The sequence below is a fragment of the Rhynchophorus ferrugineus genome, unplaced genomic scaffold, assembly GCF_030347505.1.
Source record: "Rhynchophorus ferrugineus isolate W39M unplaced genomic scaffold, kcgeb_rfMv2 rfM4, whole genome shotgun sequence".
Classification (NCBI taxonomy): Eukaryota; Metazoa; Arthropoda; class Insecta; order Coleoptera; family Curculionidae; genus Rhynchophorus; species Rhynchophorus ferrugineus.
The window spans coordinates 43,391,105-43,518,936 of NW_027472583.1; the positions used below are offsets into that span (position 1 = coordinate 43,391,105).

The 127,832-nt window shown below is 31.8% G+C and overlaps 2 protein-coding genes across 4 annotated transcripts; one reads left to right on the forward strand and one right to left on the reverse strand.

Annotated features, from left to right (window-relative positions):
• Positions 1-1,060: 1,060 nt before the first annotated feature.
• On the reverse strand, positions 1,061-66,267 carry conv (insulin like growth factor binding protein acid labile subunit convoluted). 3 transcript variants are annotated; one of them, XM_076403741.1, is made up of 17 exons: positions 66,212-66,267; positions 66,059-66,115; positions 60,028-60,319; positions 59,797-59,966; positions 30,938-31,098; positions 30,680-30,874; positions 24,675-24,921; positions 24,371-24,625; positions 20,868-21,000; positions 20,637-20,805; positions 20,266-20,575; positions 19,993-20,176; positions 16,237-16,337; positions 6,104-6,299; positions 4,722-4,988; positions 4,426-4,672; positions 1,061-1,485 (listed from the first exon to the last, which is right to left on the reverse strand). In XM_076403741.1, the coding sequence occupies exons 3-17, from the start codon at positions 60,296-60,298 to the stop codon at positions 1,128-1,130; spliced, it is 3,264 nt and encodes a 1,087-aa protein (XP_076259856.1). In that variant the 5' UTR covers positions 60,299-60,319; positions 66,059-66,115; positions 66,212-66,267; the 3' UTR covers positions 1,061-1,127. The 3 variants fall into 3 exon arrangements, with proteins under 3 accessions (XP_076259856.1, XP_076259854.1, XP_076259857.1); XM_076403739.1 differs by having other exon boundaries at positions 66,059-66,255; XM_076403742.1 differs by lacking the exon at positions 66,059-66,115 and having other exon boundaries at positions 66,212-66,228.
• Positions 60,776-61,782, forward strand: LOC143196357 (uncharacterized). Its single transcript, XM_076404021.1, has 3 exons — positions 60,776-60,934; positions 61,004-61,181; positions 61,590-61,782. Exons 1-3 carry the CDS (start codon positions 60,776-60,778, stop codon positions 61,661-61,663), a joined length of 411 nt encoding a protein of 136 aa, XP_076260136.1. The 3' UTR covers positions 61,664-61,782.
• Positions 66,268-127,832: the final 61,565 nt, after the last annotated feature.

Sequence of the window (127,832 nt, forward strand, 5' to 3'; positions counted from 1 at the left end):
TTTAAATACTTATTTAAAATATCACTACTTACTTAATTAAATGATTATTAAATTTTAACAGAATATCGATATTTTATTATGCTAATATATATTATATATTGTATTATATTAATTATATACATATCTCAAAAATGTCGATATAGCTTTTATAAACTTTTATATTTTTCCTGGTTGCAAAAAAATATTTCGGTATATTTTAAGTATCGAAATCAATTTATTGACTTTTTAAAAAATATATTAATTTTAAATGCAGTTTAATATAATTCTTTATATTCGAAATATCGATATTTTTCTCGACGGTCGACGTCCCTACTTGCAGAACCGCCTTTTACTACCTCTTCACATTAAACCTTGTTAAAAAAAGAAGGAATATTTGTGATCGTTAATATTCGAAAACTAATGGATGATGCAAAATTGAAAAATGTTTAACGGTTGATAAAGCAATAACATGGGCATCGTTTCAAAGGGTTGTTGCCGTAAAATCATGATGAAACAGAACAACAAAACGTGTCCTCTATACTCGGGATAATATCGATCAAAAAAATATTGATACTTTTGGCTGAAAAATCGATATGTAAGTTAGCCGATATTTTTTCAAAAAAAAAATTCTTAAATTTGGTACTTAACTCTAACTAATTGGTAACTTTTTCGATAACAACAAATTACCTGATTACAAGTACGTAATCACCGATTTATTACAAGATCACAACAAGATTGGAGCTCCAAACGGTGGTACCAATGATTTTGGGACGAAGAATCCCAAGAAGTATAAAATACGGAGTTCAACCTCATTTCATTTCTGATTTATACTGTTTAATTCAATAAATGATTTTTAATGGCCAAAAATATTAAAATAATGAATATATTGAATATTTAGAAAAGTAGACAAATTTATAAAACCCCGCTGATTTGGATTCAACCCCAAATTATTTTATAAAGAGTTTTTGGTTGCTCAGGTCCAAAACCGCAAAAAGCATATTAACTGCATTGAAGGTTATAACAGTTTAGATAAATTATGAATTGAAAATTGTTTTTAAAGATATAATTAAAACAAATAACCAACAATAGTATAAAATTTATTATTATCTGTATATAATATTATAATACATATCTACAAAAAAACAATATCAAAACAAATAATTAAACATAATGACAGTACAAGGAATCCAAATTAGTAAAATATTGTTTTCTAGTTTATTCGACGAATTAATATTTTCACTCAAATATTTACACTGTTCCGGATAAAACCTTCTGACTTTGTTGGTACTGGTTTTGGCTAGTATGCATATCTGATGATTTTTGCCAAAGTCTTTATCTTGCATAATCTGAGGCCCGAGATCCAGCTCCAGCACTCTCTGATAATATGGCAACGAAGTTTGATAAGGGATCTTCAAGGAATTATTTACTGCCCTGATGAACAGAGTCATGTCCGCTATATCATCCTGTTTCAGCACTCTCCATTTTACCTTCAAATTACTTTTCTTCCTGCAACATATATTTAACGATATTTAGCGTTCATGTGATACCACAAGAAACATTGTAGTTAGCAATTCTTAAAAGTAATAGTAATTAAGTAATACGTGATGAGACAAAAAAGCAATCACATATATCATCCACAATACCATATCAGATATCATTGACCTTATTGGCCTGAATTGACACCATATAATTATTATCTCTTCATCAAGATCAAATATATTTTAAAATAAAAAAGCAGTAGATATAATGAACGAATACTCAGACGAAGACTTCCAGTATAGGTTGATCAATGCAAAATTAGATTCAGGTGAATGATTGATTAAAATGTATTAGTATATATTTACAGATCAAAGAATCCAATGAATTATTTTTATAGTATAGGAACAACTTTTCCAACATTAAAAGAAGCGGCTATTGCAAACAAAATATTCTAATAGGAGTCTCAAGGGTGAACAACAGAAGGTGTTTTGAAAATATATTCGAAAACATAGCAGTATGTTATATATACTCATAGAAATTATCTAGAAAAGGAAGGGAGCTTAAATTTATGATGATAAATATCTAGTTTTGATGTCAATTAAAAAAAAAGGAAAGTTAATGTAAAGTAATAAAATTATATCTCAAAATTTACCAAATATTTGAATTTACCGCCCTTTTACCATTTACTTACCCATACCAATATTGGTAATGGAATAATTTTATTATTATGGCTGGGGGGTTTGTCATCAAAATTGCCACACAAAGTTTAAAGAATGCAAGGAATATTCAAGAATTGACAAAATACAAATGCATCCACCACATGTTATTTTTGGTGCTAAACTAAGAAACGTTATTGGACCAAGTGCCAATGAAGCCATTGTTTATTCATTCAATAAAATAATTTAAAATATTTCAAAAATTTCAATTATTCAATCGCCTATATGTATTATTTAGTGTCGCTCATTTAGTAGCATCTGCAACTAAGCCGAATCAGCCAAGCTACAGGAGCTTTTTCTTCTCTAAGATGGTGCGTGTGGAAGGAACGAAATTAACTTAAGACTAGAATATGTTTCCTTTAAACGCTTGTTTTGTCAATCGCTCCCTATGGCTCCGAGATTTGAAATCTTGAAATGCGATGTTTAAGGCATATTATACATGTTTTTCTACGAGATATTATTGAAAAATATATTACCAAAATGCGATTCATATGAAAATACCTAAGAGACACAGATTGGAATGAATTGAAGATGTATTATGAATGAAAAGTGAACGAATTCCTCACAAAGTTACGTAACGATCAACCGTTTCGAGTTCCAAAAAAGACATACATCAAGATCATGGGAAACAATCTGAAAAATAGGAGACTAACATTATCTGAGGCCAAAACGATTTTTATAATAAAAACTAGCGTTGGGTACTATCGACTGAAAACAGTCGAAATAGTTGTTAGTCGCAAAAGAGTCGAACTCAAAAAAATCGACTGTTTTTCTGTTCGTAATGACAGACGTAGGCGTACGAATTCATTCCCATATTAATTTTGAAACAAAAAGAACGGAGATTTCTGTGCTGTATATAGTTCATTTTAAATAGATTTAAATTGGCAAGTGGTAAAAAAAAGGAATGGAATGATGATACAAAAAACAGTTTAATTTTGAAAAATAGTAATATTATTTTTATATTTTATATATTTGATTTGATTCATAAGATTAAAAGAAATAGAGTACGCTGTAAAGAATACAATACTGCCCTTTTTAAATAAAATAATAGTTTTATTTTTCGTTAATCAAGAATATTTTATGACTACAACTCGTTGAAACTTCAGTGAAACAATTTTCATTCAAAAAACTTGGACAAACACCGAGAGTCTTAAACAATCTAAAAAGTCAATCGAAAAAAGAACTAATAGTTGCCAAAATAACATAATTGCAGTCAAAATTTATTTAATATTTATCAGTCAAAGTTCTTACATAATATTATTAATAAATAATATTGAAAACAGAGTTCCTAAATGCTGCTATATTAATACACATTGTTATTTGAAATCATATTACAAACAAAACGTAAGACCATATATTTACACAAAATATTTCTGAAAAAAATAAAACCGAGTTCAAAAAAATAATAATAAACTTACTAAAAAGTAAAAAATAATCAAACTTAAATTTTTAACACAAAAAAAACGTTTTAAAATAAAATGTGTATACAATAGTCGTTATAATAACAAATAAATTAAAAAAAAAAAAATATATATATATATATATATATATATATATATATATATATATATATATATATATATATATATTAACTACTACCAACTGATCAGTTTGAAGTCGGTGCCGAGTCCAAATAATACAAAAATTATAATATAATTTTGTGACATATACATGTTAGATATTTACTCAACAAATCTGCAGTTATTTTATTCAGTATTACAATGGGTAGGCCAAGTAAAAAAGCAGCCTGTATGGTCTAGGTGAGTTGACAAATTTTCCAACCAAACTAGAAGAGAAAAGTTGCTGCCCCCGTTGGGTATTGAATGGACTTAACATTCTAACCGTTACACCATAGAAACAGTGACCTTCAGTGTTTCTACGGCTTCTCATATGATATGGTTAATGCTTAAAAAGCAATCTGAATAACTTTTAAATTGAACTACTTCTGATTTTTCGTTACATAAGTTGAGTAACATTATACGCAAATATCTGATTATTTTAGATTAAAAAAATATGTGAAAACTTTGTGTCTTTAAAATATGAGGTTTTCCCTCAATTTCCCTCCTTCCCCATCAAATTCTGACTTTGTTCCAATGGGACCACCTCGGACCTTGGCGAACATAGCGCCAACACATGGCGTATGAGCAGACATATAGACACTCTCGCAAAGGTAGTCTATATAGAACTAAGCTACATTATAATGAAAAATACACCGAAAAATAATAAAAGAAATATATTTTGCCATACTTACAAACTAAGTCCTCGGAACTTCAAATCCGAGAGAACATTGAAATCACCATCCAATTTATCCATGAGCTTCGTGGTATTGACATTCGACGGACAAGTCAACTGTTCCTCAGCCACCTGGTAAAAGACTTTAGAATCTAAATAAGGCGGTGATACGCAGCTTATGGTCTTAAAAACTGGGTCCAGCATTAATTGACTTCGGAAATGACGTAGCAACGGTCGCAAGAAACAATCGCAATATAATGGATTACCTAAAACCAACAAATAGAGAAACAGATCTCCCATATCGATTACCGGTACCTTCAAAATTAATTTTGGAACCCTTTATAATTAGCTCTGTCATTTCAGCCTCGATCTTCTGAATCTTATTATGGCTAATATCCAAATAATCCAAGTGAGAGGTATTCTTCAAGTTTGACCAAGGTATTTCGAGTAGCTCGTTCATTGCCAAATACAGTCTGGATAAGTTTCGTGGCATCTTGAAAATATCTGGCTCGCTAGTGAGATCATGTAATTTATTGTAGGATAGATCCAACGTTCTTAAGCTGGTTAAATTACCAATAACACCTGAAAATATTGTAAAATTTATTACCGCATTTTATTTAATAACAAATGTTTGTTTATTATGTATGCGTTATGATTAATTAAATTATTATTAAAATACTCTTTCACTAGACATAAGCGTAATTTCCAAGTGTACGTTAATGTTTAGAGAATATTGCGACAAAAAGCAAAAATGCTTCAAGAAAAATGCAACCTTCTGTGTCGGTCCAGTTATAACAGTAACGACAATCGTCGAAAGAACATATTACTCATATTCATAAAAATTCAGCAAACAAAATAAAGAACGATGAGATAGAATGACCTCTATTTAAAATTTTAGTCAATACGAAATAGCATTTTCTTGAAGTCTTAAATCTTCACATTGGATTAATTTTTCCTAAAGGTAATGAAACGGAAATAAAATGACAGAATAGTTCCAATGCCTAAATACAAAAATAAAGAATCTGTTTTTGAAAACGTGTTATTAAAAATATAAAAGACAAAAACCAATGCTTAAAGATGCTATAGAAGATTTTGGATATTGAGAAGGAAAATGTGTACAGAACAATATATGATCATTAGTCATTAGAATAAGGGAAACGACATGCAGAGAAAAATATTTAATTGGATTCATGCTCCGTCATACCCTCGCTATTAAATTATTTGCTTCAAAACGGTTGAAATAACAAATATTATGGGACATATTAGGTGATTGAACTTTCCATCATTTTCTACAGATAAGACAGCATAGCATAAAATTATCAGAGGAGATTAGCAGAGAAGCGCGTGACGCTGAAGAGATGCATCCACAGATTATAACAAATACAACAAACAATTTAGAATTCTGACAATACAATGGTTTATTGTTTTAAATTTGGCTTATTTCTATGGAACATAATAGAGACACAATGAGAAATTCAATAATCTTTCCTTAAGCCTGGCTGATACACTAACACGAAATTTTTTTTAATATAATAAATGTTATTAGAAGACATTTTAATTGGATATCGCTTAATATTTTTTCTCAATAAATACCCAATCAAGTGCTTAAAAGAATTTTGATATTTATTACTTATCGAAACCATACAATAACAAATATTATCTATGTTATCTATCTATCTATTAACATGTTTTATTACCTTTCCTAATGTCAGCTATGGCATTATGACTCATATTCAGAACTTCTACCCTCCCAGTACCAAAGATAAGGTCATAAGTGATGACCGGTATCGAATTATAGGATAAATCGATCTCCTTAAGTTTGTAAGGATAATAAGGATTACTGGGGAACATCTTCCTAGTGATAAAAGTTACCCTATTATGGCTAAGGTTCAACTGAAAGAAAAAAAAAGGTTATATATTTCATTATGATATGTTTTCTATAAAAGATATCGTTCTATTGTTATAATGAATCCATTTAAATATATTAGTAGCTGAAAGTGTCTTTTGTGGCGATTACGTCTTCATCATTCAACTATACGAGAACAATCCGATCTACGCTTTCGGAAGGATGACAAGGAAGTTCATTAATCAACACGATGGCTATCTGTAAACGCCTGTCTGGTTTTTAAGACAAGCAAATTTGGCCAACAAAAAGGCACGGAATGTGAAATATAATAAATTTGTTAGGGCTATACCAATTTGGATAGTAAAAAAACTATGTTTTTCTCTTACATAACATTAAATTATGTGAAACAATATCGTTTGTTAATATTTTATTTTATTTATGACATGTTATATAGTGTCTTAATAACAAATAATGAGCTTCCATAGCTGTGCAGCTTCCGATAAAAACCGCTCTTTAAAACATTTATATTTATATTACATATTTATTTGATAATTTATATTTTTACATAAAATCATATCCACATAATTTTAAAATAAAAAAAGTAGAAGGGACTAAAAATAAGATCATTAGCATCGACGTCTAAATGAAGACATGATATGAATATTTTAAATATATTTTTAATTAGATGCTAATTAACTGCTATAGCTCAAATATTACGAATCACTTATGTATCGAGACGGGACTTAATTAATAACAGCACTTATGGCTTTGGAACAAAAGAGAGACTTTATTTTCATCTCTGGTCTTTTATACCATTTTGAACAGCCTCGATACAAAGTCCTTTACTAATTATTCTTCTTACCTTCTACACTGGCTCTTGTATCACTCTAAATCATATATTTAACACCCCATCTCAATTTAAATGTACCTAACGACTTAACCTAATTAACATTATAAATAAAAAATACATTTAAATTGTCAGAAGAAAACTATTACATTCTATATACAAATTTTTTTAAACTTAGAACTATTTTGTTTCTACATGGTGAGAATTTAACTTTAATTAATAATTCAATTCATTAAGTCTGCACAATTGTGTGATAAACAAACGTTCTTACGTTTGATTGTTATCAATTTTCTTCTCTAGACATAATTCTCTTTTTGAACAATCATAAAAATAATCGCCAAAACACTGTCCACTTTTAATACTAATTATTTAGTTTGTTCTTGGGCTGCCAAACATAATGTGTATTTGAATTCAAATGAATTTATTCCATGCCACTGGGTTCCTTTTAAAAATTGGTTTGAATCCATTAAAACTTTTCCCAGTTGGTTACCATCCCAGTCTTCATAACTTGCTCCTTCAACCAGTCCAGTCCTTCGTACCACTGAGGTATTGTAGTACTCTTTTTGGAACTTTCCATGCGCCTTTTATTGATCTATCTAAATATTTTCTAATCTATCTATAACTTTTAGTACAACTTTAATTATTACTTCACTGTCATCTATATTAAAGTTGACTTCGATTAGTGTATAAAATTGTTCTGTTTAGATACGATCTTGTAACTAACGAAACGTATATAAAACTGCATTTTAATCTTCTATGTAGTACCCTTTAAATTATTTCTCCACTTTTGCTGATGTTAATATTAATTTCAATCGGTGTTGCTATCTTCCATATTTCCTTGAGCAGTCATTAAATGATGAAATAAACACTTGATGTCTGTTCTATTTCCATTAAAAGAAAAAATTCTACTTCCTTTATACTTCATAAAGACTTTCCATTAAGTCCACTGTTTCCTCTTCGTATCATTTTATTAATGCATCAGCATTGAATATTACAGAATATTTATTACCCTTTGTCAATAAACAATAGTCATAATCTGATCTCTCCAACTGTAACTTGATCTTCAAATAGTTTACCTGAACAATGCTTGATTTAATTGCTGGTATCTTGTTTCCGTAATTAAACCCTCTGATTTTCATATAGATGTTTAGTCCATTGTTTCATTTAAAAATACGATTACAACATCGGTTGCTTTATCTTGCAGTTTTGTTGATATTTATATCAAAATTCTTATACTTCTAAATACTAAACTCTTCTCCATTGGTTTCAATGCCTTTCCTATCCTACTTGTAATTCTGTTGGACTTCATGTTTGTAGTCTTCAGTACTTCTCTGGTCCTTGCAAATTAAAAACTCTTCTCCACTGGTTTCAATGGCTTTTTTATCCTACCTGTAAAGAGTTACAGAGGTCAGAGACCCATGTTTCTAGTTTACTAGTGCTTCAGTGGGCCTGTAATTCTGTTGGACCCCCTGTTTCTAATTTTCTAATACTTCACTTATTCTTGTAAATTATAAACAGCTGAGTTACTAAACTCTTCTCCATTGATTACAATGTTTCTTTTTATCCTCTTTATCCTTTTATTGCTTTCCATATTTCTATTTTTTTTTATTTCTCCGCTAATCCTTGTAAATTATACACGGCTGCATTACTAAACTCTTAATTACTACATTACTAATTACTCTACTGATTACAATATTTCATCTATCCTACCAATAACTCAAGATCACATATTTCTGGTGTTTCATTGATCCTTGAGTGCTCTAGTGCTCCACACCTTAATTCCATCTGTTCCATACAGTCATCTTCTTACTTTTAAACAAAAGAGAGACTTTATTTCTTTTTGTTTTCTTTTTCCATGATGACCAGCTAGAACCAAATGGTCTTTTGCTGATTGGAGACCCTAGGTTACGACTGGGATTGTCGTAGTTGGTTTACTACCGAGGTTTGTGGATAGGTAGGGATTTAATCAAGGTATTGTCGTGTTCTAAAGCGCCTATGGAGAATCTTACACTGAGCATGTTCGTGAAATTCTTCACAAATGGGATGCCTGATTCGAGGTGAGTGTTGACGTCCCGAATAACCCATGGGGCATTGAGCAACGCGCGGACTTTTTTGGGTTGGAACATTTGAAGTAGTACAAGTTGTCTCTTAGAGACATACCTCTACCACACCTGTACTCCGTAGAGGCAGGCTGGACGGACTAGTATTTTATACAGAGTCGCTTTCTGTGGGATTGGGAGTCTACTTTTACTGTAGAGGAGTGTAAATAGTGGACTGTACACGCTATTGAAAAAATCGGTATTATCTGCATAAAATGCTGTGTGGGAAAGTTAGTGGAGTGTAAAATCAGCCATATAAAGGTTGAATAGGGCTGGGGCTAGTGGAGCAACTTGCGAAACTCCTGCGGAAATTGTTTTTGAGAGGAGACTGCGTCACCGGCACTCACTTGAAAGAACTTACCATCCAAGTATGAATCTATCATGAGACTAGGTCATTCGGTAGACCAAGCTGTTTCGCGTTAGAAGTATGAATATTACGTGGTGCCATACTTGCCATACATTCGATAGAGTGATGTGAATTGAATTCACCTGCTATTCGACTCGATTGCTATGGAGGTGTGTTCAAGACTTGAAAAAGACTGCGATGGCTGTTGGATGTGATTGATGTTATTTTTAACGGCGATGGCTGTGCCACCAGCAATATGTCGACATTGTGTGTCAACAATGCGGCGATAAGTTCCTCCTTCTTACCATGCACGGAAAATGCATTCCAAGACATTATGGTTAAGATCGGGGAGGGGAACTAACCATGGCGGGCCGATAGTGAGAGACTTTATTTACATCTCTGGTCTTTTATACAATTTTGAACAGCATCGATACAAATTACAGCGCCGTCTACTAATTCTTCTTCTTTTATACACTGGCTCATGCATCGATATAAATAATATATTTAACGCCAATCAATTTCTTATTTTGTTATTATTAAGTTCAGCTAATATGGAATATAACGCTCAATATAAAAAATACCAAATAACAAAAATCTTAATATTAAATGAATCTAGCCTCAAAAACTCAAAAATAAGTTTTTAAATTAATTAATTGCAAATAAAAATTTAATATAGATGTGGCCTTTTCAAACATTCGAACAAAATTAATTTAAATATTATAATATATCTCATAAAATCAGTTGAATGTATACCTATCCAATTAAGTCTCGCATAGGCCTTTGTTGTCACGTTAATATCTTCAATGGCCAGCTTAGCTACATATGACATTGCCTTCTTGTTGTATTGTTTTCTCTATTTCCATTTTAATTGGCTTTTATCCTTTTATGATGTCATTTGTTTAGTTTCTTTGTTTAATCTCCACTGTTCTAGGATCATCTACGCATAACCAGACGTAATATGTATTTAAATATAACAATTATTACAATTTAGATATTATAACCGGAAGAACGCAACTATAAAATGCAAGCCTTTTTGGATTAAATGGATAAAATCTTGATTACAAATAATGTGTTACGAGTTGCTAAAACCGAATGGAAATGTTACTGCTGATATCTACCGACGTCAATTGAAGAAAATGTACGAGAACAATGTGTTGCTGGAAAAAAGACCAGATATAGCGAGTAGCAGACAAAGTCATTCTCTTGTATGGCAATGCTCGATCACACGGTTCAAAAGATGTGAAAGATACACTGTTGCAGCTCTATCAGGAAGTTTTGTCGCACCCAACATACTCAATAGATACCATGTGTTCATTTTTAATGCACCATGACTTGGCTGCAGTACCGTTTCGAAATGTTGAAGTTCTTTCAAAACATTATCGCCATATAGATAAAAGTTGTAGAAAATGATGAAAGTATTTTTAATAATATATATTGTACCAGTTTTTGTCAACAAACGCCTTTTTAAGTTAAAAAATAAATCACGATACATGCAAGCACCCAATGATAATATTGAAAAATATTGAAAATCAAGATGAGTCTTTCTAAACAAATAGGAAACATATTTTTTCCTAATATATTCTATTTTAAAGATAAATAGGAGTATTAAAATATATTTAATTAATCCTTACAAAAACTGTTTCATTTAAAATGATGATTACAACAGGATCATCTTAACATTAAATACATAATAAACAATTTCGTTTTGTTTCTGTTTTTTTTTGTATGGCAATAAAATGTTATGCCATAAAGAACATATATTTTTATACAGCCTTTAATATTATGTGGGTATTTTTACAGTTTATTTGATTTATGGCTGTTTCTTATAGTAAACCTTCACGATCTTTACCAAACATTTTTATGTATTTTTTTCTATATATATACGTTCGAAATTTTTTTATTAATGACCAAACATAAACTACAACAATGTGATACAGCTTCAATTAAATTTAATCCTTCAGATTGGATATAATTATAAATATAATTTACATATACTTTATTCATAGTAATAAATCTTGATAATGTCATATTCCTTTTTACACATTTCCCATATTATAATTATTCAGAGATTCATAAATAAAGAATGTTAGACGAAATTATTAACAGACCTTATTTGACCAGAAACAGTAATTCCCACAAATATCGATAGGAATAATCAGCACAAATGGCAACTTCACCAACATATAACATATATGTTGAAACAGTTCAATTTCTTGGCATCGTTAATCAAGAATACTCAAAAAATTAATTAAATTTATTATGTTACAATAATAGTAGTAAGAATGTTAAAATATACATGGTACAATATAGCATTACACTTCTTCATTTAAACTTCAATTAAGAACTTCGATCAGAAAAAATAACATATAAATAACTTACTAAATAATTAATCTGTATGATGGTTTATGTATTATATATAGTCCTATATTCATTTTTTTAAGATTATTGAAACTAAATCTATACGTATTTTTAAATGCTTTTTGTTTTATCCAAATATAATTTCAGATATTTTGCTACATTATTAGTTAAATATACTAAAACGCTTTAGTTACAAGACACTATTAATTAAACGAAAACGATGATTATTTTGGTAATTAACATTTTCATTCTATTAAACCAACTTAAAAACACATTTCGAGGGTTGCGAAAAAAATTCATATTGGTAATCGAAATTGAATTCACTAGTTTTTTAAATATTCTCCATGAAAATCAATGCACTTTTCCATTTGTTAGAAACAATTTCCGTAGCATCTTCTCCACTCCTGTTGATAACTCCAAAGTAATTGTTTGAACATATCTACGATTTCTTCGGGTGTCGAAAATCATTCACCAAGTAATTTGTTTTTAATGCAAAAGTATAAATCGGTTTTTTTTCCCGTTTCATAAATAATTTGGTTCTGAGTTAAGACTTTACAGTGAATTATATATTAATATACTACCTTGGCAAGTGAAAAATTCTATTGTTTGTGCTGATATGTTAGCATTGGCAGTGTAATGGAGATTGATTTGTTTCTTCTTCAGCATATTCCAAATTTTTATTCGAAGACTTCTAGCAAACAAATAGTCGTTTATCATGCAAAAACCCCACGTTGGTCTAATGCCACTTACTACGTGACTGGTGATGCGACTAAAGGAAGCTTCCGTGAAGAAATCTTATTGGATTTAGTTCGTCTTAAAATACCGACTATATACGATTTCCGTCTTGTTCCAGACTCTATGGCAAACATATATGATTCACCTCTGTAAACTCTCAATGTTTTTTTTTGGCATAACACCGACTTCGGATGATTCATTCATTGAATTCACTTTATCGAGATGAATATTTCAAGGAACAGGAATTGCCTGAAATTGTAGTATCTAAATGTTCAACAACACCAAGTTTCCAATGAAAACTTCAGATATCCTGACAAACTACCAAGGCCATAAATATAAATAGCTACCTTCGTATGTCTGTCAACTTTTTTATATTTGTATGTCAAAATTACGAACAGCATCGACAGAACAGAATCGACTGTTAATTATAATCCTGGATATTAAACCAGTCCTTATCCCTATAAAAATTGTCCACTATCTACCAAGCATCCGCTGGCTAATGAATTCCATTAGAATAACTAAGAAAATGCCAAATATAATTCAACAGTTACGCAATAGTTATCATTGTTACGCATCTGATGTGATTTGATGTGAGATTCAGCCTTCCTATTGGAATCAAAATCATTCCACGTGTAAATTCTCTAATATTGGCCATAAAAAATACATGATGCTTACAAAGATGTTGGAACCATTCCCTCCACAATTTTGTTAATCAAATTTTCTCAATATTATAGTCCTATAAATAAGCTTTCAAATATTTTTTTATTTGAAGCTTTATTGTAAAAGTCGGTATAATATATTCTATTCAAAGTATTATTCATCGATATTTTTCAGGTAATTTAAGCATTCCATCTCGAAAGAATAATGTATCTTCTGAGGCTATCCACAAATCAACCCATTTTCTTGTATCCTCATAAGAAACTCGGACAAGTCACGACTCATATGTAAAAACAAGTAGTAATCAGAAGGAGCAAGGTCTGGAGAATATCTTGGGAAGGTAGCATTTCCGATTTTAATTACTCCAAATTTATTTTCACAGTTGTTATAATATGTAGTCGAGCATTGTTATGTTGAAGAATAACATTTTTGAGTCTTCTGTATTCGTATTTCAGCTATTTTTCGCTCAATGTTCGACTCAAATGCATAAATTGTAATCCATAGGGATCACCATAGATGGTTTCATCAAGTATTGGCTTCTAATCGTCGTCTTCAATTTTTCTTGCTTGTCCTGAACGTTCTTGTTTTTGATGTCAAAATCACCATTTTAAAATGTCGAAACCAGTTTTCTGATTCGATGACCTTCGGCCACATTTTTCCTCAAATTGAAAAAAAAATGCGAAACAGTAAAATAGAAAATACGATTTACTGGATACAAATTTAGATATTTTCAATGTACAAAAAAAATTGTTCACACTTCGACGAAATGATTTCAATATGATTCATTCAGTTAAGCTTCAACAATAAGTTGGTTACAAATGTACCCGATACGAGTCCATACACAGTAGAACCATCTGTTAGTAGCAAAATTAATGTAATTAAAATACATTTCTTAATATTACGTTAGAGGTTAGACATCAACATATGTATGTCGGAGTAGTATTAAAAACATTGAAACGGCACGCCTTTTAAAAATAAATGAACAGAAGTCCCCGCCATATACTTTCTAAACTCCCCTTGTAGGATGAAAGATTTTACTCAGCACATTAGCGCACAATCAAAATGCTATGCTCACTTGATTTATAAATTTCGCATGTTATTCAAAACGAGAGAAAAACCTAAGGGTGACCCCTTGCATTGTATTTGGGAAAATTTATGTAAGGGATGGAAAATATACGTGCTAACGGCAGCTGTTTTTTTGGAGACAGTCAGGGTGGCCGTTTCGTAAAAGGAAAATACATAACGATTGAATAATTAGAATTTGGAGCCGAACAAAAACTTTTATCATATTTATTTAAATTATTTTCAACGAACATTAAACATTAATTATACCGTGATTGCTAACAAATACTTTTTACTTATTTTTAAATAATAAGCTATTTTTAGATATTTTTTATACCAATAATTAAATTTTAATTATTCATTTTTAAAATTTAATTTGCGAGTTGTTTTGCATCTTTAAGAAAATAAAATGAATATTAATATCGCAATCTCATCGATTCAAATTTATTAATAAATCATATTAGATTAATTAAAACACAAGTTATAATTCATTAAAACACAGTTACTTAACACCATATTCATAAAATATAAAAGAAAGAAACAAATTCATAGAGTTCCCAAATAAGAGCGCTTAAATTTTGCAGTATAGGTGCCATGTTGGGAAAATTGTCGCTGTCAATTTTGGAAGTTCTCACAATTATTAATATCATGGAAGGTTAACTAATGATTAAGCTACAAAATGTGCAGATATATGGTGCACAGAATCATCAACCATATCAATGCATGATAAATAATTTATATAATACAAATGTGAAGTTTTCGAAAATTAACATGACGTAAAGTGACAAATATCTTAGATAATGTCTGCTCAGCAAGTTAAGTTTTAGCAGAGATCAGCTTGACTAATATTGTTGGAACTGAGCCCTAAATATAAACTAGAACAAAGATCCTAAATACAGTTTGTTGAATTAAAAATAAATACAACAATATTATATAAATATATTAATAAGACAAAAATGTTAGCTTTGGAATAAAAAGTGATAGAAGGCATTGCTAAAGGCAAATTAACTGAAACAAAAACTGAAAAAAATGAATTAAAGAAAAGTTCTTCTCTCTTCTTGAAGTTGTCAAGTAGTTAAAGTGAACAATGAGCGTAAAAAAATTAGTCTGGGTCCATCTAGGAGTGTACCTCTTCCTATAATTAGGTTTATCAAATTCTCTGAAGAAATATGTAATGAAACAATTTACCATTATATCCTCCTCTTCTTAGCATTTATCTGTTCCATTTTGTTATACTATTATCATATCTAGTACAGATTTAACAATTCTGAACAAAGTAACTCAATATAATTATCAATATAAAAATGTATTATGTTAAATATAACTAAGTATCGAAATCACAATATGATAATGATGACATAGAAATTCAAATTTCTATTTAAAAAATGGATGTTGTCGAGGATGTGTTATAATAATTATTAAAATGATTAAAACTCTAGATATTGTTAAAAATCTCGCAATATTAGCATAAACCGATAATAATAAACACAAAAACAGAAATAACTAGAAAATGGCTAATGCTTTTCCCGCTCTTGATGATGTCATTATTAATATTGAAGGTAATAATACGTCCAAGTACTTTTTATATATTGAAGAGTATAAACTCTAATTATATAGAATTTTTTTTAAAAACTAATTCAATTAATTAACATTTTATATTCATTTAGTTTTCTGTTTCTTTGAAATGCTTCACAATTTACCATAATTTTCTATTAAATATTTATATCGAATAAAATTAGAAATATAACATTTCTAAATATAAATCAGTTTAAATACATTCCCTAATATATTTAAAAGGTCATAAGGCAAATTCATTAAAGCATATGACTATAAAGAACTACAAAGAGCACCCAAATGAACAAAAAAAGGTTAAATCTTACCCTTTGCAGCGACAAGCAATCTTCAAACACTCCATTCGTCTTGTTATCCAGCTTCACTAATCTATTCCAGGATAAATCCAGATCCGAAAGTGCGACCAGACCTGAAAATCAAATAAATTCCCTTTTATCCAGCCGTATCCCTTTACACATCGATCTGGCGATCAGGCTTAACGGTTCTGACTACTGTTTTAAATTGGCTGTTTGATAATTAATTAAAAACTATAAATCCGCATTAAACAGCGTCATCCCAAGAAAATTTCCGCTTTCGAATGATAAATTAAATAATTAGTATTGTCTTTTTAATGCAGCACCTTCCACTGGTTCATTCAAAAAATAATTAACTCATTTGTCAGGGATTAAGAGATTTACCTAATTAGTAACCATTGTGAAGAAATTCAAAAATAAAGAGGATCAATTTATCATACCAGAAAAAAATTAAGACTATATGCTAGCGAGTAACTCTTATCTATAGAATTATTCACCTCTAACCTTAACAGTATATGGATGAAAGTAATTAATGATTATTGTACTTAAATTATTTAATTAATTTAGAAAAAAATATTTTAAATTATTTAGAATATCTATAGAATTATTCACCTCTAACCTTAACAGTATATGGATGAAAGTAATTAATGATTATTGTACTTATATTTTAAATTATTTAGAATATATTTGTATCTAACTGTTCGGTGACTTCTTAAAAATGTAGTTTTTTTTAAACTTTCTTGGTTGCTTTTCAGTGCTTTTGTTTCTCTGATTTGCTTCATCACAACAAGGTCCTCCGGAAAATTAAGTATATGTAACAAGTAACTGCAAATCGCCTTGAAGAATTGTTCCTCATCAGGCAAACAATGAACACACAAAAATTTGTAAAGAGTTATCGATGCTACTTCCCTGAATAAACGTTTTCTGCGATGATGCCAATGCACATTACTTCAACAATCATATTCCAGATTCAGTCACTGATGAAATAACAAATTAGAAATGCTGTGCAATTCATCTATTCAGAATCATGAAATGCTCAAAGAAGAACTCTACAGCCGAAGCCTATCAAATAATTTTAGAAACATGATGCGATGCTGATTCATCATATCCCAATTGTCGATTTTAGTTTCAAGTGGATTTCACTTGGATTACAAAGAAAGAAGACCCAAAAAAGACAAGAAACTGCAAAACTTATTGGACGAAAACCCAGTTCAAACTTTCCAAGAGCTTTCAGTTAATTTAGCAGTTGATGTACCAATTGCTTCCAAACGCTTATATGCGATGGAAAAGATTCAAAATGAAGGAAAATCACAAATTTACTGAAGAGATTCGGAACTTCGAGGTTTCATTGTTTGCCAGATATGAATGTTTTCTGTAGCATATTATGACCGGCAATGAATGATAGTGGATTGGTATAGGAGAGACATCCACATTGATATCGAAGTGGAATATTAATGGCCATAAGGTCTTGATCTATATAGGGTAGAATAAACAAGGCGTAGTGAATTTCTACTTTCTACTACTAAAATCATAACACAAAGTCATCTTCTTGCATGAAAAAGCTCACATATTGTAAGAATATAAGGGATAAGGAACTCGATTAAGAAGCTCTGCCATATCCAGCATAGTCACCAGAGATTACTACTTGTTCAGATTGGTTCAGCATGGCTTGACTAGAACATAGTTTCAATATGCTGAACAAAAGCGAAACTGGATCGCTATTAATATCGCAAAATATTTTGATTAATATATGTCTGTCCTCTGATATTTTATGATACGCTGACTTATTTCCTGCTTCACCATTCTCAAATTCAGGTCTAGATACATGTACCTATTGCTCATACTTTGAGGAATATTGAGCAAGTTCCTTAATTCATATTCCAAATTGTAATATTTCTATTATATCATTATTGCTGTTGCTTACGTTCCATATGCCGTATCATTTTCCTCTCATTGCTTAAATGGTATATACGCTTGATCCGGACGTGCATCTGGCAAGTTAATCTACGATCTAAGTAAAGGCCCAAGCATTTTTCATGTCTCTCTATAGGATATTTTTGTTATATAATTTTACGGACAGACATGTTCCTATTCTCAGTACCGGACTTGGATTGTTTGCCCTTATTCCCCACGGTTAAGTCAGTGTCGTCAGCGAAGGCCGCAGTCATTGTGTCCTCACTACATGAAAGACCCACAGTCTAAAACAGGTATAATCGAATCACAGCGTATTTCGCGCAAAGCTCGTTCACTTGATGTAGGATAAGAGTATGTAGTGATATGTATGTGGAAGCGTTTTTTAAGTTTGTAGCCAATCCATCATGCCGGACTGAGTCAATGTCTTGACTTATGTCCAAAAAGGCAGCAAAGTAATACACTCTATGTTGGAATCTCCATTCTCTTGGAATCCAAATTGGTGACCGGGGATTACATTGTTTAGTGCTTCTTCATTCTAAGTTTAGAATGATAATAAATGCCGTTTTAAAATAAAATGTTATCAGAATACATGCAACAACACTAACAACCTAATACATCCAAAAATTGGAATAGAATCTATTCTTGAATTAGATGTGCTCCATGACCACCACCGTGTTAAATTTCTTCCCTTTTAGATTCTTGTTTTCTCCATTTTTGCAAAAAGGAAATAAACGCACAGGTCTAGGTTTGGCAAATGTTGACACTATAAAACGACAAACCACCCCTGAGTTAAAAAATAGCAGTTCTGTGGTTCTGTGTTCTATTCAAATAAATTTCCGACATCCGATTTCGACCTCCCACTTTTTGTTACAAGGTAGTTGAGAATCTTCCACTGGCTTAACTTTTGCTTTATGATGATAGCATACTGGTAATACCAATTTGCATCATTTATAATAATTTTAGTCAAAAACTTCTAATTCATCAAAAATTTTGTTTGGTTCTATTTGAGAAGTCGAGGAAAGAATTTAGCAGATATGCCTATTAGAAAGTGAACTTTTTTCTCCTTCTCGTCCTCGAGTCCTCCTTAATTTGTTGGCTTTTCTTAATATTTTCTTCCTTTCGAAATGCAAAAACCATCCAGCACAAGCATGGTCTTCCATAATCTTCCCACCATATTTGATGTTTCAAAACCATTAGAAAACTTATGTATGGATCATAGTGTTCTCATTGAAATTCAACAATATTGAAACAAAAATACGTGTTGTTTATAATATGTATAATGATTTAATGTATTTATTAGAATAAGTAAATTATATCTCTGTACGTTCATAGATAATAACAATTGTGATCGTAAAACGAAAAACATTAGAATCGTGCACACTTGTTTCTTAGTTTTTATTCGACTAGATTGAAGAGTATGTGGTTTGGTACAGTAATTTTATAAAATAAATTAATATCTAGTCTTTAAAACAAACAAGGTAATGAAGAGAGGAGATTGCCGAAAAGTATTACAATTTAGTATTAATAAAAGAAGTAAATCAACTAAAATTGTATCATAAGAAGATATATAACAAGGAAAAATAAATATTAAAAACAACCACTAAGCTAACTAACATCTATACAATAAGTAGCGCCATGCCCTGCAGGATTCGAACGAAAAATGTATCAATTACATATAAATTAATTGTATGTTTGTTTATAATAATAATATTTAATTTTTTTAAATATATTTGCTTTCTAATAGGTAAATGAATCTAATAAATAAAATTACTTCACTTAATTATTCATTTAACAAAAGGCCATCTATCAAATCTAAAAACTATTATATATCATATCAAAATTTCTTATGCTATTTACCTTGAAATGCCCCGTTGGGGATGAATGTTAAGTTGTTGTTGTTGAGTTTCAAATTCAGTAACTGCAGTAATCCCTCGAAAGCTTTCACTGTTATATTGTTAATGTTGTTATAAGAAAGGTCGAGCTCGAACATAACAGGCATTTTACCAAAAGCATTCTTTGCTAGTTTCGTTAAATTGTTACCCTAGAAATAAATTAAATTAGAAGATACGAATATATGAAATCATCAGTCACCGAACGTTAAGAACCTCAAAATTATTAATAGTACTGTACCTTCATATAAAGATACTGAAGAGAAGTCAGTTCGCTAATGGAAGCCCATGGTGGTTCAGTCATTTGATTATAGTTCAAATACAATCTCTGTAGAGTCAGCAGATTCTTAAAACTTCCCGATACCAAGCTATTTCCTAATCTGTTAGAACTCAAATCCAAACTGAGCAGAGAATTCATCGAGGGCCAGAGTTTCGGAGGTATTTCCTCGAAATTATTATGAGACAGATCCAAATGAGACGTAGAAATGGGCAGGATGAATAGGGAACTCAATTGGTTATGACTGACTATCAATTCTCTAGTACTTGCCAATCTGAAACGGCAAGAAAACTCGCTAAGTTTAGTTAAATGTTGGTTTGTTTATTGTATATTACCTGGTTAAAGCACTTTTAGCAATGCTTTCTAATTTATTATGACTCATATCTAGCTTAAGCAAAGTAGGTAAAGGTCCAAAAGTACTAGGTTTGATGGATTCTAGTGAATTATAGCTCAGATCCAAGGTTCTAAGAGAAAACAATGTTTGGAAAACTGAGTTATAAATATCTAAAATTGAAGATAAAAGATAAAAGTCATTAGAGTTAATTTTACATAGATTATGATATTACCCGACAAGTTATTATGAGATAGATCTATGGTATGAAGCTCATACAGCTTTGGGAAAGTCTTTTTTGGAACACTTTCAATCATGTTGTAAGAAACGTTTAAAATTTTCAACCCGGTCATATTATGAAGAGGAATCTAAAATTTAAAAAAAAAGTATATATCAAACATGTTTACAAACCATAAAATGACTAAATAAAAATTATTAATTAAAAGGGAGTAGCAGAATTATCAACAGCACTAGATGAAGACGAGGATAAAAAAGGACGGAGGAAAAATAATATGAATAAAACTATTATATATATAATATAAACATAAGATAGATTTTTTACCAATTGAACATAATCACTTATTAATCTATTTGGTCGTTAACAAGATTATAGTTATACTAAACGCATTTAGGTATGACATTTTTTAATTATTATATTTGCTATGATTTTCAAGCAATTTTTATACTATTTAACATAATTGTCCATTTGTTATTTGGAAATCTATAAGTTGGTACCAGAAAAGTATTATAAGAATTTTCTGTAATAAATTATACATTACACTTCTTTAAATTGATACGTGCATTTTGATATTGTATACTCTACTAATTTTTGTATTAATTATTTTATTAAATAATGAATTCTTAAAATGAATTAAAGCAGAAATCTGTGAACCATGTACATATGAAGGCCAAGCACATCGTTTACCATTTGGCACAAGAGAGATGTCAAAAACTCCAGGTGAACTAATATCAACAGATGTGGACCTTTTGATGAATCATTCGGAAATAAACGTTACTTTGTTTTGTTTAAGGATAATTATACAAACTTTAGGTATTGTTATTTTATAGCACAAAAGTCAGAGGTAATTGAAGCGCTCAAGGACTTCCTAAGGTACACAAAGACATTGGGACATTCAGTAAAAGAGATGCTGAGTGATAATGGCAAGGAGTTTGATAATGAAGAGGTTAGATCTATCTTACGCAAAAACGGAATTACACAAATGTTGATGGCACCCTACACTCCTGATCAGAATGGAGTTTGTGAGCGACACAATTGAACTGTAGTTGAAATGGCCAAGACCTTGAAATATTCAACCTATCCACCAGGATTATGAGCTGAGTTAGTTAACACTGCAGTATATATTCTGAACAGAATGGGAAAATTATCTATAGATGGTGTTAGTCCTTCGAAATATGGAATGGAAAGAAGCCGCGAACCAAACATCTAAGGATCATTGGTTCAACATGTTATGCCCATATCCGTAGTGAGAAATGCAAAGAGATAATACATGAGAAATACAAAGAGATAGTTTTACATTAATTATTATGGAGTAATAATATGAAAATTGATGACAATGCGTCAGTGTCGTAAAAGATGTAGTGTACCGGTGTAAAAATCTACTACAGAAATTAGATATCGTTTCCCAAAGACTGATCTCGCTCCTTTCCAAAAATGAGTTGATCAAGTAAATAGTAGTAAGTTACCTGGATAAACCACAATGCAAATATATCAACGTCATGGTGTCTGTCACGAACATTTTAGTGAAAAATTTAGAATTACCCTTCCTTCACGAACAGGTATTAGGGTAAATGCATGTCCAACATTGTTTTTATCTTACAAGAAGGTAATAATTAATATAACTGGATAATTAGTAGTAATAAATACTACTTTTAATTGTAAAATATCCCTAAAATATTTGTAATACTTTAACTTTTTAGAACAATCGGTGTTCAATAATTTTATAGTAAAGGTATTGTATATTTAAATTTGATTGCCTTGAAGAAAATATTTGTTAAGGTGCCATCAATTAAAAATTTAATTGCTACTTTTAGGGAATTTATTACCTTAAAGAAATCTATTTAGTCTAAATTTACAAATAACTACATTTGTTTAACAAATCCTAACCAAGATTGCTTTAAGAATTTTGTTGGCTCTATTAGAGGTCATGGAGGTAGAAACAGCATTCTTCACGTAATATGTTCGAGAAATCTTTAAAAGGGCACATCATCACTTCAATTTTTTCACATCATTCTCCCGGAGAAAATTGTAAAGAAGATGAACATGTTAGATAACTTATATTCTTTTTTAACGGGAGTTCTAGTACCACTTGAGGTTGTTAAATCACCAATCGAATCTATATTTTCACTTCCAGAGAACCTTGCTCTGAGAAAAACAAGAGTTTAATATTGTATTTTTGCCTATTTAACAAAACTCCCGAAAAAGAGACAACATGCAGTATTTGTCTAAATTCTATAATAAGTAGTTCCACAGATTAAATACTCTAAAATCTAAATATCTTTAAAAAACACATACATTTTTAGTGTTTCAACTGTCCAATCCATAATGATTTTCAAGACCAAATTTTAAGTTATTATGAGGTGTGATTGTATTTTTGGTTTAATGAAGTTAATGCAATATCAACAATGAGGGATTTAAATAGAGTTCATAATTGTCATTTTTTTGCTTTTTGTTATATATATATATATATATATATATATATATATATATATATATATATATATATATATATATATATATATATATATATATATATATATATATATATATTATTTACACTTATGTATATTTGTATAGGATTTTATATTAATAAATTAATTTTAAAAATTAAATTTGATTTTCATTTAAATATTATTGGCCAATAAATGTGACGTCACAAAATAATCAGGCGAAATGGCAGACCAATCAAAGCAAAGTATTTTCCTTACAGGTTTCTACATAACTATTTTAAACTAACCAATCAAATTCAATTTGTCAGCGCCGCCAATGATTGAACTAAGCAAAAGTTTGCCCCACTACTAACCATTGGAGTTGCACACCCCCGAGAGAAACCACGTTGTACGTTGTTGTTGCTCTGTTATTGCACATAGATTAATTCTTTAGTTCGTTTATATAAAGCCTTCAAATGTTTAGATAGGTGTATTAAATAAAGCAGTTTGTTAAAACTAATCTCAGTATATATCGCAATTAATAATCGTAAAATCTCAAAAATGGTGTCTCACAAATTGTATAAGTAAAAGGTTAAATGTATCCAATTTAGTTAGTTTTAAGTTGATGATGCCAAAGCAGTATATTCCCGGTTTGGTTAAGGTTATATAGTTCTTATGAGTAAATGTGGAGAACAACATCTAATTTATTAAATAATTCATATCAATCGACAGCTCCTATTCTGTATAACATCACAACCAAACATACGATGACTTTGAACTTTTCAGAAATGTTTTCTTTGCTAATTATTTTACTGATCTTGTAAATACAAAACTGTTATTGGAGAAAAATGATTAACTAATGACATTACTTAAAGAAACTAAGTCCTACCAACTTAAAGAAATCAATTAGGCATGTTCATTCGTTTTTCAAAAGAACGAAGTTTTCTAATTTTTGAACGCCGTAATATAACTTATATTTACATAATTATTGTATCAAAACTGACGCTAATTTGTTTGTTAAACAAAATTATTAACTATAAAAATATGATTAACCTTAAAAAATATATGTACCTGTTCAAATGATGTAAACCGATTGAAGGAGAACTGCAATTCCGTGGCATATGTGGTTTCATCGAAAGCCCTTTTAGGCAAAGTACCCAATTGATTGTAAGACAAATCCAGTTTAGTGATATTGGCACAGTTTTCAAAAGCCCCACTCTCAACTTTACTGATATTGTTCTTCGACAAATTAATGGTAGTCAAATACAGATCTTTGAAGGCCAGTTTTTGAATTTCGGTTACGTTATTTTCGGATACATCTACCAACTAAAGGAAGGAAATTAAGAAATGTCTATATTAAATTAGAAAGACTTACCTCAGCAAAATTTAACTGATAAAACATCTGAAAGTCAATCTTCTTGAGAAAATTCCTAGCCAGATCGATGGTGCCAATACGCTGCAACCCCGAGAACGTTCCTCTGCCCACGTCTGAAATTATGTTATCAGACAAGAAGAGACGTCTCAAAAACCTCATTCCCCTGAACGAGTTTGAATCCAGCTTTTTTATCTGATTGAAAGACATGTTCAGCACCCGAAGAACTGTATTGCGAGCGAAAGCCCCCCTGAAATCGAAAAAAAAACATGCTTTTAGATTCAAGGCGGCGAAAATAAAAAGCATACACAACAATAATACGATGTAAATCCTTTTATTCCCGCATCAGCCGACGCACAAAAAAACATCTTTGACCCGACGAATGAATTACATGCGAATCTTAGAGGAAATTATTCGATTTTTTATCGACATACATCGTCGGGATGGTATAAAATTTCACTTAACTTTTCAACATGAAAGTCGCCAAAAAAGGGTATTGAAAAATAATAGCCAAAAAAGTTTTGTTTCGTATATAAATTTTCCATAAAATAAGCCTCCATTATGAATCTAGTATATACATGAGACAAGATAAAATAATATTAATAAAGAAAATTGAGCTTAAGCTAAGGTACATTTAAGAGGGGAAATAGGTGTAGGGCAGCTTATTTCGGATCATTCTTTAGCCAATTCATTTATTTTGTTAATATTTTGAGAATATATCGTACATGTAATTAAGAGTTTATAAACAAATTTTCAAAAAAGTTTTCTCAATCACAATTTAACAATTAAACATAATCATTTATTAATCTACTTGGACATTTACAAGATTATAGTTATACTTAAATCGACCATCTCTGTAGATTGTGCCCAATCATAGAGACGTGCTCAAGAAAGATATATATTTTGTTAAGCTCAAATTATTGTAAACTAATTTGTGTTTTAAATTGTAATCTCAAACGGGGTATATAAAACCTATAATTGTATTTTGCTCCTATGCACGTACCGTTCCCATTCAATTTTTTAAATATCCATTAGACAAAACCCGGGTGTCAAAAACTCATTGTCATTAAGAATCTAGTATATACATGAAATACGATAAAATAATTTTAATAAAAAAAATTGAGCTTCAGCTAAGGTACATTTAAGGAGGAATTAGGTGTAGAACAGCTTATTTCGGGTAATTTTTTAGCCAATTCAGAATATATTTATTTTGTTAATATTTTGAGAATATATTGTACATGTAATTAAGAGTTTATAAATAGATTTTCAAAAAAGGTTTTTCAATCACAATTTAACAATTGAATCTAATCACTTATTAATCTACTAGGACATTTACAAGATTATAGTTATACTAAACGCATATAGGGATGACTTTTTTTATTTTTGTGTTTGCTATGATTTTCAACCAAATTTTATATCATTTAACATAAATGTCCATTTGTTCGATGAAAAAATTCGTATTAGAAAAGTATTATAACAATTTTCTGTAATAAATTATACCTTACATTTCTTTAAATTGATACGCGCATTTTTATATTGTATACTCTACTATTTGTTTATGTAACTAATGCAAACTAAAGTAAGTCGACAATGTACTAATGTGCTTTAATATTTACTAATTTTAAGCTAGGTAAAAGGGATTAAGAGTTGAAATCGACCATCTCTGTAGATTGTGCCCAATCATAGAGACGTGCTCAAGAAAGAAGACAAAACCCGGGTGTCAAAAACTCATTGTCATTATGAATCTAGTATATACATGAAATACGATAAAATAATTTTAATAAAAAAAATTGAGCTTAAGCTAAGGTACATTTAAGGAGGAAATAGGTGTAGAACAGCTTATTTCGGGTAATTTTTTAGCCAATTCAGAATATATTTATTTTGTTAATATTTTGAGAATATATTGTACATGTAATTAAGAGTTTATAAACAAATTTTCAAAAAAGTTTTCTCAATCACAATTTAACAATTAAACGTAATCACTTATTAATCTACTAGGACATTTACAAGATTATAGTTATACTAAACGCATATAGGCATGACTTTTTTTATTATTATATTTGCTATGATTTTCAAGCAATTTTTATACTATTTCACATAAATGTCTATTGGTTTGATGAAAATCTACAAGTTGGTATTAGAAAAGTATTATAACAATTGTCTCTAATACATTATACCTTACACTTCTTAAAATTGATACGCGCATTTCAATATTATATACTCTACTAATACTTAATATTAAATATTTTATAAAATGACGAATTCTTAAGAAAAATTAAACGTAAATTCGCCTAAAACACTCAACTTAACTTTTGCTTGCAATGAATGAATACACCGGAAATTTGAGCATTCACAAAAAGTAAGTCGACAATGTACTAATGTGCTTTAATATTTACTAATTATAAGCTAGGTAGAAGGGATTAAAAGAGTTGAAATCGACCATCTCTGTAGATTATGCCCAATCATAGAGATGTGCTCAAGAAAGGTGTATATTTTGTTAAGATCAAATTATTGTACACTAATTTGTGTTTTAAATTGTAATCTCAAACGGGGTATATAAAATCTATAATTGTATTTTGCTCCTATACATGTACCGTTCCCATTCCCCGGGTGTCAAAAACTCATTGTCATTATGAATCTAGTATATACATGATTTCATGGTTGGTATAAAATTTCACTTAACTTTTCAACATGAAAGTCGCCAAAAAAGTGTATTGAAAAATAATAGCCAAAAAAGATTTGTTTCGTATATAAATTTTTCATAAAATAAGCCTCCATTATGAATCTATACATGAAAAACAATAATTTTAATAAACAAAATTGAGCTAAAGCTAAGGTACATTTAAGGAGGGAAAGAGGTGTAGAACAGCTTATTTCGGGCCATTTTTTAGCCAATTCAGAATATATTTATTTTTTAAATATTTTGAGAATATATTGTACATGTAATTAAGAGTTTGTAAACAAATTTTTCAAAAGGTTTTCTCATTCACACAATAGAGATATCGGCTGGTCTGCGTTGTGGGTCTTTATACAGGTATATCCAGGCAGATTTGTGTACATTCTGGAGGTCACAATTTTAATCTGAAAATGTTTTTAAAAAAACTTTGTTTCTTTAAGGTGTGTTATTATATGTGAACTAACCTTTAAAAAAAACGAAAATTAATATTTTTTTCGGAATGCGAAAACTTAATAATTAATCAGCTATCGCAGCATCATATCGTAGTCCCTGATCACCCTCATATGTGTCATTTTCGGCTTGCTGCTATTCTTTTTGAGCTTTTCGAGCTTCTTTACTGTCCAAAGAGCTGCGTCGGTTTTGTCGGATTATGCATCGATTGTCAAGTTCTTGGGCATAATTGAAGCTTCTGCTATCAACGGTAACATTAAGCTCGCTCGGAATGGTTAAAATACTGCAAGTACCTTCATTATTTAAGCACGCAGCCAAATATACCGAGACCTCAACGATTACTAAACCAGAATGCAAATGTTTTGGAACCAATCGCTAAATTGCTATACTTCAATTTCATTTTCTTCTTCTTCCTTTCTTATTTTATTTCTTTTAATATCCTTCATTCACATTCTTCTTCTCGTTTTCACTACAGTTATTTGACTGTCGATTTGTATACTAATATCCATGAAATTATCTTCTATGAGGTCTAGTACTATGACTTGAACCACCATTCTCATTATTGGATACAAAGACATTTTTTGTATAAATGAAACACACGCTATGAAAATTCAGTTAAAACTGATTTTAAAATGTAAATGTTCTTGCTGGGTCACTAGTATCTTTATACATTTATATCCAAAAACTGATTGTTAAATTATATTGTTATAGAAACAAAAAATACTACCAATATAGCCCCGTACCATACCGCGCGCTCCACCCATTAAGCCGGAGGACGCCCACTAAAGCGCTTATAACTATTAAATGGTCTGGAAGTTTACTTGAACATTTTTAGAGTATAATTTGAATAGTTGTGTATTTATGAAACAAAAAAAAATTAATTTTTTGAAGTCTATCCACCTATTTCCTCTCTTAATATCTAACAAGAAAATATCACTTTCCATCCTAGGTATTTCCATGCATTTTTCTTAGTGATATCTATTCATAAAGTGATAAATATCAATGTAAATAACTACTAAATGATCTATTCTGTGAAATTCTATATTTTTATGGTTCTCTATATAAAACAACCTTTTAGCATTATTGAGCTACTCAGTGTATACAGAATAAGTATAGTGTCTCAGTGTAATCATAGAACATTCAAATTGTGTTTATTTGAAGAAATTTGCTGGCGAGGCCCATCAAATATTTTTAGAAGCTTATGGTGATGCTGCATTATATCCCAATTGACAGTTCCAGTTCTAACGATTTCAAAAGTGATTTTGATGGCAATAGAGAAAAAAATCGAAAACTATGAATTGCAAAACTTATTACACGAAAATCCAGCTGCAATTCTCAAAACAATTTCAGACAGCTCAGAAGCTAATGGAATAACCTGATGTTGCAGACGTTTACATGCGATGTGAAAGATTAAAGAGAAGAAAAAAATGGTTACCACACAGTGACTTGAACACTGTATTGTTCTGCGCGTGTTGATAATAGTAAATGTATTTTCTTACAAGCTACTAAAAATTAATGAAATTTTTAATGCACACAATGTTAATGCATGCAACCAAAGTCAATTGAACAAATTGAAAGACGTAATGATGCAAGTCATTTTCATACTTCAAAATAAACTTAAAATTAGCTTCAAATCATCTATACTGTAACACACACTGAAATAGAACTTCTATTTTTCTATTCTACTTTTGATTTTGTCACTTACGAAACACAGTACGTTAATATGTAGTAAGTACGACAACGTATTACTATAAAACTCTTGGATCAAGTTCTTTTTGCCACTTTCGACGTTTTCTCGTCATTTCGCGACTCTACAACTGTGCTTGCTAAATTTACTATAAACTTTTTTGACCGACCTTTAGCTCCAGCGAGATTCGGTCCGAGTACGTTATTGTCGGCGAGCTAAACTCTTAGCCCGCACGGCTACCGTCTGAGTCAACCAATATTTGTATAGTGATATGATATCTATCTATGATATGACTCTACAACTAGTTTTTCACTACGTTATTATACTTTGTTATTGTAGGACCCAAACTTAAATAGCCTTTTGTGAATCTAATGAACAAACGAGTAACTACTTGTAAACGTAGCCGTTGTTACTTCTTTACATTGAGGGATATCTCTAAAGCAAGTACGACATTGATTCAAGGATACTATGATACATTGTGGTGAAAATTCGTAAATTGATCGCAAATGTGATTATTCATTATTTTCTAGCTTGTATTCTTGCTTATTGCCTTCTTGCCATAGTTTACAATAGAATAAATACAATCATCAGACTAGTAATTATCAAGAATAATTACACAATTGGCTTTTATCAAGTACCTCGATTAAGAACCTAAACTAACATACAATACAAGATTAATCATCATATATACAGCAACACTTTCGTCATTCGAAAGTTTCCTTATACTACTCTGGAAGAAGTTCTATTGGTATATACACTGCAGTACCTATTATGCAATCAAGCTTTATATCTATTTTTTTATATTTAATAATAACATTAAAACCTGGTCCTATTTTCATAATCATTTTTTGATAAGAATATATATCACAAAAACAATTTAATAGGAAGGATTATATGGCATTAAAAAATAACTAATTGCTTTGTATAGTATTTTAAATATAATCATAATAATATAATAATCAAAATAATAATGATAATGAATAATTAATAATAAAAAAATAGTTTTAATAAATCTGAAATGTTTGAACCAAGTATTGATTATTATTATAAAAAGTAGATTGAAAAAATAAATTAACTTAACACTCACTATTATTAAAATGATTGTTGAAATAAAAATTCCTCATTAATTCAACCTACTAAAATGAATTGTAATCCATCAACAAGCGCAATAAAATAAAAACAAATAAAACTTACCTAGTTAACTCCTTCAAACTGTTGTGAGAGATGTTCAACCACGACATCTTAGTCAAATCTCCCACGTGAGTAGCATCAATTTTAACGATAGTGTTGTAGCTCAGATCTAAAATTTCTACATCTCTCAGACCCTTAAATTGGTTCCTTTTCAAATCCTTTATCTGGTTACCGTGAAGATCCAAGGTTTTCAACTTCCTAAAATAAAAATTAATTCGTTTCTAAAACAGAGAAGTAATTGGATAGGTATCAGATACTTACCTCAAGTATTGAAGCGCTTCGGGTGGCGGAGTGGTGAGTGGTCCATTCACAAGATGTAGCTTTTGCAATTTACCGGTCATGTCGCTATCAACAAACGCATTTTTCGGGAGCTCAGTGAGGTTATGACCATCTATGTTAAGGACGGTTAGGTTTCCTAAAATCTGATTACAAACAATAACAGAATCAAAATATATTTAATGATATAACAATCAAAAATAACAACAACCTTTAATATGGTATCTAAGAATTATATCTCTTAAATTTTCTAAAATTATTTTCTATTTTTTAAGGATATAATAAACCATATAACTATATATTGCTCTAATCATTGTTTCAGAATTACGGAAACGTATATCTTAGGATCAAAGAATCTGTCAATTTTCAACAATCCAAATCGAAAAACGTCGAAATCAAATTATTTCAGAACGATTAAAAAGTATAGCGGGCGACAGAGATTTGATGTTTCAGTGTAGAGCCTTTTATTTAGAAAAATTTTGCTCCAAATTACTGTCCTTCATCTTGCCTATCATCTGAGTGGCAAAGCAATTATAAAAAATCTTCAAAACACCTCCATAACTAGGCTAGTATTAACGTAAACTAATAATAGCAATCATTTCCATTAATTCAAAATAGTAATATATTTTACTACTAAAGAGTTTTCTATATATAAATTTAATTTAATTTCTTTTATATATACTTTAAAGTGTCCTTTTTGCATCCATGGTTTATCTAGACTGAACCTACACGTTGGCTCCGAACCACGTTTCTCGGCATTAAGCCTACCGACTGGCAGTGACCAACTTAGAGACCATCCCAAAAGACATCCGGTATGCCTGGCTACTGGCGTGACTGGGATGGTTATACCCTGTCGGATTTTCCATAGTTGCCTTGGACAATGACATTTACAATTACAATCACAAACATAAAGTCCCTGCAGACTTCAAATGTCCTGTCGTTTTAATCATTTCACCACCAAGCCGACAAACTTAATTTTTGCTGCTTCTGATATGTTATTTACTGAACATATACTGTATTATTTGATAATTATTTTTAACTAAAAAGTAGTTTCTAGAATTTTATAGTAAAAACAATTATTTATACAATATTTTCACATCTGTATTTTCGAGGTTTTATATTTATTTTACGTCAATCGAATATTGACAACTCGACTATTTTAATATTTCATAAATAGAAAAATGTTCCATGCATGTTTGCATATTTTATTTACTTTAATACATCCAATATGTTACATATTTCATAAATTTCCAATATATTTTCATGTTCGATTTATTTTTATCAATTCCGTTTTTATTGCAAAATTGTAATCAGTGAAAATTAAATTATCATTTAGAAATTTGTAAATACTGCATCGTAAAAGTCGCAATCGTTATTACATTACCAAGTAATTAGAAATCAATAAATTCCAAATTAGATGACCTTTACTTGATCTTGTAATAATTATCAAAATTTATTCAGGGTGGATTATATATAAAATAATAATATTAATCAATAATTTATCTATATCTAACAGGTCAATTGAAAAGTCCCCGGCTTGACATATAGATGGCACTACTATAATTAAATCTGCGGGTTTTATGCGATGCAAACCATGCAATAACTTAGTAAAAAACAAGAACCACGTAGAATTCTTTATTTACAGAAATCTGGTCCAACACGACACAAGGGGTACTTCTTCTAACAGCGGGAAAATGAGAAAGAGAGAGGGTTTCCGAGGGTTGTAATTTGAATTTATACCTTGCCGAATGCGATGGTGCCAATTACACCAGTTGGCAATCGGCCAGTGTCAATGTATAAAAACAAGAAATACCCTTCGGTGTTGTCGGTTTTGTTTTTGGGCTTTGCGCGTTGTACAGTATGGCTGGTTAAGGTAAAAGAAGTACGGTAGCGCTGTGGAAGTGGTACTGTTACAAGTGGGTGGAGAAAAGCAAAGAGAGCGAGACGTCGTCGTGGTAGTCTTTTATAGCGGGGACCGCATGGTACCAATCCACCGGCGTTGCCAATCTTTGAACTTAGTGTAGGTGAATGCGTAGTAGCCTAAAGAGTTGTAGCGGTCGCCACAAATCAATATGTTTTTTAGTTAGCCCTGTTAGCGACTGTATTTTGGGATGCGTATAGAATAATTTTCATTGACTACCTTGAAAAAAGAAGGACCATCAACAGCGACTATTACATAGCGTTTTGGGCCGTTTGAAGAACGAAATCGCCGAATAATGGCCGCATTTAAAGAAAAGCAAAGTGCTGCTTCATCAAGACAATGCATCGTGTCACAAGCCAGTAGAAGCGATGGCAAAAATCCATGAATTCGGCTTCGAATTGCTTCCTCATCCACCGTATTCTCCAGATCTGGCCCCCAGCGACTATTTCCTGTTCTAAGATCTCAAAAGAATGCTCGCTGGGAAGAAATTTTCGTCGAATGAAGAGGTGAGTGAGAGAGGACAAATCGTACTACAAAAATGGTATCAGAATTTCGAGAATCTAAGAATCTCTAAGAATATATATTGTAGAGGATTTTTCAAAATTTAAATTATATTCAAAGATATAGATAGTTTAGCGATGAGATATTTAAAAACGATTTATAGATGATATTAAGATACTGGGAATTATATTGACGTACGCTTGATAACATGGGCTCCGAACTGCAGTCCTCAACATTAAAAACATCAACGAGTGAGTGACTGACTTCAAGGCCGTTTGATCTGTGAATTAATTTATCCTTGTCCCATTTTACGTTGCAATGTTATCAATATACGCCGTACCAATACAATATAACCAAGATATTGGAACCCGAAACTATTGCACCAAGACCATTAATTAATTAATATGTAGTTTAAAAATAATATTTGGCTAAGGTAAAACGAGGGTGTTCAAAAACAAAACAGTACAAAAAATAGATTATATTTAACAGCAACAAACCGCTTTTATATCTTTACACACCACTAAACACTGAAATCAAAATGCTAATCTGTATTTCACTGAACAAAACGAGATAAAAAAAAACACAAAAAGTCATATCTTTATTTCACTTTCATTACTAGATAGGCATATTATTACATATCATAGCATAATAAATATAACTGAAGATATAGATGGATTGTTCCATACAAAGAAATACTAAAAATGACATTTTTCTACTAAAAAGAAATTTGAAAATATAAGAATGAATTGTTAACGATTAAAAGAAGAAATATATATGTTTTTTAATTAGATTCATTTTTCTCTACACGATATACAACTAAATATAAAATATTTCTTGAATATAAAGTCATTAACTAAATTCTAAAAACTATCGCAATAGTCTCCTCAGTATGCATATAGGTGAATAGGCAGAATTAATGAATAACAGATAAAACTAAATATGGTAAATAGAGCGGTTGCTTAATGATATGGGTTGAATTTGTTTGCCGCTCGGGCGTATTACTCTTGAAAACAATAACAAACAAACAACACACAATATTCAAGCGATATTCCTTGTTGACAATTTGACCACAACGTAGAAGAAGTTATTAATAAATAATATTCTTACATCTAATAATTTGTATTAATTATTGGTCAGACTTTTCATACAATATGTTCAATTCTTTTAATTCCTTTCAAGTCAATATGAGGAATATCAAACAGATTTTAGTTAGAACGTTATAGTAACGTAATAGTAGGAAATTAAAGTGTCATTTTAACGTCGTAAATTATCTATCGCTACGAATTCAAATTACTATTATTACATTGCCGAATAATTAGAAATCAATAGTCCCAAAGATAGGACAATGAACCTATAATAACATTCGTCCGCTGATGTATATTTAATGAAGGACTAATATACTACTAATGATAATTATTTTATTACTACTTATTACTATTATTCATGATATACGCCGTTACTTTCCTAATATCTGGAAAGTAGCTAAAGTACTAATTCTCAAACCAGGAAAAATACCAGAAGATGTCACCTCCTACCGGCCTATAAGTTTATTACCGACAATCTCGAAATTTTTTGAGAAACTATACATAAAGAAGCTAAACTATATAATAGAAAAAAGAAGAATTAATCCAGAACAACAGTTTGGGTTTCACAATAAGCATGGAACTATAGAATGCCAAAATATATTATTCGGCTGCTTTCCTAGACATATCTCAGACTTTTGACAAAGTATGGCATACGAGCTTGCAGGTTAGATTAAAGAAACTTATCCCTCATCCGGACTATCAGTTACTAAAATCGTATCTCACTGATAAACATTTTACTCTAAAACAACGCGATGAACATACCGAATTACATCCAATATATTCAGGAACTCCGCAAGGTAGTGTACCAATACTATATCTACTATATACAGCCGATCTACCCAGCACAAAAATAACTACTGTGGCAACATTTGCAGATGACACAGCAATCTTAGCATCTCATGAAGATCCAGTCACAGCATCAATGAACCTGCAAATCCACCTGGAGCAAATACAACTGTGGTTGAAGACAGGGCGCATTAAAGCCAATGAAACAAAATCCACCTATATTACTTTTGTCCTGCGTACTCTATTATCAGGCAAAGATGATAAACTTAATAAATTATGGTCGAATTTCGAGCACAGGGTTAAACTAGTTTAAATACTAGTTTCACTAAAAAAATAACACCTTTTCTCCTATAAACAGTTCTAACAAAAATATATTTAAAAAATATATTAATTGCTGGAAAAAAAAATTCTTTTACAAACTGTTTTTCAACCGAAGACCTATTAAAAATAATGATTCCCCATTATATACGTGCATCTTGAAAGGCCTCCGCGAGAATTTATTCTTTATCGGAGTCGCATATTTCAAAAACAAAGAACTATTTTTTCATAAAAGTAAGTAAAACATAAAGGAATTTTGCCTAAAAGCGTTATATGATAAAAAAATCTCTTTCCGCATTGTTTAAAAACTTTTTAAAATAAACATTCAATTACATGTTGTTAAAAATAATCCTTTTAGTTTTTGTCAGAGTCTGAAAAACTGACGTATTAGTTGTCTCAAGTGGTCCTAGATTTATAGTTCTTAGAAAAAGAAACACAAATTATTTTAGATAGATTTTTTTTATATAAGAATACCCCTTTTTCCTAAATCTATATAGTTATCAAAGCGTTTGTTCACATTATCGAAGCCCCTTTTTCTCAGGAATTTCAATCTTCATATAAGCAGCTTTTTGGGCAATACATATGTATTCCATAGGTGTGAAAAAAAAACAAACAAAACATAAAATTCCACGATTTTAACCACAGATACTCATAAGTGCATTACCTAACTGTAGAGATTTTTTTATTTGATATATTTTTTTAAAATGTATTTACTAAACATCGCAACAGGCATATAACGCGACGGCTATTATTTCTCCTTCTCTAATGGAAACTAATGGATGTAGCTTTTACAAATAAATAATGCATTTGGTGAAAATGTTTATGCATTATTATTTTTCAAAATATTGCTAATAATTCAACTAGTTTCTTCGAAATATATTTTCTTATAATTTTCATCAATATTTTTTTAAGATTGATTGTAATATTCCTCGAAAATAAAAGTTCTCAAGGAATATTGCTAACTTTGTCATTTAATCTGCTTTTTTCATTATTGGAACAATTATTTTCTTTTCAGTACTGACGGTATTTGATTGATGAGTCGCCAAATCATCAAATCAAATTGACCGTCCATGTCCTTGTTTTCCTTCGAGAAATCTGTTAATATATCAGTTTTTCTGCAAATAACTCAGTTTTCTCTACACTTTTATGTCCAGATACTTTTCTGATCTTTGAAAATAATATTAGTTCTTAATAGACGCAATTATGTTTTAACAGACGTAGCGTTCAATATGCTATTAAAAAATCCTTGGTCGATCTGATGTTTACTAATAGTAGCGCTATATTCCGTAATACAGATTAATACATTACCGTAATACATTTTTCATGAAAGTTCGCATTGCGGAGCCATATGACTTCAGAATTATGAGGAGAAAACTAAAATATTGACAAGTTCAAGAGTACTTGGTGTCAGTAATACAAAAAAAGAAAGTGACATCTACTGCGGAAGTAATAAGCCGAATTCAAATAGCATGAACTTCGAAAATAAAGTGTAGTGTAAAAGTGTAGATGATGATAACGATGATGATCATTTCTCTAACACTTACAAATTAAAAAAAATTAAAAAAAGTTGAATAGGTATAATTAATAGCTATTAGTTTCGTTTTTGCATAATTATTTGTATATTTTATTTTTAGTTGGTTGTCACTTTGTTCATTTACTTGCGAAATCTGATATCAATTAGTTTGATATTAAATAAAATGTATTGGCCTATAATAATTGTAATTGTAATTTATTAGCTTCAAACAGTTTCATTTTTAATAATGTAAAATAATTTTTCTAATTTATATATTTGACTTGAATGTAAGGAAGAATGGAGGAATGACCACTAGATATTTGTAGCGTATCTTCTCAATCAATATTTTTCAACTATTTACCCATTGCACCCATTTTAAATATAATAATAATTTTATTTATCATTAATAACGATTATTTTATTATTAAGAATATTATTATTCGCTAAAATTTGAAACTAAAGTCAATTAAAAAAATACCCAATAGTTGCCAGGATAACGTAAAAGCAGTCAAAATTATGTATCAATCAAAATGTTGTTCTCTTTGCCTCATTACAATAATAAAGAATTTTGAAAAATACAGTTCCACATGAAACCACATATTTTTCATATAAATATAGGTAAGCATAAATTCGGCAGATTATTTTCGAGGTCGGAGCTAGGACGGCAAAGCCAAAATACACGAATGAAACAGTCGATAGTCAAAAGTAGTAAAATCAGTCGAAACGAGAATAGAGACTGAAATACTCGATAGTAAAATGTAGTAAAATCAGTAGAACCGAATATAAAGACTGAAAGTAGTTGACTGAAACAGTCGATAGTGAAAAATAGTAAAATCAGTCGGACCGAAAATAACCACTAGAATAGTCGATAGTAAAAAGTAGTAAAATCAGTCGGAACAAAAATAGCGACTGAAACAGTCGATAGTAAAAAATAGCCAATTACTATATAGTCAGTCGATAGTTCCAGTGCTACTTATTACCCATTGAGCAGATTGTTGAAAATAATATTAAAAAATGCGCACAATATTCTTAAAAATTGAGGAAAAGTTTTGGATTAGTTTATTAATATAATGAATATAAAATTTAAATATATTTTAAATAAAATAATAATGTATATTACATTGACACACAAATAAAATAGGTTCCGTATCTCCAAAAATATCTCTTGGATCATTCTCGACCACATTCATAGTGGTTCATTGGTAATGGTTTTGCTCTATCTTGTCAGGTTTTTGAATTATTTCGAGGCCTATTTATTTAAAAAAAAATTAATTTTATAAGATTATTAAAAATTAGCTGTAGGTGCCAGCTTCATACGAGAACCATATAACGAAATAAATTGAAGACTAAATAATATCGACTATAGTCTATTGCAATGTTTTGTAATGTAAAATATTTTTTATCTTTCTTTCCAAGGTGAAAACAAATAGTGCCGATTGTTTGCTAATTCTCGAGCATACAACGCGCGAGAAATATAGCAATTCAAGAAGTAATTCCTTATTTCCAATGATCAGCTTTGTGATTTATTGACTGTAATAACGAATTCAACGTGGACCAGAAACTTCACTGTTTCTCAGAATGACTCAGTTTTATCTAAACCTTTATGTCCAACTACCTTCCTGATTTTTACTAAAGATATATATCTTTAATGAACATAATAATGCGAAAAGTTTTTAAAAACAGAAATGGCGTTCAATATGATGTTACAAACTCCTTGGCCGATCTGATGTTTATTGATATAGATGTTGAGGCTTCTAGTATTATTCATGAGAGTTGATAGTCAGAATTAACAGGATCCTATTGCAGCAAGTGCAAGAGTACTTGGAATCAGTAACACAGAAGAATAAAGTAGTGTCTACTACGGCAGTAATAAGCCGAATCTAAAATTCATGGATTTCGAAGATATTGTGTAATGTAGAAGTGTAGATAATGATATGATATAGATAATGACCGACATTAGACATGAATTTTTTTAAAGTTTTAAAATTACATAAAATAGTTATTAATTTAAGTATAGTACTAGTTTATAAGTTTGTACAAGAGTAAGCAGATTATAAAATGCTGAGAGAATAATGTAGAAAATGCGCACAATATTCTTGAATTATTTCGAGGCATATATATTAAAAAAATTATATCAAAGTAAATTTTAAAAGGTTATTATTAAAAATTAGCTGTAGGTGCCAGCTTCATACGAGAACCATATAACGAAATAAATTGAAGACTAAATAATATCGACTATAGTCTATTGCAATGTTTTGTAATGCAAAATATTTTTTATCTTTCTTTCCAAGGTGAAAACAAATAGTACCGATTGTTTGCTAATTCTCGAGCATACAACGCGCGAGAAATATAGCACTTCAAGAAATAATCCCTTATTTCCAGTGATCAGCTTTGTGATTTATTGACTGTCATAACGAATTAATTCAACGTGGACCAGAATCACCACTGTTTCTCAGAATGACTCAGTTTTATCTAAACCGTTATGTCTAACTACCTTCCTGATTTTTACTAAAGATATATGTCTTTGATGAACGTAATAATGCGAAAAGTTTTTGAAAACAGAAATGGCGTTCAATATGATGTTACAAACTCCTTGGCCGATCTGATGTTTACTGATACAGATGTTGAGGCTTCTAGTATTCTTCATGAGAGTTAATAGTCAGAATTAACGGGATCCTGTTACAGCAAGTGCAAGAGTACTTGGAATCAATAACACAGAAAAATAAAGTAGTATCTACTACGGAAGTAATAAGCCGAATCTAAAATTCATGGATTTCGAAGATAATGTGTAGTGTAGAAGTGTAGATAATAATATGATATAGATAATGACCGACATTAGACATGAATTTTTTTAAACTTTTAAAATTACATAAAATAGTTATTAATTTAAGTATAGTACTAGTTTATAAGTTTGTACAAGAGTAAGCAGATTATAAAATGTTGAGAGAATAATGTAGAAAATGCGCACAATATTTTTAAAATTATTTCGAGGCATATATATTAAAAAAATTATATCAAAGTAAATTTTAAAAGGTTATTATTAAAAATTAGCTGTAGGTGCCAGCTTCATACGAGAACCATATAACGAAATAAATTGAAGACTAAATAATATCGACTATAGTCTATTGCAATGTTTTGTAATGCAAAATATTTTTTATCTTTCTTTCCAAGGTGAAAACAAATAGTACCGATTGTTTGCTAATTCTCGAGCATACAACGCGCGAGAAATATAGCAATTCAAGAAGTAATCCCTTATTTCCAATGATCAGCTTTGTGATTTATTGACTGTCATAACGAATTCAACGTGGACCAGAAACTCCACTGTTTCTCAGAATAACTCAGTTTTATCTAAACCGTTATGTCTAACTACCTTCCTGATTTTTACTAAAGATATATGTCTTTGATGAACGTAATAATGCGAATGTTTTTGAATACAGAAATGGCGTTCAATATGATGTTACAAATGCCTTGACCGACCTGATGTTTACTGATACAGATGTTGAGGTTTCTAGTATTCTTCATGAGAGTTAATAGTCAGAATTAACGGGATCCTGTTACAGCAAGTGCAAGAGTACTTGGAATCAGTAACACCGAAGAATAAAGTAGTATCTACTATGGCAGTAATAAGCCGAATCTAAAATTCATGGATTTCGAAGATATTGTGTAGTGTAGAAGTGTAGATAATGATATGATATAGATAATGACCGACATTAGACACATAAATTTTTTAAAAAGTTTTTAACATTACATAGAATAGTTATTAATTTAAGTATAGTACTAGTTTATAAGTTTGTACAAGAGTAAGCAGATTATAGAATGCTGAGAGAATAATGTAGAAAATGTGCACAATATTCTTAAAAATTGTGACAAAGTTTTGGAATTTATGGAAAGTTTATAAATATGATTATAACAATTAAAATATTTTAAAAAACTAATAATATATATTTCATTGACAGGACTCGTATCTCCCTAAAATTTCTCTTGGATGGTTCTCGGTCGCATTCTGCTTTCACCATTTTCTACACCCCCCCCCCCTGTCGTTAATATTTATGCAAATATATGCAAACCGATTTTTTTCACTGCCGCCATACAGCAGCGCGCCCTTCTTGGTGCGTCCATCAAAAGCTCGATAGGAAATCGCGGAACAATATCGACAGTAGAGAAAGGAACGCCCCGCGGCTGAGTCGCACAATAGACACTGTTGGGGAAAATCCGCGTTTTCAAATGGAAAACTCTCCCAGATAAACGGGGGAAAGATTTATTTTTTGCTGTCGGTGTGTAAAAAAAATGAAAAGGATATGGTCGACTATCAGAAAAAACACGCGCTCCTTTGCGTGCAGGCGAAGCAGAAGAATGTTTTGTCGACGGCGCGGACTTTGTTTGCGTGCCGAGAGCTCTCCGGGACGTGGGTGTCCTTGTTTCTTGACGTTTAGTTGAGGGAGGATTGATAATGTCATCTTGTTCCGCGCTGGTCATAAACATATTTGCCTTTTAATACATCAATTTAATATAAACCACTACACGGTAAAAATATCGATAATGGTTTTGCTCTATCTTGTCAGGTTTTGGAATTATTTCGAGACGGTTTCGAGAAAAAAGTAAAAATAAATTTTAAAAGATTATAATTAAAAACTAACTGTCTGTATCAGCTTCGCACGAGTGCCCTAACAATGAAAAAAATCAAATTTTTCCTTCACAATACGACCATGTAAAGAGATAAATTGACAATTACTTAATTTCGAACTTAGTTTATTGCAATGTTTTGTAATATATAATATTTTTGATTTTCTTTCCAGAGAGTAAATAAATTAAACCGATGACTTGCCAACTTTCAGGTTTGCAACGTAAGTTAATAAGTTAATCATGTTTCTCAAATAAGAAAGGGGAAGATTTAAAAATTATGTTATGCTACTAAAACTTATCAGAAATATATATTTTATATATAATATTACAAACTCTCTCAAGAACTAAAAGTCAGTAATCTTTTTTAAATTGCATTTAATTAAATATAATTTTCATTAGGTTTCAATAATCAGCAAGGTACTGATAAAACTTAAATAACTACACTACTGAACGTTATAACAAAAGTAAGATTATTTTCAGAACTGTAACAAATTGAGAGCATCAAATATAAGTATATATGATCTTTATATACTTTTATGTTATAAATATAAATATGGAATAATATTAAAATAATACATATAGGTATATTAAAATAGAGACTACATGAATAAAACAATTTTGAAAAATTAAATATTCTTCCTTTGATGTTGTGAGTTAATAAATATTTGGTGGAAACGAAATAGGGAAATTTTTCCTATTGCCACTATCTAATAATGCCTTTGAAAACACTTCCGGCGATTTATCATTTTGCAACGTCACTCGCATATTCGTTGTTAACTTCAAATCGATATATTCAAGCAAGCATTAATTTCATCAGTTAAATCACCGATCTGAGAATAACCAGTAGAAAAACATTCAAAGAGAATTGTGAACCGGCTCTGCTGGAGCTCTGGTAGATCTCGCATTGAGAAATTCGCATTAGATTTGCCTCCAAACACTGCCTAGGCGGTTTTTAACCCTAACTGACTTAATAATTATAAACAGCTTGAGATATTGTGATGCCTCACTGGTGATCTCTATGAGCTGTATATCTAGGTTTTTTAAATAGCTAATACTATATAACATTCTACAACTTTTTTCAAAAATCAATCAAAACTAAAACAAGTTTTTTTTTTCGGCCAAGTAAATGAATCAATTAATCGGTAATTCTGTTTATTTTCGTGAGGATTGCGTACGATTTTCAAGAGTTTTCTTTCATACAAACGCTGTCTTGACATAAAAAAAGTTGCAAAAAAGAAAATCTCAAATGTGGACTATTTTTAGATATATTATTTGAGCAAGATACGTATTTATCATAAAAAATTGTGTAGTACAAACATAAACATATATTTCCTTATGAAATTTTATATATAAAATGTAAAAAAACTTTTACTAAATTTAAAAAAATTAATTTGTTCTGATTGTTCCGATTAACACCCCATGGCATTTACTAATTTTGATTCACCGATGCCACATAACGATTTGGTTACCAAGCAAAAGAAAAAAAATTCTATAGCGTATTGTGACTGGCGATGAAAAATAGATATACTACGACAATACCAGGTTCAAAAAGTCATGGGTTAATCCAGGGGAGCCCTCCACATCGACACTGAATAGCTATACATTTTTATTGTGCATATGCTATAGGATTAGCAAAGCGTAATTGATTACGAGCTGCTAACACCGAATAAAACTTTAAAAAAACTGAAAATACCGAAAACTACCATCTCAATTGAACTAATTGAAATATATTATCGCTAAAAGTAAAACAATTGCACGCAATAACTGGATACACATTATTGCAGCTCAAATGAAAATTTCTGTCGCAACCAGCACACTCTTCAGACACAGTGTCTTCTGACTATCACTTCTTCAGATCGATGCGGCATGAATTGGCTGGCACACGGTTTCGAAATGTTGAAAAATTGGCCTATTGTCAATCCAAATCGCTCTCATTATTAAGTATCGCCATTTTCCAAAGGGACTGGGAAAAGTCATAAAAAGTTATGAAAAATATTTTCATTAAAATATATTATGTTTCTCAATAAATGACATTTTAAAATGAAAAATATGACCAGAGTCCCTAATTGACTTTAGTAACGAAACGGAAATATAAATCTATGTGGAAAATTATAAAAAAATAGGAAACTACGTAAATGCTAAAACAGCATCTTCCATTCGCCACAAAATGGTCAATTTGCGTCCGCCGAAGCAAGATCGCAAATTAACATTTAATTGCTCCTAATTTTATTTTTCCATTATTTTTTTATGGAAAGACAGAAAAAACACGCTTATAAATATTCAGCGGAGAATTCCATCTCCAATGCGTAAAAACAAGTTAAAGCGAATTTGCGTCACAACAATTTCTGCTCCATTTAATGCGAAATTGTCTTCCTGACGATTTTTGCATAATTCCTTTTTCCTACCAGGGGGTGGGTAAAAGTTTATTTCCTTAAAAGAATATTTTTACATATTAAGTACAGTTTATTATCAAAATGAATCCAAAACTACGGACATCCGGGCCTTTACTGATTATATAATTTCTTCTTATATGCCTAGAATACCACAAAATACCACTATCACACATCCGCCCTTTCTCTTCGCATTACGAGGAACCATTTTATCCATAACATTAACACCATAGTGGGTTTATTCTTATCTTAAATGTTCAACTCCAATAACAGAACGCGAAATATGCGACATGTCTAGCTCAGTTATTCCTTCTAGTTTCTGTATTGTTAAATAGGGATGCCGAGAAAATATCGATATTTTTGGTCGATATGTTCTTGCCCGATATATCGATATAAAGATATTTTTAGCTGATATTTATCGATAACTAAAAAAAATTTAATATATTTCTTAAACATTATTAAGAATGATTTAATTAAAAATGTTTAAACGTTTAGTGCATTTTGATGCTTAATTTTAAGTCTTATTTAAAGGTTTATTAAAAATATCTACTTTTTAAAATATTTAAAGAATATCGAAATTTTTATTTTATATTAAATATATCGATATATGTTTTGTAAAATACCGATATTCCTTTTAGTTGTTGCAACAATGTAGCGATATTTTTTTTCTCCGATATATCGAAATATCGATACTTCTCTCGTCGGCCAACACACCTAGTGTTGATACAAATGTTAATTGATATATAGGATGACTACATATGGTTATCGCCGTTTTTTTTGGCTAAAATATGAGATTATTACAAGAACGATTCAAGCATTATTCAAAATATTGTTTATCGGAAGCTATAGTTTTTCTTATTTTTTAGAAATATGAACTCGTTCTTCGAGCCTACAAAAATCAAGGCAAATTTAGGTTTCCAAAAATGAAGGAAGGCATATTTCTAATGTACCAAAGTCGCTTTTTTACCAACTAGGATGTGTTTAAACTAGTTGTGTTGCTTAACGTAGGCTCCGAACCAGGACCTTCGGCATTAAGCCTACCGACTAGCGATTGACCAACTTGTAGATCATCCCAGCAGACATCCGGACTTACACAGATTCTTAGAGGTATTTTAATATCTTAGAGATATCCATAATATATCACAATTTTTAAGGGATGCACTTTTTGACTATTGGTGTGACGCTGCATTCATACATTTTCATAATTGTGCACAGCAGAGTAATCTCCCTATGTATCTATAATTAATGCAGTCCCTTTTCTTTTCCTTTTCATGTATCGGAACAGTAACATTTTCCAATTTTTTCAACTACGGGGTTCGTTCTTCTTTCCATATTTCCTTTGTACCATTTTTTAAATATTTCCTCAATTATCTTGGTCCAGCGATTTATTGTTCTTCGGTTATTTCAGTACATTCTGTAGTTCCTCCATTTTTATCTCTTATGTGCCCTCACTTTTCTTTGTCATTGTTGAGTGAGTGTTCACATCATAATTTCGGTTTCATTTATTGGTATGATCGCGGCATCCAATACTGAATTCTTGAATAAATTCCAAATTTATTCGATTGTGTCGAATTTCTGGGTTAATATTAACATATTTTTACTAATGAACTCTTGTAATTATACATTCAGGTGGTTTCCTACTGAGCCTAAAAATATGGATAACGTTTGTGTTATTTATATCCAGTGTCTTCTCTTATTGCTTGAATAGTGATCACTTCCTCTCCCTTTGATTTTGCTTCTGCTTTTATTATTTCTCTTGTGCTGTTATTATTATAACAATATATGTTATTATTAGAATAGACAAAATCTAGCATACCCCTTCTGTTTGACAATTCGTTGGTTGACTGTCTCTTTCTGATAAATATATTATATGTACCATCTTCCCTTCCTCTTATATATTTTTTGCAATCATAATTTTTGTTTTATTTCAGTTAATATATATATATATATATATATATATATATATATATATATATATATATATATATATATATATATATATATATTAAATTTCTGAATATGTTTACTATTTTTTGTTCCAGCTTCGTATTGATTATGCAGCCCACTCCTGTCGATGATCTCTTATTTTTGTTTCTAAATTGCATTTGTCAATTTTGAAATACCAGATCCTTTTTTTTATCGTATTGGTTAACGTTAGTATATTTAACTTAATTTGCTCGAATTCTCCCTCTTTCTTGCTTCTTGCCCATTAGTCCTCTTGTATTCCACATTCCAATTTTCCGCACTTTTCTCTTCCCTAGTTTGTAATGTTTTTTAAATTACATTTATGAACGATGTGTTCCTCTCATTTCGTCATTTCAGATTTATTTTCGATGAATACTCACTCAGTGAAAGTTGGCAGAAAAGCAAATAAAAATATAAATTTGTTTAGCTATCATATAGATTTTTCAATATTTATCATTACTTGTATATGTCTTTAGGTATCTTATTGTACGTAAACACAAAATGTTCGCCCTATCTTTCATCAGTTTGTCTTGTAGTCTTCAGTTCTCGATGATACGTTAGAAAAACTAAAAGCCATTACTACATTCCTTGAAAGCATTAAAAACATCTTTTGTTAAAGTTTAATTAAACTTACATCAACAACATAAAAACATCAATAAAACTACTCTATTGAGCAAGCAGAAACTAATTTTTTCAAATAAATATAACTACAGCAAAGATAAAATATTTTAGCAATTTTTTTTGCTAAAATATAAATAATATTTATCATAAATAAAGATCGTTATTATGAAATATAGTTAACAAGCTTACAGGTCGATCAAATTGACTATTTTTCGGTCAATGCTTATTTCCTGTTAGAGATATCATTCAATTTTAGCAGTTCATATTTATATGTTTTATCTCGCCAGGTACTTTTACCAGGTACTTCTACCAGTTGCCAATTCCTTGGTAGCGTGAATTTTTCAAAAATTTGGATTTATTTTTGAAAACTTCTGTGAAACATATGTTAAACCCTTGTATTAAAACCAAAACAAGTAGCAAGCTAATGAAAATGAAATCGAACTATTTGCAAAATAGAAGTACAAAGAATCCAAACGTGGTATCAAATTAAGTTAATAAAATAGACCAATGATACCACTAATTTCACTGTTAAGTACTTCAAAAGAGTATCAGTTCACCCCAGTACCAAGTTCGAATTCACTCACAAACTGAAACATTTTCTTTCGCCCAATCCAATTAATGGACATGTATGGAAGTAATCTTCTACATTTAGAATATAAGAAATAATAATCATAAAAAAATACTTATTCCCAATAGAGCAGATTGTTGAGCTACGAAGGGGCATAAAAATTGGAGAGGAAAGTCTGGCCAAAAGTCATTAAAGGAGATTATGCAGAAAAATAAAATATTTTTTTACTGAATATTTGCAATGCATAATGCATTTTCCTTCATCGCCTTCAGACCCTACTTTCACGTACCAATTTAAAATATTAATTATGAAATATATGTTCATTTGGGAACACTGAGAGTTGTATGCTCAGTTAGGAACGTTGAAATATATTTAATTGAAATTTCCTTTAAATAAAAATTCCGGTAATATGAAATACAATGTAAAGCCTTTTCATACAAAAGGCGATGGAGAATTTCTTGCTTATAAGAAAAGCATTTTAACTAAGCAGCTTTTAAAAATAATGATGCTCAATTTATGTATATTTTGAAAGTATTCTACCATAATAAACGACTTGATATTGTAACAATAATGTTACATATTATTACATGATTGATAATATAAAAATAATGATAAATAAATCTTCGTAAATACCTAATAAAAATGTAATATCGTATTTAATAATAAAATAGGATATGTGATGATATATTAGCAAGTATAAATTTAGTCCATTAATTTTGAAAGTTGTAAAATCAATTCTTTACTAACACATAATTGTGTATATCAATATTTTCGTCTGACGATATTCCATGTCTAAAAAAATCACACGTAGTTTAAGCCAGTTCAGTTCTAGACGTAAAAGAGATCATCTAATACTGGGACTTCATTTGAGCATTTCCAAATATGCTCTCGTAAATTTTCAACATAAAACCAAGGGCTTTTGCAAAAACACACTGTCACGTTTATGCTTGTGCATAATGACATTATTCGATCGGATCGAACAGATTTTCAATTTTAAGTTCGTTCGATAAAACATTCTCTTGACTTCTTGTTGACATCATCACGGCATCAATATTCCAATATATTTAAACCAATATTCACAGATTTGTATCGAGGAAGTTTGTATCAAAGCTTTAACAACAATTGTTGACTGAATACCACTATTGTCAAAATCAGGCCCATTAAAAAGGTAATAAAAACACATCAGAGTAATATTCAAACTACAGAGGAATATATCTCATGCACTCACTAGCCCCAAAGTCAAAAAGGATCCGGTAAATATAGTTATATTCCCTGTGAAAGTGGGAAAACGTACATAGGAGAAGCCTGAAGGATGATAAGTACATGGATGAACATTAGCTACAATATGTCGAGGTTTTAATCGCTCCTCAAAGATATTTTTAGAAGAAACAAACTCTACCTGGCATGCCATATTGCAGGTTTTGGAGGTTATTCAACTGGCCATGGAAAACAGAGTCCTTAGCGATTGATTGCTCAGCCGTGGCAGGCACTTGCTTAAATCGCATCATTCATCTCGCTGCTAAGCCGCCATGGATTTAAGTACCACTGGGATAAGGAAGACATGTACTAGCATAGTTTTTAAAAACAAAAATATTAAATCCGACTGAAAATAACTTAATTAATTTCAATAATCAGGTTGAAATCGACCTAGTGAGTTCTGATGCCCTCCATATTGGACACTGATCAGTCAATAAGCTTTTAGTTTGTCTAAAATTATATAGTTTGAGTTTCCCATAAATAAAATCTGTTTAACACTGTAATATATTAAAAAGTCTAATTTCAAATTTAGATATACATAGTTTTTAACATATAACACAATGATATTATACAAGCAGTGTGAATTGAATTAAATCATCATGAAAAGTTATTTAGTGTTTAGGTTTTTTGTACATACGTCATCAGGATGTTTAATGTACTGCCTGCCGCAATTTGTAAATTCGTTTTAGAATAAGACAATATTTTCCTTCTCATTTTATTTTAATTAAAAAGAGACACAATTCTGCCTGATAAGTCGAACATGTAACCGAACAAGCCTGTTAAAGTCGACAGGTTGTCAAGCATATGCAAAATTGTTCAAAACAATAGTGATAAGAGGTCACAACCCGGCAAACGTTATTTTAATGCTTTGCTTGTTTTGATAAATGTCAAATCGGTGTTTATTATTACCCTTATTGAAAATTCCGAAGCTACACAAAACAGAATGCTTCTTTAATCAGTTACTTTGAACACAAACGAGATAATGGAGGAATATTCCTGCAAGAATATATATATATATATACATATATATATATATATATATATATATATATATATATATATATATACGCCCTACCGACTGACGAGTGACCAACTTTAGAAATCATCCCAGAAGACATCCGGTCTTACCCAGCCTGGTTACTGGCTTGACTGGGATCATTTTCCTTGTCCGATTTTACACTCTTGCCTGGAACATTCACAAATATTAAACAATTACAAACATAAATTTACGACCATGCCCCAGCAGGATTCGAACCCGCGGCTATCGCAACAGTAGGAGGACCGTCCCATCGCTTTTACCACTGCGCCACCAAGCCGACTCGTTAAATATTAATTTGCTATTGAAGATAATTTTACAGTGTTGCAGCTGCACTGACTATTAGTATGGACACGCTCATTGAAATATCTCAAAAAATGAAAAATATGAATTTGAATTCACCGAAAAAAAAACCGTCTTCATACAAGGCGGGTTACAAGTCAAGATCAGCTACATCTATCACAGATTAGATATGAAATGTATAAACGCAGTTAATAGTTTTCAATACAAACTTAATTTAATACAATTATTTCAAAGGAAACTGTTTGAAAGGTATGGAGGTCTAATGCAACTTCCGGATATTGCTTTTAGAAGAATAACAATTTTAAAAACATAGAATAAAGACTTATTATTTCAATTTATGTATTTAGATGAGACATGTATATTTTAGAATGGAACCAATATACCCAATGGTCACTCATGAAATGGTGATATTAAAAATAATGTTATGACCAAACAAAAGTTGTTGGAAACAGGTAAACGTTCGAATAACAATTCATTAGATTTCATTAGTCATGATATTTATTAATAATTCATTGCAGATATATTGTACTTCATGCTGGTAATAGGAATGGTTAATAACACCTTCGGTTTGGATGAAATAGATCGTGTTTGATCGATTGAAGAATAAATTGACAAATGATGAAATTGTGAACAAATGTTAGATAGATAGGAAATTAGCAGCTTAGTTATTCACTTGATTGAATCTTTTTGAATATGATATGATTCAATGCGGCCAATTTCGAATACAGCGTGATGAGAATAGAAACAAGTAAAGGTTAAAGTTATAATTAGCACATAACTGTAGGAATTGTTATTGTAGAGTATAAAAGATTTAAGTGCACAGATATGTGCGAAATTTTTCAGAATACACATGAGCATTAGTGTAAAATGTGTCAAGAGATAATGAGTCGTGACTGTTCTACAAATATGGCAAATGCATTAAGTAGAATGCAGTGATTAAATCTAGTTTTATTAAAAAAATGTGCACAGGTGTTAATAGAACAAACGAAGGAGAAATACAGTGATATCGAAATGTCTTTACAAGAAAACACTGTACCGAAGGACACAATAACTAAGCGTAATAGGTAAACATACTCTCTAGAAAGTAAAATATCTCATAGATGGTATGGAAAAGACTTCAATGTAAATATAATCAAAAAACCCTCACCTACAAACTATTATAACAGTCTATTTAATTGTAGTTTTAAATAATTCGATAATATGCGCATTAGATTTATTATAATGTTAAAATAAATTATATTTGATATATATTCAGTATTTTTGTTTAGTTATTTTATTTAGATTAGAATTTTGTTGTATGTCAAAGCCAAACTGAATTAAAACTCAGAGTTGATACGGCAACATTGCGACGTTTTGACGTCAGAAATTTAGATGACGTATTGACCATATAACTTTGGATAGATGTAATATGATTATAGTTCTGGGTGCTTTACTGAATATAATAACTGTATTCTAATTTAATTACTGCTAGTAGAACTAGAGTTAAGACTGAATTTATCCAAATTTTACAAACAAACTAAACTAAGCATATACTCTGATTATATTTTCACCTTGAAAAGAGAGAAAAGAGATGAGAGTGATTATTGAGAAAAATAGAATATATATTAATTTTTTTAGCAACGTGTCAAAACAACAGTGCTGATTTTTGATCATCGTTCCATTTTCGCGCTTGTTCAGCACTTCAAAGCAATGTACCAAACAAACAATGCTGTATCGACCTGAATAATTCATAATCAGAAGGAGATATGCCTGGTAAGTGTGGCCAAAGCAATTTTCCAATCAAACTATACAGTGTATCCTTGGCAGCTCTTACAACGAGTGGTCGAGTTTTGTCATGCAAAAAGACGACTTTGCATTGTAATTGGTCTTATTTTATAACAATACGTCGCTCAATTTGAATCGATTAACGTCGGTACGCAGTAACAACTTCATTTGCTGAAAATATATTGAAACGGTACGAAATGGAATTTTCAGTCAATTTGTGACTCAATGTTTCAATAAATCTCAATATTAAATATGCATCAATTCAGTAAAAAAAGGGAAAAATCTGCTTCCCGATGGCATGTAAACGTCTGGAAACACTTGATCAATCACTGCTAAGCTGTCTGAAAATTCTTGAAAGGTGTTAGCTGGGTTTTCGAACTATAAGTTTTGCAATTCGAACTTCGAATTTCTTTTGGGCCTTCTGCCCATTCCTTGCCATTGGAATCACAATCACCACTTTTCAATCGTTAAAAAGAAAACCTACAATTGGGATATAACAGAGCACCATCACCGTTCAAGTTTCTAAAAATGCTTGATAGACCTGATAAGATATTTCTTCAAACAAACGTAATGCATGGTTAAAGGATGTATATACTGAATAGGTCAAAAATACTAACGAGAAAACTGATATTTTATGTGAGGAAATGTCAAAACAATCCAATTTAATAATTTGGTTAAGTTCTATGACAGTTCTATGACATTGCTACTTCACATTCGCCTTAACAGTTTGTCACACTGTCACTTTCATCAATGTAATCAATTTCGTTACTGCCACAAAGAGATTAAAGTTATCAAATATTTATAGGTGCGTTCAAAAAACTATTTGTGACTCAAATGTTGAATACTGTTTAAAACTACAAGCCACTATTGTCAAACTGCGATTAGAACTGACCTAACCGTTTACCACTTTACCACTATTATATACATATATAATATAATATACACAATATATAATATGACATGTGCCCATGGTAATTTCAAATCATATTTAAATTGCCATCGAGTAAACATTTACCGAGAATAATGCTGTAATATTTGGGAACTCTTATCAAAATTATTATAATTATTACAACTATCATATTAAAAATAATTAATTTTATTATTAACCATGCCAAGAAAAGGACAACCTACGTTAGGTCGTCAAAGTCACTTCAATGTTCGACGAGTTATCTCACGTGCTAACCACACTAATGGCTAGCGATAGACAGAAAATGATGATAGTCCCATTAATATGTTGTATTTGAGAGCAGCTGTAAATGAAGGGGATAAGCTTAGAATACAACGAGTTCGTGCACATTAAACATAACACCAGTGAGCACAACTTAATGAAATTGAGCGTTTCCGCAGACGCAGTGCTTCTGTGTTCCAGGCACGAGCAGTATTTCACTACGATCCGGACATAAAATTTTATGTCAATAAACCAATTGTAACTGGGAAATGACCATTTTTGTCAATATTGTAAGGCAATTAAGATTACTAGATTATGTTTTGCCGGTGAAAAAGTAATATTGGGACAATCGATACTACCATTAGATCCATAACACCCATTAGTTTCTGGAATGGGAAATGGTTTCGAGGTTTTAAACCATACAAGTTTTTGGTAATATTGAAATTTATAACAGAAATCTGTTAAGAAAATCTTAAAGAATTGCAGATACGGACAAATCTATCACTTACCGGGAGCGTTACCACTATCGAATGCAGCTCATCAATTCTTGTAAATTAATTTTGTGGACAATCCAGATGCGGAAATTGATAGGCATTATGCTCACAAATCCAACACTGAAACGAACTACAATTCAAAAACAACAAACAGTTCTTCATAACAACAACTTTTTAGTGAAAATATTCAAAATAGCATTGGGTCAAGTGCCAGCAAAACACCTGTCGGTAGGCATGTAAAGAAGGTCCATTCACCAACAATCGACGAAGTGGCTATTGTTATTGTCGGAGAAAACTTGCAAAACAGTTGTAGGTGATACGAAGTTCACTAGGCCATCCAGTAAAGAATATTTTATTTTACACAAATATTCATTTATAACAATTTTTTTTAACAATTATCAATAATTTCATGTATTCATGTATTTCATGTATGTTTCCTTCATGTATTTTCAACAAAATAATTAATTAAACAATACCGTTCTTCTATTTATTGTAGCGACGATACGAATATCAAAATGATAAATGACTACTTGCACTATCAATGAACCAGGTAGGTATTTTCAGACAATTTTATATCAAATGATTTATAACGCAAATAAACTATACTTCAGGCTTTTTATTCGTTTTATATAAAGTCGGATCGATATTTTACACGTTGCTCATCGTGGAGTGTTTAAAAATCTGCACGTTTATCAAATCACCGGCCTCTTATCGCACAGCGGAAGGTTATTGGAGGCACTAAGTCATAGTCAACCTTGGGAGCAAAGCTGGGAAACTGCGGCCGTAAGATTTATGACGAATAATTTGTTTGGAGAGCCGGCGCCTGTTATTGAGGTGTTTTTTTTTTGGTCAGGCTCTGGGCAGGTTGAGTACGGTTATCCACAATTAACATATATCATTGTTTAGATTATTGCTGGAGGCATTTTTTTCCATTACCACTCGCGTACTCTCGTATCTCGTCGACGTGAAGCTTTATTTTACGTTAAAAAATGAAACTGGTTAGTAATTTAGATTTAATGCTCTTTTTTATTTAATATACGAGAACACAATACATTTTCTTTTATCTTCCACCGAGCTAGTTTCTTGAAATTATTTAACAATTCTTTTCACTTTGATTTAGTGTAACAGCAAGTTTTTTTCTTTATATTACCTTTACAAATTTCTTCAAACATAAACAAGGATATAGCTTTTAACCATTCAAGGAAATCCATAAAACATAATTAAAATATTTGCGGTATTTACACTTACATCGAAGACCATTTGGCAATCTGACATCTTAGACCTTTTTTTATTTTTGAAGCATTTCATTTAGTGAGAAGATTTCAGTGATAATGCAAAATGAGCAAGCCAGGATGGCCGCTTTATCATTCAGAAAGATCTGCCGCCTTTGCAGGTACTCATCAAGAGAAACACCTTTTGGTGGGCCGTTATTATCAAATGCGATATCTTGTCATGTCCAAAAAAGGTTCCGAACTAGTACACTAGAGCTCAGAGTTAGTACCTTTCTTTTTGTACTCATTTTTATTGTGTTTTCTTCGTAACCAATTCGACGAGTTTAATGGAATGGTGAATTTGTTCACAGAGTCATCATCATCAATCCATAGCCGATACTTGGGGGGAGTATCACTGCTGTTCATGCCGCAGGACTTCGAATATTCTTCACTAAATCTCGCAACATTTCCGAAACTGTGTGAGGAATTCGTTCACTTTTCGTCCGAAAAACATGTCCAAACTATTGTAATATACATCTCTGAATTTGCACAGATTCTTGTCTTTCTCATTTGTGCGCTGATTATCGCATCTTAAACGGATGACCTTACTTCTGATACGATTTCGGAGAAAAATCTGTAGAGATTTGCTTACGCAACCTATTTGAAAGACCTCTAGCTTATAGATGTCAGACTGTAACCGTATCCAAGTTTCGGAACCATACAGAAGGATTGGCAAGACTAGAGTTCGAAAGACGCGGATTTTAACCTTCATTATAATGTTTCCTCTTTTCCGTTCGCAATATTTTAGAGAAGCAAAAGCTCGTATGGCTAATGGAACCATCATAAGATGTCTGAAGAAGTCAAATAACTTTAACCGTATCCAAATTTCGGAACCATACAGAAGGATAGGCAAGACTAGCGTTCGAAAGACGCGGATTTTAACCTTCATTATAATATTTCCTCTTTTCCATTCGCACCATTTTAGAGAAGCAAAAGCTCGTATAGCTAACGGAACCATCATAAGACGTCTGAAGGAGTCAAATAACTTTTAGGGGAACATGTTCAGCTTCCCAAGCTAATCAAAGTGAGCGTCATTGTATACAACCAAAAGCAAAACAAAAATGAATAAAAACGAAAAACGCACGTTTTCCAAATCTAAGACGTTCCGCCATCAGCTGACATAGCATGAAAACCGTCAATAAGTCTAAATACGCCTACTCTTCACGCCTTGTCTCTTCTGAAGCTCTTTGAAGTATTATTTGTACGATCTTCATAAATAGCTTCCGAACGGTTGATAGAAGGCTTACACCTCCATAGTTCTTACTCCATTTACTGTCGCCTATTTTCATGATTGGCATATTTTTACTACTGCTTTCTTCAAGGCTGATGATGAGCAGCCGTTGTAGCTGTTGAAACAATGTTTCCCCAGCCTTAATTATTTCTATTGTAACATGGTCGATTCCAGCGGATTTTCCACACTTTCATGATTGCCGTTCGCATTTCGTCCACTGTTGGCTCCTCATCGGGAAATTTCTGAAATATCAATTGTTGATGGAGTTGCTAAAACCTGGTCAAGGTTGCACAGCTGTTTGAATAACTTCCTATATTACTCGAGACAATCCCTATATTCATCAAATGACTACGAAAGTTCGATATGATTTTTGAATATTGTCGTTGATAGATTTACTACTACAGCTCAGTCTCCAGTGTTTGGTACACCGTTCGACATTCACGCTTCGGCTGAATAACCTCCAAATCGGCAGCCACACTAATTCCAGACTTCTCGTTTAAATTTAATTTTTATCCAAAATTTTTGACCAATTAGTTTTGTCTGTTTTCGTTCTTCTACCATTTGTAATTCGTAGGATATTCAGGGGTGTGTTTTATACCAAGCTAGTGGACATATTTTTGTAAAACACTCAAAATTGTTGATATTTGCTTTCCTGATACATCAATATCGTTTAAGTGTTAACAGCCCGAAACGTATTTGTCTTCTACTTAAAAATTCTTTCAATATATTGGATTCTCAAATAGCTTCAGTCGCATTGGATGTAGGCAATCTTTTACGCTTTTCCGCTTGGAGTCGCAGTTGCGCTGTTGCCTTATAGAATCAGAATCAGGTCCTCACAATCAAGGGACTTAAGGATTGCAAGGATTATAGAGAAGAAGTGTTATCATTATAGAGAAGTGTTATATTTTAAGTATAGTTACGCTCCAGGTAGACAGTGATGCTTCCAAGACAGCCAGCTATCAAAAATGATTAATAAGAACCTTACACAATCAACAGTTTGGATTGGAGTATTATAAAGACAGCGGGGATAAACGGTGGTATAGTTACGCCTCCGATAGAAGCGAATTACAAGACCTTGAAGGAGAGTTACGGAATCTGGTGGATGAGGAGTTTTCATCATGTTTTCAAAATTGTCGCTCGATCACCACGATATCTCACTATTATCTCTCTATTAGTGATATGTTAGTATACATAATTAGTATATGTTATATTAATTTACTTAAATATAATTTTTGTTCTACACCTGAGTTTAAATTTTGTTTTATACTACATATTAAAATTAATTATTTTTTTCTTGCTAAATAAATAGTTTGTTTGTAACGAAATTGAAGAAGCAAGATTATTAGAAATATTGTTTACTTTTTCGTGTTTCATCAACTGTAATTATCCAGCCGAAAATATGTCCTTTCTTCGTATGTTAGTCCACAGAAGCTCAATATTCCTGAATTTTAATTAACACTAGATAACCCGGTGAACTTCGTGTCACCTGCATCCACCTTGTAAGTTTTCTCCGAATCCCTTCATCGATTGTCGATTAATTAAATCTCCTCGAGTCCTAACCGGCACATGTTTTGTCAGCTCTGTTGACGATATTATGGCTGTCAGGTGACATCCGGGCCAACACCATGTTAAACATTTCGATTAAATCGTTGTTCTGATGAAGAAACTGTTGGTTCAAAAACATCTGGGTTGTCCATACAATAAATTTACAAGAATTGAAGATATGTATCCGCTAGTGGTAATAGTTCTCCAAGTAAGTAGTAAATGTTTCCTGATATTTGCAGTTGGGTAAGGTTTTTCTAATTTATGTCTGATACAAATTTGAATGTTATCAATAAACTTTTACGGAAAGTAAACATGATTTTGTCCGGTACAATATACGCTGGGACAAACGATGTCATTTGGAAGCAACTATTATATTTTTGAATATTTACTAAGAAGTGTTTAGAATAATGTCCCATTCCGGCAACTAATGAGCGTAATGGATCTGGGGGTGGGACCAATTGTGGCAATTTTGCTTTTCATTTTGCAGTAGATTCACCACTGTATTTTAATGGCTTACAATACTGACAAACAATTTGCCCATTTATAACTGGTTTAATATAACCATAATCTATTTCCGGATCGTAGTAGAATACTGTCCACTCATGGATCACAGGAACACAGCGTCAGCGAAATTGCTCAATTTCATTGTATCGTGCTCACTATTGTTATTTCTAATTTATACCTACTCATTGCATTTTAAGCTTATCCACCCCATTTCCATTTGTAATCGTAATTCTGGCATACCAGTATTATTACCATTATTTTCTGTTTCTTGCTGGTCCACAGAGTAATTAGAATGTAAGGTAGCTCTTCGCATATTTGATTGACTTCGACGACTTAAGTCAGATCGTCTTTTCCTCCGTATCGTCAATGTTAATATTAAAGTAAAAGGAAGTTCACTCACGCACTAAATTTGTGACTAAATAATAAGAAATATGAAACTTATTTACAAAGTACGCTTTATCATATAACAGGTCAATTGAAAAGTCCCTGGCCTACCATAGTAAAACACATTTTTTTGGCAAAATTAGTTTTTTCTATTTAACATAATTCCCTTCAAGGCTGATACACTGATTATAGCGACCCTCCAACTTTTGGATACCATTTTTGTAGTACGATTTATCCTTTGCATCAAAATAGGCCTCGGCTTCGGCGATCACCTCTTCATTCGAAGAAAATTTCTTCCCAGCGAGCTTTCTTTTGAGATCTGAGAACAGGAAATAGTCGCTGGGGGGCCAGATCTAGAGTGGATGAGGAAGCAATTCAAATCCAATTGATGGATTTTTGCCATCGCTTTCACTGACTTGTGACACGGTGCATTATCTTGGTGAAGCAGCCTTTCTTTTACTTCAAATGCAGGAGGCGACTTTTCAATTGACTTGTTATTCTTACTACACATAGCAACTCTATTTTTGATAAATGTTTACTCGACCGCTAGAATACAATTTGAAATTACCATTAGCACCTGGTTATATTATATTTGACGAATATCTCATTATTTTTCACTTAGTTTTCAAGTCATCGAATTCAGTACATCGATCAAAAAAAAAAGTTGGATGAAATACAAATCGTAGTAAATTATTAAACGGTCAGTGCCGAGAGATTATCTTAATTATTTAATATAGTGTATCTTCAAATCGCGGTTTGGTAATAGTAGTCGGTAGTTCCAATCAGTGCTCAAGATTTTTAGTTACAAAATAAATTTCCAAAGTCACCTACAAATATTTTACAAATAACAACAATGTCGATTCTTTGTGACAGTAAACTATAGTACCAGTGGCCCTTTATATAGGAAAACTATTTTTTTACTACTTTCCTCGAAATTATTTCATAATCTAATCTGTCACCATATGAACCTTTCGTGAACTTCCACAAATAACGAAAATTAGACTAATCGGTCCAGCCGTTGTCGCGCTTTAGAGAGACTAACGATATATATATATAATATAGAAGATAAAAACCAAGTTTCTTCCATCCTTATCATTTTGAAAGCCTTTAACTTTACCTAATCATCTCCCAATGATTTTAATATATTTGACGAAATTTCAAAATGTCTCCATCCAGCAATCGGTTTTCTTGATTATTTCTGATATTTAAAATCAAAATTACTTTTAACACACGCAAACCACCTTGCGCGTATTTTGGATCTAATTTAATCGGAGCGGAAAAATGCCACGGAAATCAGTTCCAGAACACAACAAACAATAAAAATTGTACTACAAACCTATACAAATATATAAACGAGTATTATGACAGTTAAGTATTATTTAATATTGCAACAATATAGTTTTGCTTATCACACAATGCAACATAACACAACATTAGTACAAAATCCTAATCAGTTTTAGAACGAGGCCAGACAGATATAAATAATAATAATAATAATAATAATAATAAATTCCCAACGTTATCCGTAATTCATTCAATAATTAAAAAACAAATTCAATTTTTTTAATTGTTTTTTTATAAGACACAAAACTTTACCTTGAAAGCAGCAGTTGGAAACTCCCTTAAACTCGAATTTATTATGTGCAGTTCGTTCAAAGTTTCATTTATTCCAAGAAAGGAAAACTCGTCGATAGTTTCCAAGGGCGTATTTTCAATTCGTAACAATCTAAGTTTCAACTTGTACAAAAGGCTCCCGAACATTTTAGCTAAAATAATTAATGTTTTTCGTTAATTATGCTAGTCAACGTTTATATATAAAATACGTACCAACATTACAAGTGTTAAGCGTTAATCTTTCGATTGGTAACTGAAAGGTGGCTAAGTTATTCAATGCCAAACTCATGCTGGCTAGGTTGGTGTTATTACAGCTGATATAAAGGCCTTCATCAGATTGAATGTCACAAGTACATGGGTGTAATAACAGCTTCTCCTTCGGGCAAGTGTATCGTGGACCGGGAGGAATATATTCTAACGCCACCAGTGTCAAAAATGACACTAGTATCGTCACAAGAAAACATGACTTTAAATTTGCGGACATCTTGTATTGTTTCCATTAACTCTGTAAAGGATATAATGTATTAGGTATATTATATATTTATAAAGCTTAAATTGTTAAATTATATCTTATATAGTTAAATGTAGAGTAGATATTTATTGTTTGCTTGCAGAATAATATTTTAAACCATTGAGAAGATTTTTATACGATGAAAGTTCATTAAATTCTAGTCTATTCAAAGTTTTTTTAGTAATGCGTCGTGGATATTTCTGACGTCGAAACATTACAATGTTGTCGCATCAACTCTGAGTTGGGCTTTGACATACAAAAAAAATCTAATTTAAATAAAATAATTGAACAAAAATGTTACCAAATATAATTTATTTTAACATTATACTATATCAAAAAACTACAGTTAATTATACAGGCACAATAATGTATAGGTAAAAGAAAAAAACCCTTATCACTATTGCGTTCAAGAATTTTGCATACGTCTGACAGCTGGTCGCCGGTTGTCAGATGTACGCTAAATTATTCAAAATATTAGTTATAATTATTACAGGTTATAAACCGGCAAACATTATTTTAGCCCTTTATTTTGATAAATTTGAAGTCGGTCGAACGAGGAAGGAACGAGATAACGGAGGCCTCCTTTTGCCGGTAAATTCCGTTAATGAGGTAATTATTGATGATATTAAATGATATAAGTCCCTATAATTTTATTGAAAATGTTGCAAATGTTTTTAGCGGGTTGCTACAGTGCTAAATATTACTGTGGGTACTGTGAATAACATCGCTTACCAAATGAAGAATAATACGTTAGATTCACCCAAGAAAACCCGTCTACATACAAAATGGGTGACGAATCTTGACTATCTTGATATTGGCTCTATTCGAGACCAAATATACGAAATGTATAAGAACAGTAAGTACACAAACTATTTTATCGATAGAAACATAATTTAATAAAATTATTTTAGAGAAAATTGTATCTCTGGAAAGGATACATAAAAGAATTAGGGACATGCATCTTTTTGATGAATGTAAGACATCCTTTCATACACTCTTACAGGGCATAGGGTTTAAATGGTGTAAAGATAGCCCTCGGAGAGGTTTAATAGTACTTCCAGACATTACCTTAAAAAGAATTCAATTAAAGGCATAAAATAACATAAGAAACTTGAATATTCCAAATTGGTTCATTGTGGCACTCTTGGCAGGACAGTAACAAAAAAAGTGTAAAGACAATAAAAATTTATAGAAAAACGTAAAAGTTGCAATAGCATTCGATTAGGTTTTGTTGGTCATTATATTTATTAATAATTAACGGCAGATATATTGCTGGTGGAGAAGGATATTCCATCAAAAACTGTTTGGATATGTGGAAGGAAGCATTGTCAACCATAACACCTTCGGTTTGGATGAACTCGATAAGACATACAAAGGAAGTAATTGATAAATGGTGGAATCATGAACATGCTTTAGACAGATTAGAAATTAACAGTTTAGTGATTGAATTGGACAGTGAGTCGTAAAGTGAAAGTGACTGAAGGAAACTTTCAGGATATGTGATAATGCTGTGTAATGCTGGAAATTCCTGAGACAGAGTGATGAGAGTGGAAACAACTAAAGGTATGCACATAATTAATTGAATATAACTGTAGAAAATGGTATTGTAGGATGTGAAAGATTTGTGTGCACAGATATGATAGTAATTGTTCAAAATTATACATAAGCGTTAGGTTAGAAGGTATGAAGAAAGAATTAATACAAACTGTTTTGTATATATGGTAAATGCATTAGACAAAATTCAGTGATTAGTTTTATCAAGAATGGTGTACACAGGTAGTAGCAGAAGAAATAAAAATACAGTGATACCAAGATGACTTGCCAAGTAAACACACCATCGAAGAAAACAAGAACTAAACGTAAAAAGTAAATATGCTCTCGAATGAAAGTAAAATACGCTTCTCAGATATACAATTGTTAATTAGGTGGATTAGGCCTCCAGGAGGATAACACTGCAAAAAAAACGCGCTTATTATATATTATATTTATTATATACTACCTTATGAACGGTGTGGAAAAGAGTTCAATGTAGACAAAACAAATCTAACCTACAAACTATTATACCTGTGTTCTTAATTGTAGTTTTAAGCCCTTCGATAATATTGTTAAAATATATTATATTTGATAACATTTTTGTTCAATTACTTGATATAGAATAGATTTTTTTTGTATGTCAAAGCCAAACTGAATTAAAACTCAGAGTTGATGCGGCAACATTGTAATGTTTTGACGTCACAAATATCCACGACGCATTACTAAAAAACTTTGAATAGACTATACATATAGCCTGCATTTGTAGCATAGACCGAGGCAAAAGTCCGCTACGGGGTAAACATCCTTTTCTGTATAGCGCTGGTTGTATGAAACCAACCGTCGTTTTGTGTGGAGACGATAGTAAAAAACCTATACATTCATGCCTATACGAGTTTCGATTGGCTATAACTGCGCATGCGCACTTGTGCTAATCTAGCCAGAGATTTTTGACAACTACGCGTCCTTTTCTATATACGCCTTGTTGTTTAACACAGTTATGGTTAAACGTTATTTTAGGTTAATTTTGTATTTACATTTTGTTGAGGTAATATAATTATTTCATGGGTAAAATAAAATAAGTGTATAAGGTATCAATTATTAGTAAAATATTATCATTTTATAACACTAATTTTATAGATTGTTATGGAATAAAGGACATATTTTTTGTTAAATAATATGGAAACAGAACGTAATTTGAAGATTATAGTAAAGGTAAGAATGAAATATTGTCATGTTTGTATACCTTTTCTATCTACTTGTTATTATACTTATATCCTTCTGATATTACGAATATTTTAAAGCTTATTTCGAATCAATCCAAATATGGCAATAAAATCTTTGAACAATGCATTAAAAACAAATACACTAAGAAGGAATGCTAGGATGTCAGTTGAAAAACTATTAAATTCATTAGATGATCTGGTAGATTTCATAATTTGGAAAAGGATTTTGGTCATTGACAGTCGAAAGCCTGAATCTATTAGGATCGTATAATTATTAGGGCCCATTAGAGAGCAGAACGTACAAAAAATAAGTATAAAATGCATACAGTTCAATAAAATTCAAAATATACAATGTAAATATCAATCAAATCTGAGAGAATTAGTTGTAAAACTTTGTATTGTGTTGTAAGAATACTTGTCTTGTTGTAAGAAGAAAACACACAGTGAGAAGCAGATGGAGCAAATAAGGAAATGGCATCGATAACAGAATAGACAATGTGTCTAGAGATTCGAAATCAGTCAATCAAGAATCTCAAATTGAAATCGTTAATAACATAGAGGTGGTGCTTATTATTTATATGGTTTGTGTGTATTGTAAATATGTATTGCTTAGATTATATTTTCTTTGTTACATATATTTACACTATGCTGAAAATTCATGACACTTCGTTTAAAGATTTAGCTTTTTTCTTCTTTTGAAATATCTGTAAAATGAAGTCAATCAATAAATCAAAAGATATAAGTATAAAAACAAGTAAACAAAAAACGTACACAAATATGACCATATTTCATATAACATTTAGTATAATCTTCAAATAACTTCTCTTTCCATATTATTTAATATAAAAATATATACTTTGTTCCATAACAATCTACAAAATTAGTGTTATAAAATGATAATATTTTACTAATAATTCATACCTTATAGACTTATTTCCACATTATCTGCCGCTAATTTTGCCCATGAAATAATTATATTACCTCAACAAAATGTAAATATAAAATAAACCTAAAAATGACTTCTAACCACAACTGTGGTAAACGACAAGGCGTATATAGAATAGGACGCGTAGTTGTCAAAAATCTCTGGCTAGACTAGAACAAGTGCGCATGTGCATTTCCAGCCAAAACTTGTATAGGCAGGGATGTATAGGTTTTTTACTGTCGTCTTTTGTGTGGCAGTTTCCGTTGCTCTTTCGAGCGGGAAGGTAGGTTAATAGCTGATTTAGAAATTCTTGAAAACATCTACTTTAAAATGAGGTAAATTTAAAAATTATCTTTTTATTGTAATTTGTTTGACTAGATAACTTAAGGAATTAAACATATATGTAAACTTTTAGGCAAATATTATAGTGTGAGATTAATTACCGTTTTAGTAGGCTGTGTACCCATGTTCTTGTTTTTATCGGCGCTGATGTAGTTTGCAGGTTAATAATCTATTGGGGGTTCAGGACAAATATCCACGGCTTTCAGACTTTTACCCGGCGGTCACGGATTTTTGACCCTGAACGGAGTTTGTGATATTTAAGAGCAGATATTCCTATATTTCAGAAACTACAAGATACTGACAAACCGAAAACCAGTGATGATATGCTCGAGTTTTCCATCAAATAACACACCAGGGATAGTATATTCGGCGCACCACAAGCAATTTTAGAATTAATGAATTATCATTTCGAAAACGTTTAAAAAAGGGCTGTAACGTTACTTCGGTTGGGCGTTTTAAGAGCACCTTTAGTCCAGATCAAGAAACCCAGATCACTGCAGACAAAGGGATGCACGGTTTTATAGGATAGTAAACATCTCTTTTCGACATAGGTTTCACGGACTCCCCAAAAAACAAGCGCTGGAAAAATAATGGGCCTTATAAAACTCAAGTTTTAAAATTCTTCGACAATTGAAGTAAGCTTACATCTAACTACAAATTTCCAGCAAGCCGCACCTACAGCATGGACGAAAGCTTAATTTTCACCAGAATATATTGCTAATCGAAACATGCAACATGTAAAAAACCATCGCATTTAACAACTCTAAAAAAATAGCGGGCGAAAAAAAGGTATTCTACTGAAATAAGATTATATTAAAAGGTCCGAGAAATCATATTTTTATAAGATAAAAAAAGACGTTGAGTTAAATGTATAAAATAAGAAGGTAATGTTTGATTTTTCACATAAAAAGATATTTTTTCTTGTTAAAACCTGATACTTATCATACAAGTTGCATATGTTCCTAAATTCTAACATGTGTAGGATATTATAGTAAACAATTCTATGTAATGGTTGAAAATCGAAACTAACATGTTTGTAGTAACATACCACAGATACAACAAACTTAAATATATTTTTTAAATTATATTTTTTTTTAAATATTACGTATAAAATATGTTTTGCACATTTTTGGCTTATTAGTTTTTTTAAGTTTAGCAAACAAGAAGGTGATGTTAAGAAATAAAATTTATTTTACTTTTTTTTTCTCGTTAAGACCGGATACGTATCATACTAATCTAATATTTTTACTAAATCGAAAAATGTTTAAGGCATTATGACTTACAGCTCTGAATAGAAGATCCAAATAGAAACTGAGCACAATTTAGAAACTACCAAATAGGATTACAATATGGTGAATGCGCAATTAAATGTAAAAAATAAACATTCTCAAAATATAAACGCTTCATTAAAAAATAAAATAATACAGAGGATGCATGTTAAGCTTATACAAAAAATACTCCACCATAACTATTGACATTTGAGACATGAGAGAGAAAAATTAAATGCCACTTGATAAATAAATTTGGCGAATATTTAAATATTTTGGTGTAATAAATAGAACAGTAAAAATATAATCATACATACTCTGTAGTACAGTTATTTAATGATAATACAATATATAAACAACATAATATACTATAGTCATTCACTGATTTTAATAACAATGTTTTGACATGGTTTTCACTAGAAAATAACTTTCTAATATTTACCAATTTCCCAAATTATCAGATTCCAATATAAAGCTTAGTTTACCATACACCAAATCACTAAAATAAACCAAAATATACAACTAGAACACATTCATTATTTCACTGTGTCATATTGTCGACGCGGATATATAAAAATTACTCAGACAAACTCACAGGAAGGTAACCAAAGTCAAACCTACTGGACACTTTTACTCATCAAGGTTGGAAGTGAACCGCAAGACATACTTAAGAACAGAGAGAGTTTTCGCGATATTACGTTAACTTTTAAATAATAGAGCAGTAGTGTAATACTGTAAAATTTGAATTCAAAACCAACCGTAACTACATTCGAGATATTGTAAAAGTATATTTAAAGTTATATATTCAAGGAATAATTAATGTATTAAAAATAAATAAAAAATTCTCCTAATGATGCCAAAACTCCCTCAACTTTTACTTTCGAATAATACGTTTCCTGTGTCTACATCATTACGACTAATATAAAACGTAATTCAATACTTCATTAAGGTTTAATTTTCCAGTGAAAATTTCGTAATTAAGTTTGAAATTTAAGACTTTTCAAACATTTCTAATTTTATTTAGTATGTTGTGTCATGGCGCCCTCTCTGTCTCGATATTATAATAAGAATAAAATAGTGTACTGTTCAATTACAGGTTACTTTCACAGACTCACCAAACTCAATATCACGGCTGTATCTAGTAGATGGCGCTGATAGACAATTTGGGAAAATCAATAATGCATCAGATGAGAAACCTATATATCATAGGAGTTTTTAATTATTATATGTGACGTTATATACAGCTATCGTGTCATTTTAATTAACAAATTAAATTATAACATAAAAGAATGCTAATAATTAAGACATATATTGACAGACAACAACAAAAATCTATCAGCATATTATATTTTTTATATTTCTTCACTGTAAAACCGTTAAATTAATTTTAGATGACTGCGTCTGATAAAACAAATAAAATAGGATTTTATGTTGACCCGTCGTTGTAAAATCGGTGCCCGGATAGCGATATTCTTCCCGATTTTCCGACTCCGTCTCTTCGGCGCCTACTATTGGCGCCGGAGAACTTCCGAATTTGGCGTATCCGGATCGCGGGATGCCATGGAACGTATATGGAAAAAGGGCACAAGTAAATTAGACCTAAATGTACAAGGATACGATTCTTGTTTTGATCAGAGACATCACGGATTTGCAAAATGGGACAAGAACTAATTGTTTTGTGGAACAGTTTGTTAAACTTACAAATTAATTATAATTTTAAGATTTGTCGAATTTACTCATAGCCAAGAACCCACGTTAATTGATAAATTATTATACAATATTTTTTTGAATTTTTATTAACACCAGCTTTACCGGAAAGTTATTACCGATTTTTTTCCAAAAAAAAACTACATTATTTTCAAGGAAATGGAAAACTATATTTGTTTAAAGTATTGGCAATTTAATTCTTTGCATCTCGTCCAACTTTCAGACAATTTATGGATGTCCTCCAAAAATAACTGTTTGTCTTTTGAGCAAAACTATTCATCTCGCCATTTTGTAACTTCTTCAAAATTGGCTAAGTGCTGCTCTGCAAGCGTGTATCCGATTGATGCGAAAAATTAGAAGTCGGGCGAGGCAATGTTTGGAGAGTACGGCGGGCACAGTAATATGTGCCATCCAAGTATTTTCGAAGCTTTCTTGACTTACTTTGCTTTATGAGAAGGCGTGTTATTGTGCTATAAAATCACTTTACCGTGTCTTCGGGCATTCTAAAGGTTCTCTTTCTGGACAACACTCTGGTTCCATCAAACACATAGCATTGTCTTGTGGCAAAAACGAGTTGAACTTGGAGTCAATCGGCCATGATTTTTTGCGATTAGGAGTTCAGAATATACCCACTCTTCATCACCCGTCGCTAATCGATGTCACAAACGTTTTTTCGATATTGCATTTGCCTGTCATCCAATTGATGCGGCACCCATCTTTTGATTTTCCTCACTACTCGTAATCGGTCGCTAATTGTTTCTTGGGCTCATTTAATGCTTCTATCAATTGTTATTGAATGTAATTTGGGTTTTCATCCAATAACTCTTGTAGTTTCGTATCTTCAAACTTTTTCGGTCTACCTCATATTTTGATTAAATAAGAATCTGAACAGTTTTACAAAACTTGACATTTTCAAATATGTCTAAATCTATGACGGTGCTAATTTCGCAAAATATAACATGTATAGCTTTAAAGCTTGATGTTAGTAGAATAAAATGACATTTTTGTCAAATTATAACAAGGTATAGTTAAGCCTAGCCAGATCTATTAGAAAAATATTGTCGTATTGTCTCTTATTAAACTTTACCGAATAACCTACAACATATTTTTGTAATAATTTAAAAACTAGATATATATCCATAGTCTATTCAAAACATCACTGAACCCACGTGATCTGAATTGATGACACAATGTTGCAGCATCAACTCCTTTTTTTAGTATATTTTGACTTTAATATATAACAAAATACTAATGTAAATAAAATAATTAAACAAAAATGTTATCTATTATAAGTTATTTTAACATTACAGTACATATAATGCCTATACTATCGAAGAACTTAAAATTGCAATTAATTATGGAGTCACAATAATTTATAGTTTTTTATAGGTATTATTTCATAGGTTTTATAGTTTAGGGTTTCGGTGAATGGAGGTAAAATGAAATGGAACAGTGGTGTTTACATTATGTGACCGTTATTTATTGGAGTAATATAAAAATGTGGAAAATACAAAATAGATAAAAACGGATGGTAGCGGTGTTACCTGAGACGAGGCTTGGGCAGTCGATAGTGGCATGTCTAAACCAAACGATGGTCGAGTACTGAATTAATGGAAATCTTTTACAACATCCCAGATAAACGTCTCGGGGTTGCCAGCGTTATCGTGTTCTAGTTGGCGCTGCTGGAACCCGGCCCGTGTTCAACATCTGGGGTTATATTTCTGGGTATTTTGTAGACCGTTATACCACTATGTAAAATTGGACATGCCTCAATGTCGCTACAATAGATATTTATAGGTTAATAATATTTTGGTATATTTACATTTAAATAGGCGCGTATTTATGTTTTATGTAGTTTTTTATGTATAAGCCGAAAGTCTAATCCACCTAATAAACAATTGTATATCTGAGCAATGTATTTTACTATCATTATTGAGCATATTTACATTTTATGCTTAGTTCTTGTTTCCTTCCATGCAATGTTTCCTTGTAAAGTCATTTTGATATTACTGTATTTCTCCTTAGTTTGTTCTATTACTACCTGTATACATCTTTCTTGATATAACCAGGTTTAGTCACCACATTTTCCTTAACGTATTTGTCAAATCTGCAAAACAGATAGTATTATTTCCCTCCACAAACATTTTAACCAAACGTTCATGTATATTCTGAACAATAACACACATGCCTATAAAGCTTTCCCACTCTACAACACAACCTCCCACGATAAAAGTTTATTAATTATATACTGACCCTTAGTTGTTTCCTCTTTCATCACCTTGCCTTGGTAAGTGTCAGCATTGAATCATAAACCAACATTCATAAAGTTTTACTCAATTACTGTAACTGTCAGAATCACTATTCAATTAAATAACTAAGCTGTTTATTTAAATCCAGACAGATCTGGTTTGAATATCCTTCTAGACCTTTGTCTATTGTAATAATTTTTTGCAATCCCCATATCAACTCAATAGGATTAAATATACATGTAATAGTGAGGAAGATATAATACTCTGTGGCCATAATGTGTAGCAATCTGATCTACCATGTATCTTTTCTCAGGCTTATTTCTAGAAAAGTAAATTACATAAAATGCAATTAAATATTACAATTATATTTGCCAAGAAACAATTTGGAATAGTTAATTCTTTAACATGGTCATTCATCTAAACTTATTTTGTATACTTTAAGCCATTCCTTAATTGCAGCCTTTGTTAATACTATACTTGTTGGGATCTTCTCCACCAGTGTAATATAATATGGTGCATTGTCCATAACAATAACACATGATTCTTCTCAGTTTTTTAAAGGCTGGTTTTCAAACCACTGCCAAAAAAAATATGATTCATTTCTCTATGGTAGTCACCCTTGGACTTAGATGGAAATACTAATTCTGTATTAGGAATAAAACCATTCCTATTTCCAGCATAAAAAACTATATATCTGCATTTAATTATTAATGTTAAGACTAACAAAACCTAATGGATAGTTATTCCAACGGTTACCCATTTACTTTTGTTGTATTTACACTATTTATTATCATTTTGCCATGAGGGACCCAATGTGCCATTCTGAAATATAAATGTCTCATATAAAAATACAAATTGATACAATAATTCTTCCTTGATTTTGATATATGTTTTTAAAAATTGTATTCTTTTGAAAACAACGTCTGGAAGTTCCATTACACCCCTTCGTGGCTTATCTTTACTTAAATCCTATATTACCCAACAGTGTATGAAAGGATGTTCTACATCATACAAATAGCTGCAAAACTTTCAGCTTTTTATGGATACTTTCAAGACTAATAATTGTCTCTTAAATAATTTTATTAAATAATGTTTCCATTGAAAAAACTGCTTACTGTTTTTATACATTTCGTGTATTTGAACTCTGATACAGCGAGCATCAAGCTGATCTTGCTTCGTCACCCGTTTCGCATAAAGACAGTTTCTTATTGTTGAATTTAAGGATATATTGTTTTTAATTTTTTTAGAATTTTAGTGATCGTGCCCATACTGATATTCAGTGCAGCTGCAAAACGCTAAAAATATTTTCAATAAAAAGGCTAATTAATATTTAACAGTAAAATGCTTATCTCTCTAGTACATTATACTGGCAAGAGCGGGCCTCCATTATCTCTTTCATACTCGAAATGACTGATTACAGACACAATTGGTTTTTGACTTTGACTGTGTAACTGCTTAGGCATTTTAAACTAGAGTAATAATAAGCGGCGATTTGAAATTATTATATAATACAAAGTGTTAAAACAACGCTTGCCGGTTTATAATTTGTAATTATAATATTTTGAAGAATTTTGCAGACGTTTGATAAACGGATGACTTCGCAATTCGGTTACATGTTCGAACATATCCAAATGCATTCTATCTCTTTTTAAACACAATAAAATGAGAAGAAAAATTTACAATTTTCGACAGTCACATAACAGGTCAATTGAAAATTCCTCGGCCTACCATAGTAAAACACATTTTTTTGGCAAAATTAGTTTTTTTTATTCAACATAATTCCCTTCAAGGGTGATACACTGATTATAGCGACCACGCAACTTTTCGACACCATGTTTGTACCACGATTTGTCCTTTGCTTCAAAATAGGCCTCAGTTTCGGCGATCACCTCTTCATTCGACGAAAATTTCTCCACAGCGAGCATTCTTTTGAAATCTGAGAATAGGAAATAGTCGCTGGGGCCACATCTAGAGAATACGGTAGATGAGGAAGCAATTCGAAGCTCTATTCATGGATTCTTACCATACATTTCACTGACTTATGACACGGTGCATTGTCTTGGTGAAGCAGCACTTTCTTTTTCTTTATATGCGGCTGTTTTCCGGCGATCTCTTCCTTCAAACGGTCCAATAACGCTATGTAATAGTCGCTGTTGATGGTTTTTTTCTTTTTCAAGCTAGTCAATGAATTTATTCCATGCGCATTCCAAAATAAAAACGCCATAACCTTACCAGCCGACTGTTGCGTTTTCCCACGCTTTCGAGCGGGTTCATCGTGTGCAGTCCACTTAGATAACTGTCTACTGGACTTCAGAGTGAAATTATGGCGCCATGTATCATCCATTGTCACATATCGACGAAAAAACTCGGGTTTATTATGCTTAATCATCTTCAAAGACTACTCTGAATCACCACCTCGTCGTTGTTTTTGGTCAAAAGTAAGCTGGCGTAGCACCCACTTTACACAGAGCTTTCTCATACCCAAATATGCGTGAATAATATGATGTACACGTTCATTTGATATCTTTAGAGTGTTTACTATTTCATTCAATTTCAATTTACGGTCATACAAAATAATGTTGTGGATTTTTTCAATGTTTTCATCGGTAACAACCTCTTTTGGGCGTCCACTGCGTTCACCGTTTTCGACGCTCATTTCACCACGTCTAAAATTGACATACCAATCCTTGATGGTTGATTTTTCCTCGGGCATTGTCCGGAAACTCGGCATCAAGCGAAGTTTTTGCTTCAACTGTATTTTTTCCCTTCAAAATGCAATATTTTACCAACACGCGAAATTCTTTTTATCAATTTTTTCTCACAATAACAAAAGTTGCTTCACTCAAAATGCTATAATTCACAAACTAATGATCCTACAGCTGTCAAATTTATACACGCATCTTTTGAGGGTTAGGGCTAACTAAAAATATATGGTCAATTCTAGTAGCGCCATCTATGTGTCAGACCGCTGAATTTTCAATTGACTTCTTATTGATAACATGTGTCACTACTGTTTTGAATAAACTATAGGTAATCTCTGCAGTATTTTTCATCTATTAACTAACGCTGCTGTTTTCCCCTTAAATAGACTTCATTTTACTTCATAGTATCAAACGGTATGATTGTTTTGAGTATGTATCGTGCTCGAATGAACATAATCAATCTCATTTCACTTACGACATTACTCTGGAAAAAATTTATTTTATTTATATTACTTTTCGCGGAATCGACTCCCACAACCGAATTCAGTAAGTCCATATCCGTTTTAAAATTTGCTTGTACAACAGTAACAACAGTAGTACCTGTTTTGCCTTCTTCGTCTATTGTTCTCCATGCCTGGGTCTTGCTATTTATAATATCATTTGCCTATTACCAGAATTATGGAGCTTCCTCGCTACAGTCTCCGCATCATCGACAAATACAGCCATGGTGATCTATTCCATTAGTGATATATCACATGTGTAAAATAGGCAAAGGATAGACATAATAACTAATTATCAAACACTGCTTTATTACAAATCTATATATTTACTTAACCCAGAAGAAAAGTTATTTCTGCAAAAAATCATAAGTGAAATTAACATTTGAAATAGGGTACTTTTAAATACGTGTTAAAACGCTCCAAAACTGTAGGTTCGCCAGCAAATTTCTTCAAATCAAACAAGAAAAGCAACTAGTATCGAATAAGAAACGTTAAGCATTTCACGATTAACGCCTGCTTGAAATGAGAACCATTGCATTAACCGTTAGCTTAAGATATTTAATAGTTGTTTACATTAACATTTTGCATTGTCGCCAACAGGTATCGCTGATCAAAACATACAACATGCAAAAAGCATCACATTTAACACCTCTACGAAATATTAGGGTGAAAAATCTATGGGTCATGTAATTGTCTCCTTTTTACCAAGGAGTATTTATCAGGACTAGTAAGGCCTATGCTTAACATAGGCTCCGAATTACGGTCCTCGGCATTAAGCCTACCGACTGGCGGGTGACTAACTTAGAAATCAACCCAGTAGACATCCGGTCTTACCCAGCCTGGTTACTGGCGTTACTGCGATGGTTATACCTTTTCGGATTACAATTACAATCACAAACAAAAAGTACATCATTGTCCCAGTAGTATTCGAAACCGCGACTCTCGCAACAGTCTTTGTCGGATTTTACACTCTTGCCTAGGACAATCACAAATGTAAATTTTCGACCATGCCGCATCAGCAGGTGGTCCGTTCTGTCGCCTTTACCACTGCGCCAACCAAGCCGGCTGATGTAAGTTGTTTTGGTTGCTCTAGACAGTTTGTAAGAGTACAGGTCTTATTCATAAAATATTTTAATAATTTTGTGTTATAAATTGACACAAATTGAGACATTCTAATATGTATAGATGTGTTCTCTAATGCAATTTTACATCGGAAAAAAGTCGAAACGAATTGTTCCAAGGAAGAAAAAAATTAGAGGAATGTGATTAAATCTTGCAAGACGTGAACCAGCCAGTAGAACAGCTTGAACATGTAAGTGTTTACAATTTTAGCTACCTATAATTAATATAGGCGATTGCGTTCTTCTATTACATTTATTCTGAGTACTTTTTTAGGTTTATTCGAGTTTTAGCAAGTGGAAAGTGCTGATAGTATGTTTACTTGAATTTCTGCAATATTCTCCCACATTTTATGAATACTATTTCTAGAATACACACTTCTATAAGAGTTCCAGTATAAAAATTATTATTTCAGTTACAATCACACAGTACAGTCACCATCGATGAATCGTTTCTGATCTAATTTAGGTTGTGTTTGCTTTGGTATATACCGGTTACATTTTTTCGTTTAACTTTTCTTCCCCTTGGTAGCACAAACCCGATTTTTTGTCTGAGAGGTATGAGACAACGGCTCAAAAATTAAAATATGTAAATGATAGTTGGAAAGGTTAAGGTAACACTTGGGTTGAAAAGTCCCGGGCGTAACAAAGAAGAAGAGCGTTGCAATTTCGGCTTTCAAAAGCCAACAACATTATATAGAAAATTATATTATATTTTCACAGTAGTCTATGTTTTGACTGAGCTTATTAACTGAGTTGATTATACTGAGCACATCACAAAATACCAAGGCCATCACTTTTCTAGCCGATTGTAGTACTTTTGTGCGCTTTGAACGAGGTCCACCAGTGGCTCTACTCAGATGACGATCGTCTTCATTCCATAGTCTTGAGTAATGTATCCATGTTTCATCCATTGTTACATATCAACGCAAAAATTTTTTTGCATTTAAATATGGAAAAACACTGCTCAGAATCATCAACATGTTCTTGTTTTACGTCATCAGTGAGCAAACGCGGCAACCACTTTGAAGAGAGCTTCCTCATAATCACATCAGGTCATACAATATAAAATCAACACGTTCTTTTGATATCTTTACGATACTAGCTAATTCACGCAACTTAATTTTTCGATCATTAAAAACGGTTTTGTGTTTTTTTTTGTTGATATTTTCTGGTGTTACCACCTCATTTGGACGCATCATCGGTATCTCTACGGCCACGTTTGAAGTCTGCAAACCAACGTGTTATTGTTGTTTCTCATAGCGAAGTCCTTTTAACATTGTTTAAACCATTGCTTCGCTGGAACAGTGTTTTTTCCGTAATGGAGCAGTGTAAAATTAAAACACGAAATTGTTTTTGATCCATTGTTTCGAAAATAACAAAAGTACTGTCATTGTTAGCACAACAACTCACAAATTTATGAGTTGTATACCAACCATACCAAATAAAACGAGCGCCATCTATGTATTAGGTCTGGGACTTTTCAGCCAACGTGTAACAAAAAATGGGGAACTTTTAAATTTTGCGATTTTATTTATATATCTATCACATATTAGTATTATTATAAAACAACTTTTTTGTGATTCTTTGTTACAGTCATCATACCTATTGGTCAATACATTTTCTTGTCGAAAACCTGCTTTAGATAATTTTCTTGTAGAATAGACTTACTCTCGTTTGACTCTAAATGTTCTAGGTGTAGAAATTTAACAATTTGGTGCGTTGCCTTAGTAACATTTTCTGAAGTTTGTGGATGAGCCCCGCATATTATAGCTAGACGAAGGCTTAGGCTAGGTCTAATAAAGTAATTAAGCAATGTTTTATCTTCATAAGGTGTTCAATGACGTCCAGTATTCTACACACCTAATCAATTATTTAATATTTCATCATTCAGTTTATCTTGAGAGAATAATAGATATAGTAAAAATTTAATATGCTGAAACATTCCCAAGTTATTGTAATTGCATATACTGGTACTCTTAGAGAATAGACTTTCTGGTTAAAATTAAACTACAAAATTAAAATATCTGCAGTTAATTTACACAAACATAACAATGTATTTTGGTCAAAGGAATCAAACAAAATAATATGCCACATTACTATACTTCTTTTAATTGTGTTGTGCTTACCATCAGCTATGCAAATTCACACGTTTGTAGCACAGTCTAGCACATTTAATATATCGATTTCAGTACATGTCTGATCAAGGATCTGAAATAAATTAAAAAATTGTAGTCATTTTTTTTCGTTATATATTAAGACTTGATCAATAGCACGGTGGTGCCTTGAAATCATTCGTTGAAGAAATAAGACAACAGAAAACGCCGGTGGGCCGAAAAACCTCAACCATTTTGGTGTCGGAGTGATTTTCTTTAAGGAGTGAGTGAGTGAAAAATCTAGAAGAATGAATTCAATGATTGATAATTTTTCTGTGCCTGTTTCTAAATATGTATCTCATTGGGTTTCAGGTGTTAAAGGTGGCTTATCGTGATACATCCCCAGTTTCAACTAGCCTCAATTTACAACAGCTCTTTGAACAGTTTTGATGCTGAGTAATAGATTTCATAATGAACTTTTATGAAAAATCAATTCAATTGTAATATATTCAATTGCAATTAAATGGTCTCAGACAAAAAGCTAACACGTTATACTAGGCCTGATAGCCCATCCCACCGTGCTATTAATACACTTCGAACAGCTGGCCTTTTAATCGCTGTAAATTCCAATAACTTCGAGTATTAGAACATGCTTTAACAATATCTCCTACACTCTACAGGTACTATTTAAAATAGTTTTATGGGAAATATACGATGATACATATTTACATAATTCACGGACAAACATGCCAACATGGACTTAATTGCAGCTTTTAATTTATTATACTCACTCAGAGATTATTTCCAGCTTGTAAATTTATAATATTATTTATTATATATAAATCAATTTGCTTTTCGTCATTGACAGCAAAACTCGGAGAACGGCTGGACGGATCTGGCCAACTTTGGTGTTGAAATGTTTGTAGAAGTCGAGGTTCCTGTGGTATGGTATAGGGTGTATAGTGTAAGGTGTGTGGTCCATATAATGAGAAAATGTGTAATAATCACAAAAAAATAGTAAACATAATAATTTAATTTTCCCCTACAAGGTGTCGGTCACTGTCATCAACAGATTCACTGTCAAATTGGAAATTTTGTTGGTTATGAAATATTTCTATGTAAGTCCGAAAAATTATATTGCGTCTACAAATGTTGAATACTGATTAAAATTAGCGGCACTATTGACAAAACGAGATTAGAATATATAATATAATAAACATTAAATATAATATCTCGGCGCTGACTGTGTAATAGTTTACCTCGATTTATGTGCTAATTTATATTCATGGAAATGTTGGTATTTTTGATATGTAGACAGATTCGATGACGTGGAAATAATGACATTTTCGAATTGTATACTAATCATAGAATAAAGAAATTTAGAAGTGAAAGTTATATGGAAAAATCGGGTCCCACGTTTAAGCTTTTCGGAATCTCCGTTACGCGGCCAAATGTAAATGAAAAATGCAACAGTTATATGTGTGTATCTCTCTCGTTCGGCTTCGGTATTAATAATTCTAACCTAAGCAGTTAACGGCCATTTTTTAGGTTATATAATTTGTGTTGTTTATTTACAAGTTTTTCGGTATGTTTTTTTATATATACTTCACAATTACTTTAAATTATTTTGTGTATTTTAATTTATTAGTGTAATAAAAAGAAATGTTTAAGGGAATCTCTTACGATCTCCTATGTAGGTCCAGGAAAGTTTGTAATCATTTTAAAGATGAAGACTATAAACCAAAATGTGGAAAGCCATGGCTAAAACAAGATGTAATTGTACAAATGTAAGTATTTTGTCAAATAGTAATGATTTATTGCATTGAAATAATTAAGCATTATTGAGATTCTTTACCTTTACTACAAGACAAGGAAAATATGCCGCCAATGGCAATGTTACAATCACGTAAGTTTTTTGAGATTGATAGATTATAAAGGAGATTTTTCTACCTCAACAAAACACAGAATTAAGTATATAATAAGAAACTTATATTTATTATTAGAGAATGGAGGTTCTAACTTGAAATATATATGTTCATGTACAGATAACTCAGCCTGTACCATCAGCTTCGTTTCAGGTTGAATGAAAAACTAATGGCTTTATCCTTATTGAAATGCAGTGCTAGAGGATATAAACTGTTATCGAAGATATTCTGCTTGCCTTCTAGAAGAACATTAATGCAGAGACTGAACAAGGTTCCTTTTTGCTGCTGGAGTAGTAACCTCTAATTTTGGTCGTTATTTCAGAAACTTGACTGTATAGACCGAACTGCATTTGTCATATTTAATAAAATGTACCTCAATTTAGGTAGGTTGTTAATTTAGTTGATTCTAAAAAGTAATACAACAGAACCATTAATAGTTATATTATCTTATTTTAATGTTTGTTTTAAATATCACAGAGAAGATAATATCAGTGGATTACGTGTTTTGGGTAGTGGAGATATCTCTGCGATTACATCAATGTCTTTATGATCAAGGAAAATTAATGTTATTGTAATATATCAATAAAATACATTTAAATATATTTATTTTTTTATTTTCCCGGTAAAATTAATAGATTTTTTTTAAATTTCCGTCTAAAACTTTTTAGTACACATTTTTAAATTTCCCGCTCAAATGATTAAAATTCCCGCTAAACATTTTTAAATTTCCCACCGTAACTAACTGTGTTAAAGTTAAATTTTCTTTATGCCATGTTGTATTCTAATTGCGATCACTCACCAAGAATGGAATTGAAATATTTAGTGGCTGTTTTTATATTATTTTATTATTTAGTCACACATTTAGTTGAGCGAGATCTTCTTTACTTTTATTATGAAAAATGCCATCTTATGCTATGCAGGTTTATCAAGTGAGAGACAGGAAATGATTATAGTCATATTGGTGTGTCACAATTGCGTTCGAGAGTGACTGGAAATAGAATGGCTTCGAACGCAACGAGTTCAGACAAATCACACACAAGAACTGTGAGCCAACAATATAATGAAACTGAGCGATTCCTTAGATGATATGCTCTTGTGATCCAGGAAAGAGCAGCATTTCATTACAATTTGAAAATAGATTATGGTGCCACAAATCAGATAGAATTGGGGGCACGAAAATGGTACGATTCTGGGATGGAATTAATATCCTAACCAATTCAAACAGTCCAACACTCAAAAATATAATATTTCTTTAAAATATAATAGATGACGTTGTTAGGCAATCCAGATGTGAAAATTTCTTCTTCAGAACAATAAATTAGTCAAAATATTTAAAATAGCGTTAGGTGGCATACCATCTGACCGCCATAATATCGTCATCAGACCATCAGAGAAACACCTGTCGGTGAGCACGCGAGGAGGTTTAATTTACCAACAATCGCCAAAGTGGCTATTGTTATTGTTGAAGCAAATTAAAAAGTTAGATATAGGTTGTATAAAGTTTACCAAGTCATCTACCTACTTATAAAAGTTAGAATTTCAATCAATTAAAAGTTCAATTATTTGCATATTGGCCAGAAGAACAAATTATATAGACGCATAATACACACTTCTATATCAGTGGTACTCCAGCGTTCAAATTACTTTTCAGATGATTAATTTCTTTTGCGGCTTCGATTACCAATAAAATTATACTTCTGATTCTGATTAAAAAGCTGTTTTAAGACTTGGGGATAGTATTTTTTTGTTTTAGAAGTAGTTGTTTAGTGACTGGTACATTTTCAAAATCCTTTATACGGTATACATAGAGCAAGATATGTGGCTTTACAATATCTACACATTTTTGTAATATTTTATTTCTGTTTTGGTACAAAACTCAATTCAATTTTTTCAATACGAATCCAACGAGTATTCTATGTTCTAGAACAATTGTGTGGTCATTACTGTACACTTGTTGCATTTGTAACATATTTATACATATATATATAAATATATATATATAATATATATATATATATATATATATATATATATATATATATATATATATATATATATATATAGAAACTTCTGCAATTTGTTTTATTCAAGGTACTGTCCATCGTTTTCACCAACATTTAGATCATTGAAATGTTGGAGGAAATCTACCAATGACAACATTAAGAACAGATAGTGCCTTCGTAAAATTATACGATAAGCATCTCGAACTATGGAGGGCAACTCTACAGTTATAGCTCCCCACAGGGATGACAGGTTCGCCAGTAATTGATATTGCACCTTCTTTTTCTTCGCGTTGTGTTTACGCAAATTTGGCAATCGGAGATATTACAGTAAGCATATAAAAAGCAATGATTCATAGTGGTTTAAAAAGAGAGATTGTAAATACTGTAAAAGGTATCGTGGAATTGTGGAAAGCTATCAATTGTCGAAAAAATATTTACGAAAATCGTGCAAATGAGGCTTCGTGAAGAAACAGAAACAGAAAAGTTTAGAAACAGTCGGGATTTACTCAATGGCATCTAGTTAGAGTAATTACAGGAGTTTAAGTACTTGAGATCAATAACACAAGAGACGGAAGGGCATCCACTGTTGAAGTAATAAATCGAGACGGCCATGCTACAGGAGATTACCCCTCGCTAAGTTGATTGGTGCGGAAGAATCAGTATTACAATCAAGACCAAAAACCCATTCAGTATGGCTGCAAGAGTTGCACAATATTACAGTCAGACATCTCTAAACTTGAGGTCTTTTAAATTGGATTCTTAAAGTAAGTTTCATTTGTTTCTTTAAGAGATCGTATTTATTACAAGTAAAGTAATTCGTTTCAGATGCAGCAATCAGTGCACAACACAGAAACAAATCCAAAGACGAAGATTACAATGGTTTGAACACGTCTGTCCAATGAAAGGTAAACGAATTCCTCATAGCTAATAATGTTCGAAGCGAGAACTAAATTCCTAGAGTACCAGCAGCAATATATTAGACTTTAAGAGCGTTTGTAATGGATTCATGATGACGATGATGTTGATTCATGAACTGTCAAATAGCATACAAATTCCGCTGTAGAAACATAATATTTCAGTTCCTTGTAAGATGCGACTGCTGAATCAGTATCAATTAGAAACAACAAAGTCTGGTAAAACAAAATGGCAGGTGAAAAGAACATATTCTATTTAACCAGTTGTTACGATGATAACCAAATGTTTTCAGATTATTTAACTAAAGATAAACCATATTCCATAGTGAGTTCAGGTCGAGCTTTTAAACATTGTTTTTCGCCCTGTTATTGTTCAGTTGAGTTCTAGCGATTGTATTAGCCAAGAAATATATTTAGTGATATTCTGATACCCCTCAAACAAGACTGAACACTTTTGACTCCGTGTATGGGCATTATTATCTTGGAAAATGGTGTTTGGCAGCAATATGTTATGTATATGTCACAGTAAATACTTGAGGGAAAACATCATTGAGGATGTTGAACTATTCATTCGCAGTAATCCACCCGGTGACATGAGTGAGAGGAACTGAATATCACGAAATTGCCGCCCCATTCACAACGTAAGAAGAAGACAGTCCGGATAGTTTCTTTGGTGTTCTTCATATGTAAACCCGACCATAGAAATTCCATTGTAGGAAACCACATTCTTCCATCATTCAGAAAGTATGCAGGCGTTACTGTCGTTGTACCACCTCTTTCGCAGATTAGAGTTGGCTTCCGTTAAAAAGGATTCACAATCGCAGCCCCTCCAGGAATGTTAGCTTGTGGAGCTTCCACCGTACGGTTTTTGTCAAAACAATATTATTCAAGTGAGTGTTAACTTACTCAAACTTTGGGTTACGTCTATTATTTTTTCTTTTACCTTTTACCATGTTTTATGCATTCTGTCATTACCGTGCATACTGTCGCCAATGAACGTTAAACAATTCAGTTGATTTCGTCACAGATGCTCCCTCTAAATGAACACCAACAATTTGTAACATAACTCAAGACTTGGCATGTAAACTCAGTTATAGATACGTGTCGCATTATTTACACTGAAGCAATGTTGCCAACACGTAACAAGATGTACTATATCGTATGGCATTCATGTTATTTTATCTACCTTCTGTATGTAGTCATTGCCAAAAATTATTTGTGAATATTATTAATTATTTCCAAACATACATCATTAAAAGAAACATAATAATTATAATAAATTAAAAGTGCAATTTACATTTATTATGTTATTTCGATTTGGTAGCTCATTTATTTGAAATTGCCATGAAAATCAATTATCAAGTTGATATACATATTAAATTCTAGTTTGAAACTGAAGCAAGTTCCCCAATGTTGGGTTAATCAAATAATTATGCTCAAAAAACTGACAAACCGGCAAAATAAGCCGAATGTTACAAGCCTCTTTCGCTGCTACCTACGATATGAAAACTATTTTGAAACTGTTGTTAAACCGTACTGAACCATTAAACTTGACAATCGACAAAGTGCACACAGTCACCGCGGTTATTGAAAAGGCATTCGAAGAAAATAAATACTGGCCCACAATATTCGTGAACGTCTCACAAGCTCTCTCGCATGAAGGGGCATTCTGAACACTTAAACTATTTAGGCTGAAGTTCTCCAGGGTGGAGTTTTGGGACCACTCCTGTATCTGCTCTATCTGCTCTATGCATCTACACTGCTGATGAAACATTTGCCGACGACACAGCTATTATGGCAAAAGATATATCTGCCTAAGGCTGTAGAAAAAGCACAAGTGACAGTGAGCAAGTTCTATAAATGGACTAGAGGCTGGAAACCACAGCTTAATAGTACCGAATTTGTCGATGTTAATTTTGAGTTGCAGCAAAATGACAAAAACGTAATTGTATTACTTAACGGATGCCCAACTCCTCAAGCAGAATCAGCTAAACACCTCGGTATACATATCGATAGTAGACTAAAGGCAGGGTAGATTAGATTCAAAGTCAAACAACTGTACTGGCTAGTCTGAAGTTACTCTCAACTTAACCTAAAATCAAAGAGATTGGTTTATCAGTCAATCATAAATTCAGTTTAGGCCTAAGGGGTGTATATATGGCATTGTACTAACACATCAAACCAACTAGTAATTCAACGCACCTAAACCAACGAATATCCGCACGTAGACCTCAAATCAAATAGATATACAAGATGATACCAGATTTCGCCATAAAACATGAAATAGAGTCGCTAAATCACAGCAACGTGGAAGCAATTCAGCTATAAGACAACACGCAGGAAATCAGAAGATTTAAGTGAATGAAACTACACGAACTTCTGTAGTGACTAAGTGTATTCTTAACTTTAACTTAAGTAAATTAGTTTTATTTTAATTTTGGAAACTCGGCTTGCTTCTCTATTAATGCAAGTACAAGGGAACAGTAGTAATAAATTAATTTAAAAATTAAGTCTCTACTAAGCATATCTAAGGTAAGATCGAATTAATTTTAATAAAATATTCAAAATTAATATAGTATTTCTCAAAAAAACATGAACAAATTCCAGTTGTAACAACGAATAGCGAACGCCGCATATCTAGAATCATGTCCAATTTACACCCTCGAACCGCTACCGAAATTCTCTGGGTTGGCCATGGAACGCCGACCAATCCCGGCCCGCCGAACTGATAAAAACAAGTGCCCGATCCGTTTTATTCCCGGTTATTTATGGTTGTTTTCGACTGGCGGGGGCGCCAGCGTCGGAAAATGACATTTGTCAAAATAACTAAAACTACAATAGCGGAAAGAGTGCCGACCTTCCATCGTCTCTATATGAATCCAGATAGGGTTTTATAGGGGAGAATCAATGAGAAAAAGTTGCGAAACGAATGTCATTGGAATGGGCGGCGCCGCCATCCCGCATTATTTATAGGGAAACTTTCAAAGTAAACAAAGTCAAGAATGTTATAAAACTAACTGATAACATGGATTGGGGGCTGAGCGAATGGGAAAAGGAAAAGTCGATTGAGTGGAAATGCTCGGCTTTCGACAATTCACGATGGCTATGTTTGTTTTTAATGATATTTATTTCTATTTGACTATTGTCCATTAACATATTTACTAACTATAATGTAAACCAATAATAACGTAGGTATAAAATAATGTTTAAGACCTATTTAGGTTTTATGACGTCATCTTTAAGTTTTTGAGAATGCTGAATTCGTAGATGAGTCCCTTTTAGCCATAGGGATTACATATTTCTTAACAATTTGGGTAACCATGTTAAACGAGTTACGGAGAATAAACTTTAAAATATTATTTTTTGGGCCTATAAATTTGTTTTAAAATTATTTTTGAATATAAAGCCTTATTGTGAAAATTCGGTGCAATGTATTTTATTCAAGATATTGCCAATCGATAGTCGCTACTTCTTCCCATCGTTCAGACTATTTGCGGATTAAATCTCGAAAGAACAATGTGTTTTTTGAGGCTACCCACTAATGGATCCACATTTTGGTATTTTCATTAGAAGTGAAAGGCTGCTCAGACAAATCAGTACTCATACATCGGAAGAAGAAGTGATCTGAAGGACCCGGGTTTGGATAATATGCTGAATGGGCTAGCACTTCTTGTGTTTTCATGTATGTTTTCACCGGTTTTGCAACATGTGGTCTAACTTTGTCATGTTGAAGAATAACATTGTTGTGTCTTTACTCGACTTCCGGTCATTTTGTATAATATAATATAAAAGGGTATTCGATGGTGATCCCCATTGATGGCTTCATCTAGTAATGCTTTCAAATTCTCATCTTCAAACTTTTTGCCTGTCCAGAACGCTATTTGCCTTCGGTATCAAAATTCCCATATTTGAAGCGTCGTAACAAGTATTCACATGTTAAAATCGATGAAGTATAATTTCCATAAGCTTCACACAACATTCAATGGCTTTCAGTCGCCATTTTCTTCAAACTGGTGTAAAAAAGTAAAACTTTCCGTAAATGCGATTTACTCGATTCAAATTCTCGTTTCAATTCGACATTTTAACTCGGTACAAAAAACACAGTAAAAACTTTTCTTTTCCCTATTTAAGCTGCTCTTTACACATTTTCGATTGTGAGAAAAATGATCTGAAAATGTCTGAAGCGTCTGATATCATTTATACTCTCAACTTTCATTGTTATCATCTTTTTAATGTCCTAATGAAATCTTTCTCTATGATTTTCACTCATATCTCTCAAATTTTCCGGAAAGTAGTCTAGGTGAATGTGAAGAAAAAGAACTTGTAGACTCATTAGCTCAAAGTTTGAAATGCTTTTAGCATTCTTTTAACGTTTTGTTAATAGTTAGTCTATATGATGTATATCTAGCTAAAAATATCTGTATGTCCTCCTTAACAATAATCCACTCTTCTTTTTGAGAATACGACATGATTTTCAGTCATAAGCCGTCTAATATCTAGTCCGACTAAGGCACCTTCGTCCACCTGAGTTTCTAAGAAGTCCGGAAACTTTGAAACTACATATTTAAATTGATTTTACAAATTGCATCATCAATCCCAACTTTATATGCAATGATGACAAAAAAAATTTTTATGAAGGTTTCCTCGAACCAATCTTTCTTGGATGACGTTCTTTCCACCAACTTCAAACTCCCTCGGCTATGTACTATTTTTGGTCAATTGATTTGCTTGGTCTATGTTATCCTATACACAAAAAAAGCAAGAGATTTTGGTAGACACAGCTAGTTGTCCGGACAAGATGTATAAAATTTTAAAATCGCCGCACACCTGCCTAATATGGCCTTCATATTTTAATTTGGAAGAACCAACTCCAAGTTTTTGTAGGTTTCTTAGAGGTGTACGAAATAACCTACAAGAATGGAAGCATAAATCTGCCTTTGTGAAGTATAACTGCTTTAAGAATTATTGCTTTAAAAAAATATTTCGCTGTGAAGACATTTAATTGGTTCTTTGATAAAGCCACGCAGGTGCGGCACGTGACAGCCATGACGTCACGTTTAATTGACCATTAAAATAAATAAAAAACAATTTAATTTCTGAAATAAATTTATTAACTTAACGAATTCAATAAATATAATCTGTAAAAATAAATATATCTATAAAATATAAATATTATATATATAAAATCATAAACAAAGAACTTCTTCAGTATTTTCCCTTTTCTATATTTGTTTAGTGCCATCAATTTAATCTATTATGAGTTTACCCAAAAGTATATAGTACATCTTATTATTTGTAATATTCTATCTGGAAAATCATTACGTAGTGTAAAATTAGAAGGTTCGACGTGGCAATATCGCCGGATAAAATAAGAGTTTAAAATAAAAAGACCTACTAACAGTAGAATAAAACAATTTTCTGGAGCATAAGATATTGTCTTGATTCATTTATTCATATAGGAATATCAGGAATTGAAGTTATACAGTCATCCCCCGTTAGTATACAATGTACATTATTTAAAGAGTCATATTCGTCCTATTCACAATTTCCTAAAGGCCAATTAACTGAAAAAAATTTACTTATGTTGAGTGTTGCAAATGATTTCTAAAACATACTAGGCGAGGATGTAATATTCCTGAATCCATGAGCTTGATCCAAAAAAACTATCTTGGTTAAGTAGCCCTAAGCCAATATATTTATATGAATAATTACACTTTTTTTTCTTTAATGAAATGAACCCCTCAAGGTTATTAAATTGATGACACTTTTACAAATTTGTTCTTACTTGGGCAATAAATGTTACACGAAAATTCTTCGTGTATTGAATATTGGTTAATCCTCTCTTCATAGATTTGCATTCAAGAGCTATTATTTTATTGGAGCTGCAACTATTGATCCAAGAAGAAAAGTATATAGCCGTTCGCATATACTTCGGCTTCTTTCGGAAGGGGATTGATTTCTAAAATTAAAAAATAAATATTTGATATTTATATATATAAATAAACTTATCCCAACTTACAAAAACAAAACATGCTGTAACGATCATAAATTTCTTTGATACTTAATCCAATCGGTTTGGGATTTTTAACATTATCAACTATTTTTTAAGTAGAATTGCATCGTTCTTTACTTATTTATTCCACTCTTCGATACCCTTGCAGATAGATTGTTTATCAGCAGCTTTCTACTTTGTCTTATGTATCATGCGGGAATTATCAACTCACCAATAAATGAAGCTATTTTATGATTGTTAATATTGTTTGCAACATTCATTTTAACTCTTGATGCATACATTACAACTATATACAACTATATACAATATATAACTTTTTAAACGACCTTTAGCGCCAACGAGATTCATTTGTTTATATATCTTATCAGCCATCCCTGATTGCTTAAATTGGGCATATTTCGTTTAATTGCAATATATTTATTTCTAGTGCATATTACACGAAAATTGTAGGACTAAAAATACTTCCTTGATATAAACTTTAACCGTGCGAAATTTCACGCCTTCAGGTACCCTCATTTTCCAAAAAAAGGGAGACATTTTCGCAAAGCCGTTTAATATATAGATGAACAGATAATCAAATGCTTAACAGTTCGAGTTTTTGACTGAGTGAATACTAAATTAGGCATATGCATTATTTTGGATGAATCCAAATTATATATTTGAATTTAATTTTAATTTTCGTTAATGTCTCATGAACAGCTTGTTCCACTCCATTTTAACATCGATGCAATTGTATATGTCCAAATATTATTTTATATTTTCCGTGCATCAAAGAGTGACATACACTTATGGGTAGCTCCTCTCGGCATCATCCTTCACCATTTGCTTATACGGCTCCGTTTCCGGTTCTACGGACAGCTTCCGGCACGAGCCAGCGAGCCGTAACAATTTTTTCTATCGAGCGACAAGAACAAGAGCAGAAGCAACCCGGGGGCTGACGCTGATGGGGTGCCCCCGTAGTCGTTAATCTTTATTTTTCGAAAATCATAGTATCATTTTCATCGAAAAAGAAAAACGACAACGGAGGACCTCGAAAGGACAGCGCAGCATTTGTATCGCATTTCCGTTCGGAGGGTCCGATTTATTTCCAAGTCATCTTCGAGCTATTTAATGAATACTACAAAAGAATAATCAATTAATGGCAGATTGTTATGGAAATTTGGACATTTAACCCAAGAAAAATATATGGGAATGTTTATATCTGTGATGTCAAAAATTAAAATAGTAATAATAACAACAATTAGTAATAATTTAAAGCAGACTGAATTTTATTATGTAAAATGTTAATTAATCAGACATCTGAAAGATTTGATTTAGGAAATATTGGAATACATAACCAAGAAATGTCTCACGTAGTGCTTGAGCTGTTTCATAGACTGTATGGCATGTGGAACCATCTTATTGAAACATATCCAATCTACATCAATATTAATTAATTTAATTTTACCAGGTCTTCAACCCTTTCATATTTCATAACTGGTGCAGTAGGTAGTATTCCAGGTAGTATTTATCTCCCTTGAAGGATGTCTTCTTTTGAATGCATTCATTTAACCGGAATCACATTAATTATCAAGAAAAGAAAACATTTTGTTGTTTTGTTGGCGATCGTTTTACAGTTACTCGAGGCATTCCTTGACGTAGTTAAATGGACTTCGAGCTAAATTATCTAGTTATATCTAGTCATAAACTATTCCAATTAGAAAATATTTAATCTTTGAAAAAAGACTAAACTAATATCTCTAACACAAGCATCACCAGACAGACTAAGGTTGCTGTGAACAATATATTCTATTAGAATTATAACAAGAGCAATTCAAGGTGAACAACCACCAAAAGTAGATTGCAATAATTCAGTCAAGCTGTTAAGGCATTCAAAAACCAAATGTGATATTTGAAACATACTTTAACAAACATTTTAAGAGCATCCAAAAATATAGTAATATCTAATAAGTTCATTTATAACGACAAACTTATGTAATGTTGTATAATTTGAATCTGACCAGACACATTTTATATTGTATTTTTATGTTATGGTAGAAGAAATCTGATCGCTATATACTTTTCTAAGTTATTATTTTATTGGAAGTTACGATAACGGGCATACCAATATAGATCCAAAATGCCACTAATATAATACCGTCGCAATTTTGCTCTTACGATGATGCAACGACTGCATCAATCATATGCTTTCAATAACAACACCTTATTTTGATGTCAATGCTAAACAACGACCTAGAGATAAAGTTAATGAAATTAAAAACTTATGGGACAAAAATCCAGCTTAAAGTCTTGAAGAAGTTATGCTTTCAACTGTTTCCAGGCGTCCACGTGCTCGAGTAAATGGCTTTCACACAAATTGTCTAAAAATTGCATTTCGAACGGATACCAAATCCCATATTACCAACTACGATAAATCTAAGTGCAAAAAAATATATTTTTGACTAAATGGATTAGTCCAGAAGAACCATTTACATCTAGACCGAAGCAGAATATTTAGGCCGTAAATCCTTCATGGGCATATAGTAGAATCAACAACATGTATTCTATTAATATCTGCTACGACTGAATCTACTTCTTGAAGACCGAAGCTGAATATTTAGGCCATAAATCCTTCATGGGCATATAGCAGAATCAACAACATGTATTCTATTAATATCTGCTACGACTGAATCTACTTCTTGAAGACCGAAGCAGAATATTTAGGCCGTAAATCCTTCATGGGCATATAGCAGAATCAACAACATGTATTCTATTAATATCTGCTACGACTGAATCTACTTCTTGAAGACCGAAGCAGAATATTTAGGCCATAAATCCTTGATGGGCTTATAGTAGAATCAACAACATGTATTCTATTAATATCTGCTACGACTGAATCTACTTCTTGAAGACCGAAGCTGAATATTTAGGCCATAAATCCTTGATGGGCTTATAGTAGAATCAACAACATGTATTCTATTAATATCTGCTACGACTGAATCTACTTCTTGAAGACCGAAGCTGAATATTTAGGCCATAAATCCTTGATGGGCTTATAGTAGAATCAACAACATGTATTCTATTAATATCTGCTACGACTGAATCTACTTCTTGAAGACCGAAGCTGAATATTTAGGCCATAAATCCTTGATGGGCTTATAGTAGAATCAACAACATGTATTCTATTAATATCTGCTACGACTGAATCTACTTCTTGAAGACCGAAGCCGAATATTTAGGCCATAAATCCTTGATGGGCTTATAGTAGAATCAACAACATGTATTCTATTAATATCTGCTACGACTGAATCTACTTCTTGAAGACCGAAGCAGAATATTTAGGCCGTAAATCCTTCATGGGCATATAGCAGAATCAACAACATGTATTCTATTAATATCTGCTACGACTGAATCTACTTCTTGAAGACCGAAGCTGAATATTTAGGCCGTAAATCCTTCATGGGCATATAGCAGAATCAACAACATGTATTCTATTAATATCTGCTACGACTGAATCTACTTCTTGAAGACCGAAGCAGAATATTTAGGCCGTAAATACTTCATGGGCATATAGCAGAATCAACAACATGTATTCTATTAATATCTGCTACGACTGAATCTACTTCTTGAAGACCGAAGCTGAATATTTAGGCCATAAATCCTTGATGGGCTTATAGTAGAATCAACAACATGTATTCTATTAATATCTGCTACGACTGAATCTACTTCTTGAAGACCGAAGCTGAATATTTAGGCCGTAAATCCTTCATGGGCATATAGCAGAATCAACAACATGTATTCTATTAATATCTGCTACGACTGAATCTACTTCTTGAAGACCGAAGCTGAATATTTAGGCCATAAATCCTTGATGGGCTTATAGTAGAATCAACAACATGTATTCTATTAATATCTGCTACGACTGAATCTACTTCTTGAAGACCGAAGCTGAATATTTAGGCCATAAATCCTTGATGGGCTTATAGTAGAATCAACAACATGTATTCTATTAATATCTGCTACGACTGAATCTACTTCTTGAAGACCGAAGCTGAATATTTAGGCCATAAATCCTTGATGGGCTTATAGTAGAATCAACAACATGTATTCTATTAATATCTGCTACGACTGAATCTACTTCTTGAAGACCGAAGCAGAATATTTAGGCCGTAAATCCTTCATGGGCATATAGCAGAATCAACAACATGTATTCTATTAATATCTGCTACGACTGAATCTACTTCTTGAAGACCGAAGCTGAATATTTAGGCCGTAAATCCTTCATGGGCATATAGCAGAATCAACAACATGTATTCTATTAATATCTGCTACGACTGAATCTACTTCTTGAAGACCGAAGCAGAATATTTAGGCCGTAAATCCTTCATGGGCATATAGCAGAATCAACAACATGTATTCTATTAATATCTGCTACGACTGAATCTACTTCTTGAAGACCGAAGCTGAATATTTAGGCCGTAAATCCTTCATGGGCATATAGCAGAATCAACAACATGTATTCTATTAATATCTGCTACGACTGAATCTACTTCTTGAAGACCGAAGCAGAATATTTAGGCCGTAAATCCTTCATGGGCATATAGCAGAATCAACAACATGTATTCTATTAATATCTGCTACGACTGAATCTACTTCTTGAAGACCGAAGCTGAATATTTAGGCCATAAATCCTTGATGGGCTTATAGTAGAATCAACAACATGTATTCTATTAATATCTGCTACGACTGAATCTACTTCTTGAAGACCGAAGCTGAATATTTAGGCCATAAATCCTTGATGGGCTTATAGTAGAATCAACAACATGTATTCTATTAATATCTGCTACGACTGAATCTACTTCTTGAAGACCGAAGCAGAATATTTAGGCCGTAAATCCTTCATGGGCATATAGCAGAATCAACAACATGTATTCTATTAATATCTGCTACGACTGAATCTACTTCTTGAAGACCGAAGCTGAATATTTAGGCCGTAAATCCTTCATGGGCATATAGCAGAATCAACAACATGTATTCTATTAATATCTGCTACGACTGAATCTACTTCTTGAAGACCGAAGCAGAATATTTAGGCCGTAAATCCTTCATGGGCATATAGCAGAATCAACAACATGTATTCTATTAATATCTGCTACGACTGAATCTACTTCTTGAAGACCGAAGCTGAATATTTAGGCCGTAAATCCTTCATGGGCATATAGCAGAATCAACAACATGTATTCTATTAATATCTGCTACGACTGAATCTACTTCTTGAAGACCGAAGCAGAATATTTAGGCCGTAAATCCTTCATGGGCATATAGCAGAATCAACAACATGTATTCTATTAATATCTGCTACGACTGAATCTACTTCTTGAAGACCGAAGCTGAATATTTAGGCCGTAAATCCTTCATGGGCATATAGCAGAATCAACAACATGTATTCTATTAATATCTGCTACGACTGAATCTACTTCTTGAAGACCGAAGCAGAATATTTAGGCCGTAAATCCTTCATGGGCATATAGCAGAATCAACAACATGTATTCTATTAATATCTGCTACGACTGAATCTACTTCTTGAAGACCGAAGCTGAATATTTAGGCCATAAATCCTTGATGGGCTTATAGTAGAATCAACAACATGTATTCTATTAATATCTGCTACGACTGAATCTACTTCTTGAAGACCGAAGCAGAATATTTAGGCCGTAAATCCTTCATGGGCATATAGCAGAATCAACAACATGTATTCTATTAATATCTGCTACGACTGAATCTACTTCTTGAAGACCGAAGCTGAATATTTAGGCCATAAATCCTTGATGGGCTTATAGTAGAATCAACAACATGTATTCTATTAATATCTGCTACGACTGAATCTACTTCTTGAAGACCGAAGAAGAATATTTAGGCCATAAATCCTTGATGGGCTTATAGTAGAATCAACAACATGTATTCTATTAATATCTGCTACGACTGAATCTACTTCTTGAAGACCGAAGCAGAATATTTAGGCCATAAATCCTTGATGGGCTTATAGTAGAATCAACAACATGTATTCTATTAATATCTGCTACGACTGAATCTACTTCTTGAAGACCGAAGCTGAATATTTAGGCCATAAATCCTTGATGGGCTTATAGTAGAATCAACAACATGTATTCTATTAATATCTGCTACGACTGAATCTACTTCTTGAAGACCGAAGCTGAATATTTAGGCCATAAATCCTTGATGGGCTTATAGTAGAATCAACAACATGTATTCTATTAATATCTGCTACGACTGAATCTACTTCTTGAAGACCGAAGCTGAATATTTAGGCCATAAATCCTTGATGGGCTTATAGTAGAATCAACAACATGTATTCTATTAATATCTGCTACGACTGAATCTACTTCTTGAAGACCGAAGCTGAATATTTAGGCCGTAAATCCTTCATGGGCATATAGCAGAATCAACAACATGTATTCTATTAATATCTGCAACGACTGAATCTACTTCTTGAAGACCGAAGCAGAATATTTAGGCCGTAAATCCTTCATGGGCATATAGCAGAATCAACAACATGTATTCTATTAATATCTGCTACGACTGAATCTACTTCTTGAAGACCGAAGCTGAATATTTAGGCCATAAATCCTTGATGGGCTTATAGTAGAATCAACAACATGTATTCTATTAATATCTGCTACGACTGAATCTACTTCTTGAAGACCGAAGCTGAATATTTAGGCCGTAAATCCTTCATGGGCATATAGCAGAATCAACAACATGTATTCTATTAATATCTGCTACGACTGAATCTACTTCTTGAAGACCGAAGCAGAATATTTAGGCCGTAAATCCTTCATGGGCATATAGCAGAATCAACAACATGTATTCTATTAATATCTGCTACGACTGAATCTACTTCTTGAAGACCGAAGCTGAATATTTAGGCCGTAAATCCTTCATGGGCATATAGCAGAATCAACAACATGTATTCTATTAATATCTGCTACGACTGAATCTACTTCTTGAAGACCGAAGCAGAATATTTAGGCCGTAAATCCTTCATGGGCATATAGCAGAATCAACAACATGTATTCTATTAATATCTGCTACGACTGAATCTACTTCTTGAAGACCGAAGCTGAATATTTAGGCCGTAAATCCTTCATGGGCATATAGCAGAATCAACAACATGTATTCTATTAATATCTGCTACGACTGAATCTACTTCTTGAAGACCGAAGCAGAATATTTAGGCCGTAAATCCTTCATGGGCATATAGCAGAATCAACAACATGTATTCTATTAATATCTGCTACGACTGAATCTACTTCTTGAAGACCGAAGCTGAATATTTAGGCCATAAATCCTTGATGGGCTTATAGTAGAATCAACAACATGTATTCTATTAATATCTGCTACGACTGAATCTACTTCTTGAAGACCGAAGCAGAATATTTAGGCCGTAAATCCTTCATGGGCATATAGCAGAATCAACAACATGTATTCTATTAATATCTGCTACGACTGAATCTACTTCTTGAAGACCGAAGCTGAATATTTAGGCCATAAATCCTTGATGGGCTTATAGTAGAATCAACAACATGTATTCTATTAATATCTGCTACGACTGAATCTACTTCTTGAAGACCGAAGAAGAATATTTAGGCCATAAATCCTTGATGGGCTTATAGTAGAATCAACAACATGTATTCTATTAATATCTGCTACGACTGAATCTACTTCTTGAAGACCGAAGCAGAATATTTAGGCCATAAATCCTTGATGGGCTTATAGTAGAATCAACAACATGTATTCTATTAATATCTGCTACGACTGAATCTACTTCTTGAAGACCGAAGCTGAATATTTAGGCCATAAATCCTTGATGGGCTTATAGTAGAATCAACAACATGTATTCTATTAATATCTGCTACGACTGAATCTACTTCTTGAAGACCGAAGCTGAATATTTAGGCCATAAATCCTTGATGGGCTTATAGTAGAATCAACAACATGTATTCTATTAATATCTGCTACGACTGAATCTACTTCTTGAAGACCGAAGCTGAATATTTAGGCCATAAATCCTTGATGGGCTTATAGTAGAATCAACAACATGTATTCTATTAATATCTGCTACGACTGAATCTACTTCTTGAAGACCGAAGCAGAATATTTAGGCCGTAAATCCTTCATGGGCATATAGCAGAATCAACAACATGTATTCTATTAATATCTGCAACGACTGAATCTACTTCTTGAAGACCGAAGCAGAATATTTAGGCCGTAAATCCTTCATGGGCATATAGCAGAATCAACAACATGTATTCTATTAATATCTGCTACGACTGAATCTACTTCTTGAAGACCGAAGCTGAATATTTAGGCCATAAATCCTTGATGGGCTTATAGTAGAATCAACAACATGTATTCTATTAATATCTGCTACGACTGAATCTACTTCTTGAAGACCGAAGCAGAATATTTAGGCCATAAATCCTTGATGGGCTTATAGTAGAATCAACAACATGTATTCTATTAATATCTGCTACGACTGAATCTACTTCTTGAAGACCGAAGCTGAATATTTAGGCCATAAATCCTTGATGGGCTTATAGTAGAATCAACAACATGTATTCTATTAATATCTGCTACGACTGAATCTACTTCTTGAAGACCGAAGCAGAATATTTAGGCCATAAATCCTTGATGGGCTTATAGTAGAATCAACAACATGTATTCTATTAATATCTGCTACGACTGAATCTACTTCTTGAAGACCGAAGCAGAATATTTAGGCAATAAATCCTTGATGGGCTTATAGTAGAATCAACAACATGTATTCTATTAATATCTGCTACGACTGAATCTACTTCTTGAAGACCGAAGCAGAATATTTAGGCCGTAAATCCTTGATGGGCTTATAGTAGAATCAACAACATGTATTCTATTAATATCTGCTACGACTGAATCTACTTCTTGAAGACCGAAGCAGAATATTTAGGCCATAAATCCTTGATGGGCTTATAGTAGAATCAACAACATGTATTCTATTAATATCTGCTACGACTGAATCTACTTCTTGAAGACCGAAGCAGAATATTTAGGCCATAAATCCTTGATTGGCTTATAGTAGAATCAACAACATGTATTCTATTAATATCTGCTACGACTGAATCTACTTCTTGAAGACCGAAGCTGAATATTTAGGCCATAAATCCTTGATGGGCTTATAGTAGAATCAACAACATGTATTCTATTAATATCTGCTACGACTGAGTCTACTTCTTGAAGACCGAAGCAGAATATTTAGGCCGTAAATCCTTCATGGGCATATAGCAGAATCAACAACATGTATTCTATTAATATCTGCTACGACTGAATCTACTTCTTGAAGACCGAAGCAGAATATTTAGGCCATAAATCCTTGATGGGCTTATAGTAGAATCAACAACATGTATTCTATTAATATCTGCTACGACTGAATCTACTTCTTGAAGACCGAAGCAGAATATTTAGGCCGTAAATCCTTCATGGGCATATAGCAGAATCAACAACATGTATTCTATTAATATCTGCTACGACTGAATCTACTTCTTGAAGACCGAAGCTGAATATTTAGGCCGTAAATCCTTCATGGGCATATAGCAGAATCAACAACATGTATTCTATTAATATCTGCTACGACTGAATCTACTTCTTGAAGACCGAAGCAGAATATTTAGGCCGTAAATCCTTCATGGGCATATAGCAGAATCAACAACATGTATTCTATTAATATCTGCTACGACTGAATCTACTTCTTGAAGACCGAAGCTGAATATTTAGGCCGTAAATCCTTCATGGGCATATAGCAGAATCAACAACATGTATTCTATTAATATCTGCTACGACTGAATCTACTTCTTGAAGACCGAAGCAGAATATTTAGGCCGTAAATCCTTCATGGGCATATAGCAGAATCAACAACATGTATTCTATTAATATCTGCTACGACTGAATCTACTTCTTGAAGACCGAAGCTGAATATTTAGGCCATAAATCCTTGATGGGCTTATAGTAGAATCAACAACATGTATTCTATTAATATCTGCTACGACTGAATCTACTTCTTGAAGACCGAAGCTGAATATTTAGGCCATAAATCCTTGATGGGCTTATAGTAGAATCAACAACATGTATTCTATTAATATCTGCTACGACTGAATCTACTTCTTGAAGACCGAAGCAGAATATTTAGGCCGTAAATCCTTCATGGGCATATAGCAGAATCAACAACATGTATTCTATTAATATCTGCTACGACTGAATCTACTTCTTGAAGACCGAAGCTGAATATTTAGGCCGTAAATCCTTCATGGGCATATAGCAGAATCAACAACATGTATTCTATTAATATCTGCTACGACTGAATCTACTTCTTGAAGACCGAAGCAGAATATTTAGGCCGTAAATCCTTCATGGGCATATAGCAGAATCAACAACATGTATTCTATTAATATCTGCTACGACTGAATCTACTTCTTGAAGACCGAAGCTGAATATTTAGGCCGTAAATCCTTCATGGGCATATAGCAGAATCAACAACATGTATTCTATTAATATCTGCTACGACTGAATCTACTTCTTGAAGACCGAAGCAGAATATTTAGGCCGTAAATCCTTCATGGGCATATAGCAGAATCAACAACATGTATTCTATTAATATCTGCTACGACTGAATCTACTTCTTGAAGACCGAAGCTGAATATTTAGGCCGTAAATCCTTCATGGGCATATAGCAGAATCAACAACATGTATTCTATTAATATCTGCTACGACTGAATCTACTTCTTGAAGACCGAAGCAGAATATTTAGGCCGTAAATCCTTCATGGGCATATAGCAGAATCAACAACATGTATTCTATTAATATCTGCTACGACTGAATCTACTTCTTGAAGACCGAAGCTGAATATTTAGGCCATAAATCCTTGATGGGCTTATAGTAGAATCAACAACATGTATTCTATTAATATCTGCTACGACTGAATCTACTTCTTGAAGACCGAAGCAGAATATTTAGGCCGTAAATCCTTCATGGGCATATAGCAGAATCAACAACATGTATTCTATTAATATCTGCTACGACTGAATCTACTTCTTGAAGACCGAAGCTGAATATTTAGGCCATAAATCCTTGATGGGCTTATAGTAGAATCAACAACATGTATTCTATTAATATCTGCTACGACTGAATCTACTTCTTGAAGACCGAAGCAGAATATTTAGGCCATAAATCCTTGATGGGCTTATAGTAGAATCAACAACATGTATTCTATTAATATCTGCTACGACTGAATCTACTTCTTGAAGACCGAAGCTGAATATTTAGGCCATAAATCCTTGATGGGCTTATAGTAGAATCAACAACATGTATTCTATTAATATCTGCTACGACTGAATCTACTTCTTGAAGACCGAAGCTGAATATTTAGGCCATAAATCCTTGATGGGCTTATAGTAGAATCAACAACATGTATTCTATTAATATCTGCTACGACTGAATCTACTTCTTGAAGACCGAAGCAGAATATTTAGGCCATAAATCCTTGATGGGCTTATAGTAGAATCAACAACATGTATTCTATTAATATCTGCTACGACTGAATCTACTTCTTGAAGACCGAAGCTGAATATTTAGGCCATAAATCCTTGATGGGCTTATAGTAGAATCAACAACATGTATTCTATTAATATCTGCTACGACTGAATCTACTTCTTGAAGACCGAAGCTGAATATTTAGGCCATAAATCCTTGATGGGCTTATAGTAGAATCAACAACATGTATTCTATTAATATCTGCTACGACTGAATCTACTTCTTGAAGACCGAAGCAGAATATTTAGGCCGTAAATCCTTCATGGGCATATAGCAGAATCAACAACATGTATTCTATTAATATCTGCTACGACTGAATCTACTTCTTGAAGACCGAAGCAGAATATTTAGGCCGTAAATCCTTCATGGGCATATAGCAGAATCAACAACATGTATTCTATTAATATCTGCTACGACTGAATCTACTTCTTGAAGACCGAAGCTGAATATTTAGGCCATAAATCCTTGATGGGCTTATAGTAGAATCAACAACATGTATTCTATTAATATCTGCTACGACTGAATCTACTTCTTGAAGACCGAAGCAGAATATTTAGGCCATAAATCCTTGATGGGCTTATAGTAGAATCAACAACATGTATTCTATTAATATCTGCTACGACTGAATCTACTTCTTGAAGACCGAAGCTGAATATTTAGGCCATAAATCCTTGATGGGCTTATAGTAGAATCAACAACATGTATTCTATTAATATCTGCTACGACTGAATCTACTTCTTGAAGACCGAAGCTGAATATTTAGGCCATAAATCCTTGATGGGCTAATAGTAGAATCAACAACATGTATTCTATTAATATCTGCTACGACTGAATCTACTTCTTGAAGACCGAAGCAGAATATTTAGGCCATAAATCCTTGATGGGCTTATAGTAGAATCAACAACATGTATTCTATTAATATCTGCTACGACTGAATCTACTTCTTGAAGACCGAAGCTGAATATTTAGGCCATAAATCCTTGATGGGCTTATAGTAGAATCAACAACATGTATTCTATTAATATCTGCTACGACTGAATCTACTTCTTGAAGACCGAAGCTGAATATTTAGGCCATAAATCCTTGATGGGCTTATAGTGGAATCAACAACATGTATTCTATTAATATCTGCTACGACTAAATCTACTTCTTGAAGACCGAAGCTGAATATTTAGGCCATAAATCCTTGATGGGCTTATAGCAGAATCAACAACATGTATTCTATTAATATCTGCTACGACTGAATCTACTTCTTGAAGACCGAAGCAGAATATTTAGGCCGTAAATCCTTCATGGGCATATAGCAGAATCAACAACATGTATTCTATTAATATCTGCTACGACTGAATCTACTTCTTGAAGACCGAAGCAGAATATTTAGGCCGGAAATCCTTGATGGGCATATAGTAGAATCAACAACATGTATTCTATTAATAGTTGCAAAAACTGAATCGATTTCTTGCTTCAGATATACACTAATGTCAATTGAGGACTAATAAGTAACAGATGAAAAGTAATCATCTTGCAGAGCAAGGCTGGACCACACATTACAAAAGTTGTGAAAAATTCACAACTGCACCTTGAATGAGATGTTATACCGCACCCAGCTACTCACCAAACATAACGCCTTTTGATTATCACTTATTCAGATTAATACAGCATGGCTTAACTGATTGTTTTGAAATTCTGAAACAATCAATGAAATAGATATTTGCGAAATCAACATCTTTCTCTTAAATGTTGTCAGAAAGGTGAGAAGAATTTATAGAAAATTACTAATTACTAATTAACTAAAGACTAATTTTGATTAATATATTATACTAGCTAACCCGGCGAACTTCGTACCGCCCAATTGTCAATATTGTATTGGTTGAACTAAAATTATGATTTTATGAAAGTAATACAATGAATATAAAATAAATATTAAATTCAATATTTTATTAAGGTAACAACAAAAAATAAATATACAAGTACAAAAATCAACTATATCAATCGGTTTAATTATCTTCATTGAAGCACCTTGCGATATATATTTTTTGTTTTTTATCAGGCCTAAGCACAAAGAGGACAGATAGTTTGCTGACACGTAAACATGCCACATACAGCTGACCATGACAAAAACATGAATTTGTTAAGTAAAGTTTAGACCACAAACAATTAAGGATTCGCCTTGTGCGTTCGTAAATTCGTCCAGAATGATAATTCTGAGGCTACTAAAATGTTTGCCATTGTAGAATGTTCTTACAATGTTACATGTCGGTTGTTCAGTAGTTTAATGGCAATTTTAACACTGAATGAGCTGTATGGCATACTTCTAATAAGGTGGCCGCTGTTAGATCTTCTTGGTCGCAGCATTATTAATAACAATTAATAATTAGACTCACACAAAACAATTTTCAAAACAAATCACAGGCAACTATCGCGACATAAAAATGAGACCAATCGATTTGACAGTTGTTCTTTTTTAGCTAAGTCATTTGTAGATATATATCAGACAACCAGGAGTGTGCAACTCCAATGGTAAGTAGTGGGGCAATGTTTCGCTTAGTTCAATCATTGGCGGCGCTGACAACGTGAATTTGATTGGTCAGTTTAAAATAGTTATGTAGAAACCTGTAAAGAAAATATTTTGCTTTGTTTGATCTGCCATTTCGCCTGATTACTTTGTGACGTCACATTTATTGGCCAATAGTATTTAAATGAAAATCAAATTTAATTTTTAAAATTAATTTATTAAAATAAAATCCTATACAAATATACATAAATGTAAATAATATAAATATATATAAACAAAAAGCAAAAAAAAACAAACTATATAAGTGCAAATAAAAAACAATTATGAACTCTATTCTAAGCAAAATTAAAATATCTCTAATTCTTCTATAACGCCTTCTCATCAATTTTATGGGATCTATTAGAGTTCTAACTTATCTTGATATATTGAAGGTAAACTTTAAATCCTTCCCTGTTGATATTGCATTAACTTCATTAAACCAAAAATACAATCACACCTCGTAATAACTTTTAAAATTTGGTCTTAAAAAACATTATGGATTGGACAGTTGAAACATTAAAAATGTATGTGTTTTTTAAAGATATTTAGATTATACTTAATAACAATACAATAATAAGAACTACTTAATATAGAATGTAAACAAATATTGCATGTTGTCTCTTTTTCAGAAGTTTTGTTAAATAGACTGAAATAAGATTAAAATACAATATTAGACTCTTGTTTTCCCCAGAGCAAAGTTCTCTGGAACTGAAAATATAGACTCAACTGGTGATTTAACAACCTCAAGTGGTAAAGAATATTAGTTATCTAACATGTTCATCTTCTTCACAATTTTCTCCGGGAGAATGATATGAAAAAATTGATTGAAGTGATGATGAGCCCTTTTAAATATTTCTCGAACATACTAGGAGAAGGATGATGTTTTTACGTCCATGACCTCTAACAGATCCAACAAAATTCTCTAAGCAATCTTGGTTAAGATTTGTTAAACAAATGTAGTTATTTGTACATTTAAACAAAATAGATTTCTTTAAGGTAATAAATCCCCTAAAAGTAGCAATTAAATTTTTAATTGATGGCACCGAAACAAATATATTCTTAACAAGGCAATCAAATTTAAATATACAATAGCTCTACTATAAAATTATTGAACACTGATTGTTCTAAAAAGTTAAAGTATTACAAATATTTTAGGGATATTTTACAATTAAAAGTAGTATTTATTACTACTAATTATCCAGTTATCTTAATTATTACCTCCTTGTAAGACTTCTTTATGTAGAGACATCACACTGACAGCATACGAACAACTTGGTAGATTAATTGAATTTTATTACCACTAACATCTTCATAATTAGGTTTTGATTTTCTGTAGACATGTAGTAGATAGATAATTTTATATGTACCTGATAAAAACAATGTTGAATATGCATTTATCCTAATACCTGTTCGTGAAGGAAGGGTAATTCTAAATTTTTCACTAAAATGTCCGTAACAGACACGATGATGTTGATATATTTGCATTGTGGTTGATCCAGGTAACTTACTACTATTTACCTGATCAACCCATTTTCGGAAAGGAGCGAGATCATTCTTTGGGCAACGATGTCTAATTTCCGTAGTAGATTTTTACCCAGGTACACTACATATTTTACTACACGGACGCGTTGTCATCAATTTTCATATTATTACTCCATAATAATAAATATAAAACAGAAAATATGCACAACGTAAAACGAAGATTTCTTGATCTAAGCAAAAACCAAACCTTCAAACAACAAACTTAAAAATGGATCCCATAGACAATGCTGACTTCACACAATTTGATCGACCAATCACTATTTGCGATCGCAGCGCTACCGTTGATTGAACTAAACAAAACATTTGCCCAAGGTCGCCTATACCGTGAAATTTCTATTTTTTCTATGCAGACAACCAATAAATATCTCAATCCTTTTTCAACTGACACTATTCTATACCTTTATTTAAATAAAATCTTTAATTTGAGAGGATACTTTAGTATCGACCGCATGAATATTAAATGTTTGACAGGTGACAACCCACGAACATTTTTTATGGGAAAATGTTTTTTATTTCATTTTATCTTTTCGTCAACTTTCCAATATTTTTATGTTTTATTCTACTATTCCGAAATGTATAAAAAACAATATAAATGGTCAAATAAAACCCAACTTTGTTTAATATATAAAAAAAAATTAAGATTAAGAGAAAGAAGAAGATGATTAAGAAGAAAGAATATAAGAGAAAGAATATAATGCGCCGATATTTTTCAATAAATTATTTTTTTAAATTAAGACATACATCAAAATACCCAATATAGAATACTATTTGTACAACTTAATTTTGTTGTATTATAAATGCAAATCAGTGTTGTAAAAATATTTTCTTCCAGCCGTTTTAAACTCTGCTATTTTGATTGGTTATATAACATGTAGACATTTCGTTCGACGTTCTTTACAAAACCAAAAGCTAGCTCAAAAAATCTCTAAATATTAAGAAATACACTTAATATTATACTCATTAATTTTATCATTTAAAAATAAATTTAAAAATAATTAATAAAAAAACACTTTCTTGTGGTAGAAACGGTTCAGAAACGCTCGCGTTTAATGGGGAGGTTCTGATGCCAAATTTTTTGCAACTCTTGGACAATAACAATTTGTTATTTTAGCGGGGACGCCTGGCGTCGGCTGGCGTCGTCTCAGCGACGCCAGTCAGGACGTTCGACGATGCCGGATGAAAAAATTCGGGCGGGTGCAGGGGTGGAGACAACCCTCAGATTGGAGAGCATTCGAGGCGACCGCAATCGAGTCTTTTTGTAAAGCCACGTTAATTGTTAAAATATTGCATTGTTTTTGAGTTTTATGTGTTATTGAGGGAATTTTGTGCGAGGAGAATATTAAATTAAATTTTAATAATGCACAGGGTAGTGTAGCAGACCAGTAAAATATAGTAATAAAGCAATGACATGGATGATACCATATTATTAAGTTTCGTATTTAATTTCATTAATTTAATAAAATTCGACCTTAATACAATAAGTTAATTATATTCCTTTTGTAACAAAACGGAGGGGAGAAATTGAAATTTTTACAGATCCACAGTCAAAATAAAACAAAAAATTGAAAGAAGGTATGTCATTATACTAAAACTTGTCACTTCTTAAAATAACTTTAAATAAATGCTGAAAATGTTTTCAAACACGTTTTCTCAAAGTGTGTGTATTCAGAGTTTTCTATTCTAAATTTGTAACGCTAAAACGTCGCAATGTTGCCGCATCAACTCGTGAGTTTTAATTCAATTGTTATTGAATATAATTATAGTTAATAATTATTAAATATAATTTATTTTCACATCCTAGTACGTTTAAAAACAACAGTTAATTATAAAGCCACAATTGTTTATAGATTAGAGTTATAACCTCTTATCACTATTGTTTTCAAGAATTTCGCCTAGGTCTGACAACCGGACGACTTTGACGGGCTCTCTTTTTAACTAGAACAAAATGAGAAAGAAAATATTGTCTGATTCTGAAACGATTTTACAAATTGATTCAATACAAATACAAATTGCGGCAATATATTAAACATCTTGATGACGTATGTACAAAAAACCATGATATGATCTTGTTGGAGTTTTCTGTATTTGGAGATCTAATAAAATTCTGCAGAAGTTTCCATTGATGTAACCTTAACTATAGAAATTCCGCCAGAATCGTAGTAAACCAAGATCTTGAGTTTGACCACTCTACTCTGATAGGCACTACTTATATGGCTGATAAACTTTTTCTTCACAATCAGTGGGTTATTGAAAAGATATTAAGTTATCTTTTAAGCTTGAGACTTACACGTTCGCTCATATCTGATAAACGCATAATAAAATAAACGCAATCCAATTCGAAATCAAATAATTCAATATTAAATTCCTCTTCGTCAATACTTTCTCCATTTTCTATTTCCAACTCAAATATTTGGGTTGGAAGGGAAACTGTGAATAGTCAGAGTATGTAATAGACTATATCCTTGTATGTATTTTGATTATTATTGCAAATGCAAAGTATAAACGTAAACCAGAGTTAAACAACATAGTCTAACCGTTAAACTTAATGGTTTTAACATTTCTTTACATAAAATAATACTTTTCCAGTTAATATTATTCAGTTATTAGTATACACAGATGTTAACTATGGAAGGCTCAAAAATCCATTTTCGATATTTATTACATTCGTTGACTCCTGTGCAAGATATTTTTCTAAACACTTCTCAAATCTTGTGGTGATGCTGCTTTCATATCGCCATTGTCAGTTTTGGTTTAAATTATTTAAAATTGGTGGTCTTGATATGAAAAATAAACAACGGCCCAGAGGATCAAAAAGTTCGAAGTCAATACACGTCATTGCAAGACTTCGTAAAATAACCATTTTTTAAACTTATAATTATAATAAAGAGTTGGTTCGTTTAAAAAATCTGCTACCGGATGACAATGAACGTGTTTAGAAATTGATGTTGATTCTGAATGGTATGGCGATATTACTCAATCATATTTTGAATACCAATTTTAGTTTCAACGATTTCCAAGTGGCGATTTTGACATCAGTGGCAAAGAAAGACATGAAGAGCCAAAAAATATAATAAACTATTGGACGAAAATTCACCTTAAACTCTCAAACAGCTTAGCAGTTGAACCAACTATTTTCGGGCATTTGCGTACGATCATAACGATCCAAATGGAAATGGCTACCATACGAATTGACTGAAAATTCAATTTCGAAGCATTTCAGCATAATAGTTTCATAACAATAGTTAACTCTTTCTCTCAAGTATAACAATCCCAATGTATTGTATATGATGGGATCAGTAAGCTGTAGCTTATTAGCCTTAACCTTCTAAAATAGAATGATACTTTTACAAGTCTGAAGTCAAATTAGAGGGCGTAATGTTGCAAAAAGACCAGTAATAACAAGTAACAGACGTAAAATCGGGTGAACGATATACTATTACAGCTCAAACAAGATGTTCGTGTCGCATCCATGTTCGAAATGCCGAAAAATGTTAAAATGGTTCCATAAATGGATTGCTACCAAACCACCAGCGTTTTTTTTTGGTACAATATAGTCATATTGTCAAAAAATGGGAAAAGTTGTAAAAAATTATGAAAAATATTTTGGCTAATATACATTGTACCAATTATTCTCAAAAAATATCTTTAAAGTGAAAAAATAACCAGCAAATATACAAATACACATAAAACTTTGATTGAAATAAAGTTTTTTTTACAAGTTTTATACTTAACATCCCTCTTCAAATGTATGTAATTGGTGTATAATAATAGATACATTTGAATTTGTGTCTTACAATTATCATCATAACATTTTTCGGTAGGTCTGCCATCGATACAAGTTTGATGTGTCTTAGCAAATAGGAGGTAATTTCAAGAATACTATTCTTCAGTATCCTGGCGATTGTGCTATTATAGGGTAGTCTTTTAGAGTTATTACATGCCAAGTGTAATACTGATAACAATTTTTTTAATGTTCTTTAGTGTTAAAATTATCAAAAATACTAAAAACAAAATTATTGAGCAAAAACTTCTGTAAAAACAGTATCATAAATTTACGCAATATTAAAATATCATATAGAAGAAGATTAAGATTACGAACAAGAAAATACTAAAATCAACAATTTGCTTAACATTTCCCCAATTTTACTGTGATGTTGGTTCGCGGCGAAGTAATCGGAGATTGTTTGGTCTTTTATCGGCCTTGTTTTCGGTTTGGAGTGGCTTTTAGGGAAACTATTGTTAACCGACCTCTGAATAGATACATTTTTGCTTTGTATAATGGAATATGAATGGGTCGGGAAGATGTAGGGGACCGATGATGCGGTCTTGAAAACAACCTGAAATAACAAAAGTTGTACAAGGATGAATTAAGTCCCATTTGGTTCGTGTCTCCCTTCATTTATTTGAACGGTTTTTATCAGGTGATGATATCAATATATACCTAATTTAGATTTAAATAATAGCATCCTAATTAACATTTGCGCGATGTAAAAAACAAGATTTTATAACCTTTTTATTTATAATTATTTAATTATTGAATTAACTATATTTTTAATTTATTTTTAAATTGAATATATAGATTGGTTAAAGATCTGTAATACAGAGCATGACAATTATATCATGATTTCTAATTATTGTTTAAATAAACCATTATTTCACTCAAATCGTTGAGCGCCAAGTGTCTATTGCAAGTTCTATATCGGTTGCCTTTTAATTGAATTAAAATTATTATTATTTAGTTCTACTGTTGCAAGATACATGATACATCAACAAATTTGAATTGAAAATGAAATAATTGAAAAATATTGACGTGTTTCTACATATTACAATATACAAGTACTATAATATGAAAAATTGGGAAAAACTACTTTATAACAATTCAAACGATGCTGTGGCGGTCCCTAATGTAACTATATATCGGTAAAAAGTCCAAACAAGTTGTGTATTTTCAATCCAAGGCAAAATAAATACATTATGTAGTTAAATCTCGCAAAGCGTAAACCAGCCGATATAGTATGAACGTCGGTAATTTATTGACAGCAATAAGATGATTCTAATGTAAGTATTTGCTATTTTTGGTGCCTTTACTTAAATCTGTAATATAAATAACATTATATTAAGATAAATAACATTGTTGATAACATTTGAGGTTAGGCAGTTGTCTGGTTGTTTGCTTTATTAAGTCCCTAATAATTTTTATCTTTTTTTATTTTTATTCTTATCTTTCAATTACCAAATAATATTGAATATTATAATTAAAATGATGTGATGGGTTTAGTTTTACAAATGAGCTTGAAGTCAACATATATTTCTGCAAGCTTCGAATGCTAACCGAATTCTGTTCACTACCGAATGTCCATATATTATCAAAACATAAAGAAAAAATTAACTAAATTCAAGTCCTCAACAAGTGTCTATCAAATTCTGTCATGGTTAGATAACAAAAACCCAATACCCAATATCCAGTTTCTTGTGCATCAAATAGCTATAGTTTACTGGATTAAGTATAGCTAATACATATTTAATTAGTCAATATAATTTACTGGATTTTGAATTTTATTTTAGAACATTCATCTTAACAATATAGAACTATATACGTTTAATTATGCACTTATAATTGAGATTTTCTTCCAATTAATGCATACATTTTTTCTATTTCAACTAAGTTACAAGGTATTTGTTTTTACTAAAATTTGCTACGGTTTTAAAATTACAAAATACTTATTCTACGATAGACACTTTGAGCTTAACATCTATGTCTGTTTTTAAAGTGCACTGAGCTTTGCTTAATTATTAACTCAACTAGATTAAATAGTTTTACTTTCTTCAATCTTCTGACCAAGCCATTATTATCTAGGAGTTGGACAACCTCAACACTGACATACACCGGAGTTTAACATTAAAAATTCCGTACGGGAATACTTGCTGATTTATATATTATTTTATTGGTGAAGTCAATATACACTGATTTATTTTGATTCATTTGGATGTCCCATTTTTCTGTCCAGCATATATATTTATGCAATAGTTGTTTGTAACTATGCAGTTGTTTTAGGTTATCTTCAATGACTAGGATTACAATGTCATCTGCAAATATAGCAACAACATTTTAATTGAATGTGACTTAATTATACAGCAGATAAAGGACTGGCCCCAGTTATCTTTCCTGTGGCACACTTGTTTGTATTTTTCTTAAGTCAAAATAGACATATTCTGTTTGACTTTGAAATAGCGGTCAATTGTATCTAATATTTTTTAATTTTAAAGTAACCAATTTAGAGACCATCCCGGAAAACATCCAGTCCTACCCAGACTGATTACTGGCGCGATGGTTATTCTTTTCCGGATTTTCCACTGCTTCCTATACCAATAGGATTCGAATCCGTGACTATCGCACCAGTAGGAGGACCGTCTAGTGGTCAACTGCGTTACGGCACCAAAAACTGCGCGATTTATCGAACATTTTAACAAGTTCCAAAAAATATTGCAAAACAAAATTTATTTTCTTCTAGTGATTGATAACAAATTGATGATCCGGAATGCGATGCTTTAAATTGATATGAATAACAAATATTTCTAAATCCTCATGGTATCAGATGTTTTATTTTTATTGAGGTTGCTTTAAAATTAATAAATAAGTTAATATAAAGTTGTATTATATATTTTATTTAAAAGCCTATAAACCCATCTCCGCTCCAGTAATATCTAAGAAAATTTGAAAAACTGCTGTTGAAAAGGATAAATCCGATCATACATAAAAATCTAATACCTATATATCAGTTTAGGTATGCTAACAAATATGTGACGATTACAACAACATATGAAATAGAAAAAGCTTGTCAATGTAAAAAGATACGTTCAGGTATATATATTAATGTTACCGAAACATTACCCTGAGCTATGGAAATTTTACATTACAGCCAGAATGTTTAGTGCCAAACACGAGAAAGCCTACTCTACAATAAAAGCAGCCAAAGCAAGTGTACCACAAGGAAGTGTATTGGTATAAGTGTATATTATTTCTTTACCTACTCTACACATGTGATATACCAAGTAATTGAAAATCAGTCAAGTATATTATTTATCACGATGTCTACATTTGCTGATGACATTGCATACTTGCTGTCGGAGACAATAGCAAAGAAGCTGACAAACAACTGAAAATATAAGTAATAGGACCCAGACTTAGACAGAAATAAAAATTAACTAAAGTAAATCTGTGTATGTGCAGTTCACGCATAATCAAACCGCACAAACACCAATAACAATAAACTAAGTACCAACCTTCAAAAGGAAGTTGTTAATATTTTATGATATTCTACTCCTAAGCTTGTGAGTTGTATGTGATAAGAGTGACACTGCTTTTGTTATTTTATTAAAAGTTTGTAAGTAATTTTACACTGCTTCTTGATGGGAAAAAATACCGTTCAATCAAAGCAATAGCTTGAAAAGTGTCAGAAGAATTCCGCTCAATCAGAAATATCAATAAAACGTTGGTTTGCTAATTTCAAATTGCTAGTTTCAGTTTTGAACAAAAAAAAGCGCTTTCTTTGTTACGCCAGGGACTTTTCAGCCCAAAAATTAATAATGTAATTCCATATAGCAGCAACGCTAAGTATCTCAATATGGAAGTAATACAACTCTTCAAACATACCAGAGCAGGATAGAGACTCAAAGGAATCAAACAATTTGTTCTTGTATAGTGTAGTGTAGTATAGCGAGGTGCATTTAATAGAAAAACAACAGTGTTAATACATAAATATTATTACACCAGTGATTAGGATAGGATATATACCTAGATAGTGACTAGATATACACCTAGATTAAAATAATTGTAAAGACAAATTGTAGGTTAGTCGGCAACGACTATTAACAATATAATAAATAAATTTACAAAATATATTGTTAGAAATCCATCGTTGGATCCCTGCCCTTTTTCTAACAATATATATTTTATTGGTGCTGTTAATACGCAACCCGACTTGTAATATATTTTTTCAAGTACATTATAACCATTAAAAAGTCACTAAAATTATACATAGTGGTTGGGTTATGTGCATCGATAAAGAAAGAGCGCATATTTTTGAATAAATTTTATTGAACCATTCACCAGAAGCGAATGACTTTATGGTTATATAGACGGTCCATACACATTCTAAAGCCGAGTGACGTTTCTAATATTATTTCCGCTAAATATAAGATGGAAGAAAATGATCGGCTATAAAAAAAGTTTGTCGCAAGGGCGACGGTTAGTGAATAATAATGAATTGCTCGACTTTGTACTCATACGCCAGCGTTGAATGGTTGGGGTGTGATGCGGAATTGACATGGGTGCGTTCGCAGATCCCTTCGATTGTTCCCGTTTTAAATTCGAACATTGACCTATTTGAAAGCATCATTTAATTTTATCTCACTCAATTAATCCACTCAAATATATATTTAATTGTTTATTATTGTTTTAGACAACCTAATGATAAATAAATATTACAGTTATTATCTGTTAATAATATATTTAAAAAAATGTGTAAACAATCGCTAACAAACTGGGTAAATTTAGGTTATTTGCCCTGAGACATCTGGTTCAATTTTTTCGTTTATCTTTTCTTTCTGTTGATACCTCAAAACCGCAATTTTTTAACAATAAGATATAAAATAATTAATTAAATAGCACGCTAATATGTTTAAATGTTGGAACGCGGAAATTATGGTTACGAAACATGAAGCAACATAAATAATAAGTGTGATAACTTTATTTTTTAAGTTTTAACTGTAATTTAAAAATATTTTATTTAGAATATATCTATCAGATATTATTATAAATTGATAATGTTATATTTATTACGGCCTTAATGCCTGACTTCTTTTAAAAGTAAAAGGTTTTTCTAAAAGTTAGGCCCTTAAACGAACAATTAATACATAATTACTAGCCGCTGTCGACTAAATTAAAACTAATCTAACCAGTGTTATCAACTGCTTTGATTTTATTGAGGCTCTAACCTACTCATGTATTATCCAAGAGTTGTATTACTTCGATATAACAGGTCAATTGAAAAGTCCCCGGCCTGACATATAGATGGCGCTACTAGAATTAAATCCATATGTTTTTTAGTTATCCCTAACCCTCAAAAGATGCGTGTATAAATTTGACAGCTGTCGGATCATTAGTTTGTGAATTATTGTATTTTGCGTGAAGCAACTTTTGTTATTGTGAAAAAAATGGATAAGAAGGAATTTCACGTGTTGATAAAATATTGCTTTTTGAATGGAAAAAATACAGTTGAAGCAAAAACTTGGCTTGATGCCGAGTTTCCGGACACTGCCTCAGGAAAATCAACCATCAAGGATTGGTATGCTAAGTTTAGACGTTGTGAAATGAGCACCGAAGACGGTGAACGAAGTGAATGCACAAAAGAGGTTGTTACCAACGAAAACATTTAAAAAATCCACAAAATGATTTTGAATGACCGTAAATTGAAACTGAATGAAATAGCAGACAATCTAAAGATATGAAGTGAACGTATACATCATATTTTTCACGAATATTTGGGTATGAGAAAGCTCTGGGCAAAGTGGGTGCCGCGCGAGCTCACTTTTGACCAAAAACAACGACGAGTTGATAATTCGGAGCAGTGTTTGAATATGATAAAGTGTAACAAATCCGAGTTTTTGCATTGATATGTGACAAGGGATGAAATATGGCTCCATCATTTCACTCCGAAGTCCAATCGAGAGTCATTCGAGTGGACTGCACACGATGATTGAGATGCGCATGGAATAATTTTCATTGACTACCTTTAAAAAGGAAGGACCATCAACAGCGACTATTACATAGCGTTATTGAACTGTTTGGAGGACAAAATCGCAGAAAAACAGTCGCATTTGAAGAAAAAGAATGTGTTGCTGGTGTATTTACTGGTTTACTGTAGTTTTAAATATATAATATTACAACTTGACAATAAATAAATCTTACAGTTATTTTATGTTAATGCTATGTTTTAAAAAAAATCTGAACAATGCAATTACTATAAAATAAAAATACTGACACCTGTAATAATCGAAGGGGACTATGTTTGGCGATGGATGTCATAGGGTCTGAGATAAGTTTTGAAGGTTTCAACTTTAAAACTGTAATTTCAAAAGAACGTATTAGGCTTATAAATTAGTTTTAAAAACTTTTTTAAATATTAAGCTTTATTGTGAAAAATTGGTATAATGTATTTTATTCAAAGTATTGTCCATCGATAGCTGCTACTTTTTCCATCTTTCAGGTAATGTTTCAGTTCCTTTGAGGCTCTCCATAAGTCGACCCTATTTTTGGAACCAAAGTACGCGTGAGAAGTGAAGCGGTACTCATACGTTGGAACAAGTAATAATCAGAAGGAGCCAGGTCTGGATAATACTGCGGTGGGGCACCATTTACTATTTTAAGATTTTCAAGTATATTTTTACTGGTTCTGTAACATGTAATCCTGCATTTTCATGCTGAATAATAGCTTTGTTGTGTCCATGCTCGTATTCTGATCGTTTTCGGGCAGTGTTTCATCGAATATTGCCTTAAAATGGTCGTCCTCAATTTTATTTGTCTGTCCAGAACGCTCTTTAAAGCGTTAAAATCAATATTCACGTGTTGAAATCAAGGAGCATGGTCCCATAGGCTACATGCAGCATTCGATGATATTCAGCTGCCGTTTTCTTCAAATTGAAGTAAAAAATCAAATTTTCTCGCAAATTCGACTTACTCCATACAAATTCAAACATTTTCAATGCACTAAAAAATATGCAAATCTACGCCATATAATTTAATACACAGTAACACCATTTGTCCCTTAAAATTAATTTATATACCTGATGGTATATACAATATAATAAAACACCATGCAATATAGCATATCTTGTTAGATGTTATCAACATTTCTTCCGTGTAAATAATATGAAACATATGTACTACTCAGTTACATGACAAGCTTTGTAATTATATTTCCGTATATTATACCCCTTGTTCTGCGGCAGTTAAAACAATAAATCGGTGAAATGTAATTTATCAAACTTCGAATACATAAAATCCTTGAGTCTCGATTAGGGGCATCATATATGACAAGAAAGCTACATTGTTTAACGTTTAACAGTGACACGTCGTCAGCGAAAAAGGATAGTGGGCGAAATCTAAAGTTAAGTGACATAGACCGATGACCATTAAAAATGCCGCGGCAAGAATGATAGCAAAACTCAATACTCGCTTGAGTAATACTGTTTGGACAAGAGAACTATGGCGGGAGCTCCACTAACATTCATGGAAGGGCTGCGATATGCTATGCGACGCTACGCTGCGAAAGAAGTGGTACAATTATTGTAAAATCTGGACACTTGATAATTGATATAGTTCGATGAATAGTCATTGATGGGGTTTATGTATAGATAACCTCAAAAGAAGCGTACAATCCGAACTATCATTTGCTTCTTACAGTCAAACCTGGAGGAGGTTCCGTTATGATTTGAACAATAATATCGTGGTATTAAGCTTTTTCTCTCGCTCACATCACTGACCGAATTACTGCGAATAAATATCTCTACATCAAGGGTGAAGTTCTTAGTATTACTAATATATTGTTGCCAAACCGCAATTCTTCAACTCTGCGATATTTCAGAATAATAGTGCACTCATACACAAAACCTAAGATCAGAATATCATCAAATATCTTCCCTGGCTAGCATAACCTCGGGATCTCCACATAATCAAGCCGAGTGAGAGTTTAGGGCAGAGAGTGAGGAGTGCATTTCAATTTTTACAATCTTTGTAAAAATAATTTAGAAAAGCCTACGAAAAGCCGTATAAATCTCATAATATGACGAAAGTGACGCAATAGAGAGTTAACAAAACGTTAAGAGAATATGGTTCGTTAAGCTCACAGACGCGTTAATTTGGCTTTTAAACCAAAAACTTAAATATGCTTACAATGCGCTTGTAAACGATGAAACTGCTGTAATTTTTATCTTAAATGCTCCTGCTGGAACTGAGAAATGTTATTTAAACGCAAATATTAGATTTCAAAATGAATTTACACTTACGCTTGCTTCATCAAGTACTGAAGCTACGTTGTTGAAAAGTAACCCAAAAACGCTCATTCAGCTCAATGCAAACGCTCATTTGCAACCTCTCGAAGAATTCTGCGATGGCTAAAATATTACAGCGAAACAAATTGATTAATTGGAAACATTAGACCGATGCAACCATAACCGGTTTGATGGTATGATGATTCTATTGACAAATAATTTTCGACAAACATTGCCATGGATCACACTTACGCATGTTCGAAGTCGTTCGTTTTATGGAAATACGTTAAAGCAATTAGATTAAATGTGAACATTCGGTTCAAATTATAGAACGACCAATCTGGAGAAGCTTTTTTCCAAAAAATTGTTCGAAATTGGTAATGACAAAATGTCTGCTAACATATCGTCTAGATCATTACACACATTTCCTGATGAAAGCTAACAACGGACGAATTGAGAACGACAATAAAATAATAGTGCGGTAAAGTTGTGTGGCTGAAGTTGATCAAGTTACGACAGAAATGATTAAGTTCAATGGGGAACGTTCACGAGCGCACCGCACTGAAGAAAGGCAAGAGTAAACAGTTTGACTATTGTACCTTTATGATCTCCTATCAATTGTCGGGAAGGTTTTTGTAAAGATCAAACAAATTAGACCTCAAACAGCAAGCGAAGAGACAAGCTGAGAAGAACTGGCGGATTTTTGGCCCAATCGAGATTACGTAGATAAGATTTTCGCGCTACGACAGAAAACTAATGGAAAAACGTATAGTAGAAATACGTATTAGAGGAATATATTGTCTAATGTAGAAAGCGTGTGATTGTCGTTTTAATTAATTCTCGCTCTGCTTTTAACAAAATACCCTGGCGCTCACTCTGGGAAGCTTTAGAAGCTGAACATGCCCTCCTAAAGATAATTAAACTTCTTCAGGCATCTTACAATAGTTCCATTAGCTGTGTGCAAGTGAAAAATGATTTGTCAAATCCGTTTGAAATCTTGGAAATCAGTAATACAGAAAAAAGTGACATTTACCGCCGAAGTAATAAGCCAAATTGGCAAAGCTGCAGTTCCTTTTGGTTCTCTAAGATGATGTTTGTGAAAGAGAAGGCATATTACAAACAAGAGTCTAATTCTGGAATATCCCCGCGTACCCACAAAGATTTGAATTTGCAACGTTGCAAATCATAGTTCTTGTTAAGTTATAGTTCTTGTAAATTATTCGCATATTTGAAGAATATAATATATATTCTGGAATTCACTAATTAACCAAAAATTTCACTTGAAACTCAAGTTGAAAATTAACTAAGTTTACTGACTATTATTTTAAACTTATATATTATATCTCAATCTTTTATAAAAATATTTAATTCAAAAAGGAAAAAGAAAAATTATAAGAAAATCGCTGGCAAAAGAAGTCCCCGGCCTACCATAGTAAATTTTTGTAGTACGATCTGTCCTTTGCTTCAAAAGAGGCCTCAGTTTCGACAATCACCTCTTCATTCCACGAAAATTTCTTCCCAGGGAGCATTCTTTTGAGATTTGAGAACAGGAAATAGCCGCTGGGGGTCAGATCTTGAGAATACGGTGGATGAGGAAGCAATTCAAAGCCCAATTCATGGATTTTTGACACGGTGTATTGCCTCGGTGAAGAAGCAATTTCTTTTTCTTCAATATGGCCATTTTTCGGCGATTTCGTCCTTTAAACTATCCAATAACGCTATTTAATAATCGCTGTTGATCAACTCGTCGTTGTTTTTGGTCAAAAGTGAGCTCGCGCGGCACCCACTTTGCACCGAGCTTTGTCATACCCAAATATTCGTGAATGATATGACATACACGTTCAGTCGATATCTTTAAAATGTCTGCTATTTCATTCAATTTCAATTTACGGTCATTCAAAATCATTTTATCGATTTTTTTTATATTTTCGTCGGTAACAACCTCCTGGGCGTCCGCCTTCGTTGCTCTTGATGATTGATTTTCCTGGGGCAGTGTCCGGAAACTCGGAATCAAGCCAAGTTTTTGCTTCAACTATAGTTTTTCTGTTCAAAAACCAATATTTTATCAACACGCGAAATTCCTTTTTATCCATTTTTTTCACAATAACAAAAGATGCTTCACTCAAAATGCTATGATTCACAAACTAATTATCCGACAGTTGTCAAATTTATACACGCATCTTTTGAGGGTTAGGGCTAACTAAAAAACATATGTATTTAATTCTAGTAGCGCCATCTATGTGTCAGGCCTGGGACTTTTCAATTGACCTGTTACATAAAAACTTTAAATTGACTATAGATTAGTTCTCTGTAGTAGTTCTTTATAACATATTTTTTACAGTTTGTTTAACCGGTTTAAAATATTATCAATAATAATAGTAATATCAAAGTAAATTATAAAAAATATTTGATAAAACAAATAATAAAAAATATATTTTATTTACAACTGATTGATAGTAATTTTTCTACACTGATTGCAGCAAGCAAATCCTATACAGAAAAGATCATCCGGAAATTCAAGAACGAAGCCATTGGGGTTGTTCGGTCACCCCAAATGGCTCTAACGTCGCGAGGGCTACGAAATTGGATTAACAACTCAACTAATAATAATTATGTCGTCGCTAGAACTCCGAACATAATACAAATAATGGGTTCGGTTCTACACTGGAGCAATGGTATGGAGTCCTCACTCGTTAGGATTATTAATAGCACTTTTGGATAATTGTTAATTCATCTCTTGAATAATATTTTCGTTTTGGGACCATGAAATGATATGTAAACTGATCCGAAATTGGTTTATCGCTAGTTGTTAAAGTTACGACTAAACTAGAACAGTATACATGAATTGTGAAATAATTTTAAAGGTTTTTTATAAACCCTTAATTTTATTTTATTAAATTAAAGCTTAATAATATACACTCGAAAAATTGTGTGCGTTATCAAGGTATTCTTCCCGTATCCCGAACTATTACTATATGTCGCTTTTTTTTCTTATTACTGCAATTAAGTTCTCGGGTAATTACTTGGTTAATTTTTTCAGAAAAATGTATTCAACGTATTTTATTTAAAATATTGTTAATCGGAACCCAATTACCACAAAAAATAATACGAACAATAGTTCCTATTAAACGCTTCAAAGTGTCATTGTCTACTTCTTTAACATCCTCCAAAGCGTTTTCTTTAATACTTGGCTCGACTGTATTAATTAGTATTAGTGGTTATTGGACTACAGTAACTCATAGTAGATCACTCTGACTATATCCGGATCTATTTAGATGCAGAAGTTGATGCAGGCCCTAGCAACGATTTTCTACATTTAACATCTCTTGTTTTAAATTTTTTTTTATTAATCTCCTAGAACGTCAACAATCTGCCCGTGGACAATAGGTATTATTATATTATTTCAGTTAAATAATATAACCACCCTAACATGTAGTAGATCACTTCAGTAAGTATCTACTGTACAACTTATAATCTAAATCTTATTTTAGATATTATTCTAACTTATTTTAAAGTCTATCCTAACTTATTCTAAAAACTATTCTAACTAATTCTAGAAATTATTAAATATCACTCTATGTGTCTATTAATCAATTCGTATGGTAGTTTGCTTTTGAGCCTACGCACTTCATTTAACTGTTTGGCGAGTACGTTGGGATGCACAAATAGTCTTTCAGAGTACTTCGCACTAACACTTCGAATCACACTCGTTATGGGTTCTATGGGGATATTACCCTAAATCAGTTTGTTGGACACGTAATATGGGGCATCGACGATGACTCACAACACTTTATTCTGGAATCTCTGGAGAATATCTAAGTTAAATTTGCTAGTAGTACCCCACAGTTCAATACCATAGGTCAAAATGGCCTTAAGTATTGACTTATACAGCAAAATTTTATTATCTAATGATAATTTAGGTTTACGCCCAATCAGCCAATACCTTTGGTTTAGTTTAAGCCCAAGCAGCTTGCGTTTTGTAACTATATATTTTTTCCGTGTCAAACATTGATGGAAATACATTCCCAGATATTTAACGTTGTCTGCTTGCGGAAGTTCATGATTATTCAATTTTACTGAGGGACATGTTCGTCTACAAAGGGTGGATGTCACATGTATAGATTTTGTCTTATTTGCACCACATTTTCAACCACAATTCGACTTTGTTAAGATGAAGTTGGAAATTTTTTGTGGCTGATATTGTTGTTGTCAGCATATGTTGCAACAGTAGTGTTTCTTGAGGTCGGTAGGTCAGCTGTATACATAATATATAACAATGGGCCAAGAACACTGCCCTGCAGAACACCCGAATATATTGGGTGTAGGCCAATATATTCGTCACCCTGTTTGACAATAAAATATCTATCTGTAAGCTTTTTCAATTTAACATGCAGTCCAGTGTGCCACACCTTATCGAATGCCTGAGAAATATCGGGAAATGCAGCGGAGCAAAAATTTTTATCGTTAAAGTTTTTGTTAATTTGGTTGATTAATCTATGTATTTATTCTGTTGTTCCGTGTTTATTACGGAAGCCAAATTGATGGTCTGAAATAATATTTCTCCCCTTTGCGGTTATTTTAAGGCTCTTAATGTGTAATTTTTCGAATAGTTTAGAGATCACAGGTAGCAGGCTTATAGGACGATAAGATTGTTTTAAATTGATAAGATACTTTATTGTTTATGCTTTACGCATAACATTACATTAAAGCAGTTAGAAATCTTAAGATTTTAATGGTGCCATAACTCCTCAAACTCGCACGTTTTCAAACTTTATTGACATTATTGAATTATTGACTTCAACTTCGTTAAAAACTGGGGTATGGAGCCACATTTATTGACTAAATATAATCGATGTTTCTCATTATTTACATCTTATTACATCTTCACAGCAGAGGCTCTGATACTGAAGCTATGTTAATCAAGTTACTCTATTTAAACATATCAGATTTAAGTCAGATTAATTAGAAGCATAGTATGTGAGATAGCCTATATTGACTTTATTGTTTATTTAGAGGATCTTCAATCTCCAGCTACTTTGAAGGAATATCTAGATTGTCTGACATGATTTCGTTGATTCTTTAAAGAATTTAGCTCGGATATGATGGAGGTCATATTAATTTAAGATTTCACGGTGGATAATTTCTAGAATGGGTGATGATGTAACCTAAAGATATCTATTATCTTTTTGCCTCCATTGCCGTTCGAATCAAAGCCGCCACTTTTATACGATAACCAGTATTCATATGTCCTTAGTGATGGAGCATGGTCCCTATATAATTTCCACAGCAATCAATGCCTCAGTTCAATTTTTCAGCAAATCAAATTATCTAGTTGCTGCTCTCTATAAGTTTATTAATTTTTTTTTCAAGAATGTTTTTGTTCAAGAATTATTCATAATAAACGTTAGCAAAAAAATCTTCTTTTGCATCTACTGAATATTAACAGCCAAACAACAAGTTTTGATGTAAAACTCCTGTCCATAAAGAATAAAAAATAAAGGACATAAAGGATCACATTTGAACCATGTCGCGCGTAAAATAGAGTAATGGAATAAACAATACAGTTTGAAAGAAAACACTCACTTCAGCTGTACATATACTAAAATTAAAACGATACGAAGAAGATTAGTATGGCCTCTGCACAAATTGAATTGGCTTAAAGTCAGCTTTTTAGTTAAAATAGTGATTTTCATTAATACTTTAAATTGCCCTATCTTAAAGGGAATAACAATGAAATGAAAACATTAAAAGGTAAATGTTTGCAGCAATAGTTTTAAATAACATTACCAAAAAGCAATAGTTTTAAATAGCATTACCAAAAAAAAACTAATGTCCTTTTATCACATTCTATGAAAAATGGCGCCGCCATTTCATGTTTTAAATAATTTAATTATCAGAAAAATATCGTAATAAAGATTGATGGCCTTAATTAGGTTCATTAAGTGATGAAACTATTAATATTAGTCATTTGGCATTCAAAGCGAATTTAACTTGACTCTTTGTTTGCTTTTAATACCCATCTGCTACAACCCCAACCATTAATAACACTACAAGTTTTAATACAATTTAAATGTATTATTCGATGAATCGTGTTTTTCCTATGTTCATTCATTCTCTTACTTAAAATGTATAATTGGTAATAGCGAATTAAAACTTATTTATTTGATGTTCTAGAATATACTGAAGTGACTTTTTAATTAATCATTAGTCATCGCAATATAATGAATTTTTAGTTAATCGTTCTATAATTTAATACATTATTAAGTTATTATTATTATATTAAAACTAGATTAAAAATTGTAAAATATATGACTTAATGTGACAGATATCTTCAGTAGTTTATTTCATATAAAAAATAGGCAACAATCTTAAATACACAAAAATTTGCATCACCTGCCATACTTGATCCTTTAATTTACCAATTCGTTGTTTTAGAATTTCGGAGGGTATTCTAATATAGAAATTAAGAATTTAAAAATATGCCCTTAAAAATATGACTTCTCAAAATCTAGATTATTTTCGAGATAGAGCTGTTTTAGAGACGCGGAATCTAAACCGAAACTACTATTTTCGAAACTGTTGCCATGATAACTTAAGCTCTTTTTTAAATATTTTAAAGTCTCCTTTTTACCAACGAGGGTTTATCTGGACTGGACCTACAGTCAACGTGGGCTCCGAACTACGGTCCTCGGCATTAAGCCTACCGACTGGCCACTGACTTAGAGGCCATCCCAGAACACATCCAGTCTTACCCAGCCTGGTAACTAGAATGGTTATTCTTCATCAGATTTTCCACTGTTGTCTATAAAGCCATTTGCGATTACAATCACAAACATAAAGTACATCCATGCCCCGGCAGGATTCGAACTCGCTACTATCGCAACAGTGGGAGTTATCTCAAGTTCTACTGAACCACTTTATTTTAACCATTTTTAAAACATTCAATGATGTCAAAAAACATGGTAAAAATGCCTAGTTTGGTAGGGATTGATTTTTATAGCCTTTAAGGAAATAATTACTTGTTTAAAAAGTTTTACAGGATACGAAGCTCCAAATGTAATAAATGTTTTCACATATAAAGGGAGATTTTTGGAATATAACAATCATAAACCGGTAATAAATCAAGTTTCAGACCGGATAATAATGGACTCAAATGTGGAAGAGCTCTGTTTAACCATGAGGCAATACTAATTTAATTTAAATAGTAAGTTTTTCATTAAAGTCTACATCCAGAATTGCATTGAAATACATAATATGTCTACATTCACAGATCCTCTCTTTTAATTTATCGAAAAAGAAAATATGACTAGAAGAAGTTCATTGTTGGAATCAGCATCTTCAAAAATAGTTAGAAATAAGTACAATTTTTTTTGAAAATAATAGATTTTATAATCTATTTTAATTATTTAGTCAATCTACAAGGCTACATCTGAATGATGATGTCAAAGTGTTCATTTCAAAAGATACATTTTACAAATATTTTAATATTAAATTTAAAAAATTGAAAATGTTTCAAAAAAAAAAAAATATATATATATATATATTTATTTTAATTATTTAGTCAATCTACAAGGCTACATCTGAATGATGATGTCAAAGTGTTCATTTCAAAAGATACATTTCACAAATATTTTAATATTAAATTTAAAAAATTGAAAATGTTTCATATATATATATATATATATATATATATATATATATATATATATATTATATATATATATATATATATATATTATATATATATATATATATATATATATATATATATATATTATATACATAACAAAAAGTATTACTTTAAAGAACAGTAACAAATTTGCATTACAATAATTAAAATATATGATATATATCAAAATTACTGCTGGGCCCTTATTATGGTAAAATAAAGGAATTTAAGGGACACTCTATAAAATAAAGCTCATATTGTTGGTCCACAAATTATATTATTTTATTTTGTATTAATTAAGTATTTATATATTATATATTATATTTTATATTGTTATATTTTATTTATATATTTTGATAAGAATTTTTTAACATCCTTATTTTCGCACGTACACTGAATACACAACACTTTTGAGAATGACCATATATAATAATCAAATAATAGTGATTACAATTAATACACAAAAATGCTGGTCGTCCCTTATATCAGACACATAAGAAATGGGCCGATTAAATGCCTTTGTAGGCCAATTCAAATGAACCAATAAAAAACTGATCACAGAGCCAGCATTAGTTGGACCACACAAAACATTTCCTCGGTTTTGCCTATTTATGTAAAACCCTATATATACTCTATGATTAATAGCACCAATCAAAGACGTAATTTTCATGCAACAATGGCGTTAATAGTTAATAGTACCGTGGTGAAAATAGTACCTAATAGATTGTTAGATTATTACTGGAGTGGATAAACATTAAGCGAACAAAATCTAATAAGTCAAATAATAAAGCAATGCAACAAAGCAACATACGCATGTGTATGTAAGATTATAGATACCGCAACAGGATTGATCCTTGGGGTGAATTTGCGAGAACCTAACACATCGATGGGGCGATGCAACTCGAAATATTACATGTCCACGCAATAGACTTTAACTGACAAATTTAGTTGTAGATAAGAACGGCAGGCACATAAATTTGAACGCTTGTTCTTCCAGTTACTTTAGCAGATAGAAATCTAAAATGACCAGAATAACTTAGCTTATGTAGATATTTGAAAGGGGGTCGATAATCATAGAGGGTACATTATAAATTTTGATCTGATCCTGGTCAGACTTTATAAGTGTATACAAAGTGATATAACAATTAAGTAGTAAGAACATAAATATCCGTCTAGCTGAAAAAGGAGTATATTGCAAAATAAATTAAATAAATATTATAACATTTTCTTTAACAGAATACTATATATTATTACAAATTACCGGATTAACATTCTTGTGAGCTTATTCCAAATATTATATCAATAAACAAAAATAGACACATGATTCATATCTAAATGGATAGAAATATATCTATAGAAAAATAAAACGAAGCATACTTCAGTATAAATCTAAATCTTATAAAAAGAACTCCAATGTATGTAATAAAATTATGGTTTTGATGTATACCATAATATAATGCAAATAAGCTGAATATAAACAAAGAAATATTATCTTAATAAGAGTGGATATAAGTTTAAAAAGTAATAAAATAAGTATTTAAAATATATTTTTAAATTTTAGTTATAGTATTCCTCCAATATATTTAGTTATAAATATGAGGGATTGCCCTGTAAAATAAAGCCAATCAAAATACATGTAACTAACATATTTAGTAAATAATTACCCGCACAAAGCTACTAAGATATTTCATATATATGCTTTATTCAATCCTTTAGATATTATTTCACGCTTATAATAAATAATTAATTTTTGTTTTAATAACGTACGTGTAACACGTGTTAAACTACAACGAATTATGAACAAGTGCGCTAATAGGTTAATTTGAACGAATTTGATAGGGTAGTTCAAATGACATTTACCCTTTTTAAAAGTTAAATAACAATCCACATACAAAATTTAATCTCTTGTATATGTTAATCAATATAAAGTAAATTCAACCAAAGATGTATTAGACATTTTTAATTATTTTGTTAGTGTTTATTGGAGTTTTGGTTTATATGACAAATGACAAATAACATCTGACCATCAAACAGCTTCAACAAAATTCCTAACCCATAGAATATATGAGAGGTTTTACTTACGTAGGCGAAACTGAGGAAATGCTTTGTCTGGTCCAACTAATGCTGGCTCTGATACCACTTTTTTCGTTGGTTAATTTGAATTGGTCTATAAAGGCTTTTGACGGGCCATTTCATTTCATATAACGCTATTGTATGTTTTATTTCGTTTATGATCCCATTTTTGTAGGTCTCACATAAAGTAGGATCAGTCCTAATAATAATAACTATAATTTGATTATAATTTATCTATATTCCCAAAAGTGTTGTGCATCCAGTGTACGTGCGTGTATCGGGAATACAACAGAAGAATTCATGAAAATATTACCCACACTTTAAAACCCAAATGTGTCCAAATTGTAGCCCGATGCTTGAGAAAAGATCGATCTACCAATAAAATAAGAGAAGGCCACAAAAAGAATGGTTGACCCCATTAAGAAAAATGTTTCGAAATATATATCATATCAAAAAATATCGGCAAATAAACTCATTATTCTCTAAAATATATATGAATTCTTGAAAATATATAATTTTCGATGGTCAAAATATTAGTTATAATTAACACAGGTTATAAACCGGCAAACATAACTATTTTGACAAATTTTAAATCACTCCGTAACATATCATATCACTTTGTATGTAAATGCTGAAAACAATAGATATTCAGGGTCACAAATTGACTGCGGCTTTAATAAGATATTTCGAAAAGGAACAAGCTAATCAAGGTCCCTTTTTGACCGATGATGTTAAATAATATAAGTTGCTGCAATTTTATTGAAAATGTTTTTAGCGTGTTTCTGCTGTGCTGTGTATTAGTGTAGGTACTGTGAATAACATCCCTTACAATGCGCATGGAATAATTTTCATTGATTGCCTTGAAAAAGGAAGGACCATCAACAGGGACTATTACATATCGTTATTAGATCATTTGAAATACGAAATTGCCGAAAAATGGCCGCATTTGAAAAAAACAGAGAGTGCTGCTTCACCAAGACAATGCACCGTGTCACAAATCAGTGAAAACAATGGCAAAAATCCATGAATTGGATTTCGAATTGCTTCCTCACCCACCGTACTCTCCGGATCTGGCCCCCAATGAATATTTCCTGTTCTCAGATCTCAAAATAATGCTCGCTGGGAAGAAATTTTCCTCGGATAAAGAGTGATCGCCGAAACTGAGGCCTATTTTGAAGCAAAGGGCAAATCGTACTACAAAAATAATATCGAAAAGTTGGAGGGTCGCTATACTCAGTGTATCATCCTTGAAGGGAGTTATATTGAATAAAAAAAACTAATTTTATCAAAAAAATGTATTATATGTTACTATAGTAAGCCGGAGACTTTTCAATTGAACTGTTATATGTTTATGAATTTGATCACTCTTGTCCAACCAGGGGGCATTGATTATTTTTCTGAGAATTTTTTTCTGAGAGAATTGAAGGTCATCTGACTTGATGGGACGTACTTAAGATACTGGAGTCGTATAGAATGACTTCAACATCTTGAACAAGAGAGATTTTCTTGAAAGAGGAAGCCTACTGGCCCGATTATTGAGCGGGAACAGCAGAATGACAATACCTTGATCATTCTGGTAATGCCATCTCCCAGTCGAAGAGAAGACCATGAAATTTGGGCATTCTCGAATTTAAGACGCGAAATGTTCTGCGCAAAACGCTTATTCTGAAGAAGGTAGCCTGGTTTTCTGTGAGTTAACTTCGGAAATATAACGACTGAACCATCTCATCGAGTTATTTCTAAAGACTGCCTTGGATATACGGTGCCACTCTTGAAGTCTGTCAAGTCTGGTAGATAACTTGGAGGCATTTGGGATTGAACAGTTGTTCCAATCTCTGCAATATTATCTTATAATGGTTAACTCGAGTAACAAATAACTCGAGTAAGTTGTTCTCCTAAAAATCCCATACATTCTGCATATACTAAATAAAAGGAAAATATCATAAATCAAAATAGCGCATATATAATTATTTAATGTTTGAAAATTATATATATATATATATATATATATATATATATATATATATTCGTTTTGAAGAAGCTTAAAAATGAAAGTACCTTTTCCTAGATCCATCCTATAACATATGATGCATATTCTAGAATATTTTATGAATTTTTATGAAGAATACTAAGCTGCTGAAACGAGATACAGAATACATCTAAAGAAAAATAAAATAATAAGAATATAAACAATAAAACAAATAACAATAATCAGAATGTAATTGAATGAAATAAATATTTATGAAATTCTTATTTCTTATTTAGTAAAGTAGTAACAGTTGTGAATATTTTATTCATATTTCTATCACAATCCCCTTTCCATTTTATGATCGATGCAATTGGAGTAAGAGTTTTTCGCCAATATATTTAAGTACAGTTCGCGAACAGGACGGTTATTTCTGGGGGTTCCAGAGGGTAAAAACTGAAACGGTCCATCATATAAATCTATCGAACTATTCCGGCCAGAACTTGATTAAATGGCATATTAGTTAATGCGATAAGGGGATGATTTACAGTCGATGGGGGTGGAGATTGTTTTGATATTTTTCCATAAATTCGGTTACGCGTCGTAGATCTCCAGTTTGGGGTAAGGAACTAGTTTATTTGCGTCCCCACTGCTTATACAAGGGTAATGGATCTTTTTGATTGTTTCTGGTTTTATCGGGTATTTTTATCGGATTACCAGACTTAGAATAGCATCGATATTCTTGCCCTTTATAATGTTCTCACTTTAGTTCGAGAACACTATATGTTAAAAATAATCTTGTGAAGCTGTTCAATAAGTTCGTAGATTGATTAAAAAAATTGAATATTTTTTTATATTATTACTAGTCGTGATGGTGTCAGTGGTGCTAATGTAATTATACATCGTTAAAAAACCCAAACAACTTTTGCATTTTCGTTCAAAGCCAGAAAAATATTGCATTGCGGGAACCAACCAGTATAGTTTGAACATCGGTAACTTATTCACTTATATTATATTAGTCTTAATATTATTCTGATGTAAATATTTGTTCTTTAACGTACCTTTAATTATGTCTAAAATGTAATTAATGTAATATCGAGATAAATAACACTTTATTATGTCCTAATTTTCCCTAAGTCCCTAATAATTTTGTTCCCTTTTCAGTGTACCAATATAAATATTATACAAAATAATATACAAAATTATATTCAATATAATGTTGTATAACTGGTATAATCGTACAAATGTGCTAACTAAAGATAAAAAATGAGCCTCTAACTGAACATTCACTGTTGTTCACTACTGGCCATATATTCCCAAAATACAAAAAAAAATTAATTCATTCAAGCCCTCAAAAAGTGTCAATAAAATCTCATCATGGCTATTTTTAAATGAAATGGTTCGATGGGCTATTCTACACCAGGTTAACGGTGACACATATTTCATTAAACAATATGTTTTTTCAAGTTTTTTTATTGGTGTGTGTGTGAGCTATGGCAAGCCGAAAGTTCA

Excerpts from the sequence above, each read along its gene's own strand:
- conv (XM_076403741.1), bottom strand. The coding sequence starts at position 60,298 with ATGTCCGCAAATTTAAAGTCATGTTTTCTTGTGACGATACTAGTGTCA. Across the intron at positions 59,967-60,027 it reads GCTTAACACTTGTAATGTTG|CTAAAATGTTCGGGAGCCTT; the intron begins GTACGTATTTTA and ends TAATTATTTTAG. Across the intron at positions 6,300-16,236 it reads ATTGCTTGTCGCTGCAAAGG|TTGAACCTTAGCCATAATAG; the intron begins GTAAGATTTAAC and ends TTTTTCTTTCAG.
- LOC143196357 (XM_076404021.1), top strand. The coding sequence starts at position 60,776 with ATGTACGCTAAATTATTCAAAATATTAGTTATAATTATTACAGGTTAT. Across the intron at positions 60,935-61,003 it reads CGGTAAATTCCGTTAATGAG|CGGGTTGCTACAGTGCTAAA; the intron begins GTAATTATTGAT and ends AAATGTTTTTAG. Across the intron at positions 61,182-61,589 it reads ATACGAAATGTATAAGAACA|ATATATTGCTGGTGGAGAAG; the intron begins GTAAGTACACAA and ends AATTAACGGCAG.